Source organism: Dermochelys coriacea, chromosome 20 (assembly GCF_009764565.3).
Source record: "Dermochelys coriacea isolate rDerCor1 chromosome 20, rDerCor1.pri.v4, whole genome shotgun sequence".
Lineage (NCBI taxonomy): Eukaryota > Metazoa > Chordata > Testudines > Dermochelyidae > Dermochelys > Dermochelys coriacea.
Window position 1 is genome coordinate 14,097,916 of NC_050087.2, and position 135,691 is coordinate 14,233,606.

Sequence of the window (135,691 nt, forward strand, 5' to 3'; positions counted from 1 at the left end):
AGGGGCGGTGCCGGGTGTATCCCAAACCGGGAGGGACCGTCAGGCTGGGGTCTGTAATGCTGAATGTGGCACCCCCTTATGGTAACTCGCTCCAGTTCAGCGCCCCCTTTCTTCTCTTCCACCATTGCAGCTCCCGGAGTCGCGGCTGTCCCGTGTCTCAGCCGTCCGGCCAGGTCACGCTGTGATCCCCATGCTGGGGAAACCTTTCAAAGTCAGACCCCTCTCTCCCATGCCTGCCAGCGAAACCCTTCCTCCGGGGCTCCTAGCACTCCTCGGGGCTTCCTAGCCCCCCTTGCCTCAGGCCCCCACCACTGGGCCCAGCCCTCGGGCTGTATAGAAGCCCCCCTCCCAGGCGAGCTTCCTTCTAGCTAGCGCCCTGCACACAGCCTAAGTCGCTTCCCCTTTGCAGCGTAACTGGCTGATCGGCCCCCCGCCTTAACCCCGCTCTCTCAGGGCTGGTGCAGGGAGAAGATTGCAGGGTACTGGTCTGGCAAAGGTTGGGACCCACCGGTCTGGGGTGGGGGAGAGGTTGCGCTGCAGGGATTGGGGCCCTGCAAATAGCAGGGAAGAAAGGAGAATAGAATGTGTGTGGGGGGGTTAGATTGAGCAGACAGACTGACCGACAGACCATGCCCCCTGCAATCGGTGGGGGGTGCCTCCGTGGTCATTTGCCCCCAGTGCGCCCCCAGCTGTGCTGTGTGTGACACCACCAACCCTGCTTTCCCCTCTCAGACATAGACGAGTGCCACAAGATCCCAAATATTTGCGGCCCCAACGCCATGTGTATCAACACCAACGGGAGCTACCGGTGTGAGTGCCGGGCCGGCTACGTCCCCTCCAACAGGAACACGACTCTGTGCCAAGGTGGGTCCTGCCACTGGGGACATGGAGGGGGGCACCTGGGGGGCTGGGCAGGGCCTGGGGTTACACAGGCTGAGGTCTGCCCGAGGGAGCAGCCAGCTGGGAACTGGTCTGGGATGGTGCACCAGCCCCCTTGCCCCCCATGGACGGGGTCCCTCTGGATCTCAGCCCTGGCCCAGGGGACCTCAGCCTCCAGGCCCTCACCTCCCCCAAGCCCTGCCTGTCCCTCCACTGGGGTGTTTCCGGTTGTCTCAGAACCACAGTCACCAGCGTGCCCGTGTCTGGCTCTGGGAGCGGAGCAGGGGCCAGGCCGGGCAGGGGGTGAGCAGGGCTGCCAGGGGCCCGGCCTCTCTCCCCCAGCAGTGTCGAATTCCAGCCCTCGTTCCTGGCTGGGATTTCCGGGAGAATCGGTCATAAGAATGACTGACGATGCGCCCGTGCCCCATGCGTCGCCAGAGCTCAGTGCTTCCGTATGTGAACTGGTCACAAAGCGGGGGCCAGAGCCCAGTGGTGTCAGTTGGCGCAGCAACCACTGACTTCAGGGGGTTTCGTCCCAGCTCTGCTTCTCCACCTCTCATTGCCCCCAGGCAGGACTGCAGGCTCCTCAGGGGCTGGCTGGCCGGAATGAGTGCGTCTCTGCACGTACAAGCCGGTCCCCAGGTAGAAAACCCCACTCCCTGCATGGGCTGAGTGACCCCGCTGCACCATGGAGCCCTAACATCCCCAGTGTATCCCCTTTGCCCGGCAGCGGGCGCTACCCGCCTTGGTAACCTGGCGGGTGCACGGCCCTCCAGCGTTTGGCTAGATCACGGCAGGGCTCTCTGCACCTGGGCAGGGCAGGGCCAGTCTGTCAGGTCAGACTCTCCACAGTGGTGAAAGGCCCCAGGAACCAGCGAGGACAGGAAAGTCCCCTCCGTTGGGGTGGATTGGTGGGGTGGCGACTCCAGCTGGGGCTATGCTGGGGGTCAGGCTGGGCGGGTCTCCTCGGCTTCAGCTTCCACAGGTCTGATCGGCAGCGAGTGTCGAGCTGGCGTCATCCGTCCGAGGGCTCGGTGGATTCGCCCGTGGGGCCCTGGGTCTGGGGATCACAGCAGGGTCCGGGAATGGACGTTGTCAGGCCCCTGCTCACTGCGCAATGTAGGAATAGGAGGATCCCCTGGATCCAGCTGGCTTCCAAAGAACCCCTTTACCAGCCGTGCAGGGCCTGGCCGAATGTCGGGGTCTGCGGGCTTCCGCCATAGACCTATGAGCACCACCAGAGAGCAAAGAAACTAGATGAAAGGGACACCACCCAATTCCCCTGCACACCCCTGAGCGCAGCCCCACCCACCCTTCTCCTAGGGCTCCATGGGAGGGGCGTTGCTGGGTGTATCCCAAACCGGGAGGAGACCCATCGGGCTGTGGTCTGTAATGCTGAGCGTGGCACCCCTTATGGTGACTCGCTCCAGTTCAGTGCCCCCTTTCTTCTCTTCCACCATTGCAGCTCCCAGAGTCACGGCTGCCCCGTGTCTCGGCTGTCCGGCCAGGTCACGCTGTGTCCCCATGCTGGGGAAGCCTTTCAAAGTCAGACCCCTCCTCCTATGCCTGCCAGCGAAACCCTTCCTCCGGGGCTCCTAGCCCTCCTCGGGGCTTCCTAGCCCCCTTGCCTCAGGTCCCCCACTGGGCCCAGCCCTCGGGCTGTATAGAAGCCCCTCCCAGGCGAGCTTCCTTCTCGCTAGCGCCCTGCACACAGCCTAAGTCGCTTCCCCTTTGCAGCGTAACTGGCTGATCGGCCCCCCACCGTAACCCGCTCTCTCCGGGCTGGTGCAGGGAGGAGATTGTACAGTACTGGTCTGGCAAAGGTTGGGACCCACCGGTCTGGGGGTGGGGGAGAGGTTGCGCTGCAGGGATTGGGGCCCTGCAAATAGCAGGGAAGAAAGGAGAATAGAATGGGGAGGGGGTTAGATGGAGCAGACGGATGACCGACAGACCATGCCCCCTGCAATCGGTGGGGGGTGCCTCCATGGTCATTCGCCCCAGCCGTGCTGTGTGACACACCAACCCCGCTTTCCCCTCTCAGACATCGACGAGTGCCACACAGATCCCTAATATCTGTGGCCCCATCGCAACGTGTATCAAACCAACGGGAGCTACCAGTGTGAGTGCCGGGCGGCTACGTCCCTCTAACAGGAACACGACTCTGTGCCAAGGTGGGTCCTGCCACTGGGGACATGGAGGGGGCACCTGGGGGGGCTGGGCAGGGCCTGAGGTTACAAGGCTGAGGTCTTGCCCGAGGGAGCAGCCAGCTGGGAACTGTGTCTGGGATGGTGACCAGCCCCTTGCCCCCCATGGACAGGGGTCCGTCTGGGTCTCAGCCCTGGCCCAGGGGACCTCAGCCTCCAGGCCCTCACCTCCCCCAAGCCCAGGCTGTCCATCCACTGCGGTGTTTCCAGTTGTCTCAGAGCCACAGCCACCAGCGTGCCCGTGTCTGGCTCTGGGAGCAGAGCAGGGGCAGGCTGGGGAGGGGGTGAGCAGGGCTGCCAGGGGCTGGGCACCTCTCCCCCCAGCAGTGCCTGCATCCTGCTGCATGGCTGGATTCTCTGCCCTGGGAAGATGGCAGGGGGGGCGCAGTCTATGCTTAGTGGCAACTGGAGGCCACTGGTTTCAGAGTGGTAGCCGTGTTAGTCTGTATCAGCAAAAAAAACAAGGAGTACTTGTGAACCTTAGAGACTAACAAATTTATTTGGGCATAAGCTTCGTGGGCTAAAACCCACTTCTCAGAGCATGCCGCGTAGAAAATACAGTAGGAAGATATATTTACGCAGAGAACATGAAACAATGGGTGTTGTGTAACGAGAACCAATCAATTAAGATGAGCTTATCAGCAGGAGTGAAAAAACTTTTGTAGTGAGTGAATCAGGATGGCCCATTTCAAACAGTTGACAAGAAGGTGTGAGTAACAGTTGGGGAAAAGAGTTAGCATGGGGAAATAGTTTTTACTTTGTGTAATGACCCATCCACTCCCAGTCTTTATTCAAATCTAAGTTAATGGCAAATAGTTTGCAGAACTGGAATTAATTTGCAGTCTGTCATTGGAGTCTCGTGGCACCTTAGAGACTAACAAATGTATTTGAGCATAAGCTTTCGTGAGCTACAGCTTATGAGCTTACGCTCTAATAAATTTGTTCGTCTCTAAGGTGCCACAAGTACTCCTTTTCTTTTGCGAATACAGACTAACACAGCTGCTACTCTGAAACCTGTCATTGGAGTCTGTTTTTGAAGTTTTTTTGTTGGAGAATTGCAACTTTGGGGTCTGAAATTGAGTGACCAGGGAGGTTGAAGTGTTCTCCAACTGGTTTTTAATGTTATATTTCTTGATGGCTGATTTGTGCCCATTTATTCTTTTGCATAGAGACTGTCCAGTTTGGCCAATGTACATGGCAGAGGGGCATTGCTGGCACATGATGGCATATATCACATTAGTAGATGTGCATGTGAACGACCCTCTTATGGTGTGGCTGATGTGACTAGGTCCTATGATGGTATCCCTTGAATAGATATGTGGAGAAAGTTGGCAACGGGCTTTGTTGCCAGGATAGGTTCCTGGGTTAGTGTTTTTGTTGTGTGGTGTGTGGTTGCTGGTGAGTATTTGCTTCAGGTTGGGGGGCTGTCTGTAAGCGAGGACTGGCCTGTCTCCCAAGATCTGTGAGAGTGTGGGATTGTCCTTCAGGATAGGTTGTAGATCCTTGATGATGCACTGGAGAGGTTTTAGTGTGGGGTGGTAGGTGATGGCTAGTGCGTTCAGTTACTTTTGTTAAGCCTCTCCTGGAGTAGGTGACTTCTGGGTACTCTTCTGGCTCTGTCAATCTGTTTCTTCACTTCAGCAGGTGGGTATTATAGTTGTAAGAACGCTTGATAGAGATCTTATAAGTGTTTCTCTGTCTGAGGGATTGGAGCAAATGCAGTTGTATCTTAGAGCTTGGCTGTAGACAATGGATCGTGTGATGTGGTCTGGAGGCATGTAGGTAGGCATAGCGGTCAGTAGGTTTCCGGTATAGGGTGGGGTTATGTGGCTATCTCTTATTAGCATTGTAGTGTCCAGGAAGTGGATCTCTTGTGTAGACTGGCCCAGGCTGAGGTTGATGGTGGGATGGAAATTGTTGAAATCATGGTGGAATTCCTCAAGGGTCCAGATGACGAAGATGTCATCAATGTAGCGCAAGTAGAGTAGGGGCATTAGGGGACAGAGCTGAGGAAGCGTTGTTCTAAGTCAGCCATACAAATGTTGGCATACTGTGGGGCCATGCGGGTACCCATCACATTGCCGCTGACTTGAAGGTATACGTTGTCCCCAAATGTGAAATAGTTGTGGGTGAGGACAAAGTCAAAGTTCAGCCACGAGGTTTGCCATGACATTATCGGGGATACTGTTCCTGACGGCTTGTAGTCCATCTTTGTGTGGAATATTGGTATAAAGAGCTTCTACATCCATAGTGGCCAGGATGGTGTTTTCTGTAAGATCACCAATGGACTGTAGTTTCCTCAGGAAGTCAGTGGTGTCTCGAAGATAGCTGGGAGTGCTGGTAGCGTAGGTCCTGAGGAGGGAGTCTACATAGCCAGACAATCCTGTCAGGGTGCCAATGCCTGAGATGATGGGGCGTCCAAGATTTCCAGGTTTATGGATCTTGGGTAGCAGATAGAATAGATAGAGGCCAGGCCATTGTGGGGCCAGCCCAGGGCTCCCTGCTGGATTCTCCCCCCCACCCCCACACACACACCAAAACCATGCACAGCTGCGGGGAGACGGTTGAGGGGAGATAAGGCTGGGCTGATTCCATAGCCCCCACCCCACTGCGGCTCAGTCCCCCTAGGGCGGGGCGGGGGGGGAGGGTCCCTTTCACAGAGGTCGGCTTGTGGGCAGAGGATGGGGGAGAAGGGACTGCGCACATGTGGGGGGGCTGAGTGTGTGTGGGGGGGTCACTGCTCCCCCTGGTGGGAGGGGATCTATTACACCCATATCACCGACATGGGCTGGGTGTGTCCCTGCCGCCCCCTGCTGGAGGGAATGAGTGCTGCTCTCTGTGCCTGGCTCTGGTGCATGCACCTACCCAGCCAGACCTCGCATTTCCCCTGGCCCATCCCTCACTCCTCCTCCCTTTCCACCCCCAGAGCTCACCTGCCCCCCGCTGCTGGATGATAACTCTGCAGAAGCCAAGGTGAGTGGGACACAGACCCCGGGGGGAGGGGGGGAATAGACCCCGATTCCCCTTTACGTGCCACGTTACTTTTCACTGATCTCACCCAACGAGGATTCTGGGGCCAAACTCGCCCCTGGGCAAACAGCCAGTGGCAGTCCCTGGGAGCCCCCTGCAGTCCAGCCAAGGCCTAAGCCTTGCCCCAAGGGTGATTCCCACCCTCCAGGATCAGCAACATCAGGCTGCTGCAACACGCTTCAGCTTGCAACTGCCTTCCCTGCCATCCCTTGCAAACGCTGGGCACCCCTTTGAGGCCAGATGGGGCATTGCTCCCTCTGGCACCAGGCTTCTGAGCCGCGGGATCCTCTCAGGATGGGCTGGGCTGCGATTCTGTGATGTCTTTTCCTGAGCCAGGCCTGGGGCTTGTTTTGCAGAACTTCCTGGTGAACTTTCAGGCCCAGGCAGGAAGGCTCTGCAAGGCGGCGCTGGAGAAGCTGAGGCAGATGGAGGCGCAGAGCACTGAGCCTGTGAAGAGGCAGCTGAAGGTGCCAAGCCAAACTTCGGGGCCTTGCTGGGTTTGTTCCCGTTAGGGGGAGGAATCGCTGCTCCTACTCGGATTTAGTCTAAGGGCAATAGATAGGAATGCAGCGCCTGGAACAGGAGATAAATAAACAGCAGCACTGCCCAGAAATTCCCATGCCTGCCTCTCCAGGGGGCTCTGTGCCCAAGAAACTGGCTCTCCTCAGTTCCTAAGCTAGACAGGACCATTGTGATCATCTAGTCTGACCTCCCAGGCAGCAATGTCAATTGCAGGAGAACTTGTCTTTCCAAGGGGGATTGTGGGAAGGCAGTGGAGGACTAGCAATCTGGGGATGTGGGGCTCAGGTACTGTGACACCAACACCCGCCACGTTTGCTTGGCCAGGGCTTCTTGGACATTCTGGAGAAGCAGATAAATCTGGTCGGGCAGCAGAGCGAGAGCATGGAGATGAGACACCGGATTGCAACGGAGCTGATGGCCATAGTGGAGAAGCTGCTGAGATCGCTGGCCCTGACCCTGCCTGAGAGCATGATCAGCATCATGTCCACCAACGGCACAGGTCAGCATTTGGCCCCGTGGCCCCTGTTGGGCTTTCATCACCTGCAGCCAGTGCTCCCGCCCCACTCCCCACAGTGCCCCCTGCTGAGAGTCAGGAGCTCCCACCCCCAGCCAGTGCTCCCCACGGTACCTCCTGCTGGGAGAGGCTGGGACTGGAGTAGCCAGGAGCTCCCCGCACAGCCAGGAAAGCACCTGCCTAGCTACAGGCTTCCTCTCCATGTTCTCTGTTGTGAGCCCTGGCTGGCGTTGTGGTTGCAGAGCTGGGGCTGGCGGTCAGGAAGGCTGGGGCCCAGAGCCAGGAGACGGTGACGCTGCAGCAGAGCAAGACGCAGATGGAATTAAAGTGGGCCGGAGCCCCAGGGCAGAAAAATGAAGGTATGTGGTCATTCCCTGTGCTGGCGTGTGTACAGCGATGTGCATGGCCAGGGCATTGGGAGCAGCAGCACAGCACCCCCTGGTGCCAGGCTGGGGGGTGTAGGGGGATGGGGCACAGATAGGGCATTGGGGGCAGCACCCCCAGCAGCACAGCGCCCCCTGGCACCAGTCTGCCCCAGGGCCCCGCCTGCCCCCCCAATTTCATCCATCTCCTCTGGCTCTCACAGGCTTCACACGGGCCGGGCTGCTGACATACCAGGGGATGAGCCCCCTCCTGGACGGTGCTGCGCAGGTGGAGGTGCCCAAGTGGCATGAGATCGGCCAGACGGGGAAGTGGGCGCAGGAACGGGGGCGGCCCAGCTACCGTGTGCTGTCTCCAGTGGTGTCGGCCTTCGTCGGTGACCTGGACACCCAGGCACTCAACCTCTCTGTCAGCATCCTCTTCAGCCACCCGGTGCCGGTGAGCCCCTGGGCTGCGCATGGGGGGAGGAGAGCCTGGGGCGCTGGGGGGCAGAGCTGGGCCCATCTTTAGTAACACCCCCCCACCCCAGGCAGCAGGCGAATCCGCCTCCCACCCAGGGACAAACTGATGCTCTGTGCCCCCAGCCCCTCGTACCCCCTCGACCTGCCCTCTTGGGGCCTGGGGAGGTCTTTCGCCCCACCCCCGTGGCCCCAAACAGCCAGCCCCACCCCCCCTGCTCCTGCCCCCCCTCCCTTGCACCAAGTGTCTCTCTGTCCCTAGGAGAAGAAGGCCGATCTGCGTCTCCTCTGTGTCTACTGGGAGACTAGCAGCAAGCGCTGGAACACCAGCGGCTGCAACCTGCAGAAGTTGAACGCCACCATCACCCGCTGTCAGTGCAACCACCTGACCAGCTTCGCCGTGCTCATGGCCTTCTACGAGCTGGAGGTAAGCGTGGCCCTCGCTGGGGCCTCAGGGCTGGGCTGGTTCTGCTCTTCCCCTCAATCCACCCTAGGAGAGCAGGAGTCACTCCAGATTCCCCCCTGACTAAACCCGTTCCCCACCGGCAGGTGGGGCCCTGGATCAGATCAGGGGCACAAGCAACCATGAGCTCAGGGAGACTCCCCAGACAGCAGTGACCGACGTGCCTCCCCGCCTGGCCGGGAACCTGTGGGGGCAGGGGGCTCACCCCATTGCATTGCAGGAAAGAGTGGTCCCCGTCCCCATCGCACAGAGGCAGGGAGGGGTTAAACGCCTCACTCAAAGAGACACAGGGAGGGGAGCTGGGAACTGAACCCAGTCCTGACCCCCCACCCCCCTGCTCTAACCCCTAGACCCTGCTCCCCTCCCAGAGCTGGAGTCCTGAGCTGCAGCCATAAGCTCATCCGTCTGGTCTAAAAGCAGCTCCCTCCTGGGCTGGGGCTTCCACCTGCCAGGTGGGGGCGCTCTGTTCTCTGCGACAGGGGAACAGCCCCAGCCCCTCGCACTTTCTGGCACCCCCGTCGTGCAGGGATTCCCCCTTGGTTGGTGGTGACCTTAGCGCCCCCTCGGCTTCCCAGGGCCCTGTGGGTCAGCCCCTCGGTGGGGAGGGGCAGGCTGGGCCACATGGACTCCATCTGGGCTGCTGGACCCAGCCAGACACTGTGGTTCCCGCAGGCTGCGCGGTGTCGCCACTAGGGGGCTCTCCCAGCCGTGGCCCAGAGCGAGGCCGACAGGCTAGCCCAGCTGTATCCTAAAGCTGGGCTTGCAGAGAATGGGGGGCACAGGGACCCTGACTAACCCCCCCACCCCACCCCACCCCCGGCACAGGACTGGACCCTGGACATCATCACCAAGGTGGGGCTGGTGATCTCGCTGCTGTGCCTGCTGCTGTCCATCATCACCTTCCTCTTCTGCCGTGCCCTCAAGAGCCCCCGCACCACCATCCACCTGCACCTCTGCCTGGCGCTCTTCATCGCCTACACCGTGTTCCTCACCGGCACCTCCAGCACCGGCAACAGGGTACCCGGCCCCCCCAGCCATCCTGGGGCCCCGCTCCCCGCAGCGCCCCCTGCTGTCTCCGAGCCAGCCTGGGGCCCTGCTCCCCGCAGCGCCCCCTGCGGGCAGCTCCTCCCTCAGCCAGCCTGGGGCCCCGCTCCCCGCAGCGCCCCTGCTGGCAGCTCCTCCCTCAGCCAGCCTGGGGCCCCGCTCCCCGCAGCGCCCCCTGCTGGCAGCTCCTCCCTCAGCCAGCCTGGGGCCCCGCTCCCTGCAGCGCCCCCTGCTGCCCCCGAGCCAGCCTGGGGCCCTGCGCCCCGCAGCGCCCCCGGCGGGCAGCTCCTCCCTCAGCCAGCCTGGGGCCCCGCTCCCTGCAGCGCCCCCTGCTGGCAGCTCCTCCCTCAGCTAGCCTGGGGCCCCGCTCCCCGCAGCGCCCCCTGCTGGCAGCTCCTCCCTCAGCCAGCCTGGGGCCCCGCTCCCTGCAGCGCCCCCTGCTGCCCCCGAGCCAGCCTGGGGCCCCGCTCCCCACAGCGCCCCCCTGCTGCCCCCGAGCCAGCCTGGGGCCCCGCTCCCCACAGCGCCCCCTGCTGGCAGCTCCTCCCTCAGCCAGCCTGGGGCCCCGCTCCCCGCAGCGCCCCCTGCTGCCCCCGAGCCAGCCTGGGGCCCCGCTCCCCACAGCGCCCCCTGCTGGCAGCTCCTCCCTCAGCTAGCCTGGGGTCCCGCTCCCCGCAGCGCCCCCCTGCTGGCAGCTCTTCCCCCAGCCAGCCTGAGGCCCCGCTCCCCGCAGCGCCCCCTGCTGGCACAGGCTGGGGCAGGAGAAGCCAGGAGCTTCCCCCCACAGCCAGCGAGTCCTGCCTTGCTTCCCACAGTGCCCCCCAGTGTCTGGGGCTGAAGTAGCCGGGAGCTCCCCCCACAGCCAGTGCTCCTGCCCCGCTCCCGACAACGCCCCCGCTGCCAGGGGCTGGGGATGGCGTAGCCGGCAGCCCAGCCCTGACGTGCCCACCCCCGTTGGCTACAGGTGTGTGCGGCATGGTGGCCGGCCTCCTGCACTATATTTCTTCCTGGCCGCCTTCTGCTGGATGTGCCCTGGAGGGCGCCGAGCTTACCTGCTGGTGGTTCAGGTCTTCACCCCCCACGGCCTCCGGCGCCGCTACATGTTCCTGCTGGGCTATGGCGTGCCGGCCCTCATCGTGGGCATCTCGGCCGCCACCTACCGCCAGGGCTACGGCACGGTGCGCCAGTGAGTCGCTGGGCTGGGGCGGCCAGGGGCTCGTGGGGACCAGGGCACCATGCCCGGGCAGCACACGGGGAGAGGAGCGGCTCAGCCGGGTGGGCCCCTGCCGTCTGGGCCCCCCCTGGGGTGAGGCCAGCATGAGGGAGGGGGCACCCGCCTGCCACTTGGGCCAGGGCCCCAGCCCGGGACACTTGTACAACACAAGGAAGCTCCCAGGCACCAAGGGGGGGGGGGGGGACCTGGCTTGTCTCCATACCCCGCTCTGCCAGTGCCGGGGAGACCCCACCCCGCCAGTGCCCCCTGCTGGCAGGTGAGTGACTAACCCCATATCTGTCCCTCCCCCCCCACAGCTGCTGGCTCTCGCTGGACAAGCAATTCATTTGGAGCTTCCTGGCGCCCGTCTGCATCATCATCGCGGTAAACCCCCTCCCCCAGCAGAGCCCCCTGACTGCGCTGGCCCCGGCTGTCGGCTGCCCTTCGCTTCTTTCCCCAGCCACCCAGCCCCAGCTCCGGGGCAGCTGGGCCCCTCACTGGTTATCCCCTATCCCACCCCAGAGGCAGAGTTGGGTCACTATGGGGAGTGGGGCGCCCCTGGCCCAGGCGAGGGGCTGCCCCAGGGGCTGCACAGCTGGTAAATCCCATAGTCTCCACCCCTGGGACACGCTTGCCCCTCTCCCAACCAGCCTCTCCCCTGCCCCCCCCCGGCAGGTCAACGCCGTGATCTTCGTGGTCACCGTCTGGAAGCTGTCGCTGAAATTCGCTGACATCAACCCTGACATGAGGCAGCTGAAGAAGCTCAGGTAGTGGGCAGGCGGGCGCGGCCCCGGGGCAGCACGGACCCTGGCAGTGCCCTGCTGACCCCAGTTGCGGAAGGGGGATATAATTAGCAGGATGTCATCCCCCCCCATGTGTAGGGGGTAGGGGGCAACCTGGGGGAGGGGGCCACATATGAGAAACATTCTCCCCCACCCCCTACTGGCTGGGAGGGCGGAGCTGGGGGCTCGGTCCAGGGAGATGGGGGCGATGTCAGTCACATGCCATGCAGGCGGGGCCCTAGGAGGTGGGGCCCCAAGCAGGGGGGGGGGAGAGGGGAGGTGGGGTGTGACTTGGGGGGCGGGGCCACGTGACTGGTTCCTCCGCTCCCCCGCAGGGTGCTCACCATCACGGCTATCGCCCAGCTCTGCGTCCTGGGCATCACCTGGATCTTCGGCATGTTCCAGTTCAACCAGCGCAGCCTGGTCGTCTCCTACGTCTTCACCATCCTCAACAGCCTGCAGGGGCTCTTCATCTTCCTGCTGCACTGTCTGCTCAAGAAACAGGCCAGTCTCCCCCCTAGCCGGGCTCAACCTCCGCCCCACAGTGCCCCCCACCCCGGACACTGCCACTGCCGGTGCTCAACTGCCCCTGGCACCGCCCCCACAGCCAGCCCTCGCCCCCTGCCCCCGGCACTGCCCCCACAGCCAGTGCTCAACTGCCCCCGGCACTGCCCCCACAGCCAGCCCTCGCCCCCTGCCCCGCGGCGCCCCCACAGCCAGCGCTCAACTGCCCCTGGCACCGCCCCACAGCTGGTGCTTAACGGCCACCCTACAGCCAGCCCTCACCCACTGCCCCCTCCCACAGACCAGCATTCAACTGCCCCCCCCAGGACCCCCCACCAGCCAGCGCTCCTGTCCCCCAGCATCCCCCTGCCCATGGCACTCCCACAGCCAGTGCTCAATCCCCACCCCCAGGCTCCTTCCACAGTCAGCGCTCAACTACCTCACCCCACCACAGACCAGCATTCAACTGCCCCCCAGTGCCCCCCCCACCAGGCAGCACTCCTGCCCCCCAGCATCCCCCTGCCCATAGCACCCCCCAGCCAGCGCTCAATCCCCACCCCACAGCACCCCACCCCTGGGCTCCTTCCACAGTCGGCGCTCAATCCCTGCCCTACTGCCCCCCACACAGGCACCCCCACAGCTGGCATTCAACAGCCCCCAGCCCTCAACCCCTGCGCCACAGTGGCCCCCCCAGACCTCCCCCACCAGCCAGCGCTCCTTCCATAGCTGGTGCTCAACCCCTACCCCACAGCCCCTCTGCTGCGAGGGGCTGGGGCTGGAGTAGCTGAGAGCTCCCCCACCCCGGCCAGTTCTGGGCCCTTGTCTCCCTACAGCTGAGGCCCCACCCGTGAGCTCCCCTGCGCTGTGGGGTGACCAGCCCTCTCCTCTCTCCTGCCAGGTGAGGGACGAGTACTGCAGGTGGCTGAGGTGCGGCCACCTCAAGGGACAGGCCAAGTACTCTGAGTTCACCAGCTCGAGCACCACACGGGTAAGGGGGCCCAGGCCGTGCTCCACAACAGCGCAGGAGCCTTCTGCCCTGCAGCCCTCCCCTCCTGCTCTGGCCCCCACAGCCAAACCCCACCCAGCAAGTGCTCACTGCCTCCTCCCTGTGTTGGGGTGGGGGGTTTAAGAAGAGACATGAGGCAGAGCTGGGCTGAAAAGGAATTCGAAGCCAGAGAGGGGATGGGAGCCCTGGGGTCTGTGCCCAGCTCTGGGAAGGGAGGAGATGATCTAGGAGCCAGGACCCCTGGGGTCTGTGCCCAGCTCTGGGAGGGGAAGCGGGAGATCTAGGAGCCAGGACCCCTGGGGTCTGTGCCCAGCTCTGGGTGGGGCTGAGAGCCAGGATCTCATTTGTCATTTTGACTCACCCTGAGGCCTTAGGGCCACTAGGGATCAGCCTGGGGGGAGGGGGTTAAGTCCTACTCTAACTTCCCCCCACCCCTTTCCAGCAGGGGCTCCAGCCTTCGCAGGAGTCAGGGTTGTAGCACTCTTGCGCTCAGCCCATTTCTGGACACCGCAGCTTTGCACGCGAGAAAACCCGGCCCCCTGCCCCCAGCCTGACAGGGCCCGTGAGCAGGAGCCCCACCACGCACCTGGACTTGCCGCACGCAGATGCTTCAACGGTTGCCCAGTGGAACCTGCCAGGCAGCGGGGGGGGCACCATTACACTGTCCCGCTGCCCCCACCCACTGGTCACTCGCACCAGCCCCAGGCCTGCGTGCTGCCCCCACCGCAGGGGGAAAGCAGCCAAGCACTGCCAGCAATAGCAGCGGCCAGCCGCTCAGCTCCAGCGCAATGTACTCTGGCCCCCCGGGGGCACCTTTCCCTGTGGTACGAACGGTTCCCTGTCCCCGCCTGCAGTACGACGATGGGCTGGGCTGAGTGCGTGCAGTGGAGATGAATCCAGCCAGCAGTGACAAACCCTCCACCCAGGGACTGCAGCATCAGCCACTGCCCTTGGCTTCGATGACGGTACCGCACGGCCTGAGCTGAAGGAGGCAAGCGGCAGCCCCCAGGGCTCGGCTGTCTGTGTCTCACTGGTGACACTTTTAAAATGATCTTTTTAATGTTATTAAAATAAGTTTTGTGACAAAAACAGCTGCTTTGAGGAGCCACGTGTGGGGCAGCTGGAGAGAACCCAGGAGTCCTGACTCCCAGTCCCCGCTGCTCCCAGCCCCCTCTAGATTACATGTTCTACGGGCAGCTGGGCCTACTGTGATCCTCTGAGTCCAACCAGCTGCAGAACAGGCCCGTGCCCTCCCTGGATTAATTCCTGCTCCATTGAGAGTGGAACATCCCAGCTTCATTGGGAAAAGGCCAGTGCTGAGAATCCACCACACCCTGGGGAAGCTGTCCCAGTGGTTAATTTACCCTCCCTGCTGATTTCCAGCATGACTTGGTCTCACTTCTGGCCCTTTGGCTGCTAGACTGAAGAGCCCATCATCAAAGTCCCTATAGACTGACCAAGTCATCCCTTCCCTGTCTCTTTGCTAACCAGATTGAGCTCCTGGAGTCTCACTAGAGGGCAGGTTTGCGAATCCTTCCACCATCCTTGCAGGCCTTCTGGCCTCTCTTCAATTATCAGCGTCTATCTGGAAATGGGGACACCAGAACTGGACACTAGTTAAGTGGCACTCAGCCCAGTGCCAGATATATAGTAAAATAACCTCCCTACTCCTACCTGAGCATCCCCTCTTCACACATCCTTTAGCTACAGCATTGACGTGGGAGCTCTTCTTCAGTGATTATCCACCATAACCCCCAATCTGCTTCATAGGATAGCATCCCCCTCCTGCGAGTAGGGCCTACACAACTCCCTACTTCCCCTTGTTGCTGGAATAGAACCCAGGAGTCCTGACTCCCAGTGCCATGGGGAGACAGAACATATAATCCTCTGAAACCATTTTTCATCTCTCTGTGTGATTCAGCCACCTCTGGGGTGGGACACAGCTGTTGTGAAAAGCTGCAGCCGCTTTCCAGCCCAGTCCAGATATACAGTATCAGACAAGGCATTTAAACCAAATTAATTAGAACCTCCAGTGCAGGGGGACATTACACACAAAACAAATTAAAATCTCATTAAGCCCATCAGGAAGCTAAAACCCCCCACCAGAGGCACTTGGTAATAAAAAGTTTATTTGAGACACTGTTACACACACATCTACAGGTTTAAAAACTGTGTAAAAAGTGAAATACCCGTGATCTGACTTAGAAAGGGTTAAAAAGAGCAGCCAGGCTGGTTCTGGGCAGGGGGGTCCGATCCCGTTATCGGCTCTGTTCAACTGCAAGAGAAAGAGGCTGTTAATCCCACTGCTACCAGCAGAGGGCTCCCGCACCCCTTTCAGTTCTTCGCTGTGGCCACCAGAATCCTCCCTCTATAGTCATGGGGGCAATGCCGTGGGGGGGGCGGGGGGGGGGGAAGTCAGTGGGTGCTGCCCTTCCACAAGCATCAGAGATCAGGAGAGGCCCCACCCCGAGCTGAGTCTAATCTACAGGCCCATCACCATGGCACCTGGGCACCCTGAGGGCATGGGGCTCCCCAGCTTTGATGTCCCCCAGAAAGACAGGATTTGGGCCCAAGCACCGCAGCTGCTCCCTGGAGGGAGGGCGAAGGGCCGAGGGCTGCCCCCGGCGGGTACGTACTGTACGTGGAAATGTCGATCTCCTCGGGCAGCTCTGCCACGTTCACCTCAAAGCGATCCTGCACCTCGTTGAGGATCTTGGCGTCGCCCTCGTCCGACACGAAGGTGATGGCCAGGCCCTTGGTGCCGAAGCGCCCGGCACGCGCCACCTGCAATGAGCAAGGCAGGGCTGTCAGTGGGGAGGGGCCTCTGGGAGCCATGCCCACCTGCACCATGTGACAGGAACACTATGGGGCTGGCAGGGCACTGGACTCCTGGGAGCTCCTCCCCCTAGGAACCTGCAACCGGGAGCCCAGCGCAGGTGTGGGAGGGCAAGGGGCCAGGAGAGGCTGGGGTTCTGTGACCCACCCTGGGTGATGCAGCTGGGGGGGGTCCAAAGGCAGCTCTGAGGCCCCCCAGGCATGTCCCCCCCCAACCCTATGGGAGTATCAGCAGGGGGCCACTTGCCAAGCACCCTCCCTGCCTGATGATTAAAGAGCCAGGCAAAGAGCACCCCACATCCCGACAGGCCCAGATCAACCCATCCCTGGGCAGCCAGGGCCATACCGCCCGGCAGCCAGGGCGCCTCTTGCTCCAGTAACAGTGGATACCAGAGTAGTAGCTGGTCCAGGGGTGCTGGGCCCCCAGTGTTGGGCAGAGCCTGTGGGCAATGAGGCTCCCCACCGATGCCCATGGTGTGCCTGGGACAGCAGCCACAGGGTCAGGCCCCCCGGTGCCAGGCAGGGCACGGCTCTCCCTGGGCCAGTGGGAGCAGGGTCAGAACCCTCCCCCCGAGTGCCAGGCCAGGCCTGGCTCTCCCCAGCGGCAGAGCTCACCCGGTGCAGGTAGGTGTCCGAGTCCTCGGGCATGTCGTAGTTGAAGACGATGTTGACACGCTCGATGTCCATCCCCCGCCCGAACAAGTTGGTGGCCACCAGGATGCGGCGCTGGAAATCCTTGAACTGCTGGTAGCGGGACAGCCTGGGGGGGGATCACACCTGAGACCCCAGCCATGCTCCAACCACTAGGCCTCGCTCCCCTCCCAGAGCCTGGTGCCAGCACAAATCAGGTCAACGAGACTCCCCGGGCCGGGCCAGGCCCCGCCCTGCCCCTCCGGTGCCCAGCACCCACCTCTCCTCCTGCGACATGCCCCGGTGGATGGCGATGGCCGGGAAGTTCTGCTCCACCAGCAGCTGGGCCAGGGCCATGCAGCGCTGCACTGACTTGACAAAGATCACCACCTGGGGGAGGGGCGGAGGGTTAGCACGCAGCACCCCCCACCTCGGCAGACAGCTCCACCCCCTTCCTGCCCCCACCCCATCAGCACAGGAGGTGAAGGGGGGGGACAGGACACCAGCTGTTCAACCCCAGCCCGGCCCACCGACCGGATCTTGCCTGGGATCAGACCCCCCCCCCGGTCAATCCTGCTCCTGCCCCCCTCTGCCCAGCCATCCACAGGCCTCACCCCTTCTGTAGTGGAGTCCAAAGGACCCATCCTGCCCTGGTCTCCCATCTGGGGGTGTCACCGCCGCCACCCCCCCCCCCACACACAGAGTGCAGCCAGAGGAGACTGAGCACGCTCTAACTCCCCCCCCAAATCAAGCAGGGCTCCTCCCCCTCCTGGATCTCCCAGGGGCCTAGCGCTGTGGGTGGCTCTGGCAAGGATCCATAGCCTGGCCCTGGCGTCACAGCCAGCCACTGACAGCCAGAACCCAGGGGTCCGGCTCCCAATCCCACACTCCCCTCCCAGAGTTGGGGATGGGACCCAGGCGTCCCTTCCCCCCCCCACCCCACACACACCTGGTTGAACTCCAGCACATCAAGCAGGTCGAAGAGCTTGCGGTTCTTCTCGCTGTCCTTCAGCTTGACGTAGTATTGCTGCAGGCCGTGCAGTGTCAGCTTGGTCTCGTCATCCACAAATACCTCCATGGGCTGGGGGGAGGGAGCAGCTCAGTGACACCCCCTCACGGCCAAAGAGGCTTCAACCCAGCCTTCCATGAGCCGACCCCCCTACTCCCGGTTTGAACCCAGCACTGATAGCAGGGGCTCCACCACTTGAGCTGGGGGAGGAGCTCCCTTCCACAGCAGCTGTAGTAGACCCTTACCCTCCCCACACCACCCAGCCACTAGAGGGAGTCAAAGCTCCACCTCCAGCATGGGTCAGCAAGACCCCCACAGCAGTGCCTGCCTCACCCAGGCTATGGATGTGCTAGGGGCATAGGGCTGCCAAACCTCGCTGTGCCAGGGCCTGGGGCAGCAGCCAGAGTGGAGGGAAGGCTTTTCCACAGCAGACCCTCCCACACAACGTTGCGGTCCCAGGGACCCTGCATGAGGGGGCCAGAGACCCCAGACCAGCTGGCCCCCCCACCATGCTGCCTCCTGCCCGGAGCAGGGGACCTGGCTGGGTGCCCTCATCAAGCCAGCAGGTGCTGGGTGAGTTGCTGGTGGCCAGACCCGGAGGCTTAGGGCTGCTCAGCGCTGAGCCCAGCCGGGGATCGAGGGCACCTTTCCTGGCCAGGCTGGGGAGGGACCAGGCCCACAAGGGGTGAGGGGCAGGGGAACAGGTTCATGAGGGGTGAGGGGCAGGGGGGCGGGTGAGGGTGAGTGGCCAGGGGCAGGCCCACGAGGGGTGACGGGCTGGGAGGCAGGCTGGGCAGCGGGGGGGGCGAGGGGTCGGGGGCAGGCCCACGAGGGGTGACGGGCCGGGGGGGCAAGGGGTGATGGGCGGGGGGGGCAGGCCCACGAGGGGTGATGGGCCGGGGGGTGAGAGGTCGGGGCAGGCTGGGTGGCAGGGGTGATGGGCTGGGGGGGCAGGGCCGAGGGGCAGGCCCATGAGGGGTGATGGGCTGGGGGGTAGGCGGCGAGGGGTGACGGGCCGGGCCAGGGACTCACATCCTGCATGAACTTGCGGCACACCGGCCGGATCTCCTTGCTCAGAGTGGCGCTGAACATCATGCACTGCTTCTCGTGGGGCGTCAGCCGGAAGATCTCCTGCACGTCCCGCCGCATGTCTGGGGGAGGGAGGGGTCACTGCACTGGAGACAGCTGGGGGGAGGCTCGCGGGGGGGGGGCACTCGTGTTTGACCCCCAGAGGTCCAGCCCTGGGAACGAGGCCCAGAACCAGCGTGCTGGGGTCAAAGCTCCAGCCTCCCCCACAAGTCGCTCCCTGCAGCTGGTGACTTAATCCCAGACTGTCTGATCCCACTCCCCTGCAGTCAGCCTCCCCACCAGCCAGGTGTCTGCACCCCCCCGCCCCGGGGTCACACCCCAGACACACCGGCCTGGCCTTCAGACCAGCAGGACCCAGGGACACACAGCTGGGCCCCAGGACTGGGCAGCTCCAGGCCTGATGCTGGCAGGATCCCTAGGGCAGAACCAGTTGGCGCCATCCCTGACCCAGAGAAAAGAGACGCTCGCCACCCAGGCAGCTGGAGAAGGTTCAGACCCTGTCATGTATTCCCAGCGCCGGGAGGGGAGCGGGGATCGAACCCAGGGGCCGTACCCACCACTCCCCAGGTCTAACCACTAGGCTCCCCTCCCCTCCCAAGGCTTGGATTAGAACCCAGGAGTCCTGACAGATGATGCAAACAGCCCCTAGGCCTCAGGTACCCCAGGCAGGTTGGGACGCTCTGGGGATCCCCCCACACACACACCCATGCCCCAGCACCCCCTAGCGCCCCCCACCCCATCTCACCAAGCTGCTCCAGCATCTTGTCGCACTCGTCCAGCACAAAGTGCTTGACGCTTCGCAGGTTGAGGCTCTTGTTGCGCACCAGGGCCAGGATGCGCCCCGGGGTCCCCACCACGATGTGGGGGCAGTTCTTCTTCAGCACCTCCTCATCCTTCTTGATGGACAGGCCCCCGAAGAACACCCCCACCTGCAGGCGGCCAGGGGAACAGCCGGGTCAGTGGCCAGGCAGCAAACCCCCAGCACCAGGCAGGCCTGGGGCTAGGGGGGCGTCCCTCCACTCCCACTGGGGGGAAACTGAGGCAGGGGGGACAGGACTTGTCCAAGGGCAGTTTAGTGGCAGGGCCTAGACTAGAACCCAGGAGTCCTGACTCCCGGAGCCGGGAGAGAACCCGGGAGTCCTGACCCACCCCTAGCCACTCTCTGGGTCTCCCACATGAGCACGGAGGAGACGGAGACCCACCCTTGCAGCTTCCAAGTTTCAGGCCCTCAACACAGTCATACAGGCAGCTGCTGGGGGGCTTACGCTGTGGGGGGTGGGGCTGTGTCTCCAAGGTCTAGCCTCCTGGAAGGGGGGATACTCCCCACACTCCTCACTCACTTGAGCCAGGCTGAACAACACTCGTGGCTCCACGGGGGGGCACCAGAGATGCGGGGGAGGGAGTTCCTCTCGACGCCGGGGGGGCCAAGCTCACCTTGACACTGGGCATGTACTTGGAGAAGCGTTCGTACTCCTTGCTGATCTGGAATGCCAACTCCCGCGTGTGGCACATCACCAGCACCGACACCTGGGGGGGGAGGGGGAAGACACGAGTCACCCCAGTAGAGACCATGCCCTGCCCCCCCGGGATACAGCCCAACGCCCCCACCCCCTCAGGGATAGCTGCCACCTCCCACAAATCCTGGAGAACAGGTGCCCCCATCTTTGCCCCTTCCCCTGAGCTTTCAGAGTTCCCCCCACCCGCTGAAGACCGGACTAATCCAGAGCACCAAGGGTCCATGCTGCTAATGCTACAACAGCAGGGACAGGCCCCGCTGCCAGCCAGGATCGCTCTGGCGCATGGATCCGGGGCAGGCCGTGGCCCCCAGTGGCCCGGGCTCAGCGGAGCAGAGTTCGGTGGCTGCCAGCCCCACGTGGCTACGGCCCGCTGGGAGGCTGTCCCAGGGCAGGATCCAGCCCACAGGGAGTATCCCAGCACCAGCCCAGTGCCAGACTGGCGGCTCCGAGCCAGCCCCCCGAGGTAGCGGAGCCACTGGAGATCCAGACACATGGCAGCAGTGCCCAGGCAGGCCCACCCCCAGCCAGGAGTGGGCAAAGCACCATGCTCCCTGCAGTGCTGGGGGGCAGCAGGCTCCTGAGGCACATCTGGCTGGGTCAACGACAGCCCAGGGCCGCGCTTCAGGGCGCTCATATGCAGTGAGTTCGCCAGCTCTCGGATCAGCACCACAGCACTCTCCCTGCTGCTGCCCGGTCCCTACCTGCTCCAGGGATCCCTCCAGCATCGCTGGGGTGGCGCCATCCCCACAGCCCAGTGTGACCCCCCCCAGCCCATAGTCAGATTTGAAGGCAGAAGGGATGGTTCTCAGCAGCAGCCTGTCCCGGACTCTTAGGCTAGCCTGGGCCAGAGAAACACACGGCTCTGGCCACACTGGATTCTCCCACTGCGTCAGCGGCACCCCAAAGTCCCCCCACAGGGGCAGGCCCAGAACCAGCCTCCCAGGGATCTACTTCCCAGGAGTGGCAGGCCAGAAGGGCACATCTAACCCAACCTCCTGTAGCACGGCCAGGGACTGGCCTCCGCTCACCCTTGTACCGAGCCCAACAGTGCATCAGGCTAAGGCACCTTCCCCAAGGCGGCTCGCGTGCAAGGATCGAACACGGAGCATCCAGCCCTGCCCTGGCTTCCATTCCAGGGTTAACCCCCTTCGCTGTGAAACACGTGTGGATCTTCATTTGCTTAACGAGCCACAGCGCAGGCAAGAGGTGGCCAAAAGTATACGTGGGCTCAGAAAAGAATGAGTTGAGTTCCTGCAGTATAGGTGCAGCAACAGCTATGAGCCAAGATGGTCAAGGACGCAGTGGGTGTCCCTAAACCTGCGACTGGCGGACAAGGAATGGATCACTCGCGAATTGCCCTGCTCTGCTCATTCCCTCTGAAGCACCTGGTGCCATGTTCTCCTTGCCAAGTCTACCCCACAGCACAGCCATGTGAGTGACCCCGGGGCCCTTCCCATGGGGAGTGGGGCAGAGAGAGGCGAGGGGGCCGGGGAGGCATGCCTGCTCCTCTCCCCAGCAAATCCCACAGCCCAGCCCAGCGACACACACGGACACCCACACCCGCCCCCGCCCCCACCCTGTACCTGTCCATCCACCGGCTCGATCTGCTGCAGCGTGGCCAGCACGAAGACGGCCGTCTTGCCCATGCCCGACTTGGCCTGGCACAGCACATCCATGCCCAGGATGGCCTGCGGGATGCATTCGTGCTGCACTGTGGGAGCAAGGGCGGACGCACAGCCGTTACATGGGGCACAGCAGAACGAGGTAGAGCTGGGGATAGAACCCAGGAGTCCTGACTCCCAGCCCCCTGCTCTAACCCACTAAACCCCACCCCCCCTCCTGCTCTGGGGCATTAGGGTCAGCACCCCCTACTGAGCCCCACCCCTCTCCCAGGGGCACAGTGGCCCCTAGTGCCCACTGGGACCAGCACTGACTGCCAGGGGAGAGCGCCCCCTGCTGAGCCCCACCCCACTCCCTGCAGCACAGCGCCCCCTAGTGCCGCACTGGAGCCAGCACTGACTGCAGGGGAGAGCGCCCCCTGCTGAGCCCCTGCTTCCCCCACTTGGCAGGGCAGATCTCGAGATCTCACTCCCTTGCCAACGCCCCCGTCCCCCCGCAGCTCTCACCAGGCAGCGCCGCTCTCTACGGCCCCCGCCCGCAGCTCCTCCCAGGCGGGCTGGCAAGGGGGTTGCGCTCCTGGGGGCCGGGGGCCTCGGCTCCGCTCCTACCTTCAGACGGGTGCTCAAAGCCACAGTCCACGATGGCTCGCAGTAGCTCAGGTTTGAGCAGGAAATCCCGGAAGCCCGAGCTGTGGATGGACACATAGGAGCCTTTCACGTCCTTCTTTGCTGGAGGGGGCACCGCATCCGCCACCACCTGGGGCTCCTCGTCCTCCTCATAATCCAGCAGCTCGTTCTCCACGTCCTGCTCAGCCATTCTGCGAGAAACAGACGCGCTCAGCGGCTGCGGGTCCGCACTGACGGGCACAACAGGGCTGGGGTAGCAGGGGGCTGCGGGTCAGGACTGAGGAAACCCCACAGAGCCGGTGGGGAGCCAAAGCTGGGCTAGGAGGAGGCTGCAGGTGGGGATTGAGGGGCACTGCCAGAGCTGGGGAGAGCCCGGGGCTGAGGTATCAAGAGCTGCGGGTCAGGATTGAGGGGCACTGGTAGAGGTGGGGAGGAAGCTCAGGGCTGGGCTAGCAGGGGGGGCTGTGCGTCGGGATCGAGGGCCACCGGCAGGGCTCGGGGGGGCCACCGGCAGGGCTCGGGGGGGCCACCGGCAGGGCTCGGGGGGGCAGCAGGGGCGGCGGGGTGGGATCGGGGGGCACCGGGCGGCGGGGCGGGATCGGGGGGCACCGGCAGGGCTGGGGGGGCAGGGGGCGGCGGGGCGGGATCGGGGGGCACCCGCAGGGCTGGGGGGGCAGGGGGCGGCGGGGCGGGATCGGGGGGCACCGGCAGGGCTGGGGGGGCAGGGGGCGGCGGGGCGGGATCGGGGGGCACCGGCAGGGCTGGGGGGGGGCAGGGGGCAGCAGGGGCGGCAGGTCGGGAACGGGGGGGCACCGGCAGGGCTGGGGGGGCAGGGGGCGGGGGGGCGGGAACGGGGGGCACCGGCAGGGCTGGGGGGGCAGGGGGCGGGGGGGCGGGATCGGGGGGCACCGGCAGGGCTGGGGGGGGCAGGGGGCGGGATCGGGGGGCACCGGCAGGGCTGGGGGGGGCAGGGGGCGGCGGGGCGGGATCGGGGGGCACCGGCAGGGCTGGGGGAGGAATCTCTTGCACAGAACTTGTCCCCCCCCGACCGCTGCTCCTGTCGCGGATCGAGCCCAGCCACCCCGACACCGGGGACACAGAGCGGGGGGGGCCGCGGGGGGGGGCGCTGCCTTGGAGACCCCAGATCATCGCCCACAACAGGCCCCCCCCCGGGACCGGCCTCCTCCCTCCGCCCCGGCCCCGGCCCCGGCCCCCCGCCTCCGCGCCCCCCCATGGGGCAGCCCCGCAGGACCGGGCGGGGAGAGACGCGGTCCGGGGCCCCCCTACCCGATCCCGGGTCCCGACCAGGCCGCAGGCCAAGCCCCGGGCTCACGTGACCGCCCCGTCCGGCCGCTCTCACCTCGTGGTGCCGCGCTCCGGCTCCGACTCCCGCGCGCCTTGTCCTCCTCCCGGCGGCGACAGAGTGTTCCTTCCGTTTCCGCCCCATTGGCGCGGCGCCCCGTCACTCCGGTCGCGCCCTCCACTCTCATTGGTCTTCGCCAGGCCAGAAGCCCGCCTGACGCCGGAAGAAGGCGGTGCAGTTAGACGCATTGCCAATTGACTGGCTGATGGAGCTGTCGATCTTTCCAAGCGGCCTGTTGATTGCGTCGACGCGCCCTGTCAGTCACCGCGCACTGTCACAGGTTTCCCCGGGAAGATCGATCTGCCATCTTGAGTGCGGGCGGCGCAAAGGGCACGCGAAGCCCGGGGAGAGACGCCATCTTGATTGATGGCAAAGAAAGACAACATTGGGCACGGAGGCAACGGGACGCCATCTTGAGTGCTGGCAGGAGCAGGGGCTCCACATCAGGATCAGAGGCGTGGAAGGGCCAGGCTGGGCCATGATGATGGGCCAGGCTGGGCCATGGTGATGGCCCTGGGCGGGCGCCTTAGCTGGGGACGGGCAGGGCTGCTGGCAGCCAGGGCACCGACCCGGCCTCCTCGGCTGGCAGCCATTGATGGACCCGGCCAGGGTCTGCTCCAAGCCCAGTCCCAGCGCTTGGCGGAGAAGCCCATCCCGTTCGCTTGTTAATGTCGTCCAGTGACCCCTGGTTCTTGTGTTAGGTGAAGGGGCAAATATTCAACCTCTCCACCCCATTCCTGATTCTATAGTCCCCTGCGTCGATATCCCCCCTCGGTCAGCTCTTGTCTATACTGAACGGTCCCACTCTTTTTAATCTCGCCTCCTACGGAAGCTGTTCCACCCCCCTGATCATTTTCCCCCGAATGCATCCGATGAAGTGAGCTGTAGCTCACGAAAGCTTATGCTCAAATAAATCTGTTCGTCTCTAAGGTGCCACAAGTCCTCCTTTTCTATTTGTATATTTGTTAATGTCACAGCACAGTTAGTAGCTACCTGGGAGGCTATGAAAAGCGATAAGTGATGTTAACAAACATACAGGTATCGCTTTTCACAGATAGCTAGTCAGTCTGCTGTGAAAAGGGATACTTGCATGTTTGTTAATAGAAATTTTGTTAATAGGATTTTCCACCGAATGCTTCCAATGAAGTGAGCTGTAGCTCACGAAAGCTTATGCTCAAATAAATTTGTTCATCTCTAAGGTGCCACAAGTACTCCTTTTCTTTTTGCGAATACAGACTAACATGGCTGCTACTCTGAAACCTGATCATATCTGTTGCCCTTCTCTGCACCTGTCCCAATTCAACATATCTTCTTTGAGACGGGGTGACCAGAGCTGCACCCAGTATTCAAGATGTGGCTGGACCATGGATTTATATCGTGGCGTTGCGACATTTCCTCGCTTATTTTCTATCCCTTTGCTAATGGTTCCCAACATTGCGTTCGCTTCTTCGACGGCCACTGCCCACTGAATGGATGTTTTCAGAGAAGTATCCGCGATGGCTCCAAAATCTCTTTCTTGCGTGGTAGCAGCTAATTTAGACCCCCTCACTTTGTATGTACAGTGGGGCTTTCGTTCTCCATTGTGTGTTACTTTAAACTGCTCAACACTGAATTTCATCTGCCATTTTGTTGCCTCGTCACCCAGGTTTGTGAGATCCCTTTGTAACTCTTTGCAATCAGCTTTGGACTTAACCGTTTTGGGTAATTTTATATCATCTCCCAACTGCCATCTCCCTGTTCACCCCTTTTTCCAGATCATGAATAGAAATGTTAAACAACGCTGGTCCCAGCACAGACCCTGCTATTTACTCATCTCCATTGTCAAAACTGACCGTTTATTCCTACCCTTTGTTTCCTGTCTTTTAACCAGTTACCAATCCATGAGAGGATCTTCTTACTTATCCCATCACAGCTTACTTTGCTTGAGCACCTTAGCTGAGGGACCTTGTCAAAGGCCTTCTGCAAGTCCAAGTGTAACCCACACGTGCCCTGGGTGTGGTATTCTGTCCTGTCTAGTGGCACCGAGACCACTTAGAGAGAGATGAATGAGTCTTCTCTACAGCCTTAGCTAAGGGCCATGGCTTTTAGCTCACGCAGGAGAGGCTCATGCATTTAGCTCGAGAGATCCCAAGTTCGATTCCGCCTGCCGTCGACCAGTCTTTCAGTGTTACACAAGCATGCTATATCCACTGACTGGATCATCCTTGTCCACATGTGTATTGATCCCGCAAAGAATTCTAGCAGAGTGGTGTGAGGCATGATGCCATGCAGCCCTCCCCTCCGCCCTCTGGGCTGCACAGCTGTGGTATTGGGCCGTTCTCCAAGATACCACAAGACAGAGCATTTCCACCACAGAATTCATCATTTTCCTGCTGCTAATCACCTATCTTTTGTCTGGTTGGTTGGCTGTTTTTTTTCTCCCTGCCCTGCCGGGACTGATCTGCAGCTGCTCCACTTGCTCTACAGCGCTCCCCACAATGGCTCCCCACCAGTGCTAACTGGTTTACAGGGCACGCTCCCTGCACTGTCCAGGAGCCCCATTTGAAGCCAGGGACGGGGGGAGCCAGGACAGTCTCGGACATGAGACAGTGAAGCTGGCTACAAGATGCCCCCTTCCCTGGACGCGCCAACGGGAGGCAGTGGGCAGTGGTGGAGTGAATCCAATGACAGAGCAAGGCAGTGAGGCTCTGTGCAGGGGCAGAGTGTAGGAGTGACAGGTGTCCCATGGCACTGGGATCAATTAATGTTGCTGTAGGATCTGTGGGTTCGCTGCAGCAGAATTGGGTCCCTGGAGGCAGAGAAGCCCCTGCAGCGTTGCTATTTGCCGGGGCTTGTTACGACGTCTGCATCCATCCAGTCAAAGACCAGGAACCTCCGTGCATGCCTCATCCAGCCAGTCCCAGCCAGTTTACGGGATAATCACCCGGGACATTGGGGTCAGCGCTGAGTGCCAAGGGAGAGCACCATCTCCCCACTCCCTGCAACACCCCCTAGTGACACCCTGGGGCTTTGTGAGCAATGTAGATCCCAAGTGGCCTGCATTAGTTTGATGGTGTCCTTGCTGCAGCCTCGTGGGTGGGAACCCATCTGGCGACTCTCCGTGCCAGAAGCCCATACGCTCCCCCCCCCACGCAGGAACGTTGGGCATATGGCAGACCGATGGGCAATGTGTAAACAGGGGGGGATTCGTTATCAAACGAAGCAGACAGTGATTCCACTCTACCAAGCCCCAGGCTGGCCTCGTTCTGGATGAGGGGGAGCTAGGCTCTGTCATCAGGCTTTAAATACATCTGCAGAGAAGGGATGTTGTCATTAGGGGGCGCTGTGCTGCGGGCAGTGGGGTGCAGGGCTCAGTAGGGGGCGTGCTCCCCTGGCTGTCAGTGCTGGCCCCAGGGCCCCACAGTGGTGTACTGGGCGGCTGGGCGCTGTGACCTCACCCACCTTGGCTCTCTAATATCTTGGGACCAACGTGGCTACAACCACCCTGCACCCAACAAGCTACACGTACCCCAACAGCACAGGTCTCACCCCGATGGGCGTTCCACTTTTGCCCGGAGCCATTTCCAGGCCCGTCCAGCACCGCTGTGGGGGGGCAGGGCCTTAGCCCCCAGCACCTCACTCGTTGCCCTGAAATTAAACAAAATAAACCAGGAAACCCGGTGGGTTAGAAAAAAAAAGGCATAAATGATGGGCCCCGCAGTGGGGGGGGAACTGGCCAGCAGGGGGCACTGCGGCGCTAGGAAAGGTTACACTGCTGTATCCACGGGGATGCTCTGCACAAGGAGACCTGGTGCTCTGATGCTAGTGCCTAGGTACCAAGGAGATAGATAGATTAGATGGGGTGTATGGCGATAGATCAATAGATACATTAGATGGGGGTATATGGGGATAGATAGAGGAGTGTATGGGGATAGATAGATAGATTAGATGAGCAGAGTGCTTGGGAATGGACAGTTAGCTAGATAGATGTATGGTGATAGATACAGGGGTGCATGAGGATAGATAGAGGAATGTATGGGGATGGATAGATAGAGGGGATATATGGGGATAGATTAAATAGAGGGGTTATATGCGGATAGCTAGAAAAAGGGATGTATGGGGATGGATAGGTAGATAGATAGATAGATTAGATGGGTGTACGGGGCTAGATAGATTAGATGAGAGGGGTGCATGGGGATGGATAGATAGATTCTATGGGGAGAGAAAGAGAGTATGCCTGGGGATGGACAGGTGGATGATGGCTGAAAGCTGTAAGTCCATTAATGGCTACAATCACACAAACAATCACATTTGAAAAAAGGACCAAACCTGAAGATGAACCAATGAGAGCGGGAGCTAGAGCGAGGTGCCCCGCTCAGAGATGGGCAGACACACACTGCGGCGGGGCAACCACACGCCTGCGAGCACTGTCTGTCACTACCCCCTCCCCTTGGCACAGCATCCTCTGGCTTGACCAACTCGGACGTCTTGGTGCTGGGAACTAGCGGGACCCTTTGAAGAGAAAGCCACGCAGGTGGGTTACACCACAGAGCAGAGGAAGAGTGGGAAATGCTGGGCTCTGTGTATTAATCCTTACTGTGCTGTACCCTGCAGTGGCACTCACTGGGCCCGTCGTGCCAGGGGCTGTACGGACATGACATAAAAACAGCCCCTGCTTCAGACACTTTACAGCATGTAATTCGAATTGGAGTCGCCCCAGGCCAGATCAGGACCCCACTGCGCTGGGTGCTGCACAGAACCTGCCCAGTGGTATGGTGCTGACCTTGGACGTGGGGTCCATGGGTTTAGTTCCCTGCTTTGCTACAGGCTCCCTGCGTGTCTGTCTGCAAGTCACTTAGCCTCTCTGTGTCTTACAGAACTCTGGGTCAAAGCCGGGATTTCTGGCTCCTTCACATAGCATGTGCACTCCTTTCCTTTGATCTCACGCATGGGGGTGGGGCTCAGATACCCCCCCTCCCCGGCTCTCCTCATATCACAATCACAGCTCTGATAAGCAGCTCCAGCGAATCCCTCCACCCTTCAGGGCAGCTGCACCCAGCTCAGTGAATGCAGCCGGAGAGCAGCCAGGGAATTCTGGCCTGCGCCAGGGGCAGAGTTAAGGTTGTATGGGCGTGGGGGATCCTCCATCACTGGCAATTCAACGATCAAGATGACTTTTGTTTAAAGATCTCTCGTTCCAAAGGAATTGCTTTGGGGAAGTTTTCTGGCCTGCGTTGTACAGGGGGTCAGTTGATCACAACGGTTCCCCCTGGCCTTGGCATCTAGGAATGGATGAACTCTCAGTTCCTGGGTTTTCAGAGGGTGGAGTTTGGCTGAATTCTGCATTAACAAAGTTCTTTGCCAGGGAGTATGTTAAAAGTGTAAGGCGTTCACACACAACGGTCACAGGAGCTGTATAATTATCTGCAATAGCCCCATTGTGCCAGGAGCTGCACAGACACATAGCGGGAGACAGCGCTGGCCTCAGAGAGGTTCCGGTTGAAATAGAAGGGATGGGAGGGAAAACCGAGGCAGAGGGTAGTGAACTGGCTAGCCCCAGGGTCCCCAGCAGGTTAGTAGCAGAGCTGAGAAGAGAATCCTAGTCTTTGAATTCCTAGTCAAGTACTCTACCCACTAGACCATGTTGCTTCCTCAGAGCTCCCTAAAGTCGGGCCCAATCCTGCAAATATTTATAATTAGGCACTCAGGGCCAAGGTCGACAGATTCTTCCTAAAAGTGGCGGGGGGCACACAAAGCCCCACCCTTTCCATGGCCCCGTCCCTGCCCCACTTCTTCCCACCTAGGCCCTGCCCCCCAGCCAAGCCAAAAGCTGGAGCTGGGCCGGGAGCCAAGCCCCTCCACCTGCCTGGGGTGGGGGGGCCCGAGAACAGCCCCCAGCCCATGTCCTCGCGTCCTGGGGCCCCTGCCCAGGGCAGGTGGAGGGTCCATGGCTCCCTGCAACTGCCTGGGCCCGTGTTACCCGGTCAGAGTTCCAGTTTCTGGCCTGGCTTGAGGGCAGGGCCTTGGAGGAAAGGGTGGGGGGCCAGGCCCATGGTGAAAAGTGGGCAGGGCCAGGCTTGTTCATTTTCAAACGTGTTCTGGTGTGCGTGCCTGGGGCATCCCATTGGCCTAACAGTTGGAGCACTGGATTCAGACTCCGGAGACCTGGGTGCTATTCCTGGCTCTCCCACTGGGTGACATGGGCAAGTCCTGTCATCCCTCTGTGCCTCAGTTTCCCCATGTGTAAAACAGGGGTGATGATACTGACCTGCTTGGTAAACCGCCTCGGAATGTGCAGATTGCGAGACCTAGGTAAGGACACTTACACTGCCAGGATCAGGCCTATGACCTATTTACGCTATATTCTCTCATCTGTTTCACTCACCAAATCATAGAAACGTCAGGCTGGAAAGCACCTAGAGAGGTCACTAGCTCATCCCCCTACTGAGACAGGAGCACGTAACCCCAGCCCATCCCTGACGGGTTTGTCCAACCTGTTCTTCAAAACCTCCAGTGACGGGGATGCCACGGCCTCCGGAAGTTGCCTGGTCCCGTGCTGAACGGTCCTGACAGCCAGGAAGCTTTTCCTAACATCTCAACTAAATCTCCCTTGCTGCAGATTAAACCCATTATGGCTTGTCCTAATTCAGTACCCGTGGAGAGCAGCTGGTCACTGCCCTCTTTAGAACAATTTGGGACATATTTGTAGACTGTTGTTGGTCCCTCCCCTCCTTTCTTCTCAGCCCCAGCTGAGGCCTCCCCAATGCCCAGAAGAGCAGGACACGATATACATTCGTGGTGCCCCCACAGCTTGAATACTGCCCGCAGTTCTAGGAACCCCTCTTCAAAAAGATATATTGGAATTGGCAAAGGTACAGAGAAGGGCAACAAAAATGATCAGGGGGATGGAACGGAGAGATTAAAAAGACTTGGGCTGTCCTGCTTGGAAAAGAGAGGACTGAGGCAGGATCTGATAGAGGGCTGTAAAATCATGGCTGGGGCGGAGACAGTGACTAGGGAAGTGTTACTGACCCCTTCAGGTAACACAGGAACCAGGGTCACCAACGAAATGAATAAACAGCCGATTTAAACAAACCCAAGGAAGTTCTTCTTCACACAACACACAGTGGGTCTGTGGAACACGTTGCCAGGGGACGTCGCCAAAAGTATAAGCAGGTTCAAAAAAGAACGAGACACGTTCCTGGAGGATAGGTCAAGCAATGGCTACTAGCCAGGATGGTCAGGGACACAGCTCCATCCCCTGGGTGCCCTAAGCCTCCAGCTGCCAGAAGCTGGGACTGGACAACCAGCTGGACTGGACAACTTGAGGGGAGGGAGGGATAGCTCAGGGGTTTGAGCATTGGCCTGTTAAACCTAGGGGTTATGAGTTCAATCCTTGAGGGGGCCATTTAGGGATCTGGGGCAAAAATTGGGGATTGGTCCTGCTTTGAGCAGGGGGTTGGACTAGATGACCTCCTGAATCAACCTTTCAACCCTGATATTCTATGAACCAGGGATGGGTCACTAGAGATTACCCTGTTCTGATCTCTGCAATAAAAGACCCATGCCAGGGGTCTCCATACCTCAGTCTGACCATCCATACTGCAATTTTTACCCACCCCCACCCCCCCAACAGTTGACTCTGAGACTTGGTGCTGCGGGTTTTTAGACATACTCTCATCAGAGACAAGCTACTGGCTGGCTGGACCCGTGGTCTACCCCAGAGCGGCTGTTCTTATGAAACAACCACCCCCGCTTGTTTTACATGTTAATCCAACCTCCTCTGTGGGCTGCGAAGTACGGTGGGTCGGTTTCACTTTCTCTTTCTCGTCAATTTCCTTTTTTCTTTCCCCTGCCTCTGCCCAGCCCAATGGGGAGCGCAAACAAAGCTCTTTTCATTCAAACGCAGCACTGAATCCCCTCGCTCTTTCCATTGGCTTAATCCTCCTCCCTGTTTTTTTTTTTTTACCTAAATTTCAAGGACTTACATTAACTTGGCAGCGGCCGCGCTTGCTCTGGAACAGAACCAGCCGCTGTATTTGTGCGCGAACACTTGCTGAGTTGTTCGCCTGGCTTCCCTTGTGGGAATTGCAAACTTTTGTCCTTGATTTCAAGTGAAACTAGCTAGCCCGAGGGTTCACAACTTTCAAGGGCTTGGGTTGCTGTGTGTGTTGGGGGGGAGGCGGGGAGTGGAGTCGAGAGCATCATGGAGGGGAAGTGGGGAGGGGCTCCTGGTTTAGTTCCTGGGGGCTGGGTGGGGTACACAGTTCGGGCATGGAAAAAAACGTGGAGACTCACTGACTTAACTCCACTAAGACATAGGTCGCCGGTGCCCTCTATGGGGTGGAATCACAGCTGCGCAACGGTGTGTCATAGACAGGGCTCTGGGGAGGGGGCTGGGCAGTGCAAAGGAAGCCGATCTGGGGTCAGTGCAGCATCACTCTCTGGAAAGACAGGTTTCAGAGTAGCAGCCGTGTTAGTCTGTATTCGCAAAAAGAAAAGGAGTACTTGTGGCACCTTAGAGACTAACAAATTTATTAGAGCATAAGCTTTCGTGAGCTACAGCTCACTTCATCGGATGCATCCGATGAAGTGAGCTGTAGCTCACGAAAGCTTATGCTCTAATAAATTTGTTAGTCTCTAAGGTGCCACAAGTACTCCTTTTCTCTCTGGAAAGAGCAGCTGTGGGGCACGGTGCAATGGAAGCAGCTGCGGTGGGGAAGGGGAGGGCCAATGCAATACACCTTCCCCTCCTCACCCCAAGAACCACCCCCGCATTCATAAGGACATGCAACGTCTCTCAGTGCAACCCCTTGGCGCGGGGCGGACAGACTCCTTCTGCAGGCAGGCCGGGCGATGCCGCCACGGCGGGGGGCGGCTCGGGCTCTCCCGGGCCTGAGCTGCTAATCCCTTAATCTGCAGAGGAAGGGAAGGGACCCCGGGCGGCAGCTGCAATCCCCGCAGTCTCCGGCCTCGGGCTCCCGCCCCCATTAGCCGCCTGCAGCAGCCAGCGGCCTCCTCCCAGGTCCCCCACCCTGGTCATGTGACCAGCCCGGCAAGTTAGGGACCCGGAGAGGGAGGGACACAGCAGGGCGCGCGGGCGGCGGCTGCAGCGCGAGCCGCCCGGATAGAACGTTCCCCGGTAGCTGCATTTGGCGCGAGCCGCCCCGGATAGAACGTTCCCCGGGAGCAGCAGCGGCGCGAGCCGCCCCGGATAGAACGTTCCCCGGGAGCTCCTCGCTCCTCCTGGGTCCCCGCCTGTCCCGCCGCGAGAGGCTGGGGGCTTGCAGCGAGGGCTCCGCGGAGGGGGGGAGGAGGATGGAGGGGCGGGTGTGAGGGGGGGGGCCCCCTTGGAGAACAGCCGCCGCAGCCTTCCCAAGAGGAGGAGGAGGAAGCAGCCGCGGAGGCGAGGGACAGAGATGGCCAACGACTCCGTTCAGGTAAGAGGGGTGGCCGGCGGGCAGTTCGTCCCCAGCCGCCGGGGGGCAGCCCCCCAACATGTCTGGGACCTGCCAGGGGAGGGGTGGGGTGGGATTTGAGCCATTGCATATTTGGGATCTATAACGGGAGGGCGGTTGGACCTTCCCCATCTGGGATCTGCCAGGGGGGGAGGTGGAACATGCATAGGAGACAGGGGTGCTGGAGGGGGGCAGCACCCCGTGGTTTGAAGTGGTTTTCATCATATACAAGGTTTACGGTTTTGTTCTAGGGCTCTCAGCGCCCCCGCTGTACAAATTGTTCCGGCGTCACTGTAGGGGGGGGGGGTCTGGAGCCACTGCACATCTGGAGCCTGCAAGAGAGCGTGTTGAACCTCCTATCTCCCCTGCACATCTGGGACATGCAAAGGGGTGGGGCCTATTCCTGTGGGGCCCCCCTGCACATCTGGGATATGCCCAGCTGCCCCCCCATGGTGGGAGGGGAGTGTGGGGCAACCCCCATGATACAGGTGGGACATGCAGGCTCCCGGCTGGGCCAGGTTCTGCTCTGGCCATCTGGTGTAAAGCCAGAGAAAGGCTGCTGGCATCTGGCCCCGGGGAGGAAGATGGGGGTGGGGGAGGGAGCTACAGGCCTTTCCTGGCCAGCTGGGCCATGTCTCTCTCACACATATTTCAACTTAAAAGTTCAGTGCCATCTGTCTTGCATCTCTCTGAAGTCCCTGTGCCCCCTGCCAGGCCTTGCCCGTCCAGACACAGGAACTTCTGCCTCTCTTCCCATCCCTCCCCCCATTCTGGTATGGATCAGTTTGGAGAATCCAGACCCAGAACCTGACTGTGTGACCCCCCCGGCTCTCGCAGCCTCCCCACCCTGGGCAGGGCCACAAAGCAGACAGGTGCAAAACCTGAGGGGGGGGAGGGATAACTCAGTGGTTTGAGCATTAGCCTGCTTAACCCAGGGTTGTGAGTTCAATCCTTGAGGGGGCCATTTCAGGCTCTGGGGCAAAAATTGGGGATTGGTCCTGCTTTGAGCAGGGGGTTGGACTAGATGACCTCCTGAGGTCCCTTCCAACCCTAACCTATGATTCTATGATGCAACTGAAGAGTGGGTTCTGTGAGATCTGGCCCTAGAGAGCACTGCATGCATGACCATCCCCTGAATTAGATGGGGGTTTATTTTATTTCCCCCCCCCGGGTATTTCCAGATTCCCAGTGCAGCTGCTCCCTTTCCCTATCACTGAACCCTTGTTTGCAATGGCTGAACCTCTAAGGGCACTGACCCTCAGGTGTAAATCTAGACCCGTCGGCCCTGGTTCAGATTCTGCTCCGTTATCCCTGGCCAGCCCTGCTGTAAGTGAGAACAGAATTCAGCCCTCTGCGCTGCTCGGATGTGTGTTTACCTGAGTGACAGAGAGCGAGATGAAATCCCCTCTGGCAGCCCTGATCCTGCACTAGCTGGGGAGGGTGCAGAAGTCAGATGCACCATCCCTTATAGGGTCGCAATTCCCTATAGGGGACTGGATCCTGCACTAGCTGGGAGAAGGATAGGTTTGATGCTCCGTCCCCTATAGGATCACTCTTCTCTATGGGTTGCCTGATCATGCACCAGCTGGGGGAATGGGTTAGTTCCCTCATCCCCTGTAGGGTCACTTTCCTCTATAGGGTGCCACATCCCATGCTAGGTGACAGATGGGGCATTGCTCTCTTCCCTGTCGGGAGCTCCTAGTTCTGTGCTAGCTGGGTCGGGGATGGGTCAGATGCTGCGTCGCCCCATAGGGCACCCTCCCCTATAGGGCCCCTGATCCTGCACTGGTGGGGGGATGGGGCGGACACTCTTACAATCACTTCCCCAGCGGTTGCTCCATGGTGTGGCAAGCGCTGTCAATGTCCCCTGGGAACATCCCCGGTTGTTGTGGTTTCGCTCGCTTCCCGCTTGTGCCCGCGGGGCCCAGCTGAGTGAGAACTCTGCCATGCTGGGGGATGTGCCATTTGTGGCTCTGGCTCAGGAACCGGCCATGGGGAGAGGGGCCCAGGCCATAGCTGTGTGTGCACGACCTTTGTAAACCCCACCAGCAAGGGTGTGCTCCAGGGGAGCCCTGGTGCTCTAGCTCAAGCTGCAGCAACTGCTGTTTTTAGCTCGGGAGGTCCCTGATTCAACCCCAGTGTGACCATGGTCATCCTCAGCTGCCTGTTTAAAGGATCGCTGTCAGGCTAAAAATCAATAAGCTAAAAAACCCTTCCTTCCCTGCCCTGTTAGCACCCTGTCAATTATTCAAGCTGTTGTATTGATCCAGAACTGGCAGCCCCTTCCCTTGCCCGGCTGACGGGACTGGAAGAGATGCTCTGACCCGGTTTTGCTCTCGTTTGCATTTTACTAAAGGACTGAATAATAAATCTGATACCCAGCTCTTCTGTAGATCTCATTATTCCCCAATTTACAGGTGGGGAAACTGAGGTATAGAGCGCTTCCCAAAGTTACACAGCAGAGCTGGGAAGAGAACCCAGGAGTCCTGCTTCCTAGTCGAGTCTCCTCCACTGGCCCATGCTAGTTAGTTTCACTTTTGATTCCATAATACCTGGCTCTCACGCTGTGGTGTTTGGGAAGCAAAAACCTGGATCCCGACAATGGGACCTTGAGCCGAAAATGTAATCCAAATAGCAAGCGTTTCTCTGAGCAGCTTCTGTAAAACATAAAGACAAACAAAGTCCTTTGCAGCGTTGACCCTAACCTTTAAAGGGAAGCCGGCTGTTCCAGCCTGGCCCCAAACCACTGACAATCTCCTGGGCCTTCACAGAGCCCTGAGGGGGTTAGTCCACATGGGGCCCATTCCAGGATCACCGTTCTGCAACCAGCAGGGTCTCGGGTGTTGTAACAAAACCCAGAGGCAGTAGAGAGATCTCCCTCCTCATTTAAAGACCAGATTAGCCGCTTGCACCGAAAGAGAATTCGAAAATGAAATTGACCATGAGCAAAACTGAAAAGGGACCTCATATGTGTATATATATTTTTTTAATAGTCCAAGCAGAGAGAGGCAGGAGGCAAACAGTCAGCCTCTATAGCAGAGAGAGCGAAAGAGCTTTGTAAAATATTCCTGGGCTTCTAATGAGCCAGAGTTTTGTTAATGGCACCATTCCCTGTGCTGGATAAGTAACTTGACCCAGGAGGCTATCGCTGTCTCATTGTTTCCTTGCGCTCACCCCCATCTGCCCACATTTGCTGGCTCCTGTCTGTAGATTGTCAGAGCAGGGCCTTGCCCCAAAGAGCTGTGTTCTGGGTCTGGCAAGGACCCCGTTGTGCTCGGCGCTGTACAATGACTGAAGCTCCTGGATGCTACTGCAATATACTTAATAAATAATGCACAGTGCCCAGCACAGTGGGGTTCTGGGCCATGACAGGGGTGCCTAGGTAGTACCGTAATACCCCATATAATGTGGCTAATTTTGTTAACTTCAAAAAGCGGGTGCCCACTGTGCTGAAGGGGACGAGGGTTTGCAGCAGCAAGGAGCCGCGGCTGGGAGCAGCGGCTGGCCAAAGCCCGGGGCTTCTGCAAGTCCCCAGCGAAGCATTGGCGAAATCCTGGGCCTTCTAACAGCTCAGATCGGCCAGGGGCCATCATCTGGAGGCTGATGTGCAGGCAAATTCAGACTGGGATGCAACGTCCCCGCAGGGCAGGCAGTGACTGTCCTGGTGTCCGAGGCCAGCAGGGATCACCAGGCCGACCTGCTGGGGAGCCCAGGCTGTTACAGTCCCCCATTACCCCAGACTGAGCCCAGAGACTTTCCAACCAATGCGTTTCAGGCCTCAGATTGCCCCTAGCCCCATACTGCAGGGGAAGGTGACTCCCCACCCTCCCACCATGCCCAAGGGCCCAGCCAGACTGAGCTGGGGGATCTGAGCAACCAGGCTGGGCTGGGTTGGGTCCTCTGTCATTCGGCTTTAATAAGGTGAGGCAGGACGTCATCCTAAGAGACCCAGGTGGCTCTAGCAGCCCCATGAGGAAGGGAGGGAATAGCACCCCACACTGCAGAAAGGGCTGGGGGAAATTCTGTGGCCTGTGTTTGTTTTGTATTTTGCAAACAGCTGCACGGGCCCCTGGCCCAGATTGGGGAGGTGCTGGCTGTGCCAGGTGCTGTACGCGCCCCCAGCCCAGATCGGGGAGGTGCTGGCTGTGTCCGGTGCTGCACGGGCCCCCGTCCCAGATCGGAGAGGTGCTGGCTGTGTCCGGTGCTGCACGGGCCCCCGGCCCAGATCGGGGAGGTGCTGGCTGTGCCCGGTGCTGCACGGGCCCCCGTCCCAGATCGGGGAGCTGCTGGCTGTGCCTGATGCTGCACGGGCCCCCATCCCAGATCGGGGAGGTGCTGGCTGTGCCCGGTGCTGCAGGAACCCCTGGCCCAGATCGGGGAGGTGCTGGCTGTGCCCGGTGCTGCAGGGGCCCCCGGCCCAGATCAGAGTGGGGGGGCATGGTGCGGGCTTTGCACGGGCAGTCCCTGCCCCAGAGAGCTCCCGGTCTAAACTGATAAAGGGAGGATTCATCTCATCCCCATTTTATGGCATGAGGGAAACTGAGTCATACAGCAATTGAGTGAGGTGCCATGGGGAGTCCGTGTCAGCGCTGGGAATTGAATGCAGATCTCCTGGGTCCACCCTCCCCATCTCTGTGCTGTGGGCTGGGGAGGTCAGACTTGATGATCATTCTCATCTGGCCTTAAAATCTACAAATCCTCGCTTGGTCAGGGTCAGGTGATTTTTTTTTTAAGCTGCCCCCCTCCCCTCCAGCTTGTGCTGTGTCTGCTCCCTGCTGCGTCGGGCATGGCGTGAGGCCCTGACTAGAGCAGCGGGTGTCTCTCTGGGCAGTGGTCCTGGCTTGCTGGTGCAGTCTCCCCCTGTTTGGGGAGCTGCGAGGTGATAGGTTTCCCTGCGCCGCAAGGAAGCTGGGGGCTGGCGATCACGGGGTACTGGCGCCACGAGGCAGGCGGTGCTGGGGGATGGCCGGTGAGAGGGGAGGCCGTGTCTGGTTAATACAGGGGGGCGGGAAGGAATCGCGGTGTCTTTGTCTGCACATGAATATTTGACAGGCTGAGTTAATGCAGTCGATCCAACGCTCCCGTCTGCCAGGGGCGTGCGGCTCAGCTCTTCGCTCCCCACAGCGGGGAGGGCGGCTGGTGATTACATTCCCACTGACTTCAGTTGGCACAGAGTCCCTTAACCCAACCCCAGGGTGCCGAGGTTGTATCCACCCCCCCGAGTCCAACCTCGCTCTCTGTCCCTCCCTCTATGGCTGCATGGCCCATGGGGGGGCTGTGAAGCACTAGCTGTGTAGTAGGGGGTCGTTAGATCAGATCCGTTTCCCCCACCACCACCACCACCTGGCACTCCTCTTCCAGCTCCTGAGAACAGCTGCCAGCTTCCCCCAGCCAGCAAGGAGCTCTGTGCCTGGCAAAGCGCGGGGAGGGGGGCACTACCCCCTGCTGGAACCCAGGACCTGTCCAGAGTCAGCAAGGAAACAGCACTGAGCTCTGCTAGCCTGGCGGGGAGATGCCAGGCTGGGGGAGCAGGGGGTGAATCCAAGGGGGCAGGGCAGCCAACTGGGGCTCGGAATGCTGCAGTTTGATTTCCCAGATCTGCCTCCCTGTGTGGCGTGTTGCTTAATTTGCCCCTCTCTGCCTCAGTTTCCCCCTCTATACATAGGAGTGACAGCAGGTCCCTTCCTCTCAGGTGGGAGGGGATAATCCATTGATGACTATGGGGTGCCTGGCTAGAGGAGACTCCATGGGATTGGGGTGTACCTAACTCCCTTGGGCTGTGTGGAAACCCCAGCCCTAATCCCTTGGTGGCTGCGTCTCAGGTGGCACTTGGTGCCCGTCTGAGCAGTGGGGCTTTGCTCTGGGGAAGGGCACCACAGGGCAGAGACTGGCGTGGCGCTTTCAACACCACCGGGGAAGCGTCCGGAGCAGGCCCAGGGCGGGCAGCAGCAGTGGCAGCTCCTGGCGTGTGTCGGGCATAGGGCAGGAGAGTCTATATATGGCGCCTGGGGGCAGCAGACCCCACAGGTACCAGAGACCAGGTCTACCACTTATGGGCTCCTCTCGGAACCTGCAGAGGGTGGAAGCCAGTTCTAACCCCCAGTGGGTCAAGGAGCAGCAAATTGCTTATTCCAGTAGCACCAGGCTAGGACTCCTGGGTTCTATTCCCCGCCGGCCCTGGCACCGCCAGGCATGTTTCCCGCTGGCCCTGGCCCCAGCACTGCCCAGCACGGTTGCTAGCAGTGGCGCTTCTGAGCGCTGCTGTCTGTTCCCTCTCTGCCAGGTGCCACCAACTCAGCCTCTCCGCGGACTGCCTCATCCCCCGCTCCTGCCAGGGAGGGGCACGGCATGCCAGCAGCCAGGGAGCCGCACAGGGAGCGTGGCACAACTGGGGCCTGACTCTGCTCTCGTCTGTGCTGGTGTCAAATGGTGCTTCCCCGCTGGCTGCAGCAGGGCTGCACCCAGTGTAACCAAGGGCAGAATCGGGTGCTTTGGTTTTTGGTAGGTCCTATGTAAATATGACAACCCTTCCCCCCCACCCCCTTTTTTTGTAACTGAAATCTGGGAAACCCAAACTCCTGCCTGGAGTTGGGACATGGTCAGCCCAGCCTGGCCGAGGACACTGCACTGCCCGTCTTTCTCCCCCCAAGGGGGCCTCCCCGGCCCTTTAACTTCCTTGTGGGTGCTGCTGTCCCTTTAAACACCCCCCCCCATCTTCTAGCCCCAGCCAGGCTGAACTGCTGCAGCTGAAAAGCCACCCTGGCCAGGGTGTTGGCACCCAGCCACTTGGGGGCACCTGGAGCCCTGGCTGGCTCTGGCAGCAAGGATGCCCACTGGCCATGAGTCCGTGCCCCGGCCCTTGGCCCCAGAGCTGGGCACAGTGACCCGGGGAGGCTTTGGCTGTTATCGTGCTCCAAGCTGGCTCTAGGCCAGGTCCCGTTCAAGGCCGCAGACCTGATACTCAGATTCCCCCCCCCCCCCGCCATGGGACTGGCCCCAGCCTGCAGTGGAACTACCATAGGAGCCGATGGAACCGCCTGCCACGAGGAGATTGCGGGAGGTGGTCCCAGACGATGGAACCTCTCGTCGGTAGGAGACTGGGGCTCAGCCCACGGTGATCGGGGCTGCAAATAAACCCTCAGCTCTGCGATCAAACTTCCCTTCTTCCTGGAGATCAGCAAAATCAAAACACTGTCGTTAACAACTCCAGCTCGTTCTCTGACAGGCTGCGAAATGGGGCCGGAGTGGGTTGGGGTGGGGGGGGGAGGAATTTCTATTTTTAATACATTGGAGGTCATCCCAGAATCCCTCAGTGATTTGGGGGGGGTAATTACCTGGAGAGAGGTTGCTAAGTGGTGGGGTTATGGCAGCACTTAGACCTAGAGAAGCACAGACATCCTGCCTCAAAGAGCTTCTGTTTTCAATAGACTCATGGTGGGAAGGGAAACTGAGGCATGCAGGGCGAAGTGACTTGCCCAGAGTCACCCAGCAGGGCAGTGGCAGAGCCAGGAATGGAACCCAGGCGTCCTGCGTCTCAGCCTATTGGAATGTGAGAAAATCCAAACTGTCCTGTTCTGGCTCAGGAGTGTGTGTCTGTGTGTGTGTAGGGGAAGGGGGCTTAATGTGCCAACCAAGGATCATGCTAAAGGGTGTGTGTGTATGTGTGTGTGTGTGTGTGTGTGTATAGGGGAGGGGGGCTTAATGTGCCAACCAAGGATCATGCTAAAGGGGATGCTAGCTTGCCAGGGACAGGGTGAGGCCAAGCTAGATCGGGGTGGCTCTTGCAGTCGGGATGCAATGCAGGGGGCGCGAAAGATGGGGCTGCTTCCCCAAAGGAGGGGCAATGCCTCTGCCAGTCCCTCTGCTGGCCCCCTGCTGACCCTCAGCTCTGCCTGCCTTGCGGAGGGGCATCCGGGCCTTCTCCCCTGCCCCTCGGTGCCGCCAGGGCAGAGGTTGGACCTGGTGTGGTGGCATTTCACACCAGAAGTGTAACTGGCCCCGTGAGCCACCAGGGAATCGAGCCCAGGGGCTTCCCACCGCCAAGATCGGGTCCTTACAGCCTCTGCCTCTCTCCCCTCCGGACACTTGCTCTCCTTGGTCTGCTCATAGGGGAAATTGAGGCAAGGCTGGGGCAGCAGGGTGCCTGGAGCACCGGGGACCTGGGATATGGAGAATTGACCTGGAGACGCCTAGCAATCCGAGGGCATGTGCAAAGCGAGACCTGGCACTGGGGTGGCTAAGGAGTGGGCGGGGAGGGGGAATCTCTGGAAGATCCCCCCCCAATTTGGCGTCTGAGTCACGGCCAGGCTTAGCCCCCAAGCCGCAGTACAGCCAGCATAGGAGGGAGGGGCAGGATCCTTCCTCCCTCGCTGACCCAGCTGGCGCCCCACAGCCCCGGTTACCCCTCATCACTTTCCCACCCCCCTCACTCCCGAGGCTTTGTCCTTTAACTAACATGTTTTGCTCCGAGCCCCCCCTTAATAAACCTGCCCAGGCGCCCCCTCCCCCAGCCCGGGCCCCCAGCTCTCAGACCCCCAAGATACCAGCATTGGGCCTTGGCCAGGGGAGCCGGGTGGGCTGCTGGCAGGAGGCCTGGGTGCTGCCATCGCTCCTTGCTGCAGCCCCTGCTCTTGGAACTAGCCCAGCCCTGGATGCCCCTCCAGCTCTTCCGGTGACCCTCAGTCCCAACCCGCAGCCCTCTGCTAGCCCAGCCCTGGGCTCCCCATAGTCCTGACCTGTGGGGCTTGGCCAGTGCCCGCCGTGCCCCCTCCACGCCGGACATGCCAGTTTGCACCACTGTAGGCTGCACCGTGGGTCTGGCACCAAGGCTAAAGGCCCAGCAGTCGGGGGCAGTTTGCTCTGCTGGCGGTGGGCCCCATCCAGCCCCTCCCCCTTGACAGCAGCCTCCCGCCAGCTGGGCTGCAGAACCGTGCAGCCAGTCCCACTGCCCTGTACGGACTGGGGGCATGTGTTTGCCCTCGGGGGGCCCCATTAGCACCCCTGAAAGGTGCTCTGCCCAATGATCCTGCTGCTCTGGGCACGCTAGGGTGCACCCACAGGTGCCATGGACAGGGTGATTGGCTGCCTGATCAGAGCTGTGACCCCCGACAGGTCCTGCTGTCCCCTTCCCATGACTCTGGGTGCAGAGCCGCCATGGATGGGTGTGGGGGACAGACAACCTGTCCTGCAGGATGCAATCTATCCTTTGTCACTCGGGGAGAGCTGGCCCTGGAGCCAGAAACCAACATGCAGGGAGGACAGTGCCGGGGGAGGGACTCAAACAGCCTCCCCCCCACACACTGGGCTGGAGGAGCCGCTGGGACCCCCCCTCAGGGACCCCCTCAGTGTCCACAATCTGGCCTATACCTGAAGGGCCCAGCTGGATGCTAACCAGGGGGGTCTCCCCAACCTGCCCCCCAACCCACAGGGCAGCAGCCCAATGAGGGGCTGGCTAGGGGCAAGGGGCAGCACGTGTAACCCAGCCTGTGGACAGCTGGACCTGGCCCCCCCCATGCTATGGGGCACTAAGCCCTGGGCTCTGTGTCCTGTGGAGAACCGCCTTCCCCCAAAGAGACCGGAGGTCTCCTCCTTTGCCAGGCTGCCCAGTGCCTTCTACAGTAGCCTCTTTGGGTCTGGCTGCCCCCGCCCCATAATGGGTCCTGGGGGCCCAGGGAGCTGCTCCTCTCCCCCACCCTGTGGGGTGAGGGTTCTTCTCCAGACTTCTCCCTGCTCTGGGATCAAGCTTGGGGTCCCCCCACCTCCTGTCGTGCTCAACTAGCTGTGGGGGAGAACCCCATTGGGATGCCCCCCACATCTAGCCCTGGGGGATTATAGGATTAGCTCCCTGGCTCCAGCTTTGTCTGTTTTCCAACTGTTTTTTCCACTCTGGATTTACCCTGAGCAAATCCCTGCCCCCCAGCAATCCCCCGCCTGCAGCTTTAACCCCTTGTCCCCCCAAATCCCCCTCCCCTGCCTGTAGTTTTAACCCCTCGTCCCCCATCCCCCTCCCCCGCCTGCGGCTTTAACCCTTGTCCCCCCCAAATCCCCCTCCCCTGCCTGTAGTTTTAACCCCTCGTCCCCCATCCCCCTCCCCCGCCTGCGGCTTTAACCCTTGTCCCCCCCAAATCCCCCTCCCCTGCCTGTAGTTTTAACCCCTCGTCCCCCATCCCCCTCTCCCGCCTGCAGCTTTAACCCTTGTCCCCCCCAAATCCCCCTCCCCAGCCTGCAGCTTTAATCCTTGTCCCTCATCACCTCCACCTGCGACACTAATCCCTCAGCCACCAAATCCCCCTCCCCTGCCTGCGGCTTTAACCCCTCAGCCCCTCCAAATCCCCCCCACCTGCGGCTTTTAGCCCTCATCCCCCCCAATCCCCCCGCCTCCAGCTTTATCCCCTCATCCTCCCCCACCCCCTGCCTGTGGCTTTAACCCTCGGCCCCCCCCCATCCCCCTACCCTGCCTGTGGCTTTGACCCATCATCCTCCAGGGCAGCGCCGGCCAGTGGCAGAGAGTGACAGCCAGGCAACTTCCACCCCTGCCTCTATGGGGCTGACCGGAGCCTCGTCCTCTGGTGGGGCAAGGGTCCGCTTGGTGCCTGCCATAGGTTGGGCACTCAAGAAACTGTGGCATGGAAAGGGGAAGTGGCAGAGCTGGGAAGTCTCCCCACGCAGAGCTGTGGAGAGAACCCAGGAGTCCTGGCTCCCAGCCCCCCCCCCCCCCCGCGCTCTAACCCCTCTCTGCCTCGCCTGGCCTGGCCTGGTCTGGCCTAGATACAAAGCGCTGTCCCCTTCCAAGCTGCCTGCTCCACGCTCCTACAGCTGCTGCCTCGTTTCCTGCTAGGAACTTTCTCTTGCTGGCGCTTCATCCAGGCAGCGAAGGGTTAAGGCAGCCGAGCCTGGGATTTCCCATTCAAATGGAGCTAGCTGGGGGGGCAGCTTGGCTGGAGTGGGGTGCAGGGGGACGGGGCCTCGTGCACCCAGCGGCGAAATGAGGGGCGCAGGCCCCCGCCCCGAGCGGTGCTAGGGTGCCGCCTGTCCCTGGGAGCTGTGTGGGTGCGGCCCACGGCCAGCCCTGGAGCGTGGGGACGGGAGGGCTGGCAGGCAGGGCCGGTTCTTCCACTCTGGCTGGCTGCCTCCCACCCGGCTCTATTCCTTTTCCTGCTCCTGGCCCCCAGCTGCCCCACCCCAGAAGTGGCTGCCTTCCAGGGGCAGGTGCATCCCCAGGGGTGGGGAGCTGCACGTCCCCAGCACCCGGGATCAGCCTCCTCCTTCCTGAGCACCTGGGTTAGGGGGGCTGTGTCTGAGGCTGAGCCCCGGAGCTGGGAGCCCTCAGCCAGTGCAGAGCTCTGCTCCCCTGGGCTGGTGGGGTGGGGCGGGCAGCCCCCCGTGGCCCCCCCAGGAGCAAGCCCTTTCCTGGCTGGGGCACACAAAGAGAGTGAGCGGTTAGCCAGGGTCAGGGCACTAAGGGGGCAGCCCAGGGCACAGACTTGGGGTGGGGGGGGACACTCCCATTCTGAGTTTGGAGGTGCAGCCTCATGTCCCAGCCTAGCTGTGCCTCACAGCGCATGGGCAGCGGCCCAGAGAAGGGCACAAGGCTCCCAGTTCTTATCCCATCCCAGGCAGGTCTTGTCCCTACCACTCTGTGCCTCAGTTTCCCCATCTAACACAGGAGGAAACTCAGCCCCCACCTCCCAGCCCAGCGAGCCAGCCTGGTGCCACCCACACCGGACAAGGCGGAGGGGAAGGGGTTAAGTGGCTCCAGATGCCGGCTCAGAACAGCGGCTCCGCCCAAGTGCCAGGCCCCAGCAGATGCTGGCCAGGCCCCGAGACCGGTTCCCACATTGGTCATTCAGAGGGCTGGGCAGCCTCCCCGCTGGATGCTGGGAACTCCCTCCCTGTTTCCCCCCCCCCCGGCCCCCGCTCCGCTGCTGACCCAGTGCCATGGGAGTCACATGCCCCACTCCTCCCTCCCAGCTGCTTCACCCGCTCTGGAGTTCTGGCTCTGCAGTGCCCCGGGGGGGGTCCCTGGGCCATAGAGAGTCGTACGGGTTAGAGTCCAGGCAGAGTGGAGGCGTGTTCACAGCCTCTGCTCAGCCACAGGCTGTAGAGTGGGCATGCAGTGGGGTCTAGTGGTTAGAGCGGGACAGGGGGGTGCTGGGAGCCAGGATGGCTGGGTCCTATCCCCACTTCTGGGTGGGGAGTGGGGACTAGTGGTTAGAGTGGGAGAATCTGCGGGCCAGGACTCCTGGGTTCTACCCCAGCTCGGGGCGGGCAGTGATGTCCAGTAATAAGTCACTTCACCTTGGTGCCTCAGTTTCCTTCCCATCCATATGCTAGATTTAGCAGCTGCCACCTCCCACTGGGATTGCAGGGGTTAACTGCGCCCATCCCATCAGAGGTGCTGGGGGGCAGCCCAGCGACCAGAGTCCCTGTCCCAATGCTCCAGCCCAGGGGTGGGACTCGTTGCCCAAAGCCACGCAGGCAGGTGGGATGGTGCCTGGCTGATGGGGACTGGAAAAGAGGGGGGATCTAAGCCAGAGTGGGGGGACGGTGCTCACCTTGGTCCTACAGCAACCCCTGAGGATGCCTAACCCCGGTATGAAAATCCCCACTAGGCTGTGCTTCCCCCAGGGTCAGGGGCAGCCGCTCCAAGAGCTGTCAGCATTGGGGGTGGGGCGGGCATTGCTGAGCCAGCGCCCAGATGGAGAGCCGCCTCTGTCTGCCCCCCCTTCCCTTGGGGGAGCCCCTGCACCAGGAATCCTCACCCTGACCTGTTCCATCCCACAATCCTTTGCTCCCCATTTGCTGGCTCTACAAAGGAGGGGCCGACGCTAGGGTTTAGCTCTTGCCGGAGTATCTGGGTGCCTCACGCCGCAGCAGATGGAGCCGCAAAGCCTAGAGCCCTGGTACAGATGGAGAAACTGAGGCACAGAGCAAGGAAGTGACTTGGGCAAAGCTGCACAGGGAGGCAGGGACTCAAACCCTGGCCCCAGGCCAATGCTCTCCACCAGATTTCCTCAGTGCATCCCAGAATCCTTTGCTCCATGGTTTTGTTAAGAAGGCACCACTGAACCAGTGTCCTGGCTTAAAGAAGTTGTTTCTAGCATTGTAGTGCTATTAGGTGTATTATGGTAGCGTATAGAAACCCCCACAGAGATTGGGGCCTGTCACTTTGGGCACTGCACAGACTCCTCCCCTCCCCCCCAGATTGAGATGGGGGCCCCGTTGCACTGGACACTGCACAGACCTCTCCCCTCCCCTCCCCCCAGACTGAGATCAAGGGCCTCCTCATGCCAGGCGCTGCACAGACCCCCCCTGCACAGGTCCCTCCCCCCCAGAGTGAGATCAGGGCTCCCATCGTGACAGATGTTGCACAGACCCCTCCCCTCCCAGACTGAGATCAAGAGCCCCCTCGTGCCAGACGCTGCATAGACCTCTCCTCCCCTGCAGACAGATTGGGGCTCCCGTTGCGCTGGGCACTGCACAAACCCCTCCTCTCCCCCCCAAATGAGACACCACTGGCCCAGGTGAGCCTGGAAGAGAGAGGGGTAACCAGGGTCAGCGCATCACCATGCGGTGGGGGGACCAATTTGATTTACAATGGATCAGGAGCAATCCCCTTCTATGGAGATATTGGCCCAATGATTCAAGCACTACCCTGGGATACAGGAGATCTGGGTTCAAGTCCCTCTGCCACAGACTCCTTGGGTGAGCCAGCTGCTCTGTGCCTCAGTTTCCCCCATCTGTACAAGGGGGATAAAAGCCCTGCCTCGGGGGGGCATCGGAGGATAAACATCACAAGTTGTGAGGCACTCGTATGCTCTGGGGCTGGGGGCCAGGGCGATGCCTCAGACAGACCTGCATGCCCCAGTTCACCCTTTCCTGAGGCAGGGAGACCCAGACAGGTCCCCAGAAACTTGCGGGGGGCACACACCCAGCCAGGACCCTGGGGTCAGTTACTCCATGCCTGGAGCCCCAGGCCTCCCCCTGCTAGAGTCTGGATTCCCGTGCATCCATTCCAGCCTGTAGGGAGGGGGATCCCCCCACACACATACATACACGGCCCCTACTTTTCCCAGAGCTTCTTGGCCCTTGTGCTGACTCGATTTCTAACTTGGCAGCAGCCCCTTAATGAAAAGGGCCTTGAGAAATGATCAGGTTAGTCTAGGCCGGCGCTGGTGATTGATGGAGGGCAGCGGGCAGGGTGTGTGTACCAGGGCCTGCGGCTCCCAGGACTGGCTCATGCTAGGGGGTGACGGGTGGGGGAGAGGGCGCTGGAGCTGGGCATCGCCTGGCTGGGCGAGCGTTACCGGAGTGGGGACGTGATGGACCCTGGGCTAGGGAGAGGGTCTCTTAGCGCTGCAGGCTCCAGTGCCTTGTGGATCTCTGTGTGTGTTGCGGGGGGGGGGTACGACCCCTCTTAGCACCCCACTCCATGCACCCCCCCACTCCCTTGTAGGAGAAGAAGGGAAGTCGGTCTCCCTTCATGCTTCAGCCAGTCAGTGCTTTTATTTATATTATGCTGCCACCGAGATGCTACTGAGACCGCCACTCCCACCCCCATCCCCACTCCCGCCAGGCCGGGAGCTGCAGGGACCCTGCATCAGAGACAGTCTCTACCTCAAAGAGTGTCCAGTCCTTGCAGACAAAGGCAGGCTCCTTTGCCCCAGTTCCTGCGTCACGGGACCACGCTGAGGTGGGTAGGGCCAGGAATCGAACCCAGATTCCCTGGCCTTGACCCACCAGCCCCTCCTTTCTCGAGCGTCTCCAGCCTGCTCCCAGTCTGGAGCAGCTGCTGCCTTGTCACATGGTAGCTCCAGCCTTTGGCAGAGGGGAGCCGGGATTGCTGCAGCTGTCGTCCATGCCAGCGCTGCCCCCCACTTGCTCCCACCGCTCCCGATCCCCCCAAACTCCCGACCAGCCCCGGACACATGCAAGGGGGGTCCCTAGCCGAGATCCCGTCTCTCTCATCTGGCCTGGACTCTGAGAGAGTCTGGTACTAAACCCACTCCCAAGACCTCTCTGCCTTGCCCGCTTGCATCGGGGCGGGGGTGTCACAGAAACAGGGTCGCACTAGCAGATCAGTCTCTCTGCCCCCGGGGGGGGTGGTGCATTTGCACCAGTGCATGCTGGCAATAGTAATACAAAGGATGATACTCTCCAGCTCGTCTGGTCTGTAGAGCTCAGAGCACTTTCCAAAGCATCATTTGAAATCGAGGCACAGGGGGGCGACTTGTCCAAGGTCACACAGAGGCCAGGCCAGAAACTGAGTCCCGGGGCAGCGATCTGACCACTAGGCCATGCTGGGACTTGTGAATTCCCTTTGCACTGGTGAAAACTGCCCCTGTTCTGTCAAGGGGCCCTCCACACGTGCTCTGCCAGAACACCATGAGACTCTGCACACTGGCCCTTTAAATCACGTCCCGTCTCCCCCACGTGCCAGTGCCAGGGCAGGGCCCTGGGAAGGAAGCTGCTGCCCACTCCGGGGACTCCTGTTAAAGGCGACCTGCAGCTGGGGGCCGGTTGACTGCCGAGAAGGGCTGCGGGGAGCCGATCTGAGCAGAGGAGAGGACGGAGTGGGCTGGCACGCTGGCTGAGGGGGGATCTGCTCGTGCCCTAGAAATACGCCGGGCAGAGGGGTGGGGGGGTGACACCTGGTGGGGCAACTAGTGAAGCTGAAGGACAATGTTGGCCCACGAACAACTGGGGATAAACTGGCCAGGGACAGATTTGGACTGGAAATTGGGAGGTTCTTGCCTGCTAGGGAGGGAGGGTCTAGAGCTGCCTGCCCCAAGCAACGGGGACAGCAGAGCGAAGCGGGGTGAAGCCGGAGCGGGCGAGGTTTCTGCCAGGGTGGCCGGGGGAGGAGGGCAGAGCTCCGTGCCCCAGGAGGCACCTGGAACGGGGCTGCGGCTGGGGCTGTGATTTCTAGAACTCGTTTTCCGGCTCTCAGAGGTTCTGGGGGAGGAGGGGTGGCGGATGCTGGAGTGCCCCCACGTGGGGCCATGATGGGCCACGGGTCCCTCACAGAGCCCCAAGCCATACCCTGGCTGCCTTGTGCCACAGTGGGGCCCTCAGAGCAGGCGTGCTGTACACCCCCTAGATCAGGCCGGGACACTGCCGAGCTGGGGCAGGTCGCCCGGGCCGTGGAGCTGGGAGGCATTCAGGTCTTGCCGTCCCCGGGCTGAGTCTGCAGCTCTCTGGAGCTGGGGTGGCAGCCCAGAGCCTGAATCTGTTACTGGGCGTGTGGTGAGGGATAGCTCAGTGGTTTGAGCATTGGCCTGCTAAAGCCAGGGTTGTGAGTTCAATCCTTGAGGGGGCCATTTAGGGGATCTGGGGCAGAAATTGGGGATTGGTCCTGCTTTGAGCAGGGGGTTGGACTAGATGACCTCCTGAGGTCCCTTCCAACCCTGATATTCTATGATCTATGAGGGACGGTCGCTCCTGTCGGCCTCAATCGGAGCCAGCCAGGTCTGCTGGGTGCTACGCACTCCCCGACCGGGCTCAGGGCCCCCGCAGCGTCCAGTGCGACGGGAGCCCCCTTCTCAGTCAGGGGAGGGGAGCGGTCTGTGCAGCACCTGGCATGACGGGGCCCTGATCTCAGTGTAGTGGGGAGGGGTCTGTGCAGTGCCTGGCGCGACAGGGGGCCCCAATCCCATAATGGGGAGGAGCGGAGGGGTCTGTGCAGCGCCTGTCACGACAGGGGCCCTGACCTCAGCCTGGCAGGAGGGAAGGGGTCTGTGCAGCGCCCGGCGCGACGGGATCTCACTCGGGATCTATTTTCCCAGCAGCACTAATTCAGATGAATTTCCCCTCCAAGCTTGCCAAGTGCCGGCTCTCTCAGCTCGGGAAGTTGCCTTCCCGCTCGCCCCCCCGCCTCTCCGCTCTGCCAGGGCAGCGCCCCCACCCGCCCCTGCGCCATCGGGGCTCTGGCACTGAGCCCCGTGGTGCTGGCGGCCAGGGAGGCTGAATGGCTGCTTTGTGCTGCTCGAGGCTCAGCTGTCTGGAGACACTGACGGGGGAACTGGAGGCGGTGCGATGGGAGGGGTTTCCAGGGGATTGGCCCAGCAGCGGCCAGGGGCCCGTAACCCCCTGTCAGCGAGACCGAGTGCGCCGGGACTATGGGCCCGGGAGAGGGTGAATTACAGACACGGCCCCATGCGCTCTGGCTGGAAACGGGCACCCGCTGACTTCAGTGCCAGGCAGGTCTCATAGGCGCAATGCACTCCGGGCCCACTCTGCCTGCCATGGCCCGACCAACGGGCACTGGGGTCAGTGATAGCACCGGGCAGCCCACACCCCACTGCTGCATGCCACCACTCACTGGGTGCTGCCAGAGCCGGAGGAAATGGGGGGACTGAATGAGAGAAAGGGTGGCCCAGTCGTGAGAGCACAAGAGACCCGGGAGACCTGGGTTCAAGTCCTGGCTCTGCTACAGACTCCCGGAGTGACCTCCGACAAATCACTCAGCCAGTCTGTGCTTCAGTTTCCCCCTCTGTACAATGGGGATAAGAGCCCTGCCCTGGCCCACAGGGAGTGTGAGGATAAATACAGTGAGGAGCCCAGATGCCATGGTGATGGGAGCTCTGTAATGACCCTAGATCCTGCTCTGCTTGATCAGGGCACCAACCCTCATTACAGGTCTTACTGGGGTTTAATTTTTTTAGTGGTGGCCCTGCAGGGGGAACCAGAACACCTGGGTTCCACCCATCCCCAGCTCTGGGAGGGGAGTGGGGTCTAGTGGTTAGAGCAGGAGGGAGCAGGGAATCAGGACTCCTGGGTTCCATTCCCTGCTGTGTCCCTGGTTCCCAGTACAACTTCAGGCCAATTTCTCTGTGCCTCAGTTTCCTCCCCCCCCCATGAGTGTGGAGATCATAAAGCCCAGCCCCCAGGGGTGCTTGTGGGGCTCATTCGAGGTCTGTAAAGGGCTGTGGGAGCCTGTGCCCAAGACAGAGCGATTTGGGAGCCGTTGCCCTGCGTGTGAGCCGAGGGCAGGGGGATGAAAGTAGCTGGTGCAGGCACCTCCAGCACAGGCCATGGGGCTGCAGGTGTAGCGTTGGAGGGAGACATGGGGCTCTGGGTAGCAGCCAAAGCCGCCTGGGATCCCAGGGTGGGAAATGTTGGGCTTGACAGATGGCCAGTTAGCTGCTTTCTGCTCCACACAGCCTGGTAAACCAGGGCCGTGTTATTAGGTGTATTATGATAACACCTAGATGCCCTAGCTGAAACCAGGGCCCCACTGTGCCAGGTGCTGCCCAGACCCAAGGAGAGGCAGGCCCTGCCCTGGAGAACTCTGAGTGAATAGACCGAAGGTGGAAAAGGAAACTGAGGCACAGAGCAGCAAGGTCATTTGCCTGTGGTCACCCAGCAGTGGATAGAACCCAGGAGTCCTGGTTCCTAACCGCTCCCCGCCAACCCACTAGACCCCCCTCCCCTCCCTGAGTCAGGGATAGAACCCAGGAATCCTGGTTCCTAACTGCTCCCCGCCAACCTAGTAAACCCCCGTCCCCGAGCTGAGAATAGAACCCAGGAATCCTGGTTCCTAACCGCTCTCCACCAACCCACTAGACCCCCCTCCTTTCCTCTCCCCTCCCCGAGCCAGGGATAGAACCCAGGAGTCCTGGTTCCTAACTGCTCCCCGCCAACCCACTAGACCCCCCTCCCCTCCCCAAGCCGGGGATAGAACCCAGGAGTCCTGCGCCCTCACTCCAGCACCTCAGCCCTGGCCTTACAGTACATTTTCTCCATTCTCTCTGCCTCAGCCCTCCTGGCCTGTAAGACAGCAACAGCTATTGCCTTGGGGGCAGGCACGTCCCTAACCATGTGGGGGACCCCGCTCCTGCTGAGCCGGGGGCCCATCTAGCTCAGTCTCCTGGCAGCAGCAGCTGCTGCGAAGGAGGGGGCAGGCACCATGCAGGCAGGGGACAGCTGCCCCCCGCCCCCGAGAGATTGGGGGGAAGGACTGGGGTTCAAACCCAGATCCCGGAGCCGACAGTCCTCCCGGAGCCGCAGCTGCCGAAGGAAGGTTGACCAGCGGGGTGTCCCTGCAGGGGTCTGGGCTTGGTGCTTGGTGTGACGCAGCAGGGAGGGGGGAGTGCTGACCTGGGAATGTGGTAGGGCAGTTTCACTGGGGATGGGAGACTGTCCCCTGAGCCAGGAGGGGGAGCAGGGAGGTAACACCTCTGCCCGGGAAACTGACAAAGGCTGCAGGAGAGAGCCAGCTTGGGGGGGGTGTGGAATGCAGGGAACCCCAAGGCTGGCGTCTAAGCTCCCTGCCCCCCAGAAGGACTTAACTGAGGGGTCCTGGTTGTAACCCCAAGCTCTGTTTTAGACCGTGTTCCTATTGTCCAATAAACCTTCCGTTTTACTGGCTGGCTGAGAGTCACGGCAAATGAAGAGGGGTGCAGGGCCCCGGACTCCCCCACACTCCGTGACACTTGGCGTGTCCGACTGGGGCCTTCCAAGTGCAGTTTCCAGGCTGGATCCTCAGCAGCGAGAGGCCCAGTGACGTGGGCAGCAGCGCAGCCGGGGCGGGTGGGCACCGGCCGGGGGTCTGGCCCCACCGACCCCCAGCGCAACCGGGGTGAGTAGGCACCGGCTCAGGGTCTGGCCACACCGACCCCAGGACAGCCAGGTCAGCACCAGCTGGGGATCTCCCCATTGACTGCAGTGGGGCAATGCCTCTTTATGCCCACAGGAGATCTGGCCCCCCAGACTGTAGCCGGGTCAGACCCCAGCGCTGGGTTTGGGTGGCTCATCTTGCTTCAAAGGAGCTTGTGCGTGACGCTGGTTTGCATACAGCTGCCCAGCCTGCCCCTCCTCCCAGGAACCTGCCTGTGATGCTGGTTATTATTCAAATTTAATTTCTCTAAGGCCGGGAACACAGAGAGCCCTTGCCCCAGCCCCCCCGGCACCTCTGATGTTATTTAAAGAACCAGTGCAACTAATGCAGCCTGGATCCCAGCATCCTCCCTCTGTCCCACACAAGGAACCAGTTGGCCAGCCAAACTCCTGCCCTTCTCCGCTCAGTCCTGCCCGCGCTCCCTGCTGCTCAGTTGTCGCAGTGAGTCACGCATCCAGGCTCATGTAACGTTTATTCTGGGGTTGCGCCTGGAGACTGCACCTGGAATCAGGCCTCGTTGTGCTAGGCGCTGTACGGCCCGGACAGGCTTGGCTCCCGCAGCTGCACTCCCAGTCGAGCTCCAGAGTAAGCAGGGCACTGGGTGCTTGTGGCCTTTGGAGAAGCCAGTTCTGGTGGGAGCTGGACAAGCCAGGATGCTGGGAAAACCAGGATGCTGGGCGTGAAGCCAGATTAGCTGCACTGTTTCTTTAAATAACGTTAAAGGCGCCAGCGAGGGTGGGGAAAGGAGCCATGGGGTCAAGATGTCACATTGGTGGGGCAGACTCTAAAATTTGAAACAGCAAATGGGTCACCCCGTTGATGGCTGCTGGGCGTGAGCAGGGTCTGTGCACATGGGTGAGGGTTTGCAATTGCATGGTTATGCCGGCATCACCAGGAGGCGCTGTTACACAGCCTGACATGCTCTTTGCATGCGAGCGAGTGTTCAGTCTCAGTAGACTTGCTGCTGGTAAATCATAGAATCATAGAATATCAGGGTTGGAAGGGACCTCAGGAGATCATCTAGTCCAACCCCCTGCTCAAAGCAGGACCAATCCCCAATTTTTGCCCCAGATCCCTAAACGGCCCCCTCAAGGATTGAACTCACAACCCTGAGTTTAGCAGGCCAATACTCAAACCACTAAGCTATCCCTCCCCCCATGGTGGCATTGACCTGCCCATGCTTCATAGGGGAGCTGCTGCAAGCAGCAGGGGAGTTTACTCCCAGCCTGGGTCTCCCCAGCGAGAGCCAGTGCTTGGGGCAGAGTCACTCCCTGGGCACCAGACGTTGATGCAGGGCTGAGATCCAGGGTTGCCCTGCATGCTGTTGTGCCCACCTCTGCCCCAGGACTGGGGCAGGGACAGTAAACTAGGGGACTCCCCAGGCACTGCACCATCGATTCCTCCCCCAAGAGGAAACCTCCCTGTGGGGCCCGGCCCCCTGCTGCAGCTCAGCGGAGGGGGTGACAACACTTCACCCTTCCCAGTGCGTTAGCATTGCCCAGATGTGAGCCAGTTATCAACCCTGCTGGCGGGAAGCAGGATCTGTATCATTCTCACCATTGTGCTGATGGGGAAACTGAGGCACAGAGAGGCAGTGACTTGCCCCAGGTCACCCAGCGGCAGAGCCAGGACTGGAACCCGGGGCCCTCCCTATCGAGTTCTCTGCTTCTCAGGAGCAATTAGAATCATGGACTATCAGGGTTGGAAGGAACCTCAGGAGGTCATCTAGTCCAACCCCCTGCTCAAAGCAGGACCAATCCCCAATTTCTGCCCCAGATCCCCTAAATGGCCCCCTCAAGGACTGAATTCACAACCGTGGGTTTAGCAGGCCAATGCACAAACCACTGAGCTATCCCTCCCCCACTGAGTTATCCCTCCTTTTGAATCCGAGCCAGGCGGTGATGTCGGCTCCATGTTGGCTGCTATTGTAGATTCACTCTGGATGTTCCCGGACCTTCGGCCTCGCAGCTCTCTCGGCAAATCCCCCAGCGCTGTGACTAGCAGATCAGGGGCCGATGAGGAGGAGTTAGGGTGGAAGGTGCATTGGGCAGCTGCTGGCTGGAGAAGATGTGCTGGGTGGGCTCCTCGAAGGACAAGGTGTCTGCTGAAGGGAACCAGGCCACCGGGTTTCCTGCCAGCTGCTCCGGGCATGGGGCCGGGGATATGGCCAGCCAAGGGCATGGTCGAGTCCTAGCCAGTAGCTCGTTTTTTTCTCTTCTTTTAAAGGGCTGCGTCACTCTGGTCACAGGCTGAGCCGGCCTCTGTCCATCCCGGAGATCGTAGCCTGAACTCCCAGAGCGAGCTCTCATCTTGTGGGCTTGGCTCCCCGCTCCCTGGCCAAGCCCAGCGGGGCCGAGATGTGAGGGGGAGGGAGGTTACTGGAGCAGCCAAGCAGGACTGCTGCAAGTCGCGGGATGTGGATCCCTCCTAGCATGGCATTGGGGTCAGCACTGACTGTGAGGGAAGAGCGCTCCTGCTGAGCTCCCCACCCTGCTCCCAGCAGCACAGCGCCCCCAGCGCCGCTCTGGAGCTAGCACTGACAGCAGGGGAGAGCGCCCCCCGCTGAGCCCCCCTGCTCCCTGCAGCACAGCGCCCCCCAGCGCCGCTCTGGAGCTAGCACTTACAGCAGGGGACAGCCCCCCCGCTGAGCCCCCCTGCTCCCTGCAGCACAGCGCCCCCCAGCGCCGCTCTGGAGCTAGCACTGACAGCAGGGGAGAGCGCCCCCCGCTGAGCCCCCCTGCTCCCTGCAGCACAGCGCCCCCCAGCGCCGCTCTGGAGCTAGCACTGACAGCAGGGGAGAGCGCCCCCCGCTGAGCCCCCCTGCTCCCTGCAGCACAGCGCCCCCCAGCGCCGCTTTGGAGATAGCACTGACAGCAGGGGACAGCCCCCCCGCTGAGCCCCCCTGCTCCCTGCAGCACAGCGCCCCCCAGCGCCGCTCTGGAGCTAGCACTGACAGCAGGGGAGAGCGCCCCCCGCTGAGCCCCCCTGCTCCCTGCAGCACAGCGCCCCCCAGCGCCGCTCTGGAGCTAGCACTGACAGCAGGGGAGAGCGCCCCCCGCTGAGCCCCCCTGCTCCCTGCAGCACAGCGCCCCCCAGCGCCGCTTTGGAGCTAGCACTGACAGCAGGGGAGAGCCCCCCCGCTGAGCCCCCCTGCTCCCTGCAGCACAGCGCTCCCCAGCGCCTCTCTGGAGCTAGCACTTACAGCAGGGGAGAGCCCCCCCGCTGAGCCCCCCTGCTCCCTGCAGCACAGCGCCCCCCAGCGCCGCTTTGGAGCTAGCACTGACAGCAGGGGACAGCCCCCCCGCTGAGCCCCCCTGCTCCCTGCAGCACAGCGCCCCCCAGCGCCGCTCTGGAGCTAGCACTGACAGCAGGGGAGAGCGCCCCCCGCTGAGCCCCCCTGCTCCCTGCAGCACAGCGCCCCCCAGCGCCGCTCTGGAGCTAGCACTGACAGCAGGGGAGAGCCCCCCCGCTGAGCCCCCCTGCTCCCTGCAGCACAGCGCCCCCTAGCGCTGCACCAGGCCAGCACCGCCTGCCGGGGAGCTCTAGTGAGTCAGCCGCCCTCGTTTCCCGCAGCCGGAGATCTCCCGACCAGGCATTGACCCTGTGATCTGGCCACATGCCCGCGCTGGGTGGAGCTGCCCAGCCAGCGCCCTGGGACGCTCGGGTGCCATTCCCAGGGAGTTCCATCCCCTTCCCCTTGTGCAGTGATGGAGCAGCGCAGAGGGGGGTCGCCTCTCGCTCCCACTCACCCCTGACAGCCAGGGGCTGGCCCCGGTACAGGCTGCTGGCCCCCGGCCTGCTGGCCTTTCCAGGAGCTGCCGGGATCTGGGAGAGACTCCAGCCTCTTCCTGTGACTCACTGCAGCCTGGTCTGTGCTGGGATTCGTCTCACATGGTGACCCCCCCCCCCGGTGCAGGCTCCGGGTGCAGAGAGGAAGAGCTGCTGTTTGCACCGGTGCAGCTGGCCCCTTGCCTCGGGACAGAGCCCGGCTTTGCAGCTAGTGCGTGGGGGCGGCGGCACCAGGGGCTGCAACTGGGGCCAGTCCCCGGGGCAGAAGGGCCCCCGCCCCCACTTGTCTGGTGCTGAGTCTCTGCAGTAACAGGGCCTGCTGCAGCTGTTTGGGCCGTGTGCCGGGACCTGGCCTGGCCTTGGCTAAGCAGCTTTGGCCTGGGTGGGAGACCTCAAACCAATGGGCAGGGAGAGGGGTCGGAGGCTCTCTCCAGTCGAGTCTGTTGGCCCCCCTGTGACACGAGGGGGCGCTGCAGGGTGGGGGTTCAGCAGGAGATGCTTTCTCGCCTTCCAGTCTGTGCTGGCCCCAATGTCCCCACGTGGCACTAGGGGGTGCTGTGGGGTAGGGCGCTCAATAGGGAGTGCCCCAGCATGGCACTAGGGGGCACTGTGCTGCAGGGAGTGGGGTGGGCGGCTCAATAGGGGGTGGCACTAGGGGGCACTGCTGCAGGGAATGAGGGGGGAGGGGCTCAAGTCACCCAGCAGAGCCGGGGATGGAACCCAGGTGTCCTGTGTTCCTGCCCAGTGCTGAGCCCGTCCCATGTCGCGCTGGGGCCCGTCTGTAGCTCCGGAGTGGGGCAGCCCGGCTCTTGTGCAGCAAGGTGCGGCCAGCTGGGGTGGGTGCCAGGCCTAGCCTGGCTGCACAGATCTGCTGAGTTACCCAATCTGAGCCCCGCCCCCACGCCTGTTCAACATCCTCCATGGCTCAGAGGGGCACGTGGGGAGCAGCCACCTCGACAGCTGCTCGCAGAGGGCCAGAAAAGGGGAAGGAGCCGCCCCCCGCCCCCATGCTCTGGGTCCCATCCCGGCTCTGAGTCGGTGGAAAGGAGAAAGCTGCCTACCCGGGGCCTGTGCAGGGCTAGTGGGTCTCTAGTACAGAGTTAATCAGGGTGAAGGGAGAGTGCACCCCGCAGCCGCCTCTGGGGTGGGACAGGGGGCTGTCTATACAGGGATCCCCCACCCGGCGCTGAGATGCAGCCACCTCTGGGGTGGGACATGGGGGCTGTTTAGCTGGGATCCCTGGATGATCATCCCAGTTTTGGGGCCCAGAGGGCTCTGCCTCGGGGTGTTTCTGGAGGGGCATGGGGTGGGGTCGTTTGGTCCCTGGGGGCGAGAGCTCAGTGGGTTCTCCCTGGGGGCACTGGGGCTGCCCTGTGGGAGTCTCCCCCGTTACCCTTTGGGCCCAGGCCTGGCGGGGGCGGATCCAGGTCCAGCCCGTGTGCTCGGGGTGGCTGGAGGCAGCGCTGCGGCGCGGGAAGGGGAAGTGGTTTTTGACACGGGGCGGGGGGAGTGATAGATTCCGAGCGGCAGGAGGGCGGGTGTGGCCCAGCGCACAGACCGAAGGACGAACGGGGGGCCCGGCCTGGATGCCCCCCCCGGGCCAGGATGTCGCTCTCTGAGTCAGACTCCTGCTCTGAGCACGATCTGGAGGTACCCGGCAGGATGGGCGCCCCTGGGGGGCATGAATTGCCCCCATCCCGCTGCCCTGGCACAATGGAGACGGGGAGGGTGGCAAAGGGGCGGTGGGGGGCCCCCCCGGGGGGAGGGGAATCAGCCAACCCCCACCCCATAAAATAAAATATGACTCTGCAAGGCAGGGCACGGTGTGGGCCTGGCGGGGGATGGGAACCAGGGTGAGGCTGGTACTTGGGTGGCACTATGCAGGGTGCACGGTGCGTTTCCTTCCCAGCTACTGCTACTGCGCCAGCTGCCTGCAAACAGCCACTGTGGGAGGGGCCGGGAGGAAGGGATGGGGATCCGCCCCCATCTAGGCCCCCCACGCCGCCATCTTCTAGCCAGCCCCCCCGCTGCTCCCCCAAGAGGCCATGGCTGCTCCAGGGTGGCACATTGTTAACTAAGGAACCTCCCCCCTCGGCTCTGCCCCTCCCGGGGGGTGGGGGGCTGCAGTGCAAGGGCTGATTACTGAGTGCCCAGGGGGCACAGAGGGGTGGAAATCCCACTGGCAATGGGAAAACCAGCCGCCAGCGCCCTGGCAGTGGGGCTGGGAGCCGGCTGAGCTGTCTGGGAGCATCCTAGACACAGATTTCCAGAGGCCCCCCCCACCTGACCCCTCCCCAGAGACCCTCGCCTAGCTGTCTCTGTGCCCAGAGATGAGCTGGTATTGTCCATATTATAGTAGGGCCTACAGGCCCCAACTGGGATCACCCCTGCTCCCTGGTCATTGTGCTGGGCACTGCCCAGACCCCAATGGAGATCAGGCCCCTGGTAGTGCCGGGCGCTGCCCAGACCCCAACTGAGCTCGGGACAGAGGGCTGGGATGGGGCAGGGGAGCCCGTGAGCACAGGGGGAATCGAGGGGCTGTTGGGCCAGCACATGCAGTGGTATAGAGGGGCAGGTGGGAGGCGGGTAGGGGGCTGTCGGCATGGAGGCTGTTGCAGGGAAGCCATAGAGGTAGGAAGTAGGGAGAGGGTTGTTGGGGGGCAGCGATGGAGGTGGGTGGCCCAGAGGGGGCTGTCAGGGGGTGGGGGGAGGTTGGAGCAGTTGTGGAGGTGGGGGGGCCAGGTGGGGGTCTGTTAGGGTGCAATCGTGGAGGTGGGGGCCCAGGGAAGGGGCTGTCAGGGGTTGGGGGGCTGTTGGGGGGCAGTTGTGGAGGTGGGGGGCAGGGAGCGGACTGTCGGGGGGTAGTTGTGGAGGTGGGCGGCAGGGAGGAGGCTGTCAGGGTGGGGGTCTCTTGGGGAGTAGCCGTGGAGGTGGGAGGCAGGGAAGGGGCTGTCAGAGGTTGGGGGGCTGTTGGAGGGCAGTTGTGGAGGTGGAGGGCAGGAAGGGGACTGTTGGGGGGTAGCCGTGGAGGTGGGAGGGAGAGGGCTGTTGGGGTGCAGTCGTGGAGGTGGGGGGCAGGGAGGGGGCTGTCAGGGGGTGGGGGTCTGTTGGGAGGCAGCCGTGGAGGTGGGGGCTGTCAGGGGTTGGGGGACTGTCGGGGGGCAGTTGTGGTGGTGGGGGGCAGGGAGGGGACTGTCGGGGGGTAGCCGTGGAGGTGGGTGGCAGGGAGGAGGCTGTCAGGGTGGGGGTCTGTTGGGGAGTAGCCGTGGAGGTGGGGGCCCAGGGAAGGGGCTGTCAGGGGTTGGGAGGCTGTTGGGGGGCAGTTGTGGAGGTGGGGGGCAGGGAGGGGACTGTCGGGGGGTAGCTGTGGAGGTGGGCGGCAGGGAGGAAGCTGTCAGGGTGGGGGTCTCTTGGGGAGTAGCCGTGGAGGTGGGAGGCAGGGAAGGGGCTGTCAGGGGTTGGGGGGCTGTTGGAGGGCAGTTGTGGAGGTGGGGGGCAGGAAGGGGACTGTTGGGGGGGTAGCCGTGGAGGTGGGAGGGAGAGGGCTGTTGGAGTGCAGTCGTGGAGGAGAGGGACAGGGAGGGGGCTGTCAGGGGGTGGGGGTCTGTTGGGGGCAGCCGTGGAGGTGGGGGCTGTCAAGTGTTGGGGGACTGTCGGGGGGCAGTTGTGGTGGTGGGGGGCAGGGAGGGGACTGTCAGGGGGTAGCCGTGGAGGTGGGCGGCAGGGAGGAGGCTGTCAGGGTGGGGGTCTGTTGGGGAGTAGCCGTGGAGGTGGGAGGCAGGGAGGGGGCTGTCAGGGCGTGGGGGTCTGTTGGGGGGCAGCCGTGGAGGTGGAGGCCCAGGGAAGGGGTTGTCAAGGGTTGGGGGGCTGTTGGAGGGCAGTTGTGAAGGTGGGGGGCAGGGAGAGGACTGTCGGGGGGCAGCCATGGAGGTGGGGCAGGGCCGGGCGCTACAAGCCCCTCACCCGCGCTCTCCCCTGCAGGGCGAGCAGAGCTGGTCAGTCCTGGAGCAGCTAGCGCTCGATCCCAGCCCCGACCTGGCGGCCAGCAGCATCCAGCAGCGCCTGGACGAGGAGAAGGACCGGATCCGACGCGAGATCCGCAAGGAGCTGAAGATCAAGGAGGGGGCGGAGAACCTGCGCCGGGCCACCACCGACCGCCGGAACCTGGCCAGCGTGGAGAGCGTGCTGCGCGGCTCCGACCGCAAACTGCACCAGCTGCACTGCCGGCTGCAGCACCTGGACGCCCACATCATGGTCAAGGAGCCTGAAGAGAGTGGAGGTAAGGGGGCAGGGGCATGGCAGGGGGCTGGGAGTCATGCAGGGGTCACTGGGAGGGTCACCGGAGGGCAGGGAGCAGGGATCATTGCTGGAGGACACGGGGGGGGGCAAGGAGCAGGGATCAATGCCAGGGGGCCCAGCCGGGCGGCTGAGTGCTAGGAGGGCTTGGGAGGCTGCTAGCTCAGGGCTATCTGTCCTGGAGAGGAGGCAGGTGCAAGGGGCTGGGACAGGCAGACCCCCATTAGTGGCTGGGGTTCATCAGGGGTCTGGGCACTATTCTTCCTCCTGAGATGTGACGCAAGAAGGAGGAAAGGGAACCACAAGGCAGCAAACGCTGAACAGAACCCTGGGGAGTCTCCATCTCCAAGCAGCATTGGCCGGCGGAACTTCCCGCCACTAGGTCTCAGTGAGGCCAAGAGTTCGGCGGGATTCAAACAGGCTGGGGGGTTTGTCGGGTGTCTGGGGCTGGAATGGAGACCTCAGGACACCTGCAGGATTGTCAGAGAGCCCCTCACCCCCACCCTGTGGTGTGGTGTCATAGTGTTAGCACTTGTGCCAAGATGCAGCCACCTCTGTGGTGGGACAGATCTTTGTACCAGCTGTCGGGGGCAGGAGGGTTCGGCCCTGGAAGTGGATTCCTGCATCCCCGTGGGGATTTGCTTGCCTCTAGGGTAGTTGGCAGTCTCTGCCATCAGAGACGGGATACCGGGGTAGATGGGCCCATAGAACTGCTCTGCCATGGGGATGCAGGCAGCATTACTGAGATGGCCCCAAGGAGGGTTAGGGGGCAGTGCAGACCCTGTGGGTCACCGCCACAGCTCTCCCCCCGGAGCATTTTCACTAGCTCCCTCCTCCCCATCCAGCTGGGAATTGACCCCCCTCGGTGTCTGACCTGAGCTCCCTGAGCGCCAGGCCCCTGTGCGGTGCCAGGGCTGTACCAATGACTGGGATTTCAAAACAGGAAGCTGCCAGATGCCACCTGCCCCAGCAGCGAATCGCGGCGCGAGCTGGGGGGTCCGAGGCAGGAAGCGACATGGCTGCTTCCTCTACTGAGCTAGAAAAACAAATGATCTGGCGCCTGCCACAGCCCCTCCCAGCCCAGCAGCCCCAAGTGCCCCCCCCATCCCGAGAAAGTCCATCTGCTTCATTATGACTTAATCAGCCTCAGAGAGACGTGGCGGGATAAGTCTCGTGACTGGGACATGGGGACAGGGGCAGAGCTTGTTCAGGAAGGCCAGGCCGGGGGGCGGAAAGGAAGCTGGTGCATTATACAAGAATACATTGGCTAGCTCTGAGGACCAGCAGGAGGCAGCAGTCAGACCAGTTGAGAGTCTCTGGGTAAAGATAAAAGGCGGGGGGAAGGGGTGCTGTCCTGTGGGGGTCTCCTCTAAACCACCCAACCAGGGGGCAGAGCCATTTCTCGAAGGAATAACAGAACTATCCAAACACATGCTCTGGTCGGAATGGGGACATCACCTCGCATACGGCAAAGCCCAGAATTTCCAGTCAACTCTTGGGATGTGCTGGGGCCAGCTGTTTGTTCCACGAAGTGGAGGAAGAGACGGAGGAGTGGAGGGTGGGCAGCCCGGGATTCTGACCAAACTCGGTTTGCATCTGAAGGCGATTTGGGTGGAAGCGATCGGGAAATGACTGATTTCAGGACTCTGAGGAAAGAGAGCAGCAGGATAATGGCAACCAGGAGAAAATCTCCAGGATGAAGGAGATGAGCAGTTTGTCAAAGAGCCAGTGCTAAAGGCACAATTGCAGACCATCCCGAGGCGACAGCAAGAGAGACAGAATAGGGAGAGGCCAATATGGCTCCGTCAGGGACTCTCTAATGACTTGAGAATCAAAAGGGAACCTACAAGAAATGGGAACAGGGACAGATTGCTCAGGAGGAGAGCAAAAGAACAGCACAATCAGAGAGGCTAAGGTGCAAAATGAGTTACACCTAGCAAGGGACGTAAACAGCAGTAAGAAGAGATCCTTTAAATCTATTCAGAGCAAGAGACGAGGAAGGAAAGCGCAGGTCCTCTGTTTAGCGGGGAAGGAGAGCAAACAACCAATGGGTTCAAGAAAGCTGAGGCATTTAATGCCTATTTGCTTCAGTCTTCAGGTTAATGGTTAATGGAGAGCAGATACTCAGCACAATTAATATTAACGAGGGGGAAGGAACACAAGCCAATCTAGGAAATGATCAGGTTAAAGAATATTTCGATAAGTTAGGTGTATTCAAGTCGGCAGGGCCCAATGCAATTCGTCCTATTTAAGGAACTAGCAGACGCAATCACACCACCATTAGCAATTATCTCTGAGAACTGCTGGAGGGCGGGTAAGGTCCCAGAGGAGGGAGAAGGGCAAACATAGTGTGACGGTTTGGATCACAGAAACCCCCTTGAGAGCTGCCACCTGATGTGCCAAGACTACTTCTACTACTGCTTTCCTGCCCTGGCAGCTTATGATTTCAGTGCCCTGCCTGGTTTGAGCCAAACCTGCTAGCCTGCTGCAAACCCAGACCCAGGTCTGAACCGCGTCCCCTAACGGCTGAGGGCTTAACTAAAAGCAGCTTACAGAAGTGTTCCTGTCTTCAACACTCAGATGCCCAACTCCCAATGGGGTCCAAACCCCAAATAAATCCATTTTACTCATAAATTGTTCGCTCTCTATAACACTGATAGAGACATATGCCCAGCTGTTTGCCCCTGCAAATATTAATACATACTTTAGGTTAATTAATAAGTAAAAAGTGATTTTATTAAATACAGAAAATAGGCTTTAAGTGGTTCTAAGTAGTAACAGACAGAACAAAGTGAATTGCCAAGTAAAATAAAATAAAACACGCAAATCTAAACCTACTACAGTAATACAACTGACTACAGGTAAAATCTCACCCTTAGAGATATTTCAATAAGTTTCTTTCACAGGCTGGACACCTTCCTAGTCTGGGGACAATCCTTTCCCCTGGTACAGCTCTTGTTCCAGCTCAGGTGGTTCCTCATGATGGCCACCCCCTTTGTTCTGTTCCACCCACTTATATGGTTTTGGCACAAGACGGGAATCCTTTGTCTCTCTGGGTGGCCCCCCCCAACTGGAAAAACACCAGGTTTAAGATGGATTTCAGTACCAGGTGACATGGTCACATTTCCTGTGAGACTCCAAGCCTTCATTCCTCCCAGCCTGACTCACAGGAAGGCCTGCCTGCAAACAGAGCCATCCACAGTCAATTGTCCTGGCTGATGGGAGCCATCAAGATTCCCAACCACCATTAATGGCCCACACTTTGCATAATTACAATAGGCCCTCAGAGTTATATTTCATATTTCTAGTTTCAGATCCAAGAGTGATACATTTATACAAATAGGATGCCTACACTCAGTAGATTATAAACTTTGTAATGACACCTTACAAGAGACCTTTTGCATGAAGCATATTTTAGTTGCATTATATTCACACTCAGCAGCATACTTTTATAAAATCATATAGAGTGTGTCACACATAGTACCTGTCTTTTAAAAGGGGAACAGAGAACCTGAACAGCCTGACTTGGATAGATGGAAAGACACTGGAACAAATTATTAATCAATCAGTTTGTAAGCAGTTAGAGCACAGTAGGGTTAAGAGGAATAAATCATGCCAAACCAGCGTAATTTCCTTCTTGTCAGGGATACTGGCCAAGTGGATGGGGGGAAGCAGTAGATATGATATGGTTTGATTTTAGTGAGGATTTTGACACAGTTGCGCATGACATTCTCATATGCAAACTAGGGAAATTTGGTTTAGATAAAAATACTATAAGGTGGATGCACAACTGATTGAAATATCCTACTCAAAGGGCAGTTCTCAATGGTTCGCAGTCAGACTGGGAAGGCATGTCGAGCAGGTCCCACAGGAGTCAGTCCTGGGCCCAGTTCTAGTTAATATTCTCATTAATGAATTCAGGAATGGAGTGCAGAGTGTGCTGATAAAACTTGCGGCTGACAGCAGACTGGGAAGTGCTGCTAGCATTGTGGAGGCCAGGATTGTAATTCAAAGCAACCGTGACACATTGGAGAATTGACCTGAAATCAACAAGATGAAATGAGGTAAAGAGAAGTGCAAAGTACTTCACTCAGGAAGGAAAAATCGAATGCACAACCAGAAAACGGGGAATACCTGGCGAGGCAGTCGTAGTGCTGGAAAGGAGCTGGGGTTCAAGCGGATCACAAATCGAATATGAGTCAACAGTGTGATACGGTGTGAAAAAGGCTGATCTGAGTGTCGTACGTAAGACACGGGAGGTGAATGCCCCACTCTGCTCAGCACTGGGGAGGCCTCAGCTGGAGTCCCGTGTCCAGTTCTGGGCGCCGTGCTTTAGGGAAGATATGGACATGTTGGAGAGAGGCCAGAGGAGAGCCACAAACATGATCAGAGGTTTAGCAAACCGGATCTGTTAGGAAAGGTTCAAACCTTGACATGTTTGTCTGAGAAAAAAACTGAGGGGGACCTGAGAATAGTCTTCAAATATGCTAAGGACTGTTACAAAGAGGATGGGGATCAGTGTTTTTCCATGTCTCCAGCAATGGGCTTAATCTGCAGCAAGGGAGATTTCGGTTGGATATTAGGCAAAACTTTCTAACTTCAAGAGGAGTTCGGCTCTGGAACAGGTGACAAGGGCAGTTGAGGTGGATAGGATTACTTGGCCCTGCTGCAGAACAGGGGGATGGACTAGGTGACCTCTCGAGGGCCCTTCAAGCCCAACATTTCTGTGATTCTATGACTCCCTACCTGGCGCAACAATGCAGCCGCCTCTGGGGTGGGGTGGGGTGGGGCAGGGTCAGCCCATGCATGGGGGGGTATTTAACCCTCTCTGCTCAATGAGATGTTTTAGGTGCATTGAGCCAAGTGAAGGAGAGAAACCTCCTGTCTCAGCTCCCAGCAACTCTCCCATAAGAGCCAGATACTGGGGCTTCCCTCCCCACACCAGATCCCCCAGATAGCCTATGTGTGGGGAGCCCAGGGCTGGGGTAACAGGGAGCAGCCGGTCAGGATTTAGGGGCACCAGCAGAGCTGTGGAGTCCAGAGAAAGTCCAGGGTGCGGACCCCATTTGGGGGTGGGCCGGGACTGATGCTCTTGTTAACCCATGTGAGCCTGGGAATGGGGCAGGTGTGGGAGGGCCAGAACCAATGAGGGACCTGCCAGCAGAGATGGGAGCAAGCCGATGAAAGTGCCCTTCCTCCTCCACACCCAGCCCCCTCCATCCAGGGGGCACGACACCCCCCAGCAGGGATTAGGCACCTTGGCTCTGGCAATGCCCCTCAATCCTGACCCGTAGCACCCCTGCTAGCCCCGCCCTGGGTTCCTGGGTGCTGGAGGGGTAGGGCCACCCCCTGCCGGGCACTGCTGACCCTTCACCGTCCACGCTTGCAGATGCCCCCCAGTCGCCCGACACCCTGAGCCGCTCGGCCGCCAACAAGCACCGCCTGGCCGGGCTGGAGAAGCAGCTGAACATTGAGCTGAAGGTGAAGCAGGGAGCAGAGAACATGATCCAGATGTACACCAATGGCTCCACCAAGGTGAGGGGTCCCGCCCCCTGCCCCCTTGCTCACCTGCCTCCTATCCCACCGTCCTCTGCCTGGCCTTTACCCCCAACCTCCACCCTGCCCCCCAACCTCCATTCCCCCACCTCTCCACCACAACCCCCTCACCCCACTGTCCCCATCTCCCAACTTCTCCCCTCCCCCTTCCCCTGCCTTTCCACACCTGGCCCCCCAACCCACCTCCTCCCCCCGCTTCCTTCCTCCCCCCTGCCTCTCTACCCCCCAAGCTCCTCCCCCATCCCAGCCCCCCCGCCCCACTCCCTTTGCCTTTCCAACCTCCCGTTCCCCTTCCTGCTCCCCGCCCCCCACACCCTCCTCCACCTCTGCCTGCCCCCTTAACTCCCCGCACCCCAGATCCCCCTTCCCCTGCCCTGGAGGCTCTGGGACCAAATTCCCAAAGAGGCCTCCAGCCCGGAAAAACAGGCACGGAAGGAGGAGAGAAGACATGTAGCTGGGACAGGAAGCTGCTCCTGATATGGGGGGTTGGACTCATGAGGGTGTGGGGGGGGAGGGCGCTCCCCAGACAGCTCTGGGCTCAGCAGCCCCCCCTCAACCCTCCCATCTGCCCCCCAGGACCGGAAGCTGCTGCAGACAGCCCAGCAGATGTTGCAAGACAGCAAGACCAAGATCAACATCATCCGCATGCAGATCCGCAAAGCTGCGCAGGCCGACGTGGTGCCGCCTGATGGGGAGGACGGGCAAGGTGGGAGGGGCAGTGGGGGGAGGGGAAATAGGATGGGGAGCCATGGGGCATGGGGCAGTCGGGGGAGGGAGACAAGGAGGGGCGAGGGATGGGCAGCAGGGTGGGGGCTAGGGCAGTGTCCATAAGCTCCTGCTGTAGACACTCACCCTGTCCGAACTCCCACAATCCTCTGCCCCCCACGGCCCTGCTTACGACACCGCTGTGGGGCTGCTCTCCCAAGGGTCCGGGGGTGGGGCCTGGCGGGCAGATCCTGGAGCCATGTCAACTTGGGAGGTGTTTATCCAGCAAAGCCGCCCCCTGGTGTCCCGTGGCCCAGCCACAGGGCGGGGGCAGGGATCCCCCCAACAGTGGGTCCCCCTGGTCAGGGTTCTCCCAGCACCCAGGTAGCCCAGCTGGGCTCCCCTCCACACCCCACACAACACTGGCTCGATCCCTCTCCCTGCACCAAATCCCAGCCGGTTCTGCCAACGCCCCTCTCCTGGCAGCTCTGCGCCCGGGGCATTTTACTGATCCAAGCACCCATTGTCCTGGCAGCCCCCCGCTGCTGCTTGTACCCAGAGCTGGGCTGGGCCCAGGTCCCTCCACACACTAGCTGGACCATCACCGTAGGCCTGCAGGCACACCCCCCCCCACGATAACGCTGCTCAGCGGGAGGGAATCCTGGCAGCTTTGGCTACAGCCAGACCCACGTGACAGGCACAGCGCGGGAAGGGGGGAGAGGGTGCTCTCGTGCTACGCAGGGTGGGTAGGGAAGGAGGCAACCTGGGGAGGCCCTCCCTTCTCTCCAGAGCCCCCCCCATTTCTAGCCTGGTGCTCACCGGTCAGCCCTGCGGAGCTGAGGCACATGGAGAGAAATTGGCCGGGGTTCATGGAACAGGACACTGGGATGTGCCCCAGCTCCTACTTGTGCAGCCCTCTCTGGGGTGGGGCACGGAGGCTGGTTATTCAGGGACCCCTTTCCCAGTGCTGAGATGCAGCCCCCTCTGGGGTGGGGCATGGCGGCTGGTTATACAGGGACCCCTCCCCTGGTGCTGAGATGCAGCCTCCTCTGGGGTGGGGCATGGCGGCTGTTTGAGTTCACAGCCATGACACTCAGCTCCCTCTTCACGTCCAGGGCGGGCTGGTGGGAATAGAACCCAGGAGTCCTGCCCTCTGCTCTGTGGCTGCAGAGGCAGGGCCTCTGGGTCTGCCCCACCCCAGCAGGGTCTGAGCCAGCGCTGTCGCCCCACAGGGAACCTGGACCTGAGCTGCACGGAGCTGCGCATCGAGGAGCTGCGCCACCATTTCCGCGTGGAGCACGCCGTGTCCGAGGGGGCCAAGAATGTGCAGCGGCTGCTGGGCTCTGCCAGGACGCCAGACCGCAAGGCCATGGCTGAGGTATTGCCCCCCCCAGCCTCTCGTTAAACCCCCCCTGCAAGGCCATGGCTGAGGTATTGCCCCCCCCGACCTCTCGTTATCCCCCCCGCAAGGCCATGGCTGAGGTATTGCCCCCCCGGCCTCTCGTTAATCCCCCCCCCGCGAGGCCATCGCTGAGGTATTGCCCCCCCTGCAAGGCCATAGCTGAGGTACTGCCCCCCCGCCTCTCGTTAACCCCCCCTCCCTGCATGGCCATCGCTGAGGTATTGCCCCCCCCCAGCCTCTCGTTATCCCCCCCTGCAAGGCCATCACTGAGGTACTGCCCCCCCAACCTCTTGTTAACCCCCCCGCAAGGCCATAGCTGAGGTACTGCCCCGCCGGCCCCTCTTTAACCCCCCCTGCAAGGCCATTGCTGAGGTACTGTCCGCCCGGCCCCTCTTTAATAACCCCCCCGCAAGGCCATCGATCAGGTACTGCCCCCCCAACCCCTCCTCCACAGGGCCATCGAGGAGGACAGGGGTCCCAGGGCAGCAGGGGGGAGCAGGGGGTATCGGGGGTAGTTTGGTGCATAGGGCTGGGGTTTATCTGTGGGTGCAGGGCCAGCGTACATGGAGGGCCATGGGGGGCAGGGGGGAGTCTCGGGGGCCATGCCCACGCTGTGCCCATTGCAGGCTCAGGCGAAGCTGACCGAGTCGAGCCAGAAGCTGGACCTGCTGCGCCTGGCGCTGGAGCGGCGCGTGGGGGAGCTGCCCGAGGAGCACCCCAAGGGCTGCATCATCAAGGAGGAGCTGATCATGGCCTCCTCGTCCGCCTTCAGCGCCCGCAACAGCATCCCCTACCAGCACAACCAGTACAGCACGCTCTGCAAGCCCTCGCCCCTCACAGGTACCCGCCGCCCGGGTAGCAACAGTCCCACCGGGGCAGCGCCCCCTAGCGCCCCACAGATACCAGTCCCCGGATACCCCCAGCGAACAGCAAGTCAGTGAGAGAGCTGGAACAGAACCCAGGAGTCCTGGCTCCAAGCCGCTCTCTGCTCTAACCACTAGCCCCCACTCCCTTCCCAGGGCTAGGAATAGAACCCAGGAGTCCTGGCGCCCAGCCCCCCTCTGCTGTAATGACTAACCTCCACTCCCCTCCCAGAGCCAGGGACAGAACCCAGGAGTCCTGGCTCCCAGCCCACTGCTCTAACCCCCCCTCCAACCCCCCAGGGATGCTGGAGGTGCAGCTGCTGGGCTGCAGCGGACTGCTGGAGTTGGTGCCTGGCCGGACCCGTGGTGCTACTGTCTCACTGCCATGCAACAACCCCGGCGAGGTGCGTCCCTACTTCATGAACCGCAGCGGGCGGGGGCTCTACAGCCGCAGTGGCAGCCTGAGCGGCCGGACTGTCCTCAAATCCGATGACTTCAGCAGTGAGTGAGCCGGGCACCCAGCCCCTGGCTGGGAACACCCCGGGGATGGGGAGCCGTGCTGCAGGGGGGATTGGGTGAGGGGATTGGAGGGATGCGGGGGGGATGGGGGAGGGGATCCCGCAGGGTTGCTGCAGAGTAGGAGGGGAGCGAGGGAGGGTGTTGAGCTGCAGGGGAGGGGGATCAGAGGTATGTGGGAGGGGATGGGGGGTGCTGTTGAGGGAGAGGATCGGGGGTGCTGTGTGGGGTAAGGGAAGGGGAGATGGATTAAACTCTTGGAGGCAGAGGATGGTTGTTGATGGGGGTGGATGGTGGTTGTAAGGAGTTGTCAGCTGGCAGGCATTCGGGGGGCATTGGCCATCACCCGGGCACACTCCCCGCAGCGCAAAGCAGGGTGGTTTCCCCTTGGGGGAGAAATCATGACACAGGGTCTGGGGAGTCCCTCAATGGAACTAGTTTATTGTCGCTTCCCCAGTCCTGGGGCAGAAGTGGGCACAGTAGCATGCGGGGCAACCCAGGACCTCAGCCCTGTACCGACTCTTGATGCCCAGAAAGCGACTCTGTCCCAAGCACTGAGTCTCGCTGGAGAAACCCAAGCTGGGTCCAAACTCCCCTGCCGCTTGCAGCAGCTCCCCTGCAAAGCGTGGGCATGATAGTGCCACCAGCAACACGTAGCACGTCTCCCAAGGCTGAACACTCACTCGCACGCAAAGAGCATCGGGCTGTGTAACAGCACCCCTTGGTTGCTACTGGCATAATAGCATTTATAGTGGTACCCACTATGTGCTGGGAGCTTCCCAAATGCTCAGCTGGCAGGGCCCAGCTCCAAGGAGGCAGCGATAGGATGGATAGGGGGTGGCCCACGATGACGCACGCCTCTCCCTGCAGATGAGGTGAGCGCCGTGCTGAAGCTGGATAACACTGTGATGGGGCAGACAGCCTGGAAGCCTGTGGGCCAGCAGGCCTGGAACCAGACCTTCACCCTGGAGCTGGAGAGGGTGAGTGTGGGGGGGATGTGCATACATTGGGCCCTGCTGCTTCAGGACGCTGCGTCTGGTCAAAGGGCAACCACGCACCTGACTCAGATGAGCCTCTCTGAGGGAGATGGAGCCAGGAATAGAACCCAGGAGTCCTGGTCCTCAGCCCGTCCCCCCGCACTAATCATTAGACCCCACTCCCTTCCCAGCACTGGGGATAGAACCCAGGAGTCCTGACTCCCAGTCCCTCCAGCCTGGTTGTTGCATTGCCCGCACTGTCGATCCAGCCCTGGTAAGTGAACAGAACTGAGCTTCCAGTGCTCAGCTGCCCCGTCCCCCCTGGACCCTGTGCTCCTAACCGCATTAGGGCACTTGGTTCCAACATGGCCCAGCCCTGATTCTGCTTCCAACATTGTCACACTTTGTAGTGTGGACTGGGCCTTACCCCAGCCCAAAGTGTTTAGCGGGGCACAGCCAGCTCCCATCTGCACTCCAGTTCTAACTGAGTTGTAATCGCCCCCCGCCCCAGTCCCAAAACTCAGCTGAGCTACAGCAGAAAAAGCTACTGGAAGGGGTTAAAGTGGCCCCATGTCAGTGGGAAACTGTTTACACTGGAAACTAATAATGGCTCCAATGCTGGGAGCTGTTTTACCGCTAGACATTTTAGCCCAAATATCCAGCTCCTTTGGGGGGTTGTGGGTGGAGCTACCAGGTGGTGGAGGGGGCTTCCGCACTGCCTTGCCCCCCACCCCCAGCTGCCCCATAGCCCTGGCTGGGACCTCTCTCACTCCTGACTCTGCCCCCCAGGCGCGGGAGCTGGAGATCTCAGTGTACTGGCGGGATTACCGCAGCCTCTGTGCCTTGAAGCACCTCAAGCTGGAAGATTTCCTGGATAACCAACGCCACGAGATCCACCTGGACCTGGAGCCCCAGGGCACCCTGCTGGCTGAGGTGATGCCCGCGGGGGGCGGGATCAGGATAACAGGGATGGGGAGCAAGCCCTGGGGGGACAGAGGGGGGAGCAGGCCCTGTGGGGGAGGAGGGGGGAGCAGGGAGCAGGCCCCTAGGGGAAGGAGTGGGGAGCAGTCCCGGGACGGTGGAAGAGGAGCAGGCTCCTGGCAGGGAGGAGTGGAGAGGGGATTGCAGGTCCTGGAGAGGAGAAGGGTGAAGCGGGGAGCAGGCCCCGGGGCGGGCAGGAGGGGGGAGCGGGGAGCAGGCCCCTGGGAGGGAGGAGGGGGGAGCAGGGAACAGGCCCCGGGGCAAGGGGAACTGGCCATGTCTCCTTCCCAACACTCATCAAGGTAAATTCACCGGCCGGGGGAACCCCTTGGCCCCTGGACTCCTCCATACTCTGCTAGTCACCCCATGGGCTCGCTGGGGCGGGGCTTGTGCTGGCCCCACTGCACTGTGGGGTGGGAGCTTCCCCATTGCCCCGTGAACAGAGTAGTGTCTCAAGGGGGGGTTGCACTGACCTCACCCTGTCCTGGGCCCCCCATCCCTGCCCAGGCCCAGCCCCTCATCCTGGTCTCTTGCCGCCCCAGGTGACCTTCTTCAACCCCGTCATTGAGCGCATCCCCAAGCTCCAGAGGCAGAAGAAGATTTTCTCCAAGCAGCAAGGTGCCATCTGGGGGGGCACGACCCAAATGCAGGGCCCAGCGCCCCAGGGGGGCTCCTGTGTGAACCTCCAGCCCAGAGATACGGGTGGGCACCAGGTGCCAGCCTGTGTCCCCCTTCCTGCATGGGAGCTGACTCTGCCCCATATCCCCATTCCTCCCTCTGGGGGCAGCTCTGCCCCCTATGCCCCTCCCCCTTCCTTGGAGGCTGATGCTGGGCTCTGCCCCATATCTTCCTTTCCCCTCTTGGAGTCTGATGCTGCCCCATAACCCCCTCCACCCCTTGAGGGCTGATGCTGCCCCATATCCCCATTCCTCCCTGTGGGGACGGGCTCTGCTCCCTATACTCCTCCCCCTTCCTTGGGGGCTAACGCTTGGTTCTACCCCATATCCCCCACCAAGGGGGCGGGCACTGGGTGCTGCAGCGTCTTGCTGCTGAGGCTCCGGGTTCGGCTGCATTCCCAGCCCTAAAGCAGCTCTGGGGGGTGACTGGAGGTAGTGGGGGACCAGTCCCACCGTGACCTTTGCCCCCCCCCCAGGCAAGGCCTTCCTGCGCGCCCGCCAGATGAACATTGACATCGCCACGTGGGTGCGGCTGCTGCGGCGCCTCCTGCCCACCACCAGCTCCACCGGTGCCTACAGCCCCTCGGCCCACATGCCCGCCGGGCCCGGCTCCGAGGGCCACCACAGCCTGGCCAGGTGAGCCCCTGGGGGTCCCTGGGGCAGCGGGAGGAGCGGGGGGGCTGGAGCTCACCGCACTCGGCACAGCCCCTTGGGGGGCTCATTCTGCCCTCGCTCTGGGGCTGTGGGGGTTGGGCCGAGCCCCCAGGGACAGCCCCCCGCTGTGGAGGGATAGAGTGGCAGGCTTCACACCCCCGGCAGGCCGGCCAAGCTGCCTCCCAGAGGAGTGTGGGGTGATGGGGGGGCCCAAGTCTGTGGAGCGAGAGCCCAAATACTGCCAGGAGCATGGGGTTGCCTCACCGCCCAGTGTGGAAGGGGGCAGGAGGTTTGCCAGGGCCCCCCAAACAACTGCTTGCAAGGAGGGTATCACAAGGGGGCAGCTACCTCCTGTCGTCAGACTCACCAGCCTCCCAGGCAGGGTCCCCCAGTTCCATCCGCTCCGGGGATCTGGGAGGAGTGGGTTATGGGGGGATCCCATGGGTCTTCCCCTCTAATCCCCCCACCCCCATCCCTGCCCCGCAGAGACTTCTCCATCGAGAAACTGAGCCTGGACATTGATAAGCCGCAGCAGGAGCAGCCAGGCCAGCCGGCCGATAGTGGGGAGCGACTGGAGAGGGGCGCACTGGTAAGACTCCCTCTGCCACATGGGGGGCTGGTCCTGTCCACTAGAGCAACTTCTGGGGATGGCAGGGATGGGCCGGGTCCCCGGCGCCAGGGACAGGGAATCACCCATCACCAGGCAGCAGTGCCAGACCTGGGGAACTGCCCACCCTGGGCTCCGGCACCAGACATGGGGACCCAGCAGCCCACACCCAGCCCCACAGGGAGCCAGTGCCAGACCCAGGGGCTCCCTGCAGTCAGAGTCCAGGGGAGGGAATGGGCCCCCTGCCGCCAGCGACTGGGGACCCGACTCTCGCTCCCTCCTGGCTGACGGGGCCTGCCATCAGCTGCGCCCAGAGTCCATGGAGAGACTCCTGGAGATCCAGCGCCAGTGGGGAGTTGTAGATGGAGATTCCCTGCCTCATGGCTGGGCCCCCCGGTACCCCAGTGGGAAAGATTAGGCCCTGCTGACCCCTGGCACCACCCAGCACTGCCATGGGACTGTGGTGCCATCTCAGCTGCCTCACCATGCCTGGCACAGCAGGCAGTGAGGGGGCTTGGGGAGCTCCTGTCTGCCTCACCCCCGTCTGCCCCCCAGAGCCCGCAAGCAGGAGACAAGAAGCCGGTGCCGGGAGGAGACACCCAAAGGCCTGGGAATAGCACCCTGCACAGGTGAGGGACCCCTGCCCCCATGTTGCCCCCCATCTCCCCCGCGTGTGCCCTCCCAGCCCAGCCCCAGAGACCTCAGGGTCCCTCCCAGCCCCATTTGCTTCTGACACAGACCCCTGGCTGCTGCCCCCTCACGCTCCTCGCTGGAGGTTGCCCCCAGAGCAAGCGGGGGGGAAAACCCCTTCCCCCAGCCCTTCTCCAGCCTCCCAGCCACTTCCGGGGGCAAGACTGGCAACAGGGCCCCACCCAGGTTATCAGCAGCCACATGCCAAGCCCCACCCCCACCTGCTGGCCCCGCCCCTCTATGACTGGCCCCTCCCCCTTCTGCCAGCCTTGCCCCTCCATCACAAGCCCTTCTGCCTGTCTGCTGACCCAATTCCTCCCCTACATGCCCCTAGCCCCACCTGCTGACCCCATCCCTCCACACTGCCAGACCCCTCCCCCACTTCCTACCTCGCCCCCCCACCCCCCTACATACACTTGTTAGTCCCATTCCTCCCCACAGACCCCTTCCCTTACCCCAGAGCCTGTCTCTTGGGACCCCCGCTGGGACTGTCACCTCATCCCCAGGATCCCACCCTGCCCCCCTCAGCCCCCACCAGGGGCTCTCGCTGCCCAGAGCCGGCTGACAGAGGGGGTTGGGTTGTGGGGGGGGCAGGGGTGAAGCAAGCAGCCCCTCCCCCTCCTGGGGCTCTTGTATCCCCAGAGGGGGTGGGGATTAGGGGGGCACCATTCGCAGCCCCCCCTGCTCAGGGTTGGGCCGGGGGAGAGGTAAGGGGACTCCCTGCCCCATGGTGCGCAGGTCCCTCCCCGCCCCACGCTGGCTGCCAGCCGCAGCAGTGCTCGGTTCTCACTCTGCCTCTGCCCCCCAGGACGACGCCCTTGACGCTGGATGACTTCAGGTTCCTGGCCGTGCTGGGACGCGGGCACTTCGGCAAAGTGAGTCTTGGACCCAGCCCCACTCGCGCCCGTTCCCCCAGCAACCCCCCAAGGGCTTCCCCCAACTCATTCATCTGCTGCCCCCTGCTGTGGTGGGAAGCCTAAAGTGCCTCTCACCCCATCCGGGCCCTTCCCAGCGGGGCAGAGAAACGACACTGACAAGCGATTTGCACCTAGTCGTGCCACGAATCCTTGCCAGAGCTGGGGAGAAAACCCAGGAGTCCTGGCTCCCAGCCCCCCGCTCTCACCACTAGACCCCACTCCCCTCCCAGCAGCCCTGGCCCCCAGCCACGGTGTGGCCCCTAACGCCGGCTGTGTGGCTGCAGGTGCTGCTCTCCGAATACAGCCGCACAGGGGAGCTCTACGCCATCAAAGCCTTGAAGAAGGGCGACATTGTGGCGCGGGACGAGGTGGAGAGGTGAGTGCCCAGCACCCCCCCCCGGTGCCATGGAGACCCAGCCAGTCCCCTCTGGAGACCCCTGCTGCGGGCAGAGGGGCTGGGGACCTGGGGAACCATCTCCTTCACCCCATGCCTGCCTTTCCCCACCCCTCCCCATGTCCCCACTCCCCCGCAGCCTGATGTGCGAGAAGCGGATCTTCGAGACGGTGAATAGCTCGCAGCACCCGTTCCTGGTGAACCTCTTCGCCTGCTTCCAGACGCCTGAGCACGTCTGCTTCGTCATGGAGTACACGGCCGGCGGCGACCTCATGATGCACATCCACACGGACGTCTTCACTGAGCCACGGGCCACGTGAGTGTGGGGCAGCCGCGCGCCAGCCCACAGGGCCTTGCTGGCAGTCCCAGCCAGGTGTGGAACCCAGGCGTCCTGGCTCCCAGCCCCCTGCGCTAACCACTAGACACCTCTCCCCTCCCAGAGCCAGGTGTGGAACCCAGGCGTCCTGACTCCCAGCCCCCTGCGCTAACCACTAGACACCGCTCCCCTCCCAGAGCCAGGTGTGGAACCCAGGCGTCCTGACTCCCAGCCCCCTGCGCTAACCACTAGACACCGCTCCCCTCCCAGAGCCAGGTGTGGAACCCAGGCGTCCTGACTCCCAGCCCCCTGCGCTAACCACTAGACACCGCTCCCCTCCCAGAGCCAGGTGTGGAACCCAGGCATCCTGACTCCCAGCCCCCTGCGCTAACCACTAGACACCGCTCCCCTCCCAGAGCCAGGTGTGGAACCCAGGCGTCCTGACTCCTGCCTGCTCTTGCTCCCCCACTGGGCTGGGTTTGCTCTGTATGGCTGAGCCGGCAGGGAGGGGCTGCCCCAGCACAGGCTGTAGCATTGACACCCCCCCCCCGGCCTCTGGCCTCCCTTGCAGGTTTTACGCTGCCTGCGTCGTCCTTGGCTTGCAGTTTCTTCACGAGCGCAAAATAGTGTACAGGTAAGAGACTCTCAGCCGGGGCAGGGGGGGGAGACATACCCTTGCCCAGCATGGCGCTCCCTGCTCTGCACCCTGCTGTACAGGTAGGGAAACCGAGGCACACAGCCGGGACGGGACTTTGTGGATAAGGTGCATACCTGGGGCTAGAACCCAGGAATCCAGACTCCCAGCCATCCCTGTGATAACCACTAGACCTCAGTCCCCTCCCATCACTGGGGATAGATCACAGCAGTCCGGACTCCTAGCCTGCCTGCACACACTGACCCTCGCACCCTCCTCCTTCAGGGACCTGAAGCTGGATAATTTATTACTGGACAAGGACGGTTTTGTGAAGATCGCAGACTTTGGCCTGTGCAAGGAAGGTGGGTGCTGGGCACAGGGCAAGGGAGGGGGCAAGGGTACCAGCGGCAGTTATGTGTGAGTGTCAAGACACTTCGCCACTGGGGCCCGTTAGGCAGCTGGGGGTTTCTGTGCCCCGTTCCACCTGCTGCTGCAATGCAGCCACCTCTGGGGTGGAACGTAGAAGCTGCTTATAGGAGTGTGGCTCGCCCAGCGCCGGGGTGCAGCCACTTCCGTGGGGGGACGTGGCAGCTGTGGGACTTGGGGGGGAAGGCAGCACTTTGGGGCAGGAAGTGAAGGAGAGGCGCATATCTGGCTGCAGGGGGATAGAAGCACCCTGCTCAGGACACCAGGACAAACGCAGCACCCTGGGGGAGCTCAGGGGTTGTTAATAGCCACCCTGGGGTATGGCAACTCCTGCAGCACAGTGCCCCTTATTGAGCCCCCATTTTCCCACCCCCTTTAGCACAGTGTCCCCTACTGAGCCCCCACCCCACCCCCTGCAGCACAGTGCCCCCAGGTGCTGCACTGGGGTATTGGGGCCAGCCTGACTGAGGGGATAGCGCCCCCTGCTAAGCCCCCACCCTCTCTCTGGGAGCTCTCTCCATGCACTGACCCTGCTTAGCGTGGGAGCAGTTGAAGGGGGGGTAGTGGGGGCAAGAGCCTTGGTGGGTCTGTGGCCTCCTGAAGCTGGGAGGAAGCCCCGGGCGTAGCCCCCACCCTGCGATGGGGAGAGTGTTGCTCAGTGCATGGGGGGACCCCGGGGTTTAACCCTTTCCCCTCCCCGCTCAGGGATGGGCTATGGCGACCATACCAGCACGTTCTGCGGGACCCCCGAATTCCTGGCGCCCGAGGTGCTGACAGACACGTCCTACACCCGCGCTGTGGACTGGTGGGGGCTGGGCATCTTGGTCTACGAGATGCTGGTGGGGGAGGTGAGTCGGGGGGCGGGGTCTTCTCCTGGGCCTTCACATGGCCATCCCAGGGTTGGTTGGGGTGGGAGAGGGCAGTTGGAGGGGCAGGTAGGGTGAGGGAGGGGCTCAGAGTGAGGACTAGTTCAGAGGGGCGCTCCCAGCAGGATGGGGGGTGGGTCTGAATGGAGGGAGGGGGTGTGGCTTGGATTGGGAGGGCTGTTCAGAGATGGGAGGCGGTGGTTGGGGCAGGGGGCACCGGATCACAGGTGCCCAGGCAGGGAGGGCATGGGGCTGGGTCAAAGATGGGGAGATATTGGGTAGGGTGGAGGTGGGGGAGCACTTGGTTCAGGATGGGGGTCTGGGTCAGGGCTGAGGTGCATGGGGTCAGCCCCATGAGGTTTGGGGTGGCGCTTGGGGCAGGGTGGGGGCAGGTTTGTGCTGGGGGTCACTCTGAGCTGGCGGGATGTTGACCTGCCCCCCGGCTCTGCGCCCCAGTCCCCGTTCCCAGGTGACGACGAGGAGGAGGTGTTTGACAGCATCGTGAATGACGAGGTGCGGTACCCCCGCTTCTTGTCCACCGAAGCCATTGGCGTCATGCGCCGGGTGAGTGTGCCAGGCCTTGCCCCCATCATACATACACTGAGGCTGGGCTGGGGGGCAGGGCAGCTCCCAAAGGGCCTGTGGGAGCAGGGGTTGGGCTGTGGGGGGAGGGACCAGATGCCGGGAGGATGGGCATCGAGGGGAGGTGGGGGCCCTGCCCCCAGCTTGGAGCAGCTCCTGCCCCCTCCAGTGCATGGCTCATCCGATCAAGCTAAACTCATGCTCCAGGGCTCTGCTCTGGGTGGGGATCAGGAAGGGTGGCTCAGTGCAGCGCCTGTCCCCCCTGGGGATGGAGATTGGGGGGTCTCTGGGGATGGAGAGCGGGGTCAGGGAGGGGTCCCTGGGGATGGAGAGGGAGGTGGGGGCAGGGCGCTGGAGCGTAACCGTGTCTCTGTCCAGCTCCTGCGCAGGAACCCGGAGCGACGCCTGGGCTCCAGCGAGCGGGACGCCGAGGACGTCAAGAAGCAGCCGTTCTTCAGGGTCAGTCCCCACCCCCATGTTAACCCCCCCCTTCCCCCGTCATCCCGCCCTGCGGCCACCCCCACTCCAGACAGAACAACCCTCCACTGCAGCCCCCTTCCCTGGCTCCTGCTGAGATGCCCCCGCGGGATGCTGGCACTGCCACGCCTGGCTCAGCCTGCAGGAGGCGATGCCCCCCGCCCCCATATCCAGGATGGAGGGCAGCCCCCTTAGTCTAAGATCATGTTAGGCAACAGCGCCCCCTGGTGCTGCATGGGGGCATTGCGGCCGGCGCTGACTGCCCGGGGAGAGCACCCCGTGCTGTGACTCCCACCCTGCAGCTGCCTTCTGCTGCCCAAGGCTTGGCCAGGGCCAGCCCGGCCTAGCCTGGTGGGGGGTTCCCAAGGGGCAGGGCTAACTCCCCGTCTGGCTGCAGCCGGCCCCACTCGCTCACTGCTCCCCTCCCCCCCCCCCCGCAGTTCATTGACTGGGAGGCCCTGCTGGCCCGGCGGCTCCCTCCCCCCTTCGTCCCCGTCATCAAGGGGCGTGAGGACATCAGCAACTTCGACGAGGAGTTCACGGCCGAGGCACCCGCACTGACGCCGCCCCGCGAGCCGCGCCCGCTCTCCGCCGCCGAGCAGGAGGCCTTCCGCCACTTCGACTACCTCGCGGACACCTGCTAGCCCAGGGGAGAGCTGGGCCGCGGGAGTGGACGGGGGGTTTCCCACCAGCACCCCCTGGGGCTCTGAAGGACTCTGCGGAGGAAGCCTGCCCCCACCTGTGTGAAGGACTCACTGGGGCGGGGAGTCGGCCTGGATCCGTGCTTTGGGGGCAGTTTGGCTCCAAGGCCACAGAAGCAGGACAGCGGAGGTGGATCTCTTGGAATCCATGCCAGGACCGCTGCCCCCAACCCCACCTGCCCCCTGTCTGAGCCCCCCGCTGCCCCTTCTGTCCATAACTTTCTCTTGGACCGCTGTAGTTTTGCCAACTAGTGGAGGGGATGAGCACAGAGCTGGCCCCGCCCTGGTTCCTACCCCAGTCTGGGTCTGGCCTTGGGGCTTCCATGGGTGAAAGGCCGAGCCCCGCCCCCTGCTCCCAGATGCAGGGGTGCAGCGAGAGGAGGGGTCTGTGCCTTGCGTCCTGGGCAGGGGAAGGATGGGCACTGAGGGGAGGATGGGCACTGAGGGAAGGTGGGGGCCTTGCCAGGCCAGGGTGGAGTCAGCTCGTGGGGGTGGGGAGCTGTTGGACCCTCAGGGCAAGTAGGGGCCACTCTGAGGGCAGAGGAGTGGCACCCAATGTTGGGTCCTGGGGGAGGACTGGTGGGATGCTCCATGGCCAGGTCCCAGAAGAGTGCCCAGGAGAGTCCTCCCCCGCCCCATACAGTGACCCAGCCCCCTGCCCTTGCCCCTCTCTGAGACCCTGGAAACCTCCCCTGAGCTAGGGGGCTTTATGCCCTGCAGCCCCTCATCCTACTGCAGCTCTACCCAGGGCTCAGCTGCCCTCTTCCCATGGCTGTAGGCCCATCTGGTCCCCCAGGACCTGGCAAGGGGCAGCCCAGCCCTTTGCCCGAGGGCTCTGCCTCGTATCATGGATCATTTGGAGTATCTGGAGCCGGGTGACGCAGGAACTGGTGGAGGCAGCTGCCGCTGGGCGGGGCATGGGGGCTGTTTATAGAGGGAGCCCTGGCCTGGCACTGAAATGCAGCTGCCTCTGGGGTGGGCTGTTTCAGCTGCTTAACAGCCACCAGCAACAGCACACAACAACTGGAGGGGAAGGAACTGGAGGCAGGCTGCAGGGGCTGCCCCAAGGGGACTTTGGCCAGAAAGCTGGCGCTCCCACCCGTCACTGGCCATGGGCTGGGCCATGTTTTTAAGAACACGGTGGCCAAACACCTGTTGGGGACGGTCTAGGTACCTGTGGCCCTGCCTTGGTGCAGGGTGCTGGACTTGACCTCTCGGGTCCCTTCCAGCCTGATGACTGATCAGGGCTCCAGCTTTAATTCTAAGCCAAAACCGGGGGGGCCCTGTGCATTGCCTTGAAAGGGAGAGTGCCCCCCTCCCCTGCTCCTTGCAGCACAGTGCCCCCTAGTGCCACGCTGTTGTTTTAGGGTCAGCACTGACTGTGAAGGGAGAGTGCCCCTGCCATGCTCCCCCACCCTGCTTCCTGTAGCACAGCACCCCCAGTGCTGTATGGGGGCACTGAGCCCCTGTCCCACTCCCTGCATTTTCCTTGTCTCTCACGTGTCTGACCGCACTCAGCATGATATCCTAGCTCCCCGCTCTGCATTGCATGAAGGTTAAAGGGGCTGAAGCCACATCACCCCTGATAAAGGGAAGCAGGGGCCTCCCTGGGTATGACTGGGGTGAGAGCTGGGGGCTGCTGGCCCCATGGGGATGGGGCAGAGCCCAGGCAGGCACAAGGGCTGAGGGCACAGCAGATCCACAGCGGCTGGGGGTAAGGATTCCCTGTGTACTCCCATGCCCGGTGGGGGAGGGCAAGGGGGGAGATGGCCACTGTCTCTAAATTCCCACCCACGGGGTGCTGCCCTGTCCTGCAGCGCCTCCCCATGGGGGCTTCATGCACTTGCCTGTTGCTCCAGCCTCCACTGAGCTGTGCCCCTGACCGCAGTGTTGGGGTTGCAGGGAAGTGTTGCCACAAGAGGGGCCATTCTCCCTGGTCGGCAGGAGTCAAGCCCACTGCTTATGAATGGGTGGGGGGGTCTAGCAATGGAGGTGGGATTGAGAATCAGGACTCCTGGGTTCTGTTACTGATGGGGAAAAGAGAAAGGTCAAGTGGTTAAAGAGGGGGCATGTGGCCAGAAGTCAGGGTTCTGTCCTGGACCTAGGAGTGTGAGCTCTGGTGGTTAGAGCAGGAGGGGCTGGGAGCCAGGATTTCTGGGTTCTGTCATTGGCTCTGCCACTGACTTGCTGTGTGCAGCTGGTGGAGTCACGTTTCTGTGTGCCTCAGTTTCCCCTTCCGTAACATTCCCGCCCCTGCCTGTCAGCCTTTGGGGTGGGGTCGCTGTGGCTCCAGGCAAAGGCTCAAAGTTACAGTCCCCCTGCCAGCGCCCTGCCACCCGCCTGCCTTTTAACTACCTCTGTCCCCGCAGGGAGACCCTCGGGCTGTGTTCTGTGGGGTGAGAGGGAGCTAATCAGCTGCCTTTGTGGTATGAGATATGAATAGTAAATTATAGACCAGTTAAGCAAATGTCGCAGCCTGGCTGTCGAAGGCGTCTCATTGTGGGAGGCTAGAAGAGCCCTCCAACCAGCGCGGTGCTCTGGGTAACTCTTTGGGGGCAGCAGCTGGGACGCAGGGCTCCTGGGTTCCATGCCCAGCTCTGGGAGGAGAGTCGGGTCTAGTGGTTTGAGCAGAGAGGAGGGGGCTGGGAGCCAGGAATCCTGGGCTGTTCCCTTCGTTGCCACTGACCTTGGGCAAGCTTCCCATGCCCGAGTTTCCCCACTGGTAACTTTGTGAGACTGATGCTCCTCCCCGGTTATGAAGCACGTTGAAGGCTGGGGAGGAAGTTCCCCACAGTGGTGCTGAGAGGCTGCCAGATGGGACAAGCCGGAGGGATGGGGCAGCATGTGGTGGCACCGTGGCTGGGCCCTCAACCTGCTACAGAAGGCCCAGAAACCAAGGGAGGCACCTGGCCTCAATGCAACAGGGGTTAAAATGGACCAGGTGAGTTCAGTGGAAAGGAGAATCCCGTGGCAGGGATGGTAGCAGCAGTGCCCCCCTTCTGGGTCACAGGGCAGTGCCGCAGTGGGCCCGGAGTTTATTTAGCACATCCAGGGCCCTGTGCATAGCAGTTTAGGACAGGAAGTGGGGGAAATGCCCAAGTCTCAATGCTCCTACATGGGGATTGAGAGAGGCGGGGGGATTCTCCTGGAGGGAGCTGGGATGGAGCCTGAGCTCAGGGGGATCTTTATTCAGCATGCCTGGCCAGGTTTGGGGTCCGTTGTGAGCAGCAGACCTACCAGCAGCACAGCGCCCCCTATTGCCCTACCACTAGAGCATTGGGGTCATCACTGAGTGCGAGGGGGAAAGCTCCCTACTGAGCACCCTGCTCCCTGCAGCACAGCGCCCCCTAGTGCTGCTCTTGGTCATTGGCTTTGGTGCTATCTGCAAGGGGACAGCGCCCGCCACTGAGACTCCCTCTCCCTGCAGCACAGCACCCCCTGGTGCTGCAATGGGGTAGCAGGTTCATACAGCCTTAGACCCAGGGAACTCCCTGTACTGAGTCATCTGTCCAGTTCTCTGCTGACATGCTCCATGCTCCAGCAAATGCTTCAGCAGCCTCCTGTGAGTCCCACTCACCCCTGGTCTTTGTCGAGCAAATCCCGGCCAGGAGCTTCCACCCAGCACCTGGGGCATCACGGCACAAATGCCCCGGGCCACCTCCCCAACGGGGTTACTCACCGGCTCTCCGTGGGTGCCTTAGACTGACACCATCTGCGGATCATTGACACCACTCGAGCAATGCTAAGTTACATCTGCTGGGGCTCTGCCCCTCAGACACGCTCCCGGGCCAGTGCGCTGCCAGCAACCAGCCATGTGGCCGCATCCCTGGAGCAAGTGGCCAGAGCCCATGAAGGCTGGGCAGAGGGGTCTTACCCTCCGCTAGGGTCTTGCCTCCAGAGAGTTGAGCCCTGGAAGAGCTGCCCAGGATGTGGAGTGCATCTGCCTTTCCACTGACAACTGGGGAAGCCCACAGAGGCCCTGAGCCCCCCTGCTGCTGGGGAGTAACAGCTGAGTTGGTTAGCCATGGGCTGGTCCTGAAGGCTCATTCATAGCCATCGAGGCGAAAGGATCATCGTGACCAGCTAGTCTGGCACCTGCATGGCCCAGGTCAGTGGTCTTGCAGCCCAGAACTCTCCACACACCTGGTTCGGGCTGGTGTGGGGCCCTGGGCTGGGCAGGGGTTTGCCTTCTCATGCATGTAACAGGCCCAATGCACTTGTACTCAGCTATTAACTTCCAATGGTGTGATCCCCGGAGGGGGCGTCTCATGGCCACTTGTCTCTGTTACATGCTGCCTCCTTGTGTCTCCTTCTGACCTTCTCCTTAGCTCTTCCCTCGGCAGCAAGTGAGAAAAGACCTGATGCCGAGGTGATAGGCAGCGCGGTCTAAGCTAGCTCAAGACTCAGAGGGAGGAGAAGAGAATCATGTTTATTACAATGTTGCCAGGGGAAGGGACAATCAAGATCAGACGCCTGCTGGGGGTGCTGCACAAACACAGAACAAAAAAAAAGCGGAGGGCTGGCTTTGTTCAGAGCTGCACAGACATCCGCCGAGACGGTCCTCACCCCAAGGCGCTTGTAATCTAAATTGACGCAACAAAGGTTAGGGGACAGGTGTGACCTACAAGCCCTGTCTACAGTCTCCAGGCCTGCCAGATGTCTAGGCTAAAATGATCAGTGGTTAACACACTGGCCATTTTGGTTATCATTGTTAGGGACCAGAGTTAACACCCACCAAGATGAAGCACGGCTCGGTCATTGTTGTGATGAATCCATAACGCTGGAATCTGGAATTCTGTAGAAATCAATGAAGAAGCTAGAGAAGAGACGAGCTGGCATCCTATAGTGCCTCCTACTGGCTTATCCTTGAGCCACGCACCAGTGGGTAAGGGGACATCCAGCATTGCCAACCCCAGGCATTTTAAGATTTTGAGTCGCCCCGCCCCCACATTGCAAGATTGGCCTAAAATGTCATGATTATTTTAAACAATAAATGGGGGGGGGTGTCAAATATACTTTCCATTCACATGTTTCAGAGTAGCAGCCGTGTTAGTCTGTATTCGCAAAAAGAAAAGGAGGACTTGTGGCACCTTAGAGACTAACAAATTTATTAGAGCATAAGCTTTCGTGAGCTACACCTCACTTCATTGGATGCATCCGATGAAGTGAGCTGTAGCTCACGAAAGCTTATGCTCAAATAAATTTGTTAGTCTCTAAGGTGCCACAAGTACTCCTTTTCCTTTTCCATTCACATGACTTTGTTCGACACCAATCAACTTTTTGATGAAAACCTGGAAAAAGCCTACAACAAAACTCCGCCCAAAACTTTTTAAAAATATTTTAAATTTGTCCCCAGGAAAACAATTATTTCCTGGCTTGTTCTAACCCGGGGCTCAGTTTATTCTGGTCTCTGAGTTTGGAGCTGGTTGGGATCACATTGTATTAGTTAGTGAGCAGGTATATTACAGTAATGCGTGGGCATCCCTGTCAGAGACCAAGACCTGGTGCTTGGTGCTGTATGTTATTTATTAGGTGTATTACAGTAGTGCCTAGGTGCCCTAGTCATGGGCCAGGAGCACATTGTGCCAGGTGCTGTACAAACACAGGCCAGGAAGACAGTCCCTGCCCAAGGAGTGGCGTTTCCCTGACCCCAGAACCTCTGCCCCCGCATCCATCAAAGGTCCCTGTATCACCACACAGGGGCGCTACAGCTGTTGAATCAAATGGTTGGGGGGACATTTCCACATGGGCTAAAGGGCGTTTCCCCCCAGCTGTGTGGTTTTAAACTCCCCAAGTTCACCTGAAGCAGATACCTGGCAGGGGAAGTTTCATCCCAACCAATTAAACTTTGGCAAAGTTCTAAGCAGCGGAAAACGAAAACCTTGGGCAAAAACGTAGCTCCAGGGGGTGCTACTAGTACTGTTCTACTAGTGGAATGACTGCGTCCACACGGGGTCTTTGCCCTGCTTTGGCTACAGGTCTGATCCAACTCCCCAGGAAATCAACAGCAAAACTCCCACCCACGTCAGCAGTGCAGGATCTAAACAGATGGAGTTAGAGCAGGAGACCAGCTGTGTCTGTCTCAGGCTGGGCTGGCCCTTTAAGGAAGGTGGATTTAGCCCACCCCGTGGGTTTGAGAGCCAGGCAGCACAGAGCCTGAGGTAAGAGGCCACCAAGCCAGGTGGTCAGAGAGACACAGCAGACCTGCAGGAAGCAGGTAGGGGCCTACAGAAGCTGGATCCTGGGGCAAGGGAAAGGATCAGGTTGCTTTGATTTATCCTGCCCTGTTCTGAAGCATGAACCCCTTGCTGAAGAATGGGGCTGAAACCCTGCTACTGCTGGAGTGGGTTTATGTGCGCCCTGGTCCCACTGGTCTGTTGTAGGGCAGGGTTGCCCCACTCAGCCCTGGGTCTATAACAGTCTAGAGTCACCTAAGTCTCTGGCCTCAGCGTGGGGTATCTGGGGGGGATTTAATGGGCTGAGCTATACAGGAGGCCAGCCCAGATGATTAAATAGTCCCTTCTGGTGTCAACTCTATGAAACACCCCTTCATGTATGGGGGTAAAAGTCTTTGCTGCAGAAACAAATCCCAGGACTCCAGCACCTGGGGCTTTCAGGGGCAGAGCTGGCTCCTCTGACAGAAAAATGCTCCTTGGATGAAATTGACGCTTTGGCAGGACTGGGTTGAGGCCGCTGAAATGTTGAAGGGCCGGGGAGGGACGGAAGGAACCGCTCAGATTCCTTGTTTGTAAATTAGTCTGGCTGACATATTTTAAGTTTAAAAAAAAACAAAAAACAAAGAAGTCGGCGTGGCCAGGTGTGATTTTTAACCATGAGGGCAGGTGCTGCTCGACCCGGAGCAACAGAGAGTAGAGCCGATTCCAATTCTGTTTTAGGGAAGAGTTTGGTTTTGTGGTGCCCCTTCCCCCCCCCCCTTTGGTCCCAGGTGGAATGAAAACAAATCTGGGTTTTTTCTGTGCAGGGGCAGTTCTGCCTCCTGCCCACGGCCCCTGAGCACCCACAAGGGGGGGGGGGGTCAGGGTGGGGGGGCCCTGGGGATGTCCCACTTTGTGCCCCCCTCTGTGGGAGCTGCTCCCTGCCCCCACACATGGCCCCTGGACAGGGGGTGACAATCCAGGCCCCTCAGTGCAAACTGCAGAGGAGTGGGGGGGGGGCACGATGGGGGTCTAAGGTGGGGGGGCAGGCTGTAAGGGCTGGGGCCCCTCAGGGGCGTGGGGCGGCCCCCCTTAACAGCCCCCTGGCTGCAGCCCCTGATTTGCTCTTCTCTGCCCCGCCCTCTGTGGGCCAAAGTCCCGCCCCCTCCCTTGGCCCCGCCCCCTCACGGGGGGGCGGTTGGAAGGGGCCGGCGCGCGAGGCGCCGTAGGAGGAGCGGGTGAAGGGGAGGGGAACAAACCGTCACATAATCCCGCCCATGCCCCGCCCCCATAGGGCCATAGCCCCGCCCCCAAAATCAGCGGCTCGCCCACGCTCCCTGCTGTCTGTCTCCCATGAACCCAGGCAGCTTCCCCCCTCCCCCCACGACCCGTTATACCGATGGGGAAACTGAGGCAGCGAGGTTAACAATTTCTCAAGCCGCCACTAACCTGGGGGGCCTGGTGGGAGATGCCCCCTCCCCCCACCCCCGCCTGGCTCCTTGTCACTGGGGCGCCTCGCCGGGAGCTGGGGCTGCTCCCGCAATCGGGCACGGCCCCCCCATTGCAGGAGGTGGCCTTGATGAGCCCAAACAGGGTTCCCCCGCTGCAGGGCTCCTGAGCGCACCTGTACCAAGGCCCCTTGCAGTTGCAATGGGGCACGGGGATGGGCTGGGGGAGGGTTGGCGGCACCTCTGGGTGATCCTGAGATCGCCAAAGCAGGGGGCAGGTGAGGGCCTGTCCCCCGTTCCCCACCCAGGGCAGGGCCTGATCCCTCTCCCTCGGGGATTCTCTACAGCCAGGGCAAATCTGGATTGAGGGCATTTCTGTTTGGAAAGGGAGTGCCCGGACGGGGAGCTAATCTGGTTTGAATTCGCCCTGTTAGCTAATTCAGATTAGCTTCCCCATGTAGACGAGGCCTTCTCCCCTCGTCTCCACCCCCCAGAGTCGGTGCGCTCTCCACTGGCCTTGGGAGATGCACGGGGGCCTGACGGCATCAGGCTGGGGGGCCAATCTCCTGGCCGATCCTTTCTAGCGCCCCCATCAGGTAAAACCCACGGGGGGCAAAACCCATGGCCCCCTGCCCCTGCCTCAGCGGCTCCCTCTCTTGCAGACGCTGAGACGGGACCCCGGGATGGCAGGCAAGCAGGGGTATGGTGGCACCTTCTGCCCAGAGGGCGCTGCCAAGGCCCAGTGCTTCAGCCCTGGCAGCGCCGCGAGCCTGGCTCCTTGCAGCCCGGAGCGTGGCCTCTTCTCTTCGCCCGCCTCCGAAGCCCGCTGGCTGAGCTGCCCGGCACTGCAGGCCAAGTCCCCGACCCACGAGAACCTCACGCTGGAAGAGCTGCTCACCCCCGTCACGGAGAAGCTCAAGTACCTGCTGAAGAAGGCAGAGGATTTCCAGACATACCTGCTCTACAGGTGTGCAGGGCTGGGAGGGAGGCGCCTGGCACTGGAGGGGGCAGTGAGGGGAGGAGGATATATGGCAAAGAAGTGGGCCGACAGTGAATGGAGGCACAGCATGGTAAGGGGGTTAGTACCAAGGGGGCAGTAGTGGTGGCTGGCATTGGGGGGTAGAGGTGGGAGGAGTGGGGGGAGGGGGAAGCCTGGCACAGAGGGGGCAGTTGGGAGAGAAGGGGCTGGCATGAGGGGCACAGATGGGGGGCAGGGTTAAGGGGAAGCCTGGCACAGAGGGGGCAGAGGTGGGGGAGCGGGATGAGGGGAAGCCTGGCACAGAGGGGACAGAGGTGAAAGAGGGGACTGGCGGGGGGTAGAGGTGGGGGGCAGGGTTAAGGGGAAGCCTGGCACAGAGGGGGCAGTGGTGGGGGGCAGTGGGAAGAGAGGGGGCTGGCATGAGGGGTAGAGGTGGGGGGAGTGAGGTGAGGGGGAAGCCTGGCACAGAGGGGGCAGTGGGGAGGAGGGGGCTAGCATGAGGGCAGAGGTGGGGGGAGTGGGATGAGGGGGATGAGGGAGAAGCCTGGCACAGAGGGGAGAGAGGGGGCTGGCAGGGGGGGTAGAGGTGAGGGGCGGGGTTAAGGGGAAGCCTGGCACAGAGGGGGCAGTGGGGAGGAGGGGGCTAGCATGAGGGCAGAGGTGGGGGGAGTGGGATGAGGGGGATGAGAGAGAAGCCTGGCACAGAGGGGAGAGAGGGGGCTGGCAGGGGGGGTAGAGGTGAGGGGCGGGGTTAAGGGGAAGCCTGGCACAGAGAGGGCAGTGGTGGGGGGCAGTGGGAAGAGAGGGGGCTGGCATGAGGGGTAGAGGTGGGGGGAGTGAGGTGAGGGGGAAGCCTGGCACAGAGGGGGCAGTGGGGAGGAGGGGGCTAGCATGAGGGCAGAGGTGGGGGGAGTGGGATGAGGGAGAAGCCTGGCACAGAGGGGAGAGAGGGGGCTGGCAGGGGGGGTAGAGGTGAGGGGCGGGGTTAAGGGGAAGCCTGGCACAGAGAGGGCAGTGGTGGGGGGCAGTGGGAAGAGAGGGGGCTGGCATGAGGGGTAGAGGTGGGGGGAGTGAGGTGAGGGGGAAGCCTGGCACAGAGGGGGCAGTGGGGAGGAGGGGGCTAGCATGAGGGCAGAGGTGGGGGGAGTGGGATGAGGGAGAAGCCTGGCACAGAGGGGAGAGAGGGGGCTGGCAGGGGGGGTAGAGGTGAGGGGCGGGGTTAAGGGGAAGCCTGGCACAGAGGGGGCAGTGGTGGAGGGCAGTGGGGAGAGAGGGGGCTGGCATGGGGGAGCAGATGTGGGGGCAGCCTGGCAGCAGGGTGGGGGCAGCGAGCCAGTTCACCTCAACCCGCTCCTGGGCAGCTCTGTGTGCTGACGGGAGGGGCCCAGGTGCTGGCGAGGAGGCTGGGAACGCAGGGGAGGAAGGGACCCAGGATGGGTCGGAGCCCGCGCTGGATCAGACAGTGCTGGGCAGGAATAATGCCCAAGCAAGGGGGCACCCCCCTCACAGCATCTCACCCGTCTACCAGGCAAAGCTCCTGCTCTGGGCAGTGCCATGCCGGGATCCCAGCTGTCCTGCTGAGGGGCCAGGGGCTCATCTGGGTGGTAAATCCACCCGGTGATGAGGCCGTGCCTTGCCAGCGGTCTGCCCTCCAGGGGAAAAGGGGAATTTGTCAGTTGCCTCTGATCCGACCCAGCCGGGAATGGAGGTTCCAGGTGCCACCTTTGCCTGCTGGAAGAGGCCGGTCTGTACCAATCAGGAGCTGTGGGTGCCCAGCTCCCTGCCCAGGGGCTCGTGGGCACACTGAGCCCCAGGACCGAATGGGGAGTAATGTTGGTGTGGTACCCCCTAAAGATGCAGAACTCACGGCTACCCAGGGCCAGGAGGGGGACGGTGAGGAGCCAGGGCCCTGCAGGGAGCAGAAGGGGGCGCTCTCGTCTTGCGGTCACCGCTGACCCGTGTGCCCCGGCCTGGTGCTGGGGCCCTGTGCTTCAGGGTGGGGGCTCTCCGCTTGCCGTCAGTGCCAACGAGCCTCCTCTGGCCCCTCGTGACCGGGTGCCTGCTGCCTTTCCAGCAGGGACAGGATGCAGAAGGAGCAGTTTGCTAAGGCTGTGCCCACCTTCCTGCAGATGTGCCAGCCCTACTTCGAATACCTGGAGTCCACTGCCCGCAGCTACAACTCCAGCCTGGGCGCCCTGCAGGCGTCCGTGCGCAAGAGGGTGAGTGGGCCGGGGTGGGGTGGGGAATCACAGACGCTTGCATAGGGGTTTGGGGGGGAGTGGGGTGCAACTGCCCTGCATTAGGGGCAAAAGGTCACCTGCCTTCTCTACTCTCCTGTTAAAGGTGTTGGACGGAGTGGAGGGGGCTGGGAGTCAGGACTGCTGGGTTTTACCCCCAGCTCTGGGGGGGAGCGGAGTCTAGTGGTTGGAGCAAGGGCGCTGGGAGTCAGGACTCCTGGGTTTTACCCCCAGCTCAGAGCTAACTGAGACGTACCTTGGATGTGACGTTGTCATGTTCATTTGAGAAGAGGCTCCAGGAGCAGAACTGAAGGCTGAGGGTGATGTACTGGGCCAGAGGACATGGGGCAGGGATGGAGGGGGAGTTGTGCGGGGGCTGGGGGAGAAGGGCTACGGGTGTGGGGGGTGGGGGCTAGGTAGCGTGGGGCATGGCTCAGGAGGGATCGGGCAGGGCTCGGCTGGGGTGTCCTCTGGATCACTGTTGGGTCCAGTCTTGTTGAATGTCCTCACTAACCAAATGAGGGAGGGGCTCCAGCCCCCAGTGCAGACCAGCGAATAGTACCTGTCCTCCAGCCAGGCTCTGTTGGGGGGTAGAAGGAGGCAGGCTAGTTGGGGATGATTTAGTTGGGGACTGGTCCTGCTTTGAGCAGGGGGTCGGACTAGATGACCACCTGAGGTCCCTGCCAATCCTGATATACTATGATACCAGCCTGCCCTAGACACGCTGGGCAAGGATGCCTGGAGGCCAATGGCTGGAGGAAGGGTGGCAGCCCTCCTGGAGGTAAGACCAGGAAGGGGGCTGGGCTGCCCATCCCGGGAAGGCTTCCTTGTGACTCCTCCTGCCCCTCACCCCAGGATCAGGGCAGCCCCGACACCCAAGCTGTTGATTGTGACTGAATGCTGACTCTCGGGGTCCCTCCCTGCCGGGCGCTGGGAGACACCTTCCCCCCTGGGGTCCTGCCCTTGGCTAAGTGCCATGCCCACCCCCAGAGGCTCCCGGTCTCTCTCCCCTGCAGCTGCTGGAGATCTCGGAGCAGCTGGCGCTGCGGCTGGAGCAGCTGGTGCTGATGTACGCCTCCTTCAGCTTCGTCTCCCTGGAGGACACCGACCCCTTCAAGTACGTGGGGGCTCAGCAGGGGGCGCTCTCCCTTCGCAGTCAGCATAGACCCCTGTACGTCATTAGGGGGCGCTGTGCTGCAGGGAGCAGCATGGGGGACCCAGCAGGGGGCGCTCTCCCCTGCAGTCAGTGCTGACCCCAGTGTCCCTGTGTGGTGCTAGGGGGGCTGTGCTGCAGGGAGCAGGGTGGGGGGCTCAGTAGAAGGAGCTCTTCCTAGGCAGTCAGCCCCAATGCCCCTATGCAGCGCTAGGGGACGCTTTGCTGCAGGGTGGCAGAGGAAGCCGGCTCCCCCCGGTGGAGATGGGGCTTTTACCCCATCTGTTTGTTTTTCCTCCCCCTCCCGCAGTGTCTCATGTTTCTTCTGTGGCCGCTTCTGGCTCAGCGAGTGGCGCCAGCTCTCTGTCTTCCGCTTCTGCATCTCCGCCCCCTACACGGCCGCCCGCCTGCCCTGCAACCTCTACAAGAAGATGCGCTGGAACCTGGACTTTCTGGAGGAGGGGGTGGGCGCCGGGGGGCGGCGCCGGGGGCACCGCACTGAGTAGTGAGCTGCTGGGCACTGGGGGTGGGGCCTGTCCGGGGGAGATTTGACGTTGAGCTGCAGCGATTCAGCCGAGCCCCGGGTTAGGGGGCGACCCCACCCATCCTCGGTGGCAGAGACGTAGGGGCATTTGTGGTGGGAGGGTAGCAGGGAGCTCAGATGTAGATGGGGGCGATGGAGGGGTTCACAGGGCCCCCCATTGGGCACTTTGTGCCCCCCACCCCGACTGGCACCCCTTTCCTCTGCCAGGCACCTCCTCCAATCCCCAATTTATCCTGCAGGCTCCTCCCAAGCCCCGCTCCCCCAGATCGTCTCCTGGGGGGACCTTTGCCCCAGTCTGACCCCCCCCAACCCTCGCCCCCCAATTTTGTTGCAGCTATTTCCTGTGCTTCCGGGACACGGGCAGGGAGAACGCCATCAAGATGCAGAAGCTCTGGTCCATCGGGCGCTGGGTGCCCCTGGACCCTGATACAGAGCACTCCTGCGACGTCCTGCAGTGGTGAGCGCTGGGGTGTGGGCCAAGGGGCTGTGGGGCAGGGAGGGGGTTCCTGGCTGCAGCAGTCAGAGGTGATGAGCTGCCATGGGGGGCGGGGGCCTGGCATCAGTCCCAGAGACGTGGTCCGGCCCAGCTGACCCTGCATCCCCGTGACCCTGTCTCCACCCGAGACCCTCCCTGCAGAGGCAGTGCCCAAACCCATCCTGCTGCAGGCACCGTGGGGTGAGCCTTGAGTCACCCTGGACCAGGGAATAGAGAGCAGTGCCCCCTCCTGCCAGGGCTGACGCAGGGGGCCTGGGGTTAGGGCAGGAGGCTGGCAGCCAGGTGGGTGAGGGGCAGGCGGGAGGGCTCAGGGGATAGGGAGGGGCGGGGAGAGCAGTGGCTGGGTAGATCGGGTGGGAACAAGTTGGGTGCTCTGACTGGGCTGGGCACCCCAGGCAGTGGGTGGGTGTGGTCCTGGCATGGCGTGGGTGCCCTGCTGGGTTGGGCACCCCTGGGTCTGGGCAGAGGTTGGAACGTGCCCCTCGCTCTCCTTGCAGGGTGCTGTGCCCGCAGCCCACAGGTGACTTCCAGCCACTGCTGACCATCGGTTTTGAGGAGCCCTCGCATACCCTGGCCACCGACTTGCTGGTGCAGATCCTGAGCGCCCCGACCTGCGTGCCTCTCCCCTGCCCTGGCACCAGCAGGGAGCCCTTATACTGGGGCAGCCCGGGGGGGCAGGGACAGTAGCACAGCCCCCGTGTGGCTTCCTGGGGCGCAGGGGGCAGGTGCTGGCTACTTGCCTCCTGTTGGGCCCCTCACCCTGGTGTCAGGGCACCCAAAGAGGCCCATTGTATTTTAACTGACCACTGGCTGTTTTAAAATGCCTCTGATTCTAGACCCAGGAGGCTTGTTAGCCTTAGCGAGGGGAGGTGGCTCAGCCCTGACTCCCCCACCTGCCCCTTGGGGCTGGAGGGCAGACCGGGGACCGTCTCTGCAGAGTTCACCCTGCTGCGTCTAGGAGGGCTGATGCCCTGGGAGGGGTAAAAGAGAAGAGGGTTGGGGCTGCTGGGTCCATAAACTCTCCCCTGAAAAAGCCCCAGCCAGGGGCTGGATCCCTGCTGTTAATGGGGAACGGGGGTCTCCCCAGGGTCCCCCGATCTGTGGACAGCTCCATAATCCCACCTCAGGCCCCATCTGCAGGGGTTTCGTCTCCCTCCCCCTTCTGTTTCTCAAACTTGCTGGGCACTGAGAATGACCCCTCCCCCCATGTGCACAGAGCACCATGGGGTCCCCTCCCCCACCCGAATTTGAGCTGGAGGCCTCCCTCCCCGGATCTCCACAGAGCCCTGTGCAGGGGCTCCCCCTCTCCCTAACCCAAGTGCAATTCTTATTTATAACCTTGTGTTTTTGCAATAAAAGTTTGGTTCTTGGCACCGGGAAGGCTGCTGGGCTGACTGGCGCGGGGACAGGGAGGACTGGCTAGGTCTGGTGGCGTGGGGGGAGAAGGCTTGAAGTGGCACAGCCTTGTGGACAGAGCACTAGTAGGGGACTCAGGAGACCTGGGCTCCATTCCCATCTCTGCCACTGAACTGCTGAGTGATCTTGGGCAAGTCTTGTCCCTGCCCTGTGCCTTAGTTTCCCCATCTACAGCACGGGAACAATGAGACTGAGCCCCTGTGTGCGGTCCTTTGAGATCTGCGGCTGGGAAGCACTAGGCAAGAGATGGATGATATTATTCTGGGGTAGGTGGGAGATTGGGCCCAGTGCCCCCATTGGGAACACCCTGATGGCCTCTTTCTGAGTAGGGGTGCACGGTGGGGCCAGGAGGTCCACTATGGGCCCATCCAGCAGCTCCCTAGCTGTGGGGGGAGCTTGCCCTGTCTGCTCCACAAATTACAACAAAGAGCCCCCACCCAGAGCTAAGGGGCCCAGCCCACCCTGCCACTGGAGTTATCACATGCCAGGGCAGACAAGGCCTAAGCCAAAGGGCCTGGCTGGATCCTTATCCCGGTTACTCCAGAGTGAATCTGGTGCAGCTACTCCAGATTCACGCCAAGGCAACTGCACCAAGATGCTGTTCTGTACACATGGCCTTCAGAGGGTGTGCTGGGGAGGATGGGAACTAGAACTGTGACGGTTTTCATCCTTTTTTTTCCAGCACAAAAATGCAGACTTGGTGATGCTGAATTTGCCAGATTGTTTCAGTCGGGGCAGGAGGGAATCAGAAAAAATCAAAATGTTTCCTTGGGGTTTTTTAATGCGGGAAATTTTGAACCAAAAAAGATCAAAATGGAAGCGTGGCCTTTGACACAAAACCGGACTTTATTTTTGCCAAAACCATTGGTATATTAGAGTTGCCATCCTGGGTCAGCCCAATGGTCCGTCTAGCCCAGTGTCCTGTCTCTGGCAGTGGCCAGTACCAGAGCTTCATGGGGTGTGTACAGGACTGGGCAGTTGTGGGGTGATCCATCCCTGTCTTCCCCTCCTAGCTTTTGGCAGTCAGAGGCTTAGGGTTACCATGAGCATGGGGTTGCGTCCCTGACTGTCTTGGCTAACAGCCATTGCTGGATCTAATCTCCAGGAACATATCTACTTCTGTTTTGAGCCCAGTTATACTTTCGGCCTTCACAATGTCACCTGGCAATGAGTTCCCTAGGTTAACTGTGCGTTGTGTGAAAAAGTGCTTCTTCTTGTTTGTATGAAGCTTGCTGCCTGTGTGACCGCTGGTTTTTGTACCGTGTGAAGGGGTAAATAACACTTCTCCACACTATTCATAATTTTCTATCCCCCCCCTCGCCTCCCCAGTTGTCTCATTTCCAAGCTGAAAAGCCTCAGTCTTTTTACTTTCCCTCCTCAGGAAGCTGTTCCATACCCTTGGCCGTCTTTGTTGCCCTTCCCTGAACCTTTTCCAGTTCCACCATATCCTTTCTGAGATGGGGCAACCAGAACTGGACACCGTATTCCAGGTGTGGGCACACCATAGTGGTTCTGTGATATTTGGTCGTCTTTTCTACCCTGTTCCTAACATGGTTTGCTTTTTTGGCCACTGCCATTTTGACCACTCCCCATTGTGAAAACTGAGCATTTATTCCTCCCCTTCGTTTCCTATCTTTCAACCAGTTTGCAACACATGGGAGGACCTTCCCTCTTATCCCATGACAGCTCACTTAGCTTAAGAGCTTTGGTGAGGGACCTTGTCAAAGGCTTTCTGAAAGTCCAAGCACACAGTATCCACTGGATCCCCCTTGTCCACATGCTTGTTGATTCCCTCAAAGAATTCTAATAGATTGGTGAGGCATGATTTCCCTTTACAAGAGCCATGTTGACTCTTCCCCAACATACCGTGTGTATCTATGTGTCTGCTAATTCTGTTCTTTGCTATAGTTTCAGTCAATATGCCTGGTTTACCGGCCAGGTTAGGTTTACCGGCCTGTAATTGCCAGGATTGTCTCTGGAGTCCTTTTTAAAAATCAATGTCTTCTGCCTTGCCACCAGCCGTCTGGTCCAGAGGCTGATTTCAGCACTAGGTTGCATAGCACAGTTAGTAGTTCTGCAATTTCGTATTTGAGTTTCTTCAGCTCTCTTGGGTGAATGTCAGCTGGTCCCAGTGCCTGATCAATCTGTTCTAAAACCTCCTCCATTGATGCATTGGTGGGAGACAATGTTTCAGGTTTGTGGCCCAGAAAGAATAGCTCTGAAACAGGGGGATACACACATGCCCTCCGGCCTGGCCCCAAATGACTTTTTCGGGGGGAGATGGCTGTCACATCATACACTCTCTTTAAGCAAGAGATACCACACACTGCAAACTGGAGGCCAATATTAAGTGCATTGTCATTTGTTAATAGAAGAGTTAAATGCTTGTCAATTGAACCCCAGACAGATGGCTGTTTGTGCATTTGATGGAGCTGCAAACTTCTCTGGAAGACATGGTGGAGTACAAACTTTACTCAGAGAAAAGTGTAACTCTGATCTCTCCTATACACACTGCAGAGATCATCTACTCCAACTAGCACTAGTACAAGCTGCAGAATCTTCAAAAGGCCTTTTAAAAGCTGTACATTGAATGTCTTCGTTATCCTCTTTTTTCAGCAAGAGTCCAAAAAGACTGAACATCTTGGAAAATATCGAAGATACATTGGGACAGAAGTTCAAATTAGTCCAACCTGGGAAAACCCGCAGACTGTCTCATGAGTGATCCTTGGATGTTCTCTTAAAATTACTGCAACCATTATTATTGGCTTTGGAAAGTATCTTCTGAGATGGGATGGATCTAAATAGTGAGGCTGATGGACTACTTTTGTTCAGAGAAGAAAATCGCCATTCTGTCTTGTAAATCTGCTGTTGAAACCACTTGGGCCATTAACCAATGTCATCCAGGCATCTGCTACAACAACAGTAGATCTCTCTCCAGCAATGGAAGATACACTTGGATCAGTGGGACAGCTATCCATTGAAAACGTACTGGAAGAAGTGGGCACTGTGTTGGGGACCCCTGGAATAAACTGTGATGTGTCTTCAGTACTTTTAACAACCTCATTAAGTACTTCTAAAATTAGCTTTGACACTGACCGACTTATAAGGCTTTCTGCATGTTGATGCAGTTCAGAGGCCTCATGGTTTGCAGCCTTTTCATAGAGGTTGTCAGCCCTGGCTTTGGCTGATCCATCTGGCAAACCCAGCTCCTCCACTTTTACTATATAAATCCATGGTATGCCCACATCCTGACTACTGTGTGCCGACCTGGTCACCCCATCTCAAACCCGATGGAGTTGGAAAAGTTACAGAGAGGGGCAACTAAAATGATTAGGGGTACAGAACAGCTTCCATATAACATGGTTAATAAAGTGGTTTTAATTTATAAGGGGGGGTCGCACTCAGAGGCTTGCTTTGTGAAAGGGGTCAACAGTACAAAAGTTTGAGAATCTCTGTGGTAGAAGGAGCGGCACCCTGGACAGAGCAGTGCTGGGCAGGGCAGAGGGCAGTGGGGCTCTGCCAAACTGCAGGCCTTGAAACGGGCTGAGTGGGTGCTAGGGCTCCGGGGAAGTGGCCCAGGGAAGGCGGGCAGCAGCAGGGAGTGGAGGACGGCAGCAAGCGGCTGCTGCTCAAGGGTCCCTGGGCTGGGGCCCAGGGTAGTGGGTGGGCCTTTTTGCCCCCCGTGCACTGCACCTTGCCACAAGGGAGCATGGCCCATGGTCAGCAGCTTGTTCCTGAGGTAAGGGACTAGACTTTGGGGTGGCAGGTGGCCATGAAGGCAGGTCTGGACTAGGACTGCTGATATACCCCCGGAATGGGGGGAGAATGGAGTAGTGGGCAGTGCCAGAGGGCAGTGTCCTGAAGAGGACACTGCGGTCCAGAGAGCGACGCGTGTCCCAGTGATGGAGACAACACAGCAGAGCCGACAATGGGCGACACACTAGCCAGCAGGAGGCGCTCTGAAGCTGGAATGAGCTAATTCCTGGACTGACCAGCAGGAGGTGCTGCGGTGATGAGTCAGTGCGCTGTTACCCCCCCCCCATTCAATACTAAAGTGATTTATAACCCAACACCAGCCAAAATTAATCACTTGGGAAACATCGCTCCGTCTGCTGGATACCTAGGCAGGGTAGGTGAGTTCATGTAAATACAGTCTGGTCCTAAAGCCTTTTCCCCCCCCCACACCATCAGTAGCTGGCAGGGGAGAGCTCATTCAGACCTTGCTTACAAATCATAATTTGATATAAGGTTGGCCAACGTTGCCGAAATGAATGTGCCGACATTGTCAGAAAAAACAACAGCTGGGTGAAGAATCTAGTTTTTGTTCACACTTTTCAAACCGATTACACTTTTTCAGGTACAAGTATTTTATCGTACTCTGTGTAGGCTTCTAAAGGGTGAACTAATGTTTCAATTGCAATTCAGATTTCCAGCCAATGACTAATATGGCAACGCTGCATGTAACTAGTTGACCACTGGGGAGGTGTTGGGGAAATGCAAGGGGGGTTTACACCCCCAATGGGGGGTGTAGGGAAATCCCTGCCAGCGAGCGATGCCTGGCAGGGTGGCTGTGGTGTATAAGGAGCAGTGAGCTGTTCCTAGGCTGAGGGGTGTATATGGACCAGCCAGCCAGTATAGGGACCGGTGTATAAGGAGCCCAGGCTGCTTTTGTGGTTCAGTTCTCCTTGTGGCACACAGTTAATAAAGCATTTTTTAAGGGTGCGGGGGTGACGGCAGTGCCCCGGGACTGGGTAGCAGCATCCACTGGTGTGCTTGCAGCTAGGGATGGGAGCAGCTGGACCAGACTGGGGGAGAAGATGGCACCACCCATAGCCATCTGGGTGCATCCTCACTACATTGAGAAAGTCCCTGCATCACCTGCCAGAAGACAGGGCAATCCTTGGAGCCTGGGCCCATTCGCTCTACAGTGGGAAGGGCTTGACTCCCACGCAACTGGCCCTGCACATACAGCCACAGCCTGCAGGAGCAGTTCCCTCTACCCAGCAAAGCCTGAAACCCCAGCACGGGGAGTCCCTGCTGCAGGGCAGGATCACCCTGACTATGCTATGAGAGAACCCAGCCCCCTGCTCTAACCACTAGACCCCGCTCCCCTCCCAGAGCGGTGGAATCACAGAATCATGGGACTGGCAGGGACCTCGAGAGGTCGTCTAGTCCAGTCCCCTGCACTCAAGGCAGGACTAAGCAGTATCTAGATCAGAGATGGGCAAACTGCGGCCCGCGGGACCATCCTGCCCCACCCTTGAGCTCCCAGCTAGGGAGACTAGCCCCCGGCCCCACCCCTGTTGTCCCCTCTCCCCCGCAGCCTCAGTGCGCCGCGCTGCCAGTGCTCTGGCCCTCCCCTCCTGCCAGGCAGCATGGCTGGCTCCGGCGGGGCTGCGAGCTCCTGCTCCCCTGAGAGGCATGGTAAGGGGATGGGGAGTGGGGAGGGATTGGATAAGGGGCAGTCAGGGGACTTGGTGTGGAGGTTCTGGGGGGGCAATCTGGGGGGGTTGGATAGGCATGGGAGTCCCAGGGGGCCTGTTGGGGGTGTGGGTGTGGATGGGGTGGGGCAGACAGGGAGCAGAAGGGGTTGGCTAGGTGGTGGGGTCCCGGGACGGAGCGGTCAGGGGACAAGGAGCGGGGGTGGGTTGGATGGGTTGGGAGTTCGGAGGAGGTGGATAGGGGTGGGGGCTAGGCTGTTTGGGGAGGCACAGCCTTCCCTACCCAGCCCTCCATATAGTTTTGCAGCTGCGATGTGGCCCTCAGGCCAAAAAAGTTTTTCCACTCTTGATCTAGACCATCCCTCACAGGTGTCTGTCTAATCTGCTCTTAAAAATTTCCAGTGACAGTCACCTGCTGTGACTCCCTGGGCAATTTATTCCAGTGCGTAACCACCCTGAGAGTTAGGAAGTTTTTCCTAATGTCCAACCTAAACCTCCCTTGCTGCAATTTAAGCCCATTGCTTCTTGTCCTATCCTCAGTGGTTAAGGAGAACAATTTTTCTCCTTCCTTCTCTATATAAATCCATAGTACGCCCATATCTCGAATCCTGTGTGAAGATCTGGTCGTCCCATCTCAAAAAAGATATATTGGAATTAGAAAAGGTTTAGAAAAGGGCAACAAAAATAATTAGGCAGATGGAACGGCTTCCATATGAGGAGAGATTAATAAGACTGGGATTTTTCAGCTTGGAAAAGAGATGACTAAGGGGGGACATGATAGAGGTCTATAAAATCATGACTGGTTTGGAGAAAGTAAATAAGGAAGTGCTATTTGCTCCTTCTCCGAACACAAGAATTAATAGGCAGCAGGTTTGAAACAAACAAAAGGAAGTATTTCTTCAGACAACACACAGTTAACCTGTGGAACTCCTTGCCAGAAGATGCGAAGGCCAAAACAATAACAGGGTTCAAAAAGAACTAGATAAATTCATGGAAGACAGGTCCATGAATGGCTCTTAGCCAGGATGGGCAGGGATGGTGTCCCTAGCCTGTATTTGCCAGAAGTTGGGAATGAGTGAAAGGGAAAGGATCACTTGATGATTTCCTCTTCTGTTCATTCCCCCACTGTTGGAAGACAGGACACTGAGCTAGATGGACCTTGGGTCTTACCCAGTCTGATCATTCTTGCATTCTAACAACCTTTTATTTACTTGAAAACTGTCGTGTCCTCACTCAGTCTTCTCTTCTCCAGACTAAACAAACCTAATTTTTTCAATCTTCCCTCAGAGGTTGTGTTTTCTAGACTTTTAATCATTATTCTTACTCTCCTCTGGACTTTCTCCAATTTGTCCACATCTCTCCTGAAATGGGGCGCCCAGAACTGGACACAAGACTCCAGTTGAGGCCTAATCAGCGCGGAGTAGAGCGGAAGAAATTCTTCTTGTCGGTGCTTAATTTGTACTGAAAGAGGTGAGGGGACTCAAGCAATTTCTTTTACTTTCATAACTGAAGCAGCAGGCCCAGAGGTGCCAGGGCTACGAACTGCCAGGCCCAGAGGTGCCAGGGCTCAGCCCTAGCAAAAATTAAGCACTGCTTGCTTACAACACTCCTGCTCATACATCCCAGAAGGATGTTGGCTTTTTTTGCAACAATGTTCCACTGTCGACTCATATTTACCTTGTGATCCACTGGGACTCCCAGACCCCTTTCCGCAGTACCCCTTCCTAGACAGTCATTTCCCAACTTGTATGCGTGCAACTGATTGTTCCTTCTTAAGTGGAGCACTTTGCATTTGTCCTATTGAACTTCATCCTATTTACTTCAGACCATTTCTCCAGTTTGACGGATCACTTTGAATTTTAATCGTATCCTCCAAAGCACTTGGAGACCCTGCATGTCCCAAATAGCCATGTACAAATGCACCCACCTAACCAATCCCACATTCACACCTGCCCAGCTGCACCCTGGGCCCTGCACAGAGGGACATGACCCACACATTCACCCAACTGACTGCCTCCCCCAGTCCCTTTAAACTTGGTCCTGCCCTGCCCCCCCAGCTCAGCTGCTCTGGAGCAGAACCAGGCACCAACAGTGAGCACAATAACCCCCAACCCTGCCCCACCACTGCCCCTTCCCCTCCCCCAAACACCCCCCACCCCACTCCCCCTCCCTCTTCCCCTCCCCCAAACACCACTCCCCTCACCTCCCAAATACTCCCCAACAACACCCCCTCCCCCCAAAGTCCCCCCCACAACACCCCCAGCCCCACCTCACCACTTCCCCCAAAACCCTCACAAACCTCCCCCAACACAGCCCCTTCCCCTCCCCCCCCTACCCCCCCCCTCGGCTCTGGGATTCCCCAGCCCAAACACCACCCCCTCCCCCACCAAAAACCCCTCCAAACCCAAGACCCCCCTTCGCCCCCCACCCCCCGTCTCTGCCGCTCCCCCTGTGTCCGCGGGGGGCGCTGGCCGGGCCGGGCGGGGCGGGGCCGAGCTCCAGCCGGGGCTGTCCAGGGCCGGGCGGGCGCAGGCAGCTGCGGGACGATTCGGGGCGGCCCGGGCGGGGGTAGCGCAGCCGAGATGCCGGGCCCGGGCGGGGAGTAAGTGGGGGCGCTCGAGGGGCTCCACCTCCCCGGGGCGGGGGGTCCTGCTACCCCCCCCCCCCGCAGCTGGGAGGAGGTTCAGCCGGGGGGAGGGGCCGGAAAAGTTTGGATCCGAACTTGCAGGGGGGCCTGCCCCCAAGTGAGGGGGGCTCTGGCGCGGGGGGGATCCCGAGTTTGTTGTTGTTGGGGGGGGGGTAACTGGTGTCTATAACGGGCGATGAGCCCACGCCGCGGGGTATTTATAGGGGAGGCTCTTGGCACCGGCTGGGGTGAAACACGATCCCCCCCCCATCCCCCCCCCGCACGCGCCCGGGACTGGCACAGAATCAGCGTGGCAGAGGGCAGCCCCGCCCCGCTCCCAGGGGGCCCCGGCGGGGGGGGGGGAACAAATTCCTAGGCTTGTCCCCCCGCCCCCCCAGCGGTGCGGGACACAAACAGTTGTTGGGTCTGTTCCGGACCCGAGGCCCGAACCCGAGGCCCGCCTGTGCCGAGAGAACGGGCCGTAGCTGGCAGCGGTAGCAGGTCTTTTATCCTCTGTGTGTCCAGCTCCCCCCCCCCCCGCATCTGCTGCTGTGACTCCCAAATCCTGGGGGCCTGGCTGAGAAACTCACCCCCCCTTCCCAAGCCCCAGGGGCCTGGCTCCAGGTCCCTCCCCCAAGACACCCTAAGGCCTGTCTGTAATCCCCCCCCCCACACACAGAGTCTCCCCCACACTTTAGTGCCTGTCTGTGATCCCTTCCCCCACCTCAAACCGCAGGTCTAGCAACGATTGCCTCTCCACTCCCCCTTCAAAATGCAAAGTGCTCTAGTTTTCCTTGCGTCCCCCAAAGTTGGGCTCCCAGACCCCCTTCAGCTCTGGGATTCCTCAGGCCAGGCACGTTAGGTAGGGTTGGGGTCTGAAGGCCCCTCTAAGATTGACATTCTTTCCCCCACCCCCAAGGAGTCCCAGCTCCCGGGCCCTGCATCTCCCGCTCTCCCCTGTCTGAAGGGCCCTTGGGGGGCTGGCTCTGTTTCCTTTGGGGAGGGAGACCCTCTGACCCCTCTCCCCTCTGCAGCCCCAAAGGGGAGGATTACTCCACAGCCATCCTGCGCCAGAAGCGTCGGCCCAACCGGCTCCTCGTGGATGAGGCGGTGAATGAGGACAACAGCATTGTCAGCCTGTCACAGGTACGGCCCCTGTGCCGCATGGGGACCCCTGCCTCAGCCAGCCACCTGGCCTGCCAAGAACCGGAGCCCCTTCCCCCGCAGGGAGGCAGGTGGCCTAGTGGGCTGAGACTGCGCAGAGGGGTCAGCTGGGAGGTACTGGGGGGACACCGCTTTGCTCTGTTGCTGAGCCGAGGCCCCTGGGAGCTCCCCGCTGCATCCTGGGACACTCACTGACCAGCAGAGATTGCATCTGGATTCCCCTGCTCCTAAAGCGCCTGCCCTCTGAGCTCTGTGAGAATCCCCTGTTGCTAGCAATACAGGGGCTAGGACCCATAGCTAGGCAGGCTGGATTCCCGCCAGGAGAGGATGAAGGTAACACGTGTGTGTACACACCTCTACGCATGTGTATACATATCCACATGCCATCTACATACATGCACCCCCACCCACACACCATCTACATGCACCCCCATGTGCATCATGTACCCCCAATGCACACACATACATCATGTGCACACACTCATTATTCAAACACTACACATGCATAAACCATGCACGCATACGCACCTCCACATATCCCAGATGTATACACACCCCTGCATGCGTACTACCCCATCCACCCATGCATGCACACATCATGCACATCCACGCTCCAAGCATACACACACCATGCAATCTCACATAGGCACTATGCAGACATACACCACACACACATGGTCCCAACATACCCTATGCATATGCACACACAATGAACACACTCTGTGCACACATACATGCTCCAAGTATACACCCCATGCAGTCTCACATATGCGCCATGCACATTGTTATTCCTGGGGGAATACTGCGCCACTGTGCGTGTGCAGAATTCATGTCCTCCACAGATTTCTTTGCTTCCCCCCAGAAAAATGACTTTTGATGGGAGAGCAAAGGGAAGCCACAAGAGCAGTCACATGTCCTTCCCAGGCAGCACACGCAGGTCGGTTCAGGTGCCCGGAGCAGCCAATAGAGATGTAAATCACCACTGGAGGGGTGTGAAGGGGTGGGCAGTTGTGTGTGTGTGTGTGAGAGAAGAGACACTCTGTCCCTCTCCTTCACTATTGCAGCACACTCAGCATGGAGAGGCAGGGCTTCAGGGAATGTCTGAGGAATGGCACAGGCAATCCCCTCAGGCAGAGCAGAAGTAGCAGCCTGCCTGCTTAGTGAATTGTTCCCATTGTCTTTGTGAATTCCCCTGGGAGTATAAAACAGGTGTTATAAGTTTTAAGGCTCCTTTACATGGCCAGAGTGGTGTGAAGGACAGTCTGGCCTTATAAATGCTTATGGTGCTTTAGTGGTTAGAACTGGTCTACATTTTTGGACTGAAAAAATTTCTTATCAAAATGTGCTCCATGAACTGTTTGCTAGTGACCTTTCTGGATATGGTCAGTAGCCAGTATAAATTGTGAGTTTGATTCCCCAGCCCTCACTTGCTCTTCAGTTACCTATGATGTAACACTGAACATACAGGTAGTAATTGTTGACTAATAACTAGAAATAAAGGGTCAAACCTAGCTACATTATTATTAGGCAAGGGGATTTGGGGATTTCCTCCAATGCTCCCCACTCCCATTCTCCATCCATTGTATTGTAGTTTGAATAAATTACCTACATAATTGAAACCAGCATGCATTATTTTGACAAATAAAATATGCAGAATTTTGCAGATGTTTTAAAATTTCATGCGCAGAATTTTTAATTTTTTGGCGCAGCATTCCCCCAGGAGTAGCACATGTACCATGCACATACCTCCGACACACCCTTTTTATATGGACACACCATGCACCCCACACATTCTGAAAATGCCCTCCTCCCGCATGCCCCGTATGCTCTGTCACCGCCTGTCTCCGTTGCAGACCAAGATGGAGGAGCTGCACTTGTTCCGGGGTGACACGGTGCTGCTGAAGGGCAAGAAGCGCCGGGAGACGGTCTGCATTGTCCTCACTGACGACTCCTGCCACAGCGAGAAGATCCGCATGAACCGTGTCACCCGCAACAACCTCCGCGTGCGCTTGGGCGATGTAGTGAGGTGAGTGCCGGGTGGGCCCCTCCCCTCCAGCTCTGCAGCTAAGAAGGGGCTGGCCTGCTCAGGGTGTGGATGGGAGACTGAAATTGGGAATCCCTGGGATGCTGCAGGGAGCGCCCTTCTGTGACGCCACTCAGGGTTGGGTGGCACCTCACTAACACCTGCCCTTAGCAGGAGGAAACCAGGTTTGTGCCTGCTGGGGGTCAGATCCCCAACTCCCCAGTCCAGGGCAACACAGTCACTCCCTTCTCTGCCTATGCAGGCCCTGCTGGCCCTCTCTGGGGGAGCGAGAGGCACACAGCAACCTCCGTGTGTCCCTCGGGAGGAGCTCCGCCCTGGCTCGCTGAACAATCACGGATCCGCTGCTCTCAAAGAAGTAGCATACCTGGCTTGGCCTCAGGTCACGCCCTGCTTCACACTGCACTTTGTCTGCAGTGACAACAAACCAAAGCTCATTTAACAAAGGGAAGAGATTCCCAGGGGAGCAAGTAGAAATATTTGGGAACAAATGGTTACATGGCAAATACAATTGTAACTCACATTCTAGAGCCTAGACTTGTTCACCTCGATCCTCTCATGTCATAGAGAGTGAAGTTCACCCCAGAGTCCATCTGGCATTTTTCAGCCAGGCCTAGCTGGGAGCTTGTTTTCATGAAACAAACTGTGCTGCCAGCTGGTCCCCTGGTCCAGAATGCTGTGTCCATTTGCAAGCCCCAAATATATATATGAAAACGGTCCTTTGCTGGTGGAGAGCCTCCTGCTGTGTGTCCCTGCCTGCAGATTTTGCAGTCTCTTGTTCATTTCGCAGTCTTTTTGATCATTGTTCCCTTTAAGCTGTGCGTGTGCCCACAGATCTGAAACCCCGCGCGCGTGGCAAAACACCGCGCGCACAAACATTTGCACAGAAGAAATTTTTGGCGCACACGGCCTGTCAAAAATTAGAGGGAACGTTGGTCTTGATTAGCTGGTGGCTCCTTATTGAAATAGACTTACACTGGGAGACACACAGTAAGTAACCCCAACTGTGTGCACAACGTGATGGGGTCTAAATGAGCTCTTACCCCTCAAGAAAGGGATCTTGGAGTCACCAGGGATAAGTCTCTGAAAACATCCACTCAGTGAGCAGCGGCCGTCAGAAAAATTAACAGACTGTTAGGAATCCCTAGGAAAGGGCTAGGTAGTAAGAGAGGAAATATCACAACACCGCGCCATGGTGCGCCCACACCTTGAATACTGCGTGCAGCTCTGGTCACTCCGTCTCCAACAAGAAAAGGGTACAGATGAGGGTGACAAAAATGATTGAAGAAGTGGAACAGTTTCCATAAGAAAGGAGATTAAGAAGACTTGGGCTGGTCAGCTTAGACAAGAGACGACTAAGAGGGGATGTGACAGAGGTGTGTAAAATCAGGAGCGGTGCGGAGAAAGGGACTAGGGAAGTGTTATTTACCCCTTCACAGAACACAAGAACTAGGGGCAGCAGGTTTAAACCAGTGGCTCTCAACCTTTCCAGTCTACTGTACCTCTTTCAAGGAGTCTGACTTGTCTTGCGTACCCCAAGTTTCCCCTCACTTAATGACTTGCTTACAAAATCAGGCATAAAAATACAAAAGGGTCCCAGCATGCTCTTGCTCACAAATGGCTGATTTTCTCATTTTTACCATGTCATTATAAAGTAAATCAATTGGAATATAACTATTGTACTTACATTTCAGTGGATAGTACATAGAGCAGTATAAACAAGTCATTGTCTTTAGGAAATTTTAGTTTGTACTGACTTTGCTCGTGCTTTTTATGTAGCCTGATGTAAAACTAGGTAGGTATCTAGATGAGTTGATGTACCCCCCCGGAAGACCGCAGCGTACCCCCAGGGGTACGTGTACCCCTGATTGAGAGCCACAGGTTTAAAACGAAGAAAAGGAAGTACTTCTTCACACAATGCACAGCCAACCTGTGCAACTCGTTGCCAGGGGCTGTTGTGAAGGCCTCTAGTATAACTCGGTTAAAAAAAGAACTAGGTAAGTTCCTGGAGGATAGGTCCAGCAATGGCTATTAGCCAAGATGGTCAGGGATGCAACCCCACGCTCTGGGTGTCCCTAAGCCTCTGACTGAGAAGCTGAGACTGGATGACGGGATGGATCCCTTGGCTATTGCCCTGTTCTGTTCATTCCCTCTGAAGCACCTGACTGGTCACAGATGAAGTGGGCTGTAGCTCACGAAAGCTTATGCTCTAATAAATTTGTTAGTCTCTAAGGTGCCACAAGTCCTCCTTTTCTTTTTGCGGATACAGACTAACAAGGCTGCTACTCTGAAACCTGTCGGAAGACAGGACGCTGGGCTAGATGAACCATTGGTTTGACCCAGTCTGGCCGTTCTTAGGTTCTTAATACGCAATGACCAGCCCGAGAGAGAAGTGTTCACTTCCCTCTTCCTGAACAGAGCCTGCCTGAGGCATGTTGCCTCCTTGTGCCCTGCCTTTAACGTCAAGGCTTTAAGATGTAATGTCCAGTGTAGATGCATCAATCCGGAATATTATCCATGCCCATATTTTGCAATGTCTCTGGGGGCCAGTGGGGTATTCGCACTCAATAGAGACCTCACATGCCATGCTTGGATGAATCATTGTATGGGGGGCTCAGTTAGGGGTAGTCTCTGCAGCAGTCAGCACCAGGGGGCACTGTGCTGCAGGGAGCGGGGGCTCAGTAGGGGGCCTGGGCTGCAGGGGGCGCTGTGCTGCAGGGAGCGGGGGGGCTCAGCAGGGGGCGCTGTGCTGCAGGGAACGGGGCTCAGCAGGGGGTGCCGGGCTGCTTGGGGCGGGGTGGGGGCTCGGCAGGGGGGGCCGTGCTGGAGGTGCCGGGTTGAGCCGGGGTCTGTCCTGCAGCATCCAGGCCTGCCCGGACGTGAAGTACGGGAAGCGGATCCACGTGCTGCCCATTGACGACACCATCGTCGGCCTGACTGGGAACCTCTTTGAAGTGTACCTGAAGCCCTACTTTCTGGAGGCCTATCGGCCTGTGCACAAAGGTGAGCTGGGGTTGGGGGGAGCCCTGAGACCAACCCCCCCTTCCTGGGATGATGGTTTCGGGGGCAGCTCCCTGTGGGGGGCAGCGGGAGGCTGTCTGTCTTACCTCTGTTAGGAGAGGGTGGGGAGGCGCCCAGCCTGGAGCGGATTTGGTAGGGCTGTCCCCCAATAGTGGGGGCTCCCGCCAGGTGTGGGTTGGACTCCCCCCTCCCCCCAACTGGCTCAGTAACGATGTCCCCTCCCCCACCAGGTGACATCTTCTTGGTGCGCGGCGGGATGCGGGCCGTGGAGTTCAAGGTGGTGGAAGTGGATCCGAGCCCCCACTGCATCGTGGCCCCCGACACCGTCATCCACTGCGAGGGTGAGCCCATCAAGAGAGAGGTGGGTGCAGCCCCCCGCCCTGCGCCCTTTTGTGGGTGCCCCAGAGACTGCTGGATCCGGGGAGGGAGGGGGGGCTCATGGTGCTGGATCTAGGGGGAGGTGGAGCAGGGCCCATGGTGCTGGATCCGGGGAGGGAGGGGGGGCTCATGGTGCTGGATCTAGGGGGAAGTGGAGCAGGGCCCATGGTGTGGATCCGGGGGGAGGAGCGGTGGGACAACGATGGGGACGGGCCCATGGTGCTGGATCCGGGGGGAAGTGGAGCAGGGCCCATGGTGCTGGATCCGGGGGGAGGAGCGGTGGGACAATGATGGGGACGGGCCCATGGTGCTGGATCCAGGGGGAAGTGGAGCAGGGCCCATGGTGCTGGATCCTGGGGGAGCAGGGTGGGACGGGGCTGGGTCCCAACAGGTGGCGGCACTGTGGCTGTCTGTGGGGATCAGGGTCTGGTCCCAGAGGGGGAGGGAGTGGGTACTGGTCCCAGTGTGGCTGCCAGGGTTTTGGGAGGCCAGCTTGGTCGCACCATGACCCTGCCCATCACCCGCGCAGGACGAGGAGGAGAGCCTGAATGACGTGGGCTACGACGACATCGGGGGCTGCCGGAAGCAGATGGCTCAGATCAAGGAAATGGTGGAGCTGCCCCTGCGCCACCCAGGGCTCTTCAAAGCCATCGGCGTCAAGGTACCGTGAGTCCGGCAGGGCGGGATCATTTCATCCAATCCCACAGCCAAGCAGATCTCATTGTTAGGACATCCCTGCATAAGCAGCCCTGCGCTCCTCCCCAGAGGCAGCTGCATCTCTGTGCCGGGCAAGGGATCCCTGTGTAATCAGCCCCAGCACTCCGCCCTTCAAGCTGCTTCCCCCACATCTCAGAGCAATGGGGTCAGGCTCTCTGCAGACTCGGGCAGCAGCACTATGTCTGTCACACCTCTGTCACATTTTCTACCTTTTCCTCCCAATCACGAGGGCTGGCAACACACTTCGTAGCAGAAGCTGCAATCCTCATGTCGTCCAGGACCCCATTTGCTGGGTCCCCAGACACGGGCCTCAGTCCGGCCTGGGGTGCCCCCAGAGCCATCCCTCTGCACCCCAGGACAGGACCATCTCAGCCTCAATTAACATCGTAGTCACCTCCCTCCACCACCTCTCCTGATGGGATACTGGGTTTGGGGGCATCCGCCCTGCATGTCGCACACCTGCCCAAGGAGGCTGCGTTGGGCACTTTTCCCATCGGGTGCCTCTTGCCAACTGAGTGTGTTCCCTCCTCAGCCACCCCGAGGCATCCTGCTGTACGGCCCCCCCGGCACCGGGAAAACGCTGGTGGCCCGAGCCGTGGCCAACGAAACAGGAGCCTTCTTCTTCCTCATCAACGGTGAGAGACGCCAAGCAGGAGGGGGGCAAGGGGTGGGGAGCCCGTCCGTCTGTCCCCACATGTCTGGCCGTCCTTCCACGTGTCCGTCTGTCCCTACGTGTCCGTCCGTCCGTCCCCACGCGTGCCTGTCTGTCTGTCTGTCCCCAGGTACCCCCCTCTGTCTCATCTTTGGCATTTCTCGTGCACCTCTCGCTGTGGTCTCCGGCTGCCCTCCCTCTCTGCTGCCTGCCCCGCAGTACCCACCCTCCCTCCTCGTGCTCTGCCAGGAGTGGGTTAGGTGCCCTCAGTTTTTCCCTTCGTCCTGGCACTCTCCCGTGCTGGTGTGGTGATGCTGCCCGGTGCAGAGCCAGGCAGCTGGCATGGAGGCTCCATTGTGCCTTGGGTTTTCATGGCTTCCTGACCCCTTGCTGGGGATTCCCTTCTGCTCTGAAGCATGCGAGTGACTGGCCCCTGCCATGGCCCTGCAGGCCGGCATCACTCCCTGTATGAATAGCCATGCGCCTCCCCCCAGCTGGTTCTCGGTGCCAGGCAAGGGATCCCTTTATAAAGAGCCCCTGCCCCCGCCCAGGTCCGGAGATCATGAGCAAGCTGGCCGGCGAGTCAGAGAGCAACCTGCGCAAAGCCTTTGAGGAGGCTGAGAAGAATGCGCCGGCCATCATCTTCATCGATGAGCTGGACGCCATTGCCCCCAAGAGGGAGAAGGTGAGATGGGGCAGGGGATCCCAGTATAAACAGTCCCCGCCCCCCACCCCAGGGGCAGCTACATCTCAGCATCAGGAGGGGATCATATGTGAACAATTTAACGGGTCAGGGTTAAAGTTGATGGAGAAATAGTTGATGTTATTGTCACGGATCCACAGGTCCGGTGCTCTCACACGGCCCTGGGAGGACTCTTGCAGTGCATCAGCCCCCTTAGGGGTACACTGTCACTGGGGTCAGCCCCTTGGCTTCCCCACCTCGTGGGACCGAACCTCTGAGCTGTCAACACCCCTGCGTCACACCACGAGCTCCCTGCAGTGGGTCCACCTGGATTGGACCCCTCGGGAAGTCTTGCACCCCCAAAAGGAGCAATGCAACCCCGGTTTCCTGATTCTGGAATGACTCTCAGCCAGCGATGTATAACAGCAGGGTTTATTAGGCAACACAGCTTAGAAAGTCTTTCGTTAACATGAGAATGGAAAGTTACAACAAAATCCATTTGGGTCAGGCCCCAGCCCAGAGCCCTCTTGACTCCTCTGTAGTCCCCATCCAGAAATTTCTGCTTCCAGCAGCCCCCACTTAACCACCTCACCTGGCCCCTCCTCCATCCTTTGTCCTTGTTCCCGGGCATCATAGTTATTAGTCGCTAGGTAACAAATGTCCGGGCAATTGGAGGGACCATTGTTTTCTGGGACCATCCCTGGGGCCGGCCACAGACAGCCAGGCATCAGTCACACCTGATTCTCTCAAAAAGAAAAAAGAAAAGGAGTACTTGTGGCACCTTAGAGACTAACAAATTTATTAGAGCATAAGCTTTCGTGAGCTACAGCTCACTTCATCGGATGCATTCAGTGGAAATTTAGCAAACCGGATCTGTGAGGAAAGGTTCAAACCTGCACATTTAGCCTGAGAAAAGATGACTGAGGGGGACCTGAGAACATGCTAAGGGCTGTTACAAAGAGGACAGAGATCAGTTGTTCTCTGTGTCCCCGGGGGGTAGGACAAGAGGCAATGGGCTTAATCTGCAGCAAGGGAGATTTCAGTTGGATATTAGGCGAAACTTTCTAACTCCAAGGGGAGTTCGGCTCTGAAACAGGCGACCAAGGGCGGTTGTGGAGTCCGCATTACTGGAGGTTTGTAAGAACAGGTTGCACCAACCCAGGGACGGGCTGGGGTTACTTGGCCCTGCCTCAGTGCAGGGGGCTGGACCTGATGACCTCTGGAGGCCCCTTCCTGCCCGACATCTCTAGGATTCTGTGATCAGTGATGATAAAGAGGGGCCATGTCATATCTGTTGGAGGCCCCAGGACATACGCACACAGGCACACGTGTGTGTGCACCCGCCTAACCCTGGCTGGCTGATGTTTCTCGCTGTCTTGCTCTGATGCCAGCTGCCCTGATTTTCTGCTTTGGCCGGGCAACAGGGGTTGGTACGGGGTGGAGCGAGCCCGCTGCTGGCAGGGGTTAGGGTTTATTGGATTTTACAGCGCCAGATCCTCCTGCTCCATCTAGATGTGAGGCCAACGGCTCCCAATTGGAGAGGGAAGAGCAGGGAGTCCTCAGGGGCATCCTCAGTCTGGCACCAGGGGACACTGTGCTGCTGGGCAGTGCCGTGTCATTAGAAGGTGCTGTGTCCATGGCTCAGCCTGGCCCAGAGCTGGTTGAGCAGCAGGGAAGTCCCGGGGGCCCCGGTCACTGGTGCTGTGGAGTCTCCCCGTTCTCAGCCCACCCCCCATCCCCTGTTGCAGACACATGGCGAGGTAGAGCGCAGGATCGTGTCCCAGCTGCTGACGCTCATGGACGGCCTCAAGCAGCGGTCCCATGTCATCGTCATGGCCGCCACCAACCGGCCCAACAGCGTGGACCCTGCCCTGCGCAGGTTTGGTAGGTACCTGGGTGTGGGGCTGCAGGGACATGGGGACCCCACCCAGGGCCCTCACTTTGGGAGGCAAGTAAATCCCGGACTGGAAGTCCTGGCTTCCTATCTTCCCCCTGCTGCTGCACTAGCTGGGGATAGAACCCAGGAGTCCTGGCTCTCAGCCCCTGCTCTAACCACTAGACCCCATTCTCCTCCCAGCACTGGGGATGGAACCCAGGGGTCTTGGCTCCCAGCCCATCTTGCTCTGCTTGCTAGCCCCCAGCCCCCACTCCTGGGGCATGATGGTTCCACACGCCATGTATGTTTGCGAGGGGCTGGGCTGAGATCCCACCCCCTCTCCTTCCCCAGGGCGCTTTGACCGCGAGATCGACATCGGGATCCCAGACTCGGTCGGGCGGCTGGAGATCCTACAGATCCACACCAAGAACATGAAGCTGGCCGAGGATGTGGATCTGGAGCGGGTGAGAGGGTGGGGCTGGATGGGGCAGGGGGAGGGAGAGCTGGCGGGTCGTGTAAGTGGATGTCGGGGGCGGGGCAGGAGTGTGGGGACAGGAGTCTGTATAGATGGGGGTGGCTCATGTGTGCTTGGGGGGAGGGTGGGGCAAGAGAGCTGTGATCCCTCCCCGCTGGCTGGCTGGCCCCTCCCCACAGCCCACTGCTCTGTGGCCCCGTTCCCTGGCTGGCCCCCCATCCCGTGGCCCCGTTCCCTGGCTGGCCCCCCATCCCGTGGCCCCGTTCCCTGGCTGGCCCTCGTGACCCTGTTCCCTGACTGGCCCCGTTCCCTGGCTGCCCGTGGCCCCATTCCCTGGCTCCTCTTCCCCCCCGTGTCGGGCGCCCTGTGGCTGCAGGTGGCCAGAGAGACGCACGGGCACGTGGGCGCAGATCTGGCGGCGCTGTGCTCCGAGGCGGCGCTCCAGGCCATCCGCAAGAAGATGAACATCATCGACCTGGAGGATGACACCATCGACGCCGACATCCTCGACGCCATGGCCGTCACCATGGACGACTTCCAGGTAACCTGGCGACCCCTCCCCTGGGCCCCGCCCCTCCTCCCCAGCACGAGGCCACGCCCCTCATGCTCTTCCCCCCCTGCCCCCCCGCACAGTGGGCGCTCAGCCAGAGCAACCCGTCGGCGCTGCGGGAGACGGTGGTGGAGGTGCCCCAGGTCTGCTGGGAGGACATCGGGGGGCTGCAGGAGGTGAAGCGAGAGCTGCAGGAGCTGGTGCAGGTGAGTGGGGGGCTGCACCCGCCTTGCCCAGGCTAAGCAAGGATCTGCCCGTTTGGGGCTTGGATGGGATTCTCCCTCCTCCATGCCAGCCACAGTGCAGCGCTAGGGGGTGCTGTGCTACAGCGGACGGGGTGGGGGCTGTGACAGGTTGGGTCACAGAAACCCCCTTGGGAACTGCCACCTGGTGTGTTGAGCCCATTTTCCCTGGCAGCTTGGGACTTCAGTACCCTGCCTTGTTTGAGCCAGACACGCCAGCCTGCTGCAAACAGAGACCCGGGTCTGAACCACGTCCCCCACAAGCTGCGGGCTTAACTGAAAACAGCTTAAGAAATGTTCCTGTCTCCAACACCCAGATGCCCAGTTCCCAGTGGGGTCCAAACCCCAAATAAATCCGTTTTTACCCTGTATAAAGCTTATAGAGGATAAACACATAAATTGTTCACCCTCTATAACACTGATAGAGAGATTTCAGAGTAGCAGCTTTGTCAGTCTCTATCAGTAAAAAGAAAAGGAGTACTTGTGGCACCTTAGAGACTAACAAATTTATTTGAGCATAAGCTTTCGTGAGCTACAGCTCCCTTCATCGGATGCATCCGATGAAGGGAGCTGTAGCTCACGAAAGCTTATGCTCTAATAAATTTGTTAGTCTCTAAGGTGCCACAAGTACTCCTTTTCTTTATACATACTCTGGGTTAATTAATAAGTAAAAAGTGATTTTTATTAAATATAAAAAGTAGGATTTAAGTGGCTCCAAGTAGTAACAGACAGAACAAAGTGAATTACCAAGCAAAATAAAATAAAACCCAGACGTCTAAACCTAATACAGTAAGAAAGTGATTACAGATGAAATCTCACCCTCAGATGTTTCAATAAGCTTCTATCACAGACTGGACGCCTTCCTAGTCTGGGCACAATTCTTTTCCCTTGTTCCAGCTCAGGTGGTAGCTGGGGGATTTCTCATGATGGCCAACCCCTTTTTTTTCTCTTCCACCCCCTTATATATCTTTTGCACAAGGTGGGAATCATCTGTCCCTCTCTGGATTCCCACCCCTCCTTCTAACTGGAAAAGCACCAGGTTAAAGATGGATTCCAGTTCAGGTGGCATGATCACATGTCACTGTAAAAAATAAAAGGAGTACTTGTGGCACCTTAGAGTCTCTAAGGTGCCACAAGTACTCCTTTTCTTTTTTGCGAATACAGACTAACAAGGCTGCTACTCTGAAACATGTCACTGTAAGACTTCCTTACCCACTTGCCAGCACACAGACTTACCGGTAAACAGAGCCATTTACAACCAATTGTCCTGGTTAATGGGAGCCATCAAGATTCCCAGCCACCATTAATGGCCCACACTTTGCATGATTACAATAGGACCTCAGAGTTAGATAGTTCATATTTCTAGTTTCAGATACAAGAGTGATACATACATACAAATAGGATGACCACACTCAGCAGATTATAAGCTTTGTAATGATACATTACAAGAAACCTTTTGCATGAAGCATATTCCAGTTACGTTATATTCGCACTCATTAGCATATATGCATAAAATCATATAGAGTGCAACATCACAGGGGCTCAGCAGGGGGCACTGTGCTCCAGGGGGTGGGTGGGGCTCATCAGGAGCCTCTGTGCTGCGGGGAGCAGGATGGAGGGCTTAGGAAGGGACGCCGTGCTGCAGGGGGTGGGGTAGAGATTCAGCAGGGGGCGCCGTGCTGCAGGGGGCGGGTTCACCAGGGGGCGCTGGGCTGTAGGGGGTGTCGTGCTGCAGGAGGCGGGGTGGGGGGCTCAGGAGGGGGCACTGTGCTGAAGGGGGTGGGGTGGGAGCTAAACGTGGGTGTCGTGCTGCAGGGGGCGGGGTGGGGGCTCAGTAGGGGGCACCTCCATGGTGCAGTGAAGGGAGGGGGTGGTGCCGGCTTTCTGGGCCCCCCCCCCATCCTTGATCCCTGACCCCTCCCCCCCAGTTCCCGGTGGAGTACCCGGACAAGTTCCTGAAGTTCGGCATGACGCCATCACGGGGTGTGCTGTTCTACGGGCCCCCCGGCTGCGGCAAGACCCTGCTGGCCAAGGCCATCGCCAACGAGTGTCAGGCCAACTTCGTCTCCATCAAGGGTCCCGAGCTGCTCACCATGTGGTTTGGGGAGTCCGAGGCCAACGTGCGCGACGTCTTCGACAAGGTGCGTGGGGCATGGAGCACTGGCCTGGCTGGGCCTTGGGGTCTCCCCCTCGCACTCAGCCAGGCCAGGCCTTGGGGTCTCCCCCTCGCACTCAGCCAGGCCAGACCTTGGGGTCTCCCCCTCGCACTCAGCCGGGCCTTGGGGCTCCCCCCTACCTGCCTGGCTGGACCTTGGGGTCCCTCCCACACCTGCCTGGCCGGGCCTCAGGGTGCTGGGGCATGGGGGGGTCTCTCTACTGCTCCTATCCTTGAGCCCTGGCTGCAGGGTCTGTGTTGCCCCCTCAACCTGCTGTGCTCGCCAGTTGTGGGGGTGATGCCTGCACAGCCAAAGGGGTGTGTGTTTGGGGGATTCCTGCTAATCAGGGGAGGGGAGCTGCATGGTGCCCCAGCCTGACCCAGCAGCAGGGGAGCCCCTATCCCAGCATTGCTGTTGCTAATGAGTACCCCCACCCCAGCCCCGGGGCTCCCCGCTGCCCAGTGCATTCTGTCCCCCGCCAGGCCCACCCCTCGCTCTCTCCCCACTCAGGGGCTCCCTGCACACCCTGTTCTCTTCCCCCTTGGGAGCTCCCCCCAAGCCCCACTCTCTCCCCCTGTGCCCCAGGCTCGTCAGGCCGCCCCCTGCATCCTGTTCTTCGACGAGCTGGACTCCATCGCCAAGGCACGGGGGGGTGGCGCGGGGGATGGTGGGGGGGCGGCCGACCGTGTCATCAACCAGATCCTCACCGAGATGGATGGCATGACCAACAAGAAGACCGTCTTCATCATCGGGGCCACAAACAGGTGAGCCCCCCCCTTTCCCTCTCCCAGACATCCTGCTTTCCAGGCCCGGGCTGCTGGGACCAGGACAAGCCCCTCTCCACACTCCTGCGCCATGGGGAGGGGCCTGAGGATCGCGCCCCCCATCTATATGAGCTTGGGAGAGGCACCCTGGGGGCAGGGGTGGGGCAAGGTCCCTGAGAGCAAGGGGGCAGGGGCCGTGGGGTTGGGGAGGTTTCCTTGGGGTGGATAAGGTCCCTGGGGGCAGTAGATGGGCGGGGGGGTGAGCAGGTTCCGCGGGGGTGGGAGAAGTTCCTGGGGGCAGGGCAGGCTTGGTTGGGGAGGGTCCCTGGAGGCAGGGAGGGCAGGGCAGGCTTGGTGGGGGAGGGTTCCTGGGGGCAGGGAGGGCAGGGCAGGCTTGGTGGGGGAGGGTTCCTGGGGGCAGGGAGGGCAGGGCAGGCTTGATGGGGGAGGGTTCCTGGGGGCAGGGAGGGCAGGGCAGGCTTGACGGGGGAGGGTTCCTGGGGGCAGGGAGGGCAGGGCAGGGAGGACAGGGCAGGCTTGACGGGGGAGGGTTCCTGGGGGCAGGGAGGGCAGGGCAGGCTTGGTGGGGGAGGGTCCCTGGGGGCAGGGGGCGCAGGACAGGCTCCTTGGGGACAGGGGAGGATCCCTTGCAGGGGACAGGGTCCCTGGGAACAGAGGATGGCAGGCTCTGTGGGGGGGGGGAGGTTCTCTGGGGACAGGGGGGTAGGGCAAGCTGCATGGGGGTAGGGGAGGGTCCCTTGTGGGGGACGGGCTTCCTGGGGTTTGTCTCCTTTTCTTCGCGGTCCAGTTTCCCTGGAGAAGCTTTGCGCGGCCCTAGTACCTGTGCTCCCCAGGGCTGCTCCGGGGCCGAGGGACGCCAGCGGTGGGGGTGGGTGTATGTGGGAGCTGCCCCCTCTCTGGAGATGCCCCAGGACGCCTCTGGGGTGGGTGCCGGGCAGGGGCTGAGGCTGTGTCTCCTTGTCCCCTCCCCCACAACCCCAGGCCAGACATCATCGACCCAGCCATCCTGCGCCCGGGGCGGCTGGACCAGCTCATCTACATCCCGCTGCCTGACGACACCTCCCGGGCGGCCATCCTGAGCGCCAACCTGCGCAAGTCGCCCGTGGCCGGGGTGAGTGAGCACGCCAGGCCTCGCTGCACCGCCTGCCCCAGCCGCACGGCACTCTGGTCTCATACAGCCACAGCTTTGCCAACTCTCAGCACTGGATCCTGAGACTTGCGATCGTTTGTTCCCTAAATCCCCAGCTCCCGGACTCACGGGAGTACAGGGGAACCCCTCGGCTTTCACGTTCGCAAAGAAATCGTTTTCTAGCTCTTGTGGCTGCAGAGAGGAGCTGGAAAGTGTGAGCCCAGGATGCAAAGGAAGAGAACCCAGCTTGCCTTGTTCAGTATTTAAATCTCGTGATTTTTAGGTTGGTCTCATGATTTGTTTTCCCCAGGCCTGACACGTGAGGTTTCCACGCTTGGGGTCAGCAACACTGGGGCGGCTTCCTAAACCCACTCTGTGGGGAAATTGGCACACTCTGTGTACCCATGGGAAGAATGTGTATGTGGGGGGTGTATGTATGTATCCCCCCAAAGCAGATCCTATCTGTGTGTCTCCCCACCTGACCCCCAGATAGATTGTGTGTGTGTGTGTGTGTGTGTGTGTGCCCATCCCCACCCCAAAGCAGCTCCCTTGTGTGTATCTCTGGCCCAAGGCAGCTCCCATGTGTGTCCATGGGCACACAGAAGTGGAGCTGCTCACCCACAAATACATCCCCCAGAGGCTAGAGGAGAAATCCTGCTCAGTGTTAGGCTGGTGTCAGTCCGCTTTAAACATGTTAGGGCCAGTGAGGCGGCCTCAGATTGCTGTGTTACTGGGAGCAGAGTCTGGCCCTTCCAGTCCTAGCCAGGGTTGGCATTTGCTGGGGGGGCAAAGGGCTTCCCCATGGACAATTTCTAAGAACATGAAAAAAACTTTCATTTGCATCTAAATGGTTCCATGGGATTTTTTTTTCCAGCAGAAATTTGAAAACTGAAGAATTTCAGTCAAAAACCAAAATATTTGCATTCTGAAGGCTGCCGTGGTGCCTCATGGGAGTTGTAGTTCAGGAGCCTCATGAATCCTTTTGCCTCTCTAGGCTGGGCTCCCTGGTCAGACTACATCTCCCATGATGCACCATGGTCTGCCTTCTTGGCAAGAGGAAGTGGTGCATCATAGGAGATGTTGTCTGGCCCAGAAGTCTGGTCTATAGAATGGGGATGTGAGACTACTGAACTACATTTCCCCATGATGCACCATGGTTTCCACCCTTGGTGAGAGGTGGTGGTGCATCATAGAAGGCTGTGTGCATGGTGCATCATGGGAGATGTAGTCTGCCCAGGAAGCCTGGTCCATAGAGGAGAATGGGGATGTGATGCAACCCACCTACAACTCTCAACAAGGGGGTGACATTTCAGAATCAAAATATTTGGAGGGTTTTATGAAGAACCCAACTTTTCTGTGGGAAATGGACGCTCTAGATGGGAAAAATGGTTTTGTCCAAAATCTGATTGTCAGAAAAGGGTTTAGAGGGAAGGTTTTGATCAGCCTCATGCTCATCCCAGGAATGACTGCCTTTCCCCCCTTTACCTTCCTCCAGCCCCTGTCTGGCTGTGTCTCTCCCACCTCCCTGGAATGTGACCCCCCCCCCAATGCGTTCGTGTTTCCCTCCCATCCCCTGACTATGTCTCTCTTCCCTCCCCCCGCAGGATGTGGACCTGAACTACCTGGCCAAGATCACCCACGGGTTTTCGGGCGCTGACCTCACTGAGATCTGCCAGCGCGCCTGCAAGCTCGCCATCCGCGAGGCCATAGAGATGGAGATCAAGATGGAGCGGGAACGCCAGAGCCACCTGGATGCCATCATGGTATGGGGGAGACCCCACAGGGCAAGGGAGAAAACCCCTGCCTGCTGAAAGGCACTGGGGGGCTTCAACCCCCAGCTCCCTGACAGTGGGGCAGCTGCACAGCCTGAGCTACCCCCTCACTGGGGGGTCCCCGGAGCCTTGGCTCCTGCCCCCTGGGGCAACCCCACCAGGCCAGTGAGAGTGGAGCAGGCCAATCACATGGCCCTTGTTTGCCGCTGGAGCAACGCTGGGTTGGCTGATCAAGGCCAGACCGGGCGTGACAGTGTCGTCCATTCCCCTCCCCCCCCGGGCAGGAGGACGACTATGACCCAGTGCCCGAGATCCGTCGGGATCACTTTGAGGAGGCCATGCGCTTCGCCCGCCGCTCCGTCAGCGACAACGACATCCGCAAGTACGAGATGTTCGCCCAGACACTGCAGCAGAGCCGCGGCTTCGGCAACTTCAGGTAGGGAGCAAATTCCCCGGCGTCGTTCTTGGCCCCAGGACCCCCCCAGCCCTGTCCTCAGCTCCCTGGGATCCCCCCAGCCCTGCCCACAACCCCCTGGGATCCCCAGCCATCCCCCCAGCCCTGCCCGCAGCCCCCTGGGATCACTTCAGCTCCCTGGGATCCCCCCAGACCTGCCTGCAGCCCCCTGGGATCCCCAGACATCCCCCCAGCCCTGCCCGCAGCCCCCTGGGGTCCCTTCAGCCCCCTGGGTTCCCCCCAGCCCTGCCCGCAGCCCCCTGGGATTTTCCCCCCCACCTGTCCCCAGCCCTTACAATGCACCCACCTGCCTTCATCCCCCTGGGATCCCTCCAGCCCTGCCCTCATCTCTGGGATCTGTGCCCTCCCCAGGACTACCCCAGCCTTAGTCTCAGCCCATTGGCCTTGCTGTCACCCTCAGCCCCTGGATCCTCTGCCCGCTCTCCGCCAGCCCCACTCTCTCCCCACAGGTTCCCAGCTGGGAAGCAGAGCAGGGACGGGGGCGCTGACGGCGCAGGTGGCTCCCGGGAGGGCGACAACAGCCGGAGCAGCCTCTTCCAGGAGGAGGGGGACGACGACCTCTACAACTGATGGGCGGGATCACGATCACTGGCCCCGCGCCGTGCGCCAAAGCATCAGCTCCGCCTCTTGTGCCAGACAGCCCCGCCCCTTGCACCAGGACATCTTGTACCAAAGCCTTGGCTTTGCCCCTTGCACCAGAAAGCTCCGCCTTCCCAACCAGACAGGTCCACCCCCTGCATCAAAGAGCCCCGCCTTTGCAACCAGAAAGCCCCGCCCCTCGCTCCAGACAGCTCCGCCTTTCCAACTGGAAAGCACCCCCCCCCCCCTTTGCACCAGAGAGCTCTTCCCAAGCAGGCAGCCCCGCTCCCCTGCCAGCTGCGATTCCCCGCATGCCCCAGTTGCTCTTGGTTGTGTTCTTTTGTGTGGTAACAAACCCAGGTGTCCCAGCCCCCCCCCCCCAGATCACAGGACCCCAGCGTCCGGCAGACTCCCGTGACTTTGGAGAAAGACCCCCCCACACCTCTGTGTCCCTCACCAAGCCTCCCACTCGGGATTACAGCTCTGGCCAGCCATGTGGCTCCTCCTGCGGGCAGCTGCCCCCAGGCCTGGACGTATCCTGCGGACTGTGCCACTGAGTGCGCCAGCCCCCGGGGAGAGATGAAGCCCAGCCAAGCCGGCCCTGCCCCGCCCCCCAGCCCGGTTGGTGCTGTCTTAGCGCCAGCTTTGTCGTTTTGCCTTTCGGATCAGTGGCCCGGGAGTGCGGGGAGGGAAGAGCATGACTCCCCCTGAGCCCCACCCCTGGGCGATGGCTCTGACACTGGCAGGAAGCAAGAGGATCTGGCACCTGGGCACCATCCTCCCGCTGATGGCACCCAGACCCCACCCAGCACCTCTGCCCCCTCCCCCAGCTGGGCCAGAGCTGGCGCCAATCACAAGGGCCCCAAGGCCCCAGGTTGGGGGACGTCCCAGATCCCCCCTGCCGGAGCCAGCCGCATGCGTGTGCCCAGCGGGGTCTGTAAAGGCTGGACACTAGTAAAGATCTGGATTGTGGGGGCTCTGCCTGAATCAGGCGCCGTGACGGAGTGGGGAGTGTGGCTGTCATGGGAAAGGGCCGGGAACGGGACATGGGGCCTTTCCCTTCTAGGGGTCACCGGCTCTGATCCAGCCCCAGGGCAGGGGACTGGCCAGCTGGGAGGGGCAGCTGTGGCACCATCTATTGAGCTGGTTGGAGGCTGCAGCATGGGCTGAGTTTGCTGGGCCTCTAGTTCTGGGGGGCGGCGGCGGAGTTGGGGCTCCCCTCTCCCCTAGAGTGGGGGCCCCTCCCCAGCAGGGCTGGGGGTGGGGATTCAGGCTGCCAGCTGTGAATGGGTGAGTTGGGGACTCGCACACAAACCAAAGCCCAGACACCAGAGCGATTGGTAAAAGCTCTTTATTGTACAGAGCCCCCAGCGCCGCCCTGCGGGCCAACCCCCTAGCATGCTGGGAAATGAATTCCCTGCTTGGGGCCAGCGTCCCCCCACCCCGGCTTTCCCTGTGGCCCCTGGGGACTCACTCCTGAACCCCCCCTCCAGCCCCCATCCAGCTCCCCCCATGTCCTGGAGTTCTGCGGATGGTGGCTGGCCCCAAGCAAGGCCTAGGGGAGTGGGGCTGGGGGCCTGTGGCAGAATTGGGGTGGGGTGGGGGACAACTCCCCAGCCATCCTGGAAATGGCACCAGCCCCTTGGGGAAGGGAGCAGAGCACCTCCCACGTACCTTTACCTCAACCCCCATGTCCAGTGGGGGCTTATTCCCAACCTGCCCCCCTCAAATACTTGCCACTCCAGCTCAGCCTGGGGCCAGGGGGCTCAGCCGGGGCCTGTGAACAGGGAGGGCAGCCTGGTGCAAGGGGGAAGCTGTCCCCTGGGTTGAGAGCAAGCTGTGGGCACTTTGTGCAGTATACACAATCCCAAGGAGATGCAGCCACCTCTGGGGGGGGGGGTATATGTGTGGGCTCCTTCTACAGGAAACCCTTGCTTGGCACTGGGATGCAGTCACCTCTGGGGTGGGGCACAGCAGCTTTCTAACCGCCACATCCCAACACTGCCCATGTCAGGCCAGGAAGCGAAGACGAATCCCCTCCAGGGGGGACTGAGGGAGGCAGAATGGATTCAGTCAGGGCAGCAGGAAGCCCCGGCAGGTGGGCCCTGCTAGACTGGTGCCATCACCTCCTTTCACTGTGCCTCAGTTTCCCCAAATGTTAAACAGGCCTGGTTCAATATTCTGCTTCCCTGGAGAGACCCAGGCCCTGAGCTCCCCCAAAGCTATGGTTTGCTCAGAACCCCGGTGTCCTGATGCACAGGCTGAGTGTAACTACTAGGCGCTGCTACCTCTCAGGCCAGGTCCTCTGCGTACAAACCATCCTGCACCACCACTCCTGCATTTCACCATGGCATTGTGCGCCGCCCCCCGTGCATGCCCAAACACCTGTGCAACCTCTCACCCCATTTCCAAGGTGCCTCCTGCTTCGAGCCAGGAGCTGGGTGGGCCCCGGCAGCACCATTGCTGCAGGCAGGGAAGCAGGAGTAAGACACCTATGGCCCCCCCACCCAGGTTTCCGTTTGCATCTGGCTCAGCTCTTGCCACCGCTGCAGCAGGAGGGGGGCCCCCTCAGGCGGGTGCAGCACCATCATCTGCCCCAGAAGCATCCAACGTCCCCCCCCCCGAGCGCCTCTCCAGCCGGCGCTGGTGCCAAGGCGCTGCCAGGGGCACGGGGCAGCCACCCTGTCTCGGCCGGCCGGGCGCCTACGAGCGGCCGACCATGCTGCGCTCGGAGCTGTGGAAGGAGCTGACCTCCCAGCGCTCGAAGCGGCTGCCCTTGCCCGGCGGCTGGCAGCACAGCACCCCGCAGAGCTTGCGCAGCACAGCCCGGCGCAGCAGGATGTACACCCAGGGGTCCAGGATCTGGTTCCAGGAGGCCAGGCGCACGCCCAGCAGCAGGAGCTTCTGGTAGCTCAGCGAGCCGGCCCTGTCACCCACTGCCAGCGCCACGAAGATCTGCAGGGGAGGGAGGGGCATGGCGGTGAGGGGGCTGCCCAGAGGCTTGGGGGGGCTTGACTCTGGCCCTAAATCTCTGGGACTGACCACTCAATCTGAGCCCGCCCCACAGCCTCATCCCCCTCCCCTCCCAACCTGAGCCCCCCAACAACCCGATCCCCTAACCTGAGCCCCCCCAACAGCTTCATCCCCCTCCCAACCTGAGCCCCCCAACAACCCAATCCCCTAACCTGAGCCCCCCCAACAGCTTCATCCCCCTCCCCTCCCAACCTGAGCCCCCCCAACAACCCCCTCCCCCAACCTGAACCCCCCCAACAGCCTCATCCCCCTCCCCTCCCAACCTGACCCGCCTCCAACCTGATCTACCCACCCCAGACAGTTTGGGGGGGACCCTGCAGCATGTACAGCTGGAGCCAAGCGTGACTGTGCAGTTACCAGCCACCAACCACACGAGGGCGCTGCTGCATCAGCCTAGCACCCCCGCCTCCTGCATCAGCTGCGGAGATACACGTGCCCCTGCCTCCAACCTCCCCCGAGGTCAGGGCCCCGGGGGCAATCCTCCCCCCGGGGGGGGGGAATCGCGATGGTGCCGCCTGGGGCTCTGGCATCACCGGGGCTCCCCACCAGCACCCGGCCAGCCCCAGCCTTTTCCAGGGCAGCCCCCACGGGGGGAGGGGCTGAAATGGGGTAAACCCAGCACCCATGGGGAACCCCCTGTCCCCCCCAGAGAACCCCCAAACCCTGAACCCATGGGGAACCCCCCTGTCATCCCAGGGAACCCCCCTGTTCCCCCCAGGAACCTCCAAACCTTGCATCCATGGGGAACCCCCCTTGCCCCCCAGGGAACCCCCAAACCTTGCACCCGTGGAGAACCCCTGCCCCCAGGGAACTCCAAAACCTGGCACCCATGGAGGACCCCCCAGTGTACCTTGTCCCTGCAGGGTAACCCCCCGACCCTGACCCCCCAGGGACCCCCCCAGCCCTACACCTATGGAGAACACCCCCAAACTGCACCCTGTCCCTGCAGAGAGAACCCCCAACCCTGCACTCATGGGAAACCCCCCTTCACCCTGACCCCCAAGCAGCCCACCCTACACCCATGGGGAACCCCCTTGCACCGACCCCCAGGGAAATCCCTCCAACCTTGCATTCCTGGGGCAACCCTCCCACTACATCCCATGGCACTGGGGGGGACCCCTCCCACTGTATTCCATGGCCCCCACCCTACCCTCTCACTCACCAGGATAGGGCTCCAGCATATGCAGGAGACGACCATGATGCCCACCAGCTGCACCACCATCTCGATGTCATGGGCCTTGGTGCGCCGCTGCCCGCATTTGCGCTGGGCCCGCAGCCGCGCCCGCACCAGGCTGACCCCGCTCAGGGTGTTGCAGACCAGGGCGACCAGCAGGGAGGCCAGGCCCAGCAGGGAGAAGAGCAAGGCAAAGGTCACCTCGCGCCAGCTCTCCACTGGCTGCACCTTGATGAAGCACCAGGTGCCCGGGTACTGGATGGTGTAGCTCCCGAAGCTGAAGATGGGCAGCAGGGCGATGCCCAGGGCGGAGCCCCAGAGCCCCAGCAGGGTGAGTTTGGTCCGGACAGAGGTGACCAGCGAGGCATGGAGCAGCGGGCGTGTCACCCCCACGCAGCGCTCCACTGCCATGACGCAGCCCAGGAAGAGCGGGCACAGCCCGAAGAAGACCATGCAGGCGCCGAAGAACTGGCACATGGCGCCGGTGCTGTCCATGGCGTCCCATTTCAGCTGGGTGGCGTAGAGCCGCAGCACGAAGGCGCCCGGGATGACGTGCCCGGCGAAGTCTGTGATGACCAGGCTGCTGGCAAAGAGCAGGAAGGTGGCCTTGGAGCGGCGCTGGAAGCGGGAGTAGGACTGCGCCAGGATGGCCAGGGCCACCACGTTGGAGACGGCGCCCAGCATCATGGAGAAGATGGGCATGGCTGGCGAGGGCCCCCCCTGGCCCCCTGAGGAGTTCCCCAGCCGCAAGCCGCCAACAGGCATGGGGAGGGGTGCCCCGGGGCTGCAGGGTGCCCCCAGCAGGGTAGTGTTGGGCGGGTGGCTGGTGAACATCCTTTCAGCAGTGTCCGCAGCTGGCACCAGCCCTGGACATCTGTGGGAGGGTGGAGAGAGATGGGCATCAGGGGAGAGCCATTGCCACTAGACCCCGGCAATGCCCCCATGCGCTGGGGGCTGAACCCCACGGTCCCCCCCCCCCGCACTGAAGGAGGCGCCCTCTGCTGGTTCCAGAGGCAGCGGTGGGCTCTCGTTTACCCCCGCCCCCAGGCCTGCTGGGGTGGGGGCAGCAGTTTGGAGCTGGGGGGGAGAGGAAATGGGGGAATTGGGGCACGTTTCCTGGCTCTATGGGGTCCCCCAACTTTCAGGACATTTGAACCTGGGGCTGGCGGGGCGACTGGCCCCCGGTCAGACAGGGCAGCGCTGCTGGAGCCCAGGGTGCCCCTGTGAACTGGCACCAAGGAGCAGGACTGGCCCCTCTTGCCACTGCCCTCCCCTGAGCCCGGGAACGAACCCCCCGGGGAACCCCGTGTGGCCCCACGGGAGACACCTCCTGGCACTGGGACGCTGGGCTGCACAGAGCCCAGGGGTGATTCTTGGGGGAGCAGAGAGAGGAGAACCCAGACTCTCAGAAACCCCCCTTCCCTCCCCCCCGAGCAGGGGAATGAACCCAGGGGTCCTGGCACCCAGCTCTCACTCCCCCGTGCAAAGAGAAGATCGGAGCTCAGCACCAGTCCCGGTCGGTACTGGGGGGGGGGGCGGCCGATTCTGTTTCATTCACCCCCCCATTACGGGGCCAGCAGCCCTGACCCCCCCAGTTACCTCCCCGAGACGGCCCCGCGGTGCTGCCGTGGGGCCCGCGCCCCCTTACCATGCTCAGAGGCACCCCCGAGCCCCACTCCCAAGGGGCCGGATCGCTCGCCCCGAAGGGACCGCGCGTCCGGGCCCCCCGCGCCCCGTCCCGGCTGCGAATGGGGCAGAGACGGAGCCGCCCCGGCCGAGGGATCGACGCCCCGTCGGGGGGCGCAGGGCTCGGGACCCGCTCGGAGACCCCCCGCCCCGCGCCTCAGCAGCCACCTTCCCCGGTGGGGCGAGTCCCAGCCCCGGGGTCCCGCCGCGCTGCGCTCTGCCTCCCCGGCCGGCCGTGCGTAGGGACCGGAGCGCTGCGCCCCGGAGCGCCCCCCTGCGCCCGGCCCCGCTCCGTCCGCGGGGGGAGGGGGGCCGCCGGTCCGCCGCCAGGGGGCGCGCCCACCCCCCGTGCCCAGCTCGGCTCCCGCCCCCCAGCTCCCAGGGAGGGGGTGACCCCAGCTGCCAAGCGGCCCGGGGGTGCTGGGCTGGTGCCCAGCTCCCAGCAATGGAGCCAGCTGCCACCCTCTGGCTTGTTCCATGTTCCGGGCACGAGCCAGCCTGTGTAAGGGATGCGTCATCCTGCCCCTGCTTACGGGGTGGGTCCTGTCCCACCCTGTCCCATGCCACCCTGCCCCAGCCTATGGGGTGGGTCCTGTCCCACCCTGTCCCAGTGTCACCCTGCCCAGGCCATGTCCCCTATGGCACCCTGCTCCTGCCTACAGGGTGTGTCCCCTATGGCACTCTGCCTCATGCCACCCTGCCTAGGGCATATCTCCTGTGCTATCCTCCCCCATGGAACTCTGCCTAGGGCATAACTGCCATTTCACCCTGCCCCATGGCACCCTGCCCATGCCACATTCCTTGTGCCACCCTGCCCCATGCCTAGGGCATATCTCCTATGGCACCTTGGCCCATGCCACCCTGCCCCTGCCTACAATGTGTGTCCTGTGCCACCATGCCTGGCTATGTCCCCTGTGCCACCCTGCCCCATGCCACCCTGCCTATGGGGTGTGTCCCCTATGGCACCCTGCCCCATGCCACTGGAACCTGTCTGGTGCCCATCCTGCCCCAGTCCATGGAGGGTCCTAGCAAGCACACTGTATGCAGCATGCTACCCACTGGGGCTGCAGGGTGGAGGGATACCAGGGCAGATGGGCCCCTTGGGCTAATGGAACCGAGCTCAAAGGCCCACAGACGCAGGGAGGCGACACATTCCTACCCTGGGGGGCTGGACGGGCACACTGAGATGCAGCGAGGGGAAAGGACTTGTCCACGGGCAGTCAGGAACAGAACCCAGGTGTCCTGAGTCCCAGGGCTCTATTCCCTAGGCAATGCTGTCCTTCAATCCAGGCTGAGATGGACCATTTCTCTGCTCTGGCTGGAGCCTCCTGCCTCACCCATCCCCTGGGTGTCAGGGCTGCTTGGAGCTCAGGCGCTCTGGAGCTCAGTGCCTGGAGCCACACAGCCCTGTTGCCCGTAGGGCACTGTGGCCATTAGATGCCAAGGACAGTGCCTGGGGCCAGCAGGGTAGCCCAGCAGCCCCTGCTGTGTCATCACCCCAGGTGGGTGACAAAACACTGCAGGGATGATGCGCTCCAGGGGCAAGTCACCCAACTGCCCGGCCTGTTCGTACACCTCTCCCAGAGCTGGGGATAGAACCCAGGAGTCCTGAGTCCCAGCCCCGCTTTAAATAATCCCGAGGCCTTTCAGCTGAACGACCTCTAGGCCCAGGAGGGAAGGAGACTCTGCATGAGGCCTGTGGGTGGCGTCAGTTCCTGCCAGTCCCTGTTTACCCCCAGCCCAGTGAGATCTGAACAGCTCCAGCCGGGGCAGGTCCCTGGGTGCTGATGAGCTCCATGGATCACAGATCCCTGGTGCCTCAGAGCTGAAGAATTGAAACCACTGGAGGCTGCCACGGCCCCAGGCTCTCATCTCTGCCTGGGAAGAGTCCAGTGGCTCCCCCATCCTGCTGGCCCAGGGATCCAGGCATCCCCAGGCACTGACCCGGAGAGCCCCCCACTGCTCATGGTGCCACTGCACTGGCCTAGTGAGGAAACCAGCTCCAAGAGCAACATGGTGACTGTCAACAGACCCAGCCCAGCCCCACTGCCCTGGCATATCTCCGGCCCTATGCCCAGCCCCACTGCCCTGGCACAGCCCAGCACCCGGCACACACCAAGAGGTTACCAGTTCTTGAGAATATCTTAGCAATGGGTAGGAGAGAGACAGACAAAGGTCTAAGGTGACAGATCAACCAATAGCTGGGGGGTGGGGTAAGGGGCTAGACGGGGCTGGCTGGGGACAGGGACAGATGGGGATGGCAGAGGACAGGGTTAGATGGGGCTGGCTGGGAATGAGGACCAACGGGGCAGGCTGGGGACAGGGATAGACGGGGCAGGCTGCGGTCAGGAATAGTCAGGTTGTCTGAGGATGGGGACAAACAGGGTTAGCTGGGGATGGGGATAGACCAGGCTGTCTGGGGAAGGGGATAGACAAGGTTATCTGGTGACGGGGATAGGCAGGGCTGGCTGGGACAGATGGGGCTCGCAGGGAATCGGGTTAGATGGGGTTGGCTGGGGACGGGAATAGATACGGTTATCTGGTGATGGGGATAGACTAGACTGGCTGGGGACAGAGACATACAGGGCTGGCTGGGGAAAGGATAGACGGGGCTGGCTGGGGACGGGGACAGATGGGGTTGGCTGGGGACGGGGATGGGGATGGGGACAGACGGGGTTATCTGGGGACTTGGACAGACCGGACTGGCTGGGGACGGGGACAGACGGGGATGGCTGGGGACGGAGATGGGGATAGATAGGGCTCGCTGGGGACAGGGACAGACGGGGCTGGCTGGGGACGGGGACAGACGGGGATGGCTGGGGACGGAGATGGGGATAGATAGGGCTCGCTGGGGACAGGGACAGACGGGGATGGCTGGGGACGGGGATGGGGACAGACAGGGCTGACTGGGGACGGGGATGGAGGTAGTCAGGGCTGGCTGGGGACAGGGACAGATGGGGCTGGCTGGAGATGGAGATGGGGATAGTCAGGGCTGGCTGGGGACAGGGACAGATGGGGCTGGCTGGGGACGGGGATGGGGACAGACAGGGCTGGCTGGGGACGGGGATGGAGGTAGTCAGGGCTGGCTGGGGACAGGGACAGATGGGGCTGGCTGGAGATGGAGATGGGGATAGTCAGGGCTGGCTGGGGATGGGGATGGGGACAGACAGGGCTGGCTAGGGACGGGGATGGAGGTAGTCAGGGCTGGCTGGGGACAGGGACAGACGGGGTTGGCTGGGGACGGGGATGGGGACAGACAGGGCTGGCTGGGGACGGGGAGGCGGGTAGTCAGGGCTGGCTGGGGACAGGGACAGATGGGGCTGGCTGGGGACAGGGATGGGGGTAGTCAGGGCTGGCTGGGGACAGGGACAGACCGGGCTGGCTGGCTGTGAATGGGGTTAGCGTTCTGTTTCCAGGCTGTGTTGCCCCCCAGTGACCCCCTGTGCGGGGCCATGAACGGCAGCCAGTCGCTCTGCTAAACTGCCCCAGCAGAGTCTCTCATCCCCTGGCCACCCCTTCCCCTGGTGTCTGGCATGGCAGCAGGTGGGACTCGGAGAAGGGGTAGCAGGGGCCAGTGCCATGCAGGCAGCCATGTGAGTCCTGCCCCAGCAGGGCCCCGTCCACGGCAGGGCGGGCGCCCATGTCTGGCCCCAACGCCCCTGTGCTGAGCAGGCGCTGGGGTTAGGGCACACCCCTAGATGAGAGAGTACTTCACTGGGCAGGAGTGGTGCCCACACCATCCTTATGCCCCCGCCCTGACTTACATTTGGCCATGTGCATTGTGGGAAAATCCAGGCTGCTCTCCCATCATGCATCAGCAGGCGGCAGAGAAGCACTGGAAGGGGGAGCAGTGCATTCTGGGATGGAGAGCCATCGTGACTCGGGAGCGGGTTCCGTCTACACTAGCCAGTCTGCAGACCCAGGTTAAGCCCCTGGAGGGCAAGGCCATGGCGCACAGGCTGAGCCCAGCACCTGGCAGGCGGGGCAGGGGGACGCCTGGTAGCTGGGACACCACGGCCCCTTGTGGGTTATCAGCCTCACATGGGTGCAGCTGAGAGGCAGGTTCCTGGGCTGAGGGGGCCATGGCTCGGTGAAGCCGGGGACCAGCGCCAGCCGCTGGAGTGCTGGGTACATAACGACCCTGGAATGGGCCCATCTAACCCGGTATCCTGCCTCCGACAGGGCCAGCTGCAATGGCCCTAACGTGCAATGGGGGATCAACTTGCTGCCCCCCCCTGCAGCCAAGGCTTTGGGGGTGCCTGAGAGGAGGGGGCTCATTTTCCGTGGTGGATGTCCACCCCCACAGCCAGCACTACTGCCCTCACCCCACAGCACCCCCTGGTGGGAGAGGGTGAGCCCTGCACAGACGCGTCTCTCTGGCCTGGGCCAACCTTGATGCCTTGGGGGGGCTTGGCCTTGGTGTTGGGTGATGGGAAGGGGGAGGGTGCCAGGGACAGCTGGGGGAGGGGGCCTGAGCGGGAGATGGGGAAGGAGGAGTTACAGGGGAGGGAGGGAGACAGGGGACTATGGGGGGGTGGGGAGGGAGGGGTCATGGGGGAGGTGCGGGGAGGTAACAGGTCCCTTCCCCAACCCCTAACATGTCTGTGGAAAACCTCTGAGCACCCAGGAATCGAGTCCCATGGGGCCTGAGCGCAGCCAGATCTGGTGGGGGTGGGTTCCTGACATGCAGGGTGAGCCAGGGATATTGGGTGGGATGGGCCAGGCTGGGGGCAAAGCGGGCAGGGGAGAGGGGGTGGCTAGTAGTGAGGTGGGTGGAATCAGGACCTGGGGGGACCCCAGTGTCCCCAGTTCCCACCCCAGGCCCAGACTGCAGCCCAGCACCGTGACCCCTCCCACGCTGCAGGGAGTGCTCGCGCCAGCCTGGCCCCGGCCAGCAGAGGGCGCTGTGAGGTGTGGGGCAGGAGCCTCTTGGACCTGCCCAGCTGTTGCTGCACATGGGGCGAGGTGGCGCCAGGCCCTGCCATGCCCAGGCTCCAGCTGGCGGCGTTTCCCGGCAGAGCCGCCCCACACGGAGCCCATTAGCGCTAATGGCTGCAGGCCGCAGTAATGGGTAATGGAGCTCAGCAGCCATGAGCTCATGCGGGGCCGGGCGAGCTGCTAGTTGCGGCACCTGCCCCGGGCTGCACCCACGCCAGGACCCAGCCTCCTATCCAGGTCCTTTCACACACGGCCCATTGGCATGAACAGATCACGCAGCCTCCTCCCCTTTGGGGGGGGGACATGCTGTGGAGTGGGGCGCATGGGCTGGGGCGGTGGGGGGCGCATGGAAGGGGGGAGGAGGGGCGCATAGGGCAGGGCATGGGGTTGCATGGGCTGGGCTGGGGTGGTGCCTGGCCTGGGGAGGGGCAGGGGCACATGGGCAAGGGTGGGGGGCATGATGGGCCAAGGCAGCGAGGGAGGGGGCATGGGGCTTACCTGGCCAGGGACTGGGATGCCTAGCTCACGACTCCAGGTGGTGGCTGTCTGCCGGGTGCTGAAGCTGGGGCACCTGGATCCCACGCAGCTGGGGGTGCAGGGAGAGGCCTGCGGCCAGGACCCGCTGGCAGGGGGACGGCTGCCAGACACGTGGCAGTTGCAGGCCATATGGGAGCTGGGTTCTCCTGCTTCTCAGCAATGTTTAGGGAAGGGACGTACCAGCCAGGGACCTGTCCCGCCCGGGGGGCAGTGTCAGTTTGAGCCAACTTGAGTCAGGCTAGCGGAATCAGGGGACAGAGGGTCACAGAGTAGAAGACACAGACCAGGACTGAGGGGCACCAGCAGAGCCGGGGGCAGGGTGGGGCTAGCGGGGCACTGTGGGTCGGGCTTGGGGGGCACCGGCAGAGCTGGGGGCATGGCAGGGCTAGCAGGGGGCTGTGGGTCGGGCTTGAGGGGCATCGGCAGAGTTGGGGGCAGGGCGGGGCTAGCGGGGGGCTGCGGGTCGGGCTTGAGGGGCACCGGCAGAGCTGGGGGCAGGGGGGGCGTTCTCTCTCTCAGGCTGCCTGGCCCATTCCCGAGCTGTGGTGGGGGCTGGAATGTGTGAATGAGTCACCCTGTCAGCGGGACACGTTTCCTTTGATTTGGTGCCCAGATCAGAGGGGGGTGTGGAGAGGGGTGTCTGTGGCAAGAGGAAGGTTGTAGGGTGGGGGGGCTGTGGAGGGGGGGCAGGTTGCAGGGGGGGTGTAGGGGAGGAGGGGCTGCAACTGGTGCCATAATCTGGGTGCCTGCCATGGGGTGTGGCCAGGCTCAGAGTCTGTGGCAAACCTGAGCCGCTGGCTCTGTGGCTCAGACGTCTCCAGGGGGAAGGCCCCAGCAGCCTCCCGGCTCTGCTGAATAACCCCCACGCAGCTCGCCCGGCCATGGGAGACTCCCCCGGTGATGCAGCCAGCTCTGGGCTGGGGCCGCCCCACAGCAGCGTAGTAGAACAGGATGGGGAAGGAAAATCCCTTCTCCAGTGGAGCGGGCGTGAGGGGGGGGGGAGGCGTTTGGGAGGCTGAAGAGAATTAACTGAGGTGATGCCTGGCTTGACACACATGCAGCCCCAGGTGTGTGTGCAGGGGGTTCTGCCAGGAGCAGAGCCTGCCTGCCAAGCCCCCCACTCCCTGTAGCGCGCCCCCCTCACCGAGCCCCTCAACCCCCCACTCCCTGTAGCATGGCTCCCCCCCCACGGAGTGCCACAACACCCTCCCCGACTCCCTGCAGCATGCCCCCCCACTGAGTCCCCCAACCCCCCCACTCCCTGCAGTACCCCCCCCACCTAGCCCCTCAACCCCCCACTCCCTGTAGCATGGCTCCCCCCCACGGAGTGCCACAACACCTTCCCCGACTCCCTGCAGCACCCCCCCACCGAGCCCCTCAACCCCCCCCTGCAGCATGGCCCCCCCCACCACACACACACACACACACACTCCCTGCAGCATGGCTCCCCCCCACTGAGTCCCACGAACTGCCCCGCTCCCTGCAGCAGCCCGGCTTCCCCGGGGTGTCTCCGCGCCCAGCCGGTGGTTCGCGGCCCCGGGGGCTATTTACATAGTAACAATGCAGCGTCTCCAGTACAAACAATGGAAACTGGGAGCAGGTCGCCAGCAGGGACCGACCCCCCCCTCGCCCAGCCACTTGCAGACGGTCTGGGTCTGGGCCCTGGGACGCAGATGACACCCCCGCCCCCTGCAGCGCAGCACAGCGCCCCCTGCTGAGCCCCCCGCTCCCTGCAGCACAGCGCCCCCTGCTGAGCCCCCACTTCCTGCAGCACAGCGCCCCCCACTGAGCCCCCCGCTCCCTGCAGCACAGCGCCCCCTGCTGAGCCCCCACTTCCTGCAGCACAGCGTCCCCCACTGAGCCCCCCCCTCCCCACAGCACAGCGCCCCCCACTGAGCCCGGCGCTCCCTGCAGCACAGCGCCCCCTGCTGAGCCCCCACTTCCTGCAGCACAGCGTCCCCCACTGAGACCCCCGCTCCCCACAGCACAGCGCCCCCCGCTGAGCCCCCCGCTCCCCGCAGCACAGCGCCCCCCGCTGAGCCCCCACTTCCTGCAGCACAGCGTCCCCCGCTGAGACCCCCGCTCCCCACAGCACAGCGCCCCCCGCTGAGCCCCCCGCTCCCCGCAGCACAGCGCCCCCTGCTGAGCCCCCACTTCCTGCAGCACAGCGCCCCCTGCTGAGCCCCCCGCTCCCTGCAGCACAGCGCCCCCTGCTGAGCCCCCACTTCCTGCAGCACAGCGCCCCCCGCTGAGCCCCCCGCTCCCCGCAGCACAGCGCCCCCTGCTGAGCCCCCGCTCCCTGCAGCACAACGCCCCCTGCTGAGTCCCCACTTCCTGCAGCACAGCGCCCCCCACTGAGCCCCCCGCTCCCCACAGCACAGTGCCCCCCCGCTGAGCCCCCGATCCCCACAGCACAGCGTCCCCCACTGAGCCCCCCACTCCCCACAGCACAGCGCCCCCTGCTGAGCCCCCCGCTCCCCACAGCACAGCGCCCCCCGCTGAGCCCCCCGCTCCCTGCAGCACAGCGCCCCCTGCTGAGCCCCCACTTCCTGCAGCACAGCGCCCCCCGCGGAGCCCCCCGCAGCACAGCGCCCCCTGCTGAGCCCCCCACTCCCTGCAGCACAGCGCCCCCTGCTGAGCCCCCACTTCCTGCAGCACAGCGCCCCCCACTGAGCACCCCGCTCCCTGCAGCACAGCGCCCCCTGCTGAGCCCCCACTTCCTGCAGCACAGCGCCCCCTGCTGAGCACCCCGCTCCCCACAGCACAGCGCCCCCTGCTGAGCCCCCCACGTCCTGCAGCACAGCGCCCCCTGCTGAGCCCCCCGCTCCCCACAGCACAGCGCCCCCTGCTGAGCCCTCCGCTCCCTGCAGCACAGCGCCCCCTGCTGAGCCCCCTGCTCCCCACAGCACAGCGCCCCCTGCTGAGCCCCCACTTCCTGCAGCACAGCGCCCCCTGCTGAGCCCCCTGCTCCCCGCAGCACAGCGCCCCCTGCTGAGCCCTCCGCTCCCTGCGGCACAGCACCCCCTAGGGTCGTGCTGGGGGCCAGCACGGACTGCAAGGGGTGAGTGCCCCGGTGAGCCCCTGCCCTGCAGATCCAGACAGGCTGTTTATGGTCAAGCTCCAACGTTCTCAGCAAGGGGCGAGCCCCCCTCCCCGCCCCCGAATTGACTTGGTTCCTGGCATCAGATGGGAGGAGGGGGTCTTGACTAAGGGCCCAGATGGAGCATATCTGCAACACAAACATCTCAGGGCATAAGTGGGGGGATGGTGGAGGGTTTTCTGGGGGGGGGGAATTCTGGGGGATGGGGGTGAGCTGAGGGAGATGGGGGGGCAGATTATGAGAATTTCACATAATTGTGAGACA

At 61.0% G+C, this 135,691-nt stretch overlaps 6 protein-coding genes across 14 annotated transcripts in view; 4 read left to right on the plus strand and 2 right to left on the minus strand.

The window, feature by feature from the left end:
- The window catches only part of ADGRE5 (adhesion G protein-coupled receptor E5), a 59,860-nt gene extending 46,129 nt beyond the window's left edge, over window positions 1–13,731 (plus strand). The window contains 15 exon segments of the mRNA XM_043506759.1: window positions 733–864; window positions 6,010–6,056; window positions 6,470–6,580; window positions 6,960–7,134; window positions 7,392–7,508; window positions 7,736–7,968; window positions 8,251–8,415; window positions 9,277–9,475; window positions 10,460–10,491; window positions 10,494–10,681; window positions 11,026–11,092; window positions 11,384–11,475; window positions 11,826–11,994; window positions 12,893–12,982; window positions 13,443–13,731. Coding sequence (XP_043362694.1) covers window positions 733–864; window positions 6,010–6,056; window positions 6,470–6,580; window positions 6,960–7,134; window positions 7,392–7,508; window positions 7,736–7,968; window positions 8,251–8,415; window positions 9,277–9,475; window positions 10,460–10,491; window positions 10,494–10,681; window positions 11,026–11,092; window positions 11,384–11,475; window positions 11,826–11,994; window positions 12,893–12,982; window positions 13,443–13,478 — 1,853 coding nt within the window. The 3' untranslated portion in view covers window positions 13,479–13,731.
- A 1,380-nt stretch (window positions 13,732–15,111) lies between these two features.
- On the minus strand, window positions 15,112–23,811 carry DDX39A (DExD-box helicase 39A). 4 transcript variants are annotated; one of them, XM_038378694.2, is made up of 11 exons: window positions 23,687–23,790; window positions 22,309–22,517; window positions 21,664–21,791; window positions 19,998–20,090; window positions 19,309–19,492; window positions 18,507–18,625; window positions 17,415–17,546; window positions 16,746–16,855; window positions 16,451–16,595; window positions 15,637–15,784; window positions 15,112–15,275 (listed from the first exon to the last, which is right to left on the minus strand). In XM_038378694.2, the coding sequence occupies exons 2-11, from the start codon at window positions 22,514–22,516 to the stop codon at window positions 15,259–15,261; spliced, it is 1,284 nt and encodes a 427-aa protein (XP_038234622.1). In that variant the 5' UTR covers window position 22,517; window positions 23,687–23,790; the 3' UTR covers window positions 15,112–15,258. The 4 variants fall into 4 exon arrangements, with proteins under 4 accessions (XP_038234622.1, XP_043362756.1, XP_043362755.1 ...); XM_043506821.1 differs by lacking the exons at window positions 15,112–15,275; window positions 15,637–15,784 and adding an exon at window positions 16,136–16,346 and having other exon boundaries at window positions 16,404–16,595; window positions 22,309–22,535; window positions 23,665–23,811; XM_043506820.1 differs by lacking the exons at window positions 15,112–15,275; window positions 15,637–15,784 and adding an exon at window positions 16,136–16,346 and having other exon boundaries at window positions 16,404–16,595; window positions 23,687–23,792.
- An 8,522-nt stretch (window positions 23,812–32,333) lies between these two features.
- On the plus strand, window positions 32,334–82,244 carry PKN1 (protein kinase N1). Of its 2 annotated transcripts, none has more exons than XM_038378939.2 (22): window positions 32,334–33,108; window positions 60,515–60,812; window positions 66,219–66,364; window positions 66,962–67,091; window positions 68,323–68,468; window positions 69,119–69,332; window positions 69,656–69,856; window positions 70,742–70,851; window positions 71,638–71,781; window positions 72,372–72,447; window positions 72,983–73,142; window positions 73,647–73,749; window positions 74,323–74,396; window positions 75,266–75,332; window positions 75,659–75,750; window positions 75,908–76,084; window positions 76,656–76,718; window positions 77,004–77,080; window positions 77,850–77,992; window positions 78,467–78,574; window positions 78,971–79,051; window positions 79,510–82,244. In XM_038378939.2, the coding sequence occupies exons 1-22, from the start codon at window positions 33,088–33,090 to the stop codon at window positions 79,711–79,713; spliced, it is 2,835 nt and encodes a 944-aa protein (XP_038234867.1). In that variant the 5' UTR covers window positions 32,334–33,087; the 3' UTR covers window positions 79,714–82,244. The 2 variants fall into 2 exon arrangements, with proteins under 2 accessions (XP_038234867.1, XP_038234866.1); XM_038378938.2 differs by lacking the exon at window positions 32,334–33,108 and adding an exon at window positions 58,015–58,183.
- Window positions 82,245–82,721: 477 nt separating this feature from the next.
- C20H19orf67 (chromosome 20 C19orf67 homolog) lies at window positions 82,722–94,227 on the plus strand. Of its 3 annotated transcripts, none has more exons than XM_043506824.1 (7): window positions 82,722–84,655; window positions 88,036–88,340; window positions 90,427–90,571; window positions 91,606–91,706; window positions 92,053–92,247; window positions 92,621–92,743; window positions 93,280–94,226. In XM_043506824.1, exons 2-7 carry the CDS (start codon window positions 88,057–88,059, stop codon window positions 93,467–93,469), a joined length of 1,038 nt encoding a protein of 345 aa, XP_043362759.1. In that variant the 5' UTR covers window positions 82,722–84,655; window positions 88,036–88,056; the 3' UTR covers window positions 93,470–94,226. The 3 variants fall into 3 exon arrangements, with proteins under 3 accessions (XP_043362759.1, XP_038234871.1, XP_038234869.1); XM_038378943.2 differs by lacking the exon at window positions 82,722–84,655 and adding an exon at window positions 87,216–87,346 and having other exon boundaries at window positions 90,482–90,571; window positions 93,280–94,227; XM_038378941.2 differs by lacking the exon at window positions 82,722–84,655 and adding an exon at window positions 87,216–87,346.
- A 7,896-nt stretch (window positions 94,228–102,123) lies between these two features.
- On the plus strand, window positions 102,124–121,548 carry LOC119845960 (transitional endoplasmic reticulum ATPase-like). 2 transcript variants are annotated; one of them, XM_038378975.2, is made up of 18 exons: window positions 102,124–102,241; window positions 103,300–103,411; window positions 105,283–105,455; window positions 108,331–108,473; window positions 108,722–108,852; window positions 109,399–109,530; window positions 110,119–110,221; window positions 110,790–110,923; window positions 112,669–112,804; window positions 113,148–113,260; window positions 113,648–113,812; window positions 113,905–114,027; window positions 115,992–116,204; window positions 116,805–116,983; window positions 117,986–118,115; window positions 119,738–119,896; window positions 120,190–120,341; window positions 120,830–121,548. In XM_038378975.2, the coding sequence occupies exons 1-18, from the start codon at window positions 102,222–102,224 to the stop codon at window positions 120,948–120,950; spliced, it is 2,439 nt and encodes an 812-aa protein (XP_038234903.1). In that variant the 5' UTR covers window positions 102,124–102,221; the 3' UTR covers window positions 120,951–121,548. The 2 variants fall into 2 exon arrangements, with proteins under 2 accessions (XP_038234903.1, XP_038234905.1); XM_038378977.2 differs by lacking the exon at window positions 102,124–102,241 and adding an exon at window positions 102,661–102,766.
- A 677-nt stretch (window positions 121,549–122,225) lies between these two features.
- On the minus strand, window positions 122,226–127,131 carry PTGER1 (prostaglandin E receptor 1). Of its 2 annotated transcripts, none has more exons than XM_038378979.2 (3): window positions 127,021–127,131; window positions 125,155–126,040; window positions 122,226–123,914 (listed from the first exon to the last, which is right to left on the minus strand). In XM_038378979.2, the coding sequence occupies exons 2-3, from the start codon at window positions 125,998–126,000 to the stop codon at window positions 123,663–123,665; spliced, it is 1,098 nt and encodes a 365-aa protein (XP_038234907.1). In that variant the 5' UTR covers window positions 126,001–126,040; window positions 127,021–127,131; the 3' UTR covers window positions 122,226–123,662. The 2 variants fall into 2 exon arrangements, with proteins under 2 accessions (XP_038234907.1, XP_038234906.1); XM_038378978.2 differs by having other exon boundaries at window positions 126,815–127,101.
- Between the last annotated feature and the right edge of the window lie 8,560 nt (window positions 127,132–135,691).

Coding starts and splice junctions, on each gene's coding strand:
- DDX39A (XM_043506821.1), bottom strand. CDS start 22,516: ATGGCTGAGCAGGACGTGGAGAACGAGCTGCTGGATTATGAGGAGGAC. Junction 20,091..21,663: donor TCGAGCCGGTGGATGGACAG/GTACAGGGTGGG, acceptor CTCCCCCCCCAG/GTGTCGGTGCTGGTGATGTG. Junction 16,596..16,745: donor GGCATGTCGCAGGAGGAGAG/GTGGGTGCTGGG, acceptor ATCCCCCCCCAG/GCTGTCCCGCTACCAGCAGT.
- PKN1 (XM_038378938.2), top strand. CDS start 58,139: ATGTCGCTCTCTGAGTCAGACTCCTGCTCTGAGCACGATCTGGAG. Junction 70,852..71,637: donor TCACCCTGGAGCTGGAGAGG/GTGAGTGTGGGG, acceptor TCTGCCCCCCAG/GCGCGGGAGCTGGAGATCTC. Junction 77,081..77,849: donor CTTTGGCCTGTGCAAGGAAG/GTGGGTGCTGGG, acceptor CTCCCCGCTCAG/GGATGGGCTATGGCGACCAT.
- C20H19orf67 (XM_043506824.1), top strand. CDS start 88,057: ATGGCAGGCAAGCAGGGGTATGGTGGCACCTTCTGCCCAGAGGGCGCT. Junction 88,341..90,426: donor CAGACATACCTGCTCTACAG/GTGTGCAGGGCT, acceptor CTGCCTTTCCAG/CAGGGACAGGATGCAGAAGG. Junction 92,744..93,279: donor TCCTGCGACGTCCTGCAGTG/GTGAGCGCTGGG, acceptor CTCTCCTTGCAG/GGTGCTGTGCCCGCAGCCCA.
- LOC119845960 (XM_038378975.2), top strand. CDS start 102,222: ATGCCGGGCCCGGGCGGGGA. Junction 114,028..115,991: donor AGCTGCAGGAGCTGGTGCAG/GTGAGTGGGGGG, acceptor CCTCCCCCCCAG/TTCCCGGTGGAGTACCCGGA. Junction 116,205..116,804: donor TGCGCGACGTCTTCGACAAG/GTGCGTGGGGCA, acceptor CCTGTGCCCCAG/GCTCGTCAGGCCGCCCCCTG.
- PTGER1 (XM_038378979.2), bottom strand. CDS start 126,000: ATGTTCACCAGCCACCCGCCCAACACTACCCTGCTGGGGGCACCCTGC. Junction 123,915..125,154: donor TATGCTGGAGCCCTATCCTG/GTGAGTGAGAGG, acceptor CCTCCCCTGCAG/ATCTTCGTGGCGCTGGCAGT.